Below are 144,179 nucleotides of genomic sequence, written 5' to 3' on the forward strand. Positions count from 1 at the left end.
TAATAAAACAGCACAATAAACAAGACACTGTTTTAAATAATGTGAGACACAGAGAAAGCTAAGGTATAATCTTTGCTTTCAATGCCCATTCATCTACTGAAAAAAGTAATATATGCATGGCTAAGAAAAGCAGCAATACAAAGATAGATTTTAAGTAGCAGCTAGCTGCTATAGCCAGCAAGGACCATGACAAGGGTAACGGTTGACTGGGGTGATGAGAAAAACTCTTGAAGTAGGAAAACCTTGCTGCAAACAATACCATAGTCAAGATTATAATTTATTTGCTGACACAAGAGAAAGGTGATGCTATAGAAGTTGGAAGAACTAACTTTATTGATTTGAGGGCCTAGGTAGAAAAGGCAATTCATGTACTCAAAAAAAAAAATTAAAGAAAAGTTAATTCATATGTATCTGCTTTTTATATCTACCAATGAATAAGTAGAATTTAATGCCAGAATGAATAAAGTCTCAGGGGTCCCCTCTTCCTGTCCTTAGGAATATTAGAATGGGTTTTATACAACTACATACTACTTCTAACATAGAGTGATTATAAAGTCTTAAAGGACTTAGAAACCTACTTGTTCTATGTAATTATATGAACTAAGTATTTTTGAAGAGACAATCATATAACTCAAATACTATTTTTCTCCACAGAAACACACAGCACCACCTTTCACTTGTGTAAGCAAATAAATTATAATCTTGACTATGGTATTGTTTGCAGCAATTTAATTTCTTCTGAATGTAGCTCTTATTCTATTATAATGCTTGAATGATTCACATGCAATGTTTCCAATCCAGTTTTATTGGCTTGTGAAACTTTTTAACGAAATGTTAGCATTTGCAGGCACCAGATGTTTTGACATAAGGAGAAGCAATATGTAAATTTTAATCCATGCTAGGAACAATAGCCTGCAGGCACCTTTTTATTATTACATGAATTATATAATTAACCACATTGAGGTCGATCCTATCAAAATCATCACCATCTAGAATGTTGTACTCTTGTCTTAATGGTCTTGCCAATTAATGAAACCGATATATATTTAACATGATGTGTATCCAGTGCTTAACCAATAAACCTTATTCTATTTTACCACTTAACCACCCCACAGCTAGAACTCCGCAGGTGATAATAATAATTTTTTAAATGGGTTTCAATATTCCTTTTGGTGGTCAACAAAATCAATGCTTGTATTATATCTAAGTTGTTTGCAGCTGCATATCTCACTTAACAAAAATGTTAAAACATGTTACAACTTTCTTCATCTTTTCCATCTTTTTGACTCAACTCTGAATAATGAGTGTGTGTGTGTGTGTGCATCCCTTTCAAGAAGAAGAAATTTGGGGGGCAGTGGTAAAGAATTTGCCTACCAATGCAGGAGATACAGGAGACATAGGTTCAATCCCTGGGTCAAAACGATCTCCTGGAGAAGGAAATAGCAACCCACTCCAGAATTCTTGCCTGAAAAATTCCATGGACCGAGGATCTTGGTGGGCTGCAGTCCATGTGGTTGCAAAAGAGTCAGACATAACTGAGTTGCACTACTTCTCTTCTCTCTTTCATCTGTTGCCTAGCTGTAGGCTCCAATAAAAAGTAACAAGGGGCTAGTGATAAATAACCCATCTGCCAAGGCAGGAGACTTAAGAGGGTTCAATCCCAGATTGGGAAGATTACCTGGAGTAGGAAATGGCAACCCACTCCAGTATTCTTGCCTAGAGAATCCTGTGGACAGAGGAGCCTGGAGGGCTGCTGTCCATAGGGTTGCACAGAGTTGGACATGAATGAAGCGACTTACGGAGAAGGCAATGGCATCCCACTCCAGTACTCTTGCCTGGAAAATCCCATGGATGGAGGAGCCTGGTAGGCTGCAGTCCCTGGGGTCGCTAAGAGTCGGACACGACTGAGTGACTTCACTTTCACTTTTCACTTTCATGTATTGGAGAAGGAAATGGCAACCCACTCCAGTGTTCTTGCCTGGAGAATCCCAGGGATGGGGGAGCCTGGTGGGCTGCTGTCTATGGGGTCGCACAGAGTCGGACACAACTGAAGAGACTTAGCAGCAGCAGCAGCCTGGAGTAATGACAAGCCATTCCAGTATTCTTACCTGGAAAATTCCATGGACAGAGGAGTCTGGTAGGGCCACAAAGAGTCAGTCACAACCGAGCACACACACACACACACACACACACACACACACACACACAAATGTTCATATAAGAACATAAAATGTTCTTATATGTGGAGTCATTCCTAATATCAAGAGATTAGAAAATTCTTTTATAAGCTCCTGCATAGGCAGAGATGCACTTATACTCAAATACACTGCATATGTACATATACATACAATAAACAATCAAGTATAGAACCCATTCAGTTATCCTTTTTTCAGTCTATACAGTGTCAAAAGATCATCCTAAATTACCTTTACCTCATTAGGTTGGTTATTAATTTCTACACAGAAATTATTATATTTTTGATCAGTATTTTTAGCATTGATAATTCATTATGAAAAAAATTTTTCTGATAGAACATTTCTTTAAAAATTAAAGAATCTATATTTGAACATAGAATAGCATTTTTATAGTCAACTTAGAGCCATTCTGTTTTATTATTTTTTAGGCAGGTATGTAGCAAAAAATTCATAAGCATGGTATTAAATATTAGAAGTCTTAACATTTAACTGAAATTCTTATTAATTTCATTACCAAGGGATAGGTCTAGTCAATACCAATTAGCAGTTTTAAAATGTTTTACATATTAAAGTACAGTATTCTATTTATCCTAGATTGTCTGGGGACTATCTAGTATATTAAAAAATTTTGCAGAGTTTCTTAGTAATTTCATTGCTACAATTATGCCTGCTAGCAATTTTGCAACATTTTGATAAATATTTTCTGTAAATCAAAACCATAACAGCATGAAGAAGCAGATGGTAGGAAACTATATTGAAAAATGTAACAATTACTTTCATTAATAAGGAAATATTGGCTTACTGTTTTCAGCAAGGACTATCAAGTAAGCAGTTGCCAGTTGTGAAGTCTCATGGCTGCCAAGTATCCTTTTAGATGATTACCCTACATTCTGTATTTTCCAGTGCAGTTTATGTACAAAGTCAGAAAAAAAAGTATATTAAAGCATTTAACAATTCTATGCTTTCATTTTATACATATATATATGCAAAGAAAATATTGGTTCATTTTTTACAGTATGTGTACAAAGATTCATGTACTTATCAGAGAACACCAGTGCTATTTTCTTAGAAAATAAGACATATTACTTTGCTATTAAAAATGAAAAATAGCAATAGTTATAAATGCTATAGTCTTATTATAATAACAATTTTTTCTTGATACAACCAATGTTAGATCAAAATTATAGGAATATTATTTCAGTTATTCAAATATACAAAATCCTATTAAAGTCAAAGATTTTTAACTACATTGTTATTATTAAGATTAAATAGCTGAATTAATTTTAGCATTTTATGCCATAAGCAACTTCAATGCTCTTAGGTAAGATCCTTGAATTTAGTTAGCTTTTAAACTTCAGTATTCCTGTAATAAAGAATAATATAACTGGTTGCATATAATTCTTTCAGCACATTTTGCATATTTTCTATTTTATCTGTTATATATAATCACCAGCTTTAAATGTCATACAAATAAAATTTATTTCTGTGGAAAAAGCAGCATTGAGAATACAGAATTTTTTGAAATGAAATGGTAGTGCAGGAATAGGAGAGGTAGAATTGGAAACACAAAAGTCTTTAACTTTATTCTTGAAGCATGTTAGATAAATGTAGGGAAAAAAGACATGTAACTGAAGATTTCATCAGTAGAAAACACAAAAGAAATTTGAATATGTAGAAATACCTACACAAATCCCTTTACAACAAAAAGATAAAAAGTTCCCTTTTATGTATAAAACAGCAGATAAAGTATTTCATCATTAAATTGGTTGAATCCAGTGGGAAGTTTTTTAATGAAAATAATTATTTTGGGATAATCTCTTATATACTAAAATAGTCTGACTCTCACAGAAAACAAGTGTAGCACAGAGAAATTTTAAGAAAATTATTTTTATCAGGTTTTAAATACTTCATATACAAATTAGAAATCATACAAATGATAAAATATTGATGTATACAATGAATAATTATTACAGGAAGGTTGTAAGATGCATTAGATATGCAACACTCTAAATTTTGTGTTAAGTATTTATTAAGTAAATGTAATGAAATCACTGTATATGTAATTTACACTAAATCAAATTGACATCTTGGACTTATCAATAAGCAGGGCATCAGAAAGGCGAATGATGTAATTCCATGTAACAGATATATGATATACCATAATCAATACTGTAGCAAAATTCAGTTCTTCAGGTATTTTCAAGAGACCCAGATGGCTGATCTAGTGTTGATAACATAGCAAAATGATTAACTAATTCCAGTTTTCATCTACATCTTAGACCTTATAAGGTAGGTAAATATCAGCCTAGAGACATTATAAAATATCAAAATTTCATAATATCATAAGAGTAAAAAATATTTTCATGATAGTGAAGTATAAGAAAATTCCAGTATGACTCAATCTATCAAAACAAAGAAAAAATAAATTATGTTTTACCTTGTGAAATCTAACTTCTCCCTTGACATGAAGGTAAATGAGCATACCAAATTAAAAAACTCATTGTGTTTATTTTTTAAAGAAAGAGCTACTAAATATTTTATTTACAGTGATGTGAGTGGCAAAGAATGAGTTTAAAAAGTAGAGGAAGGCTGCTTCTCAATGTTCCCAGTCCATCTGGCTGATTATTACTTAGAACTTTTGCACTCACACATAGAAAGCCATATCCACTGACTTCACATCTGTAAACTGAGGAAATATTATCTGTATATATATTCTCCAGTTCTGGGGAAAATTCAAGAAGAAAGAACACTAAAAAGAAAAAACATACAAAAAGCTACATCTACTTGTAAGTGGTCCTTGTTATTTTAAGATAATTAGGAGTTGGAAGGGTTGTTTAATGTGAATCCAGGGAAAGGAAGCCAATACTTCAGAGAAAAAAGATTGCATGGGACCTTATCTTGAAAAATAAATAAAAGTAATTTTTAAATTGCTTTATTTCATTTTAGCAAAGCTTTTTTATTATGATAGCAATTATATAATTATTTGCATGAACAAGACTTGGTTAAATTGTGTTTTAATAGTCCAGTGATAGCTGATGTTTATTGTGATAAAATTATTTTAGACAATATATCTATTTTACTGTTGTACGTGGGCTTCCCTGGTTGGCTCAGAGGGTAAAGGGTCTGCCTGCAGTGCGGGAGACCTGGGTTCAATCCCCAGGTAGGGAAGTTGCCCTGGAGAAAGAAATGGCAAACCACTCCAGTAATCTTGCCTAGAAAATTCCATGGATGGAGAAGCCTGGTAGACTACAGTCCATGGGATTGCAAAGAGGTGGCACACAACGGAGAAACTTCACTTCTCCTAAATCACATGTACTGTTGTACATCTCATTTCTGCAAAAATATTATAGGCATCGATTTTCCCAAGGATAATTCTTGATTCTTAGATAGCCAAATAATTTGCCATGAATTTATCTTATCTCTACTTTGATAAATATATACATATATATAAGTTTAAAATATCATTGTCAGATACTTGCAACATCTAATTATCACAGAGAAACTGAGCCATAAATCTGTAAATATATGACAGAGCCATATATATAACAGGGGTTGTTGGAAAGGGTCTATTTTATAAGTGAATTCACAACTTTTTTAGTGAAAGCAGCTAGTGTTTGGTACACTTTCACTTACCAATGCAACTTTATCATTTCTGGAGCTTGAATAATGATATTCAGATAACTAGGGCTCCGTCTTCCCTCATTACATATGACATTAACTGTATGCTTTGCTCTTGATGTGAGAATTTTTCATCTGGGATCCAAGGAGATATACAGGAAGTCCTACAAAACCCTTAGTGCATATAAATTTAGGGCTGCATATAGGAGCCTGGTAGGCTGCAGTCCATGGGGTTGCTAAGAGTTGGACACAACTGAGCGACTTCACTTTCACTTTTCACTTTCCTGCATTGGAGAAGGAAATGGCAACCCACTCCCGTGTTCTTGTCTGGAGAATCCCAGGGACGGGGGAGCCTGGTGGGCTGCCGTCTATGGGGTTGCACAGAGTCGGACACAACTGAAGTGACTTAGCAGCAGCAGCAGCATATAAACTCTGCATTTTTCTGGAGAGAAGGTCTATAACTTTCCATAAATTCTCAAGGCCTTCAAAAGTAAGAACTAAAATTAATTTTTTTAATCTACTTCAGTTGACTGTTATAAAACACTATCTTTTACTCTGTCTTTAAAATTCCATTACCTATTTCACAATCCCCTAATAGCTATTATAATCTGCAAGTAGCAGCAAATATTACCTTTTCCAGCAAATATTTCCTCTACCAGATCTCTCTCATCCAGACTCTACCATCTTGTGTCAAGCCATTCACCAGCTGAGATTATGAGAAATGGCTTTCAGGGCTGAGTAGTAGTATTTTAGCAGAATGGAAAATGATGACAAATTAATGACATCAATAGTGTGATTTTTCTAGAATATGAAGAAATTAGAATAATGTGCAAAATTATACAGAAATTAGCCTCTGTCTAGAATGATGTGTTTTTCATTGACTCTAAGATATATTCCTTCTCTATGATTTGCAATGTTAAATTATCAACTCAGATAATAAAGTAGAATTTTGCAATAAAGTATATAATGGCATCACCAATTTAATGGACATAAGTTTGAACAAACTCCGGGAGATAGTGAAGGACAGGGGAGCCTGGCTTGCTGCAGTCCATGAGGTGACAAAAAGTTGGACATGACTTAGCATTTGAACAATATAATGTTCTCAAATTCTTGAGGAAATGTATCTTATTCTTTCTTTCACATGACCTATTTCAGATGAATTTATCTATCTGGCTTTGATGACTATTTCTATAATTAAGAGTTTTTTCATGTCAAAAAGTGAAAATTATTTCAAATCTCCAAACTCTGAATTGGTGCTATAAACCAAGCCTGAGATAATTAATACACCATAAGGATTTAGTATTTGTCCACTTTAATTAGCAATAAATCTCAAATTTTGTGATGACGTATTTTTCATATGAGTAAAACCTGAAGCACCCTTTCAAAAATGTATCCCAAAGTTAATATTCATGAATGACTACATCTCAATCATAGTAATACACAGCAGGATTTTAATTTTTAGACTTATCCCTCCTGGTTAAATATATATGTATATTTCTACTACATTATTTCATCTTGGTTTTCAAAGAGACTTTCATAAGTTGTTGTCAATAGTTTTCAGGATTCCCAACAGATGTCTTCTAGATCTCTCTAATGAATGTCTCATGAAGATGCTTTCCCAACTTATTCTCATTTTATCATTTAGTTGATATTATTCTCCTGTATAGCCCCCCCTCCACCAAATGTATGCTTTTTAAAAGAAGTTTTAAATTCTGCTCTTCCCACACACTTTTGGGATTCTCCAGCCTTCAATTTTATTTTTTCTGAACTTCAGTATTTTCAGTTTATACCGCACCGTGTAGACTTTAATTTTAAAAGTCTTCCATCTTTTGTTGTGTTTCTTATGTAGTCTCGTTAACTCCCTGAGGAGTAAGACCATATCTTGCTCTTCTGTTCTATATTTTCATAAAACTTATTGCAGTTTTCAATATCTCTCCCTAAATGCTCATTGATCAGATGATTGTTCATGCAGGTCTAATAACAGAGCAATATTCCTGGTAAGTCAATTCCCAAAGCTTTGAAGAAGCTGAAGAGAAAAAAATTGAGTAAATCACCATAGGTATAAATGTTCTTAAATGCTAACAAAGATCATAAGGTACTTTAAGTACTTATAGGAATAGCAGATATCTTCTACTCAGAGCTGAATATAATAAGAAAGCTTTCCTGTTTTACTAATTATTTTGTCAGTTGGCAATCCAATTTTCAATATTTCATGAATTCAAAGGAACACTGTATCAACTAATTAATTTAAATCCAGTTTTTGAAACAGTGATAAGTGTTATTTAACAAATTAACAAACTGTCCTTTAGGTGGACTTTCAATATTTTATTTGCTGAGACTTATTATCCAATATCTCTTCTTGATGAAGCAAAAACAATCTAATATGTAATTTCAGATGCTGATTAGAAAATCAGAAGAACGAAGGGGAATAAAGAACATATATTTTCTCCATTTTGTACCTGTTTGGGGGAGTATATTTTTGTGAAGTGATTGATACAATTCCAGACAATATTCTTGAGGAAAAGATTCAATGTGTTCCTTTTCTGGACCATGTGTGTCTTCTCTATAAATATGCAAAGAAGCTTTTAGAATTTGTGTAATTGAACTGACAAAGGGAATTTGAGTCTTTAGAATCCAAAGTTTTTTATAAATTTTCTGTGTTTTATTGTGGAAAATTCTAGAGTTTATTATAGATTTACTCTTCAATTATAAGTGGTAGATAATCTATCTTTTATTTAGTTCCTTTACAAGACTTGAACTTTAGACAACATATCCACCAGACAATGGAGAAAGGCAATGAACCACCAGATTGTTGATCTTGATTCTTGAAAACTAATGTAGTCAGAGCTTGAATAGGAAAGAGACGGAAGTAAGTAAGAAAATGTTTGCATGTTTCAAAAGGAAAAAAACGTTTGTATGTTTCAGAAGGTTTATTCTTGCAGTCTGTTAGTTCCAATAGCATATCATTAAGTGACTACTTTTAAAACATCAGTAGAGAGCTATTTCTTATGTTGTACCTCTTTCCAGAAAAATAAAATTTAAGTAGATCTGGACTTAGTGGTCAAAGAGAAAAAAAAAAAACAACTTTTTTTCTGTCCATAATTCTTCAACACCGTGTTTGTCCTTCCTGTAAATTCTGCTGTTTCTAACCAGTGTTTCGTGACCAATATATTCCCTTCAGAAAAATTAAGCGAGAGAAATATATGAAACAAGAATGTAATTGCATAGCACCAGCACAAAATTTCTTCCTAGTTGATCAATTGAGCCTGTTTATTTTTTTATAACTCATCACCATCTTCTGAGCTAAAGCTACTTCTTCTACTGCTCTCTTTAGAAACTGCAGGAGAAATGGCAGATAGCAGAGGATCTGTTCCAAACGGAGATACTGTGTCATCCAGTAGCATGTTATCCAATCTTTGTTCCTCTTTCAAAGCTGCACTAAATGATAAATCTGTGAAGTGTGACAAAGGATCGGAGAAGGCCATAGCTTGATCACAGAGTTCAGGGCTTGTCCCCTGAGACAGAACCAATTGTTGGCAATAGTCTCCTGAATTCTGCTCTAGATGGGTCTGTTTGGTGATGTGAGCACCTAAATCAACTGTGACAAGTGAAGCCAGGGTTGGCAGACCATGAGCACGAGCCTGTATTTCTAGTTCCTGCAATATCAAACAAGAATAGTTAAATAATGACTTTGATAGTAAACTCAACTCTAGACAGTAAGTCAGAAATAGATCTAACAAGCACTCAACATGAAGAGTAGTATAAATTAGAAATACTCTTTGCAAATAACAGAGTGTGGTATGTTTCTAATGCCTGAAAAATAATCCTGAGGAAAATACTCAGATTTCTTAAAAAATTCCTCCCCCATTTGTTCGTTAAAAGAATACATGACATATAATGGTCTCACAGTGGCTCAGACTACAAGACAACTATTTGGAGATAGTAGAAATCTTTCAGTTATTCTTCCTGATTAATTTCTCAATATAAGACCATTTTATGGAAACAAGTGTTTTACCTGGCAATAAGCTTGTTCACATATATAAAGAAAAAATTATTGAGAGTTATGAAAACCTATATTTTGAGATTTTGTGTCACATAAGAAGATGAGGAGTGACTTAATATAAATTAGCACAATATGCCTTAAGGCTACAAAATCCATAGCAGTGTTACTAAACAAATAAAAGAGGGAGAGGAAAATTTAATGTCCAATATTATCGAAAGAAACAAAGATCCTATTTACTATTATTTTTTGACTGGGATAATATTTGTGTGTTTATAAAATTGGTTCTATTTTATGCATTTTGCAATTAGTTATTGTCATTCCTTATATATTTTTAAAGCCAGCTTGATCCTAGATTTCTAATCAAAACCTAATTGAATCAGTCTAATTTGTGAACTTCTAAAAGGCAATAAAAATTATCCTTGAGAAGGCAAAAAACAATTGTTAGTAAGAAAAAAAGAAACAAGACCAATGAATAGAACCGATGATGGGTAAGTCATATGTAAGGTACATGGTTCATGGCAACATTCTTATGAAAACCTGAATGCGGAGTAGAAGGCGCCTGTTAGCCTGCTCTAATTTCTTCTGTCTGTGTTCTAATTCTTGAGCTCTCTGTTGTTCTTTTTGTAGCCACTTGATGTACTCCACTGATGCTTTTAGAATGGTTCCTTTGTTCCAGCGCATATCACTGTAGAACGGAGAGATAACCTTTTCACAATTGTGCATGTCAGCAGAATTCATAAGAACTTACAAAATCTTTTACATTAATATGAAATAATGATTTACATGACTATTATTCACTCTTAGATATTATTGCTTCTGAATAGAAATTTTAATAGAATAGTTAAGAAGCCCTTATATAGTAAAATTAATCCCAGAATGAAAATAAGTGTCAAAAGAAAGTAATAAAGTGACTTTTTGTGGGAGAGCTAAATGCAATATCATGATTCTACCATTACAGTTTTTATATTTTTAGTGAAAATTGCTTTTATTATTAACTCCGAGATTAAAATCTATGTGCAGTATTTCTGCATTAATGAACTAGGCAATGTACATTACTGAAGACTTAAGCCTAAATTTTTTAAGATCATTTCATATGTACCAATCTTTTAACATACTTTCTATAAGGTTGCTTTTATGCTTCTAGGGAAAAAAAATAAGGTCCCACGTCTGTCCTGAATGGTGATCCTGAGTAATTGTGAAACAAATCATTTTGGCAACTTTATGCAATAGAGCAAAACTTTCTAGATTCATAAGGCAAATTTTCCCACACAAAAGCATCAACACATTTTTTATAAAAAGCTATATATCTATTTTTAAATAAGTTTATAAGTAAATACAATTAAATATTGCTGATATCTTCAGGCTGTAGCATAGAAAAATATTTTATTAAAACTTATTTTTAAATGAGAAAAATGATAAATCCAGAATTATAGAACTGGCTACTTATTTTAATGTCTAAAAACATATATCAATCAATTTAATACTATCTGACAATTGGTAATATATATGGAGAATAAGGCCAAGCTAATTGCTAAAAGTTAATCAGAACAGCTGAAAAATCTGGGTGAATTTTCAACTTAGAATAATGAGATTTGTTTTGATATAACAGAAAGTAAGCTTGTAGGAAAATTTTTAAAAGACATTTCACTGCATGTGATTTTAGTTTATGTGATCTACTTGAAATACATGCAACTTAATATGTATTTACTAAGTACTCAGAAGTAGAAAAATATAGTTTGAAAAATCTGACTGGTATATGCCTCATAATTTTGTTTCATTTCTTCTCATGGAAAGAAAAAATTAGAAGGACAGAAGGAATATGATGAAAACAATATTCCAGTCAGCTTTGAAACTTAAGGTACTGTTTATTTAGGTCTAAAATAAATATTCGAAGTTTTGGTAGAAAACACACAAAGGGGACTTCTTGGTAGTGCAGTGGACAAGCAGTCACCTTCCAATGATACGGGTTCAATCTCTGGTCAAGAAACTAAGATCCCACACTCTGTGGGGCAACTAAGTTCCACACACCACAACTGAGACCTGATGCAGCCAAATCAATAAATGCGATCAGTTGCTTCAGTCTGTTCGAATCTTTGCAACCCCACGAACTGTAGCCCGCCAGGCTCCTCTGTCCCTGGGATTCTCCAGGCAAGAATACTGGAGTGGGTTGCCATGCACTCCTCCAGGGGATTTTTCCAACCCAGATATCAAACCCACATCTTTTGTGTCTCCTTCTTTGCAGGTGGATTCTTTACCACTGAGCCATTTTGGAAGCCCAAATCAATCAATCAATATTTTTAAAAAAAGGGCAATACACAAAGGTTTTCCTACAATATCTATTTGTTGTCATTTCACTAAATTTTTAAAAGTTTACTCTATTTTAAAGCCATTTTAATGTATGAGATTTCATCCTAAAATATTTTGTTTTCCAAATATATTGAGTTCAGTTCAGTTCAGTCGCTCAGTCGTGTCTGACTCTGTGACCCCATGAATTGCAGCACGCCAGGCCTCCCTGTCCATCACTATCTCCCGGAGTTCATTCACACTCACATCCATCGACTCAGTGATGCCATCCAGCCATCTCATCCTCTGTCGTCCCCTCTTCCTCCTGCCCCCAGTCCCTCCCAGTGTCAGTCTTTTCCAGTGAGTCAACTCTTCACATGAGGTGGCCAAAGTACTGGAGTTTCAGCTTTAGCATCAGTCCTTCCAAAGAACACCCAGGACTGATCTCCTTTAGAATGAACTGGTTGGATCTCCTTGCAGTCCATGGGACTCTCAAGAGTCTTCTCCAACACTACAGTTCAAAAGCATCAATTCTTCGGTGCTCAGCCTTCTTCACAGTCCAACTCTCACATCCATACATGACTATTGGAAAAACCATAGCCTTGACTAGATGGACCTTTGTTGGCAAAGTAATGTCTCTGCTTTTGAATATGCTATCTAGGTTGGTCATAACTTTCCTCCAAGGAGTAAGCGTCTTTTAATTTCATGGCTGCAGTCACCATCTGCAGTGATTTTGGAGCCCAGAAAAATAAAGTCTGACACTGTTTCCACTGTTTCCCCATCTATTTCCCATGAAGTGGATGGGACCAGATGCCATGATCTTCGTTTTCTGAATGTTGAGCTTTAAGCCAACTTTTTCACTCTCCACTTTCACTTTCTTCAAGAGGCTTTTGAGTTCCTCTTCACTTTCTGCCATAAGGGTGGTGTCATCTGCATATCTGAGGTGATTGATATTTCTCCCGGCAATCTTGATTCCAGCTTGTGCTTCTTCCAGTCCAGCGTTTCTCATGATGTACTCTGCATATAAGTTAAATAAGCAGGCTGACAGTGTACAGCCTTGACATACTCCTTTTCCTATTTGGAACCAGTCTGTTGTTAAGGAGATATATTAATTATATCTCCCAAGATCATTTCAAGCAGTTAGGCCTTAAAAACATTATATATGACAGTATACTGTAAACATTAACACATACAAAGACTTGCCTAAGGAGTGAATATTCATAGTGGCTTATCATTTTCTACAAAATAATTTATTTTGAAGAACTTAAATCTTTGGGGAAGTTAAAACCTTGAATGTCTGTAGGGCTAAGGCAGGTATTAGAAATATGTAAGTTAGAGTAGGAATGCTGCCAGGCAAAACTATGCAAATGTATGATCTGTTGTCATTTTAGGAGTACACATCCACTTAAAAGTATTACAAAAAAGAAAAGAAAGCAAACATCATGAGAGGTCTGATTCTTCTTCCTTTGATCAGTATTTTATAACTTCTGATTTAGAAAGTCTTATTAGGTCTCATTTACTAGTTCAACTGCCATTCTTACACAAAAGCAGAAGAAAGTTTTGACTGTAGAAGATAAAAAAATCAGTTTAGTAGAAAAAAAAAAAACCTTTAGGTTTATATCTAAAAAAGTAGAAAAAGTCATAAAAAAAGTAGACAAACTAGTTTAAAAAAAAGTAGAAAAAGTAATAATTTGATAGCACAATGCATGCTCTGCTAGCATGTTTATATTTATAAATATGATTTTTACAAATATGATTAATAAAAAGCACATATGAAGTAGATACTATCACACATCTGTAGAAATGTTTCACCTTCTTATTTGTTAGTTCTGTTTGGTTTGATTTTTCACTAATGGTTAAGATATTATCATTCCCTGGTAGTGTGTTTTTCATTTCATTTTCTCAACATATTTATCTCAACTATAACTGTTTACTATTTGTTTTCCTTCTGACCATACTATTTTGATCCAGCAAAGACGAAAGAAGTAAAAATTTCTGAAAGTTTTTGATACACAAAAATGGCAACTTCATAGAATTCAAAACGCCTTCAGGTATTAGCTTTCATTTCCTAAAACAAGTGAAAGTGAAAGTCACTCAGTCATGTCCAACTCTTTGTGACTCCATGGACTACAGAGTCCATGGAATTCTCCAGGCCAGAATACTGGAGTGGGTAGCCTTTCCCTTCTCCAGGAGATCTTCCCAACCCAGGGATCGAACCGAGGTCTCCCCCATTGCAGGCAGATTCTTTACCAGCTGAGCCACAAGGGAAGCCCTTCCTAGACCAAATCCTAAGTTTATTCCAGTCATGAGCTGGAAAGGCATTCAGAGCCTTTTTAGAACTGCTGGCTAGTTAGAAGAGGGAAACAGGGCCCAAAACGGCAGTCCGAAATAGTGGTCAAAAACAGTTATGGGAGAACATACTGACACTCCTTTCCCTGATTCAACACTGAGGTCATGCTTCACTTGCATAATGTCCTCTTCTTACCCTCTTCCCTGACTGGTATCTGGTTCATGCCTCATTGGCATGAAGCACAACCAATCAAGCCCCCAGAACTACCAAAGAGGAAATAACAAAAGATATAAAGAGGGAAACCGAGCAGGTCTAGACCACTCCTACAGGGGTTGGTCCACTCTCACGTCTGGAGAGTGTACAAGACAAGAACTGAAGAAGAACTGATCCAATAGAACCAAAGCTTCAGAGTTCTTTCTGCTTGCCCAAACGCATGTGTTTAGAAGTTGGGATCTAGGTCTCCTGTCTCTATTTAGCACTGTTTTTGCAAATTTGTGGTTTTCCCACTCTTTCAAATGCATCTGCCATAAGAAATGTGTTTTCTATTGTGACCTAGTGCATACATTGTACATAAAACTGCAACGAAGTTTTCATGAGGTATTACTATCCTCCTAATATGTATAATATATAATACTTTTATATTTCCAGTGTCTACATATGATACGATAGAATTAAAACAATTACTAATTCTCCTTTCTGAAATATACAAAGACGAGAAAACCACTTAAGAAAGCTTACAATGAAGCTTCCCCAACTATGGTCCCTTTCACATGTGATTATGGATAAACTGATTTTCCTTATTCTAGATCAGTCCACAGCCTGCTTTTGTCAATAAAGTTTCATCAGATGCAGTCATCCTCTTTCATATACATATTGTCTATGTCTGAAGGCAATGGCAACCCACTCCAGTACTCTTGCCTGGAAAATTCCATGGATGGAGGAGCCTGGTAGGCTGCAGTCTATGCGGTCGCGAAAAGCCGGACACGAATGAGCGACTTCACTTTCACTTTTCGCTTTCATGCATTGGGGAAGGAAATGGCAACCCACTCCAGTGTTCTTGCCTGGAGAATCCTAGGGACGGCAGAGCCTGGTGGGCTGCCGTCTATGGGGTTGCATAGAGTCGGACATGACTGAAGCTACTTAGCAGCAGCAGCAGCTTTCATGCTACAATGGCAGAGTTGAGTAATTGTCAGACTTTATGCTCACAAAGCTTGAAATAATTACTATCTGACCCTTTAAAGAAAAAATTTGCCATCCTTTGGTCTTAACAATGAAAATTTTGCCATCCCTTTTTCTTGACAATGAATTAGAACCGCCATTTTATAGCCATAGCTACTCTATAAAAGTATAGAGTAATAATTACCCCTCACATAAGCTTTATCATTTTTGAGGTTATACATATTATTTTATTTTATTTTTATAAAACTCCATCCATAAGTCGTGCTTTATAGGCATGGTGATATCGAAAGATGTTCAGTCAGGGTTCATAGTCTTAATCTTACAGTCTTATCGTTTGTTTTCTTCATATAACCTGGCCCTGGCACTGTGAGTTAGCTCTATCAGTTACAAGAGAAGCTCTCTTAACTGACTTTTATCTGATCACTTTCAGGATTAATTAATGTTCTCCATTCCCTTTGTGATGCTCACTGACTGTTGTCAGACAAAGTAGATAATAGAGGCCACTAGGCTACCTTCTGAGACACCCAGGTACTTCTGTTATCCTTCTGGTGACAGTGCTTACTGACAGGGTGTTAAATGAATGCCCGTTGTACTTGTTATTGTGATAGTATAACTAAATGATATATGTTAACTAATGAAATATGAATACAAAATAAGAAAAAAGCATTTATAAAAACAGCTCTTGTTTTTTAGGAAAAATATATTAAAAGCCTCAGAAAAAATAAAGTAAAATGTCAGTAAGATAGTTTGCTAAAAATATGCTGTTACAAATTAGGATGCATCATTTAAAAAAATCCATCTACACTTAGGTGTTGGCACTTAGGTTTTTGTTTTATCTACAAGAAATTAAAATAGACTATATATTTTTGTGCAGTTTATGTAAGTCAGAAAATTGAAACATATATTCGAACAACAAAGTCTTGACCTTATATCAAATGTTTGGCAAATAAATGTGCATTTATGTTTTAAGTGTTAAATTTTTATCTAGAAAATGGGTGTTCTGTTCTGCTAATAGAAAGAGTTGCATGCTGAGAGACTTCAAAAGATTTGAAAAGTTAGTGGTGGATCCTAGCCAAGATTAAGCTCTTCAGACTCCCCATCCAGTGTTCTTTCTGCCATTCTACTCAAGAAGCCTTCATTATCTACTATGCCCATAAGAATAAATATATGGCATTTCCTCCATTATAAATGATTGAATCATCCGAGTGAATAGCACATTTGCATTTAGGGAAAGAGGACTTTCACTTTTCACAAAAACCACTGTATCAAACCTCATCATTTCTGAATAACGGATAATGCCAGTGTTTGGAGAGTCCAATTCTGTCCGAACAAAACATTTTTTTTTTCAAGTCCTTATTAATGCTACAATGTTTTCATGGTTTTAGAGAAACATGGTAAATTGACATTTTGATTAATCAACTATTTCTTGAAATTTACAACCTCAAACATCTAGTTCAACTGACTTTGTAACTATATGGCATCAAAACCTAGCTGAAAATTTAATTACAACAACAAATTATTGACTAATATCAATAAGCATGTTTTTACAATTCTTATTTTTTGCGTGTATATTTTTTGCTTGAATTTTGGAACCTCTGAGAATTCAACATTCCAATTTTCATGTACATATAAATCTTAAATTGGAAGAATTGCTATAACTATAAATTGAGGATTCTAGTTGATATCATGAGAGTATGTTACTATCACTACATTTGAAAATATTGGTGCCATACAGAAAGATTTGTTATGTACTAAGAAGAAATAATTTACTTATTTCCTAAAGCTCAATAGGATAAGTGTTAGTAACAATTTTGATGTCTGATGTTTAATAATTATCAGCCTTGAGTAGATATTTTAAAATGACACCAGTAGTAGCCTTGTCTTTACCATAAGCTGCTTACTTTACTCAGCATTGGTTCACCCCTCCACCTCTTCCCTCCCACCTGTTTTGTGTAGTATTGAAACCATAACATAATTAAGAAATGATTATTGAACTCACGGATCATTAGACTTTGGAATAAGAGTGCCAAGCTCCTTGATTCGGTAGTTAATATTATATCTTCTTCTTCTTTCAACTATTAAAAAAGAAATATTGATTATTCTCATTAAAGCACAATTAACTTTTGGTCAACTGTAAACCTCCTTAATAACCTTTGAAAAACAATGAGCAAAAAATTTCCATTTAGTTACAAGTGTACTTCTCAACAATAACATAAAAATTCAAATACATTTTATTCTAAAAGTAAAAAATAACAATATTAGAATTGTGATTCTATTATTCACAACGATTTTAAATCATTTTGAAACATTTTCTCTCAAAAATAACATTTTTATCATTCTTTGAAATGCTATATTTACTCATACTGATATACATACATACATATATATATATATATATATATATATCAGGGTGGGTGTGTATATATATATGTGTGTATATATATATATATATATACACACACATACATATATGTGTGTACATATACACTTTTTCTTCTCATATACTCCACTGAAAAGCTAACACAAAGCTTGGCTCATGGTAGATATGTGTGCCCAAATAGACTATGACCTCTTTGAGGGCAGGGACCATTTCTTACTTCATTCTGTATACCCAGAGGGCTTGGCATGCAAGAGATGTTAAATAAATGTATGTTTATTAGACCATAAATATACTTTTATAATTTAACAACTTTCAATAATACACAGAACAGTGATTCTTAAGCTTTGGCATGCATCAGATACATCTGGAAGGACTGTCAAATAAATAAAAATAAATTTGTACTCTGCACCTAGAAATTCTGATTTTATTAGGACTAAGTTGGGACCCAAGAATCTGCACTTCAAACAAATTCCCAGGTGTTGCTGATGCTGCTTGTTGAGGGCCCACACTTTGAGAATGACTGATAAAGGTTTTTATTCAGAAATTATTATTCAGAAATTATTATTTCTCTGTTTATATTCCCATGCATCCATTGCCTATGACAATGGATATGCATCTAATAAATGTTCAATAAACGTCAAATATACAAAAAAGCAGAGCTTCCTATATTGACCCTTACCTAAAACCAGTCTTACAGAGCACAGAATAGTTGTATAATCTACTCTATACTTGCAGGATCAGGAACCACGACTTACATATAATCCTTTTTCAGTAGGTAACATTTTTAAAGCTTTTTAGGGAAATGAAGGAAGTAAAAAGTCATGAAGAAGAAAAAACTGTATGTTGAAACATTAAGCAATACATGTTTGAAAAATACAAACTGCTACTGGAAACAAAGAAAGTCCTAAAAAATATCAATTGTCTTGGTGAATCTACTCTATGAAGCAGTTTACCATGAATGAACTTGACCTTCTGGAATAATACATTGGGATTCCTCTGAAATTAGGATATAACTGATTCTTGGGAGAGATTATTTTCCTTCTTTGCCAGTTTTGTTTTCTCTGTGCAAGTAATTGAAAAAACTGACACCATATAAAAAACTGAAAAGAAAATAAAGGCAAAGCTGATAGAAATACATTTATATTTTATACTGAGAATTTATTAATAATTCTATGTTCACACATACTCTCATATTATAAAACAGACTCAAATATAAGATGAAGATCAGCTATGAAGGATGTTCACATTTCTATCTCAAAATAGGAGACTCGTGTAGTCCTATAATGTTTTTTCAAAGTCTATTATTTAAATGTACCTTATGTAAAATATCAGAAATTCCTAGTCTAACCTTATGAGATTGCGCTCATAAAATTTTAATGGTTAATTATAATGAGAAGTTTGTTTTCCCACTGTTTTCATATCCAGTACTAGTTATTTGTAAAGGAGTCAAGCTTTAAGAAATTAACTACTAAATCACTTCATGTTATATGTGATTTCACTTTTTACAAAGTTTTTGATATGTTCATTCATTCCTGTCCTTAGAAACAGGCAACAGGTGCCTCTTTCCCAGACTCCATACTTGAGGACCCCCTTTGCCTTCTCTTACCACATCCATCCTCACTGAGCAAGGCAGCCACAAGGCAAAGGGATCTCCCTTCTAAACTACACTCCAGGTAATTTACACCAGGAATATTCTCCCAAATGCCCTGATCCTGTGCCGGCTGTGTCTGAGGTTCATCCTCCTGAAGAAAGATCATGACACCAAGGTGCTCTCCCCAGGCCCAAGATGCAGACAAGGGTCAACTGTTTGCAGATATGTATGGAACTTGAATATACAAGATGAGGGGTTCACACTCCTGTTTGAGGTCATGTGCACCATAGAATGTAATAGGGTATAGAAAGAGAAGTGAAAGGGGCCATTGAGTCAGGGCTGACATTGCCCCACCATGACTTCCCACTCAAAATTCCATCAAGTGGAGATCCATTAGTGGCCCAATCTGTTAGTGGCACAGTACTTTTACAAAATTCTGAGGATCTGAGAACTCATATTTCAAACCTGGCCTTCCTATCTTTAGGAAGGATAGAACATAATTTAGTATTTCTAGCTTGAGTTATAGCTTTTAAGTATTTAGACATCTGTTAAGTGGCCATGATCCTCTCAAATGTTAGAGGATATTTAGATTCATACTTAAAATGTGATATTAGTTTTTGGTAACACTGATAGCTTCAAAAAGTAAGATCACCAAGTAATCCAGATTATTAGTAGAAAATACTTTTATACTTGTATAATGTGCATGTGTGCACTCAGTCACTCTGTGTCTGACTCTTTGCAACCCTATAGACTGCAGTCTACCAGACTCCTCTGCCCATGATATTTTCCAGGCAAGAATACTGGAGTGGGGTGCCATCTCCTCTTCCAGGGGAAATTCCCAACCCAGGGATTGAACCCATGTCTTCTGTGCCTCCTGTAATGAGGGTGGATTCTTTACCACTGAGCCATCTATAATGATCATACCAAGCACCTATCATACTTAACATTAAACGACCTGTTATTTAAAGTGCAAACATAGGGGAGAGAAGAAAGGAGAAAGGAAGGTAATAGCAGCCTTAAAACTAAGAGAGAAGGCTTTAGTTCCTTGATGTGTAACTTCTTTCTGTTAATAATTAGTCCTGTCTTTCAGGTTCTTATCTCACAAAATGCACCAATGCTAGTCTGCTCTACCACTATGTGATCAAAAGCAAATCATTTCCCTTTCCACAACTACTCTAAGGACTGTTATAACCAGGGGTTAGCCTTCTCCTCCTTCATATAGTCAGCCTACCCTCTGAATAAGACGGGTGCTTTATGAAAAGATAGATGCAGGTTTCACAGGTACAGTTCAGTTCAGTTCAGTGGCTCAGTCATGTCCAACTGTTTGCGACCCCATGGACTGCAGCATGCCAGGCATCCCTGTCCATCGCCAAATCCCTGAGTTTACTCAAACTCATGTCCACTGAGTCTGTGATGCCATCCAACCATCTCATTCTGTCGTCCCCTTCTTCTCCTGCCTTCAATCTTTCCCAGTATCAAGGTCTTTTCTAATGAGTCAGTTCTTCACATCAGGTGGCCAAAGTATTGGAGTTTCAACTTCAGCACCAGTCCTGGACTGGCTGGATCTCCTTGCAATCCAAAAGACTCTCAAGAGTTCAAAAGCATCAATTCTTTGGCGCTCAGCTTTCTTTATAGTCCAACTCTCACATCCATGCATGACTACTGGAAAACCATAGCTTTGACTAGACGAACCTTTGTTGGTAAAGTAATGTCTCTGCTTTTTAATATGCTGTCTAGGTTGGTCAAAACTTTTACTACAAGCAGTAAGCATCTTTTAATTTCATGGCTGCAGTCACCATCTGCAGTGATTTTGGAGCCCCCCAAACTAAAGTCTGCCACTATTTCCATTGTTTCCTCATCTATTTGCCATGAAGTGATGGGACCAGATGCCATGATCTTAGTTTTCTGAATGTTGAGCTTTAAGCCAACTTTTTCACTCTTCTCTTTCACTTTCTTCAAGAGGCTCTTTAGTTCTTCTTTGCTTTCGGCTCTAAGGGTGGTGTCATCTGCATATCTGAGGTTATTGATATGTCTCCCGGAAATCTTGATTCCAGTTTATGCTTCATTTAGCCCAGAGTTTCTCATATTGTACTCTACATATAAGTTAAATAAGCTGGGTGACAATATACAGCCTTGATGTACTCTTTTCCCTATTTGGAACCAGTCTGTTTAATGTCCAGTTCTAACTGTTGCTTCCTGACCTGCATACAGATGTCTCAGGAGACAGGTCAGGTGGTCTGGTATTCCCATCTCTTTAAGAATTTTCCACAGTTTGTTGTGGTCCACACAGTCAAAGGCTTCGGCATAGTCAATAAAGCAGAAGTAGATGTTTTCTGGAACTCTCTTGCTTTTTCGATGATCCAACGGATGTTGGCAATTTGATCTCTGGTTCCTCTGCCTTTTCTAAATCCAGCTTGAACATCTGGAAGTTCATGGTTCACGTACTGTTGAAGCCTGGCTCAGAGAATTTTGAGCATTACTTTGCTAGCGTGTGAGATGAGTGCTATTGTGTGATAGTTTGAGAATTCTTTGGCATTGCCTTTCTTTGGGATTGAAATGAAAACTGATCTTTTCCAGTGCTGTGAGTTTTCCAAATTTGCTGGTACATCTAGCATCAGTTTAAGCTAACCACATGTAAGGAAATTCCTGGTTTTAGAGCTTTAAAGATTTTATTTATTTTCATTGCATTCTTTTCTCATTTTTTATTTGGTTCTCAGAACAAAAATGCTTCATACTCAACTAGTCAAGCTGACTTAAAATAGTTAAGCACTATCTTAAGAGACATGAAAAAGCACTTTAAAGCTCACCTTGCCCCTAAACAACTTCCCTTGAATGCATTTACTCACCTCATGTAATCATTATTGAAGGCAAATGGACCCCCAGGAAGGCATCAGAGTGCCTCCCCCCAAACTTTTTTTGCGACAGTCATAGAATTCAGCAGTACAACATAAGCAGTATTTTAAAATAACTTATCATTAGGAAAGGAAGAGTAGATTGACACAGAAAGATAAGAACCTGGTGTTACATTTCTAGCTATTTAAATAGTGTACATTTTCTTTTTTTAAATTAATTTATTTATTTTAATCGGAGGCTAATTACTTTAAAATATTGTAGTGGTTTTTGCTGTACATTGACATGAATCAGCCATGGGTGTACATGTGTTCCTCATCCTGAACTCCCCTCCCACCTCCCTCCCCATCCCATCCCTCAGGGTCATCCCAGTGCACCAGCCCTGAGCACCCTGTCTCACGCATTGAACCTGGACTGGCGATCTATTTCACATACAGTAATATCCATGTTTCATTGCTATTCTCTCAAATCATCCCACCCTTGCCTTCTCCCACAGAGTACAAAAGTCTGTTCTTTACATCTGTGTCTCTTTTGCTGTCTCACATATAGGGTCATCGTTACCATCTTTATAAATTCCATATATGTGCATTAATAAACTGTATTGGTGGTTTTTTCTGACTTACTTCACTCTGTATAATAGGCTCCAGTTTCATCCACCTAATTAGAATTGATTCAAATGCAATAGCTGAGTAATATTCCATTGTCTATATGTACCACTGCTTTCTTATCCATTACTCTGCCAATGGGCCTCTAAGTTGCTTCCATGTACTAGCTATTGTAAATAGTGCTGCAATGAATATTGGGGTACACGTGTCTCTTTCAATTCTGGTTTCCTCGGTGTATATGCCCTGCAGTTGGATTGCTGGGTCGTATGGCAGTTCTATTTCCAGTTTTTTAAGGAATCTCCACACTGTTCTCCATAGTGGCTGTACTAGTTTGCATTCCCACCTACGGTGTAAAAATGTTTCCTTTATCTGCACCATCTTCAGCATTTATTGTTTGTATATTTTTTGATAGCAGCCATTCTGACTGACATGAGATGGTACCTCACTGTGGTTTTGATTTGCATTTCTCTGATAATGAGTGATGTTGAGCATCTTTTCATGTGTTTGTTAGCCATCTGTATGTCTTCTTTGGAGAAATGTCTGTTTAGTTCTTTGGCTCATTTTTTTTTATTGTGTCATTTATTTTTCTGGAATTGAGCTGCATGAGCTGCTTGTATATTTTTGAGATTAATTCTTTATCAGTTGCTTCACTTGCTATTACTTTCTCCCATTCTGAAGGGTGTCTTTTTTCATCTTGCTTTTCACCTTGTGCAAAAGCTTTTAAGTTTAATTAGGTCTCAATTGTTTATTTTTGCTTTTATTTCCATTACTCTGGGAGGTGGGTCATAGAGGATCCTGCTGTGATTTATGTCAGAGAGTGTTTTGCCTATGTTTTCCTCTAGGATTTTTATAGTTTCTGGTGTTACATTTAGATCTTTAATCCATTTTGAGTTTATTTTTGTGTATGGTGTTAGAAAGTGTTCTAGTTTCATTCTTTTACAAGTGGTTGACCAGTTTACCCAGCACTACTTGTTAAGGAGATTATCTTTTCTCCACTGTATTTTCTTGACTACTTTGTCAAAAATAAGGTGTCCAAAGGTGTGTGGATTTATCTCTGGGCTTTCTATTTTGTTCCATTGCTCTGTATTTCTGTCTTTGTGCCAGTACCGTACTGTCTTGATGACTGTAGCTTTGTAGGATAGCCTGAAGTCAAGAAGGTTGATTCCTCCAGTTCCATTCTTCTTTCTCAAGATTGCTTTGGCTATTCGAGGTTTTTTGTATTTCCATACAAATTGTGAAATTATTTGTTCTGATTCTCTGAAAAATACTGTTGGTAGCTTGATAGGAATTGCATTGGATCTATAGATTGCTTTGGGTAATATACTCATTTTCACTATATGGATTCTTCTGATCCATGAACATGGTATATTTATCCATCTATTTGATTTCTTTCATCAGTGTTTTATAATTTTCTATATATAGGTCTTTTGTTTCTTTACTGCTACTGCTATTGCTAAGTCACTTCAGTCGTGTCCGACTCTGTGTGACCCCATAGACCACAACCCACCACGCTCCCGTCCCTGGGATTCTCCAGGTAAGAACACTGGAGTGGGTTGCTATTTCCTTCTCCAATGCATGAAAGTGAAATGTGAAAGTGAAGTCACTCAGTTGTATCTGACTCTTAGCGACCCCATGGACTGCAGCCCACCAGGCTCCTCCGTCCATGGGATTTTCCAGGCAAGAGTACTGGAGTAGGGTGCCATTGCCTAGGTAGATTTATTCCTAAGTATTTTATTATTTTCACTGCAATGGTGAATGGAATTGTTTCCTTAATTTCCTTTTCTGTTTTCTGATTGTTGGTATATAGGAATGCAAGGGATTTCTGTGTGTTAATTTTATATCCTGCAGCTTTACTATATTCATTGATTAGCTCTAGTAATTTTCTGGTGGTGTCTTTAGGGTTTTCTATGTAGAGGATCATGTCATCTGCAAACAGTGAGAGTTTTACTTCTTTTTTTCCAGTCTGGATTAATTTTATTTCTTTTTCTTCTCTGATTTCTGTGGCTAAAACTTCCAAAACTATGTTGAATAGTAGAGGTGAGAGTGGGCACCCTTGTCTTGTTCCTGATTTTAGGGGAAATGCTTTCAATTTTTCACCATTGAGAATAACGTTTGCTATGGTTTATCATATATGGCTTTATTATGTTGAGGTATGTTCCTTCTATGCCTACTTTCTGGAGGGTTTTTATCATAAATGGATGTTGAATTTTGTCAAAGGCTTTCTTTGCATCTATTGAGATAATCATATGGTTTGTATTTTTTAATTTATTAATGTGGTGTATCACATTGATTGATTTGTGAATATTGAAGAATCCTTGCATCCCTGGGATAAAACCCACTTGGTCATGATGTATGATCTTTTTAATATGTTGTTGGATTCTGTTTGCTAGGATTTTGTTAAGGATTTTTGGATCTATATTCATCAGTGATATTGGCCTGTAGTTTTCTTTCTTTGTGGCATCTTTGTCTGGTTTTGGTATTAGGGTGATGGTAGTGTCATAGAATGAGTTTGGAAGTTTATCTTCCTCTGAAATTTTCTGGAAGAGTTTGAGTAGGATAGATGTTAGCTCTTCTCTAAATTTTTGGTAGAATTCAGCTGTGAAGCCATCTGGTCCTGGGCTTCTGTTTGTTGGAAGAATTTTCACTACATTTTCAATTTCCATGCTTGTGATGGGTCTGTTAAGATTTTCTATTTCTTTCTGGTGCAGTTTTGGAAGGTTATATTTTTCTAAGAATTTGTACATTTCTTCCAGGTTGTCCATTTTATTAGCATATAGTTACTGGTAGTAGTCTCTTATGATCCTTTGTATTTCTGTGTTGTCTGTTGTGATTTCTCCATTTTCATTTCTAATTTTGTTAATTTGATTCTTCTCCTTTTTTTGTTTTCTTGATAAGTCTGGCTAATGGTTTGTCTATTTTATTTATCTTCTCGAAGAATCAGCTTTTAGTTTTGTTGATTTTTGCTATACTCTCCTTTGTTTCTTTTTCACTTATTTCTGCCCTAATTTTTATGATTTCTTTCCTTCTATTAACCCTGGGGTTCTTCATTTCTTCTTTTTCTAGTTGCTTTAGGTGTAAAGTTAGGTTATTTGATTTTTCTCTCGTTTCTTGACATAAGTTTGTATTGCTATGAACCTTTCCCTTAGCACTGATTTTACTGAATCTCCTAGGTTTTGGGTTGTTGTGTTTTCATTTTCTTTCATTTCTATGCCTATTTTGATTTCTTTTTTGATTTCTTCTGTGATTTTTCGGTTCAGAAGCGTGTTGTTTAGCCTCCATATGTTTGTGTTTTTAATAGTTTTTTCCCCATTAGTTCAGTTCAGTTCAGTCGCTCAGTCGTGTCCAACTCTGCGACCCCGTAAATTGCAGCATGCCAGGCCTCCCTGTCCATCACCAACTCCCGGAGTTCACTCAGACTCATGTCCATCGAGTCAGTGATGCCATCCAGCCATCTCATCCTCTGTCATCCCCTTCTCTTCCTGCTCCCAATCCCTCCCAGCATCAGAGTCTTTTCCAATGAGTCAACTCTTTGCATGAGGTGGCCAAAGTACTGGAGTTTCAGCTTTAGCATCATTCCTTCCAGAGAAATCCCAGGGCTGATCTCCTTCAGAATGGCCTGGTTGGGTGTCCTTGCAGTCCAAGGGACTCTCAAGAGTCTTCTCCAACACCACAGTTCAAAAGCATCAATTCTTTGGTGCTCAGCCTTCTTCACAGTCCAACTCTCACATCCATACATGACCACAGGAAAAACCATAGCCTTGACTAGACGGACCTTTGTTGGCAAAGTAATGTCCCTGCTTTTGAATATGTTATCTAGGTTGGTCATAACTTTCCTTCCAAGGAGTAAGCATCTTTTAATTTCACGGCTGCAGTCACCATCTGCAGTGATTTTGGAGCCCCCAAAAATAAAGTCTGACACTCTTTCCACTGTTTCCCCATCTATTTCCCATGAAGTGATGGGACCGGATGCCATGATCTTCGTTTTCTGAATGTTGAGCTTTAAGCCAACTTTTTCATTCTCCACTTTTACTTTCAGATCAGATCAGATCAGTTGCTCAGTCGTGTCCGACTCTTTGTGACCCCATGAATCGCAGCACGCCAGGCCTCCCTGTCCATCACCAACTCCTGGAGTTCACTGAGACTCATGTCCATCGAGTCAGTGATGCCATCCAGCCATCTCATCCTCTGTCGTCCCCTTCTCCTCCTGCCCCCAATCCCTCCCAGCATCTAATCTTACTGCATTGAAATTATTTCAATTTTTTTGAATTTACCAAACCTAGATTTATGGCCCAGGATGTGATCTATCCTGGAGAAAGTTCTGTGTGCACTTGAGAAAAAGGTGAAATTCATTGTTTTGGGGTGAAATGTCCTATAGATATCAATTAGGTCTAATTGGTCCATTGTATCATTTAGAGCTTGTCCTTCCTTGCTAATTTTCTGTTTAGTTGATCTATCCATAGGTGTGAATGGAGTATTAAAGTCTCCCACTATTATTGTGTTACTGTTAATTTCCCCTTTCATACTTGCTAGCTTTTGCCTTACATACTGTGGTGGTCTATGTTGGGTACATATATATTTATAATTGTTATATCTTCTTGGAGTGATCCTTTGATCATTAGGTAGTGTCCTTCTTTGTCTCTTTTCATAGCCTTTATTTAAAAGTCTATTTTATCTGATATGCGTATTGCTAGTCCTGCTTTCTTTTGGTCTCCATTTGCGTGAAATATCTTTTTCTAGCCCTTCACTTTCAGTCTGTATGTGTACCTTGTTTTGAGGCGGGTCTCTTGTAGACAGCATATATAGGGGTATTGTTTTTGTATCCATTCAGCCAGTCTTTGTCTTTTGGTTGGGAATTCAACCCATTTACACTTAAGGTAATTATTGATAAGTATGATCCCATTGCCATTTACTTTGTTGTTTTGGGTTCAAGTTTATAAAACTTTTCTGTGTTTCTTGTCTAAAGAAGATCCTTTAGCATTTGTTGAAGAGCTGGTTTGGTCATGCTGACTTCTCTCAGCTTTTGCTTTTCTGTAAAACTTTTGATTTCTCCTTCATATTTGAATGAGATGCCTGCTGGGTATAGTAATCTGGGTTGTAGGTTTTTCTCTTTCATCACTTCAAGTATATCTTGCCATTCCCTTCTGGCCTGAAGAGTTTCTGTTGAAAGATCAGTTGTTATCCTTATGGGAATCCCCTTGTGTGTTATTTGTTGCTTTTCCCTTGCTGCTTTTAATATTTGCTTTTTGTGTTTGATCTTCATTAATTTGATTAATATGTGTCTTGGGGTGTTTTGCCTTGGGTTTATCATGTTTGGGACTCTCTGGGTTTCTTGGACTTGGGTGGCTATTTCCTCCCCCATTTTAGAGAAGTTTTCAACTATTTTCTCCTCAAGTATTTTCTCATGGCCTTTCTTTTTGTCTTATTCTTCTGGGACTCCTATGATTCAAATGTTGGGGCACTTTATATTGTCCCAGAGGTCTCTGAGGTTATCCTCATTTCTTTTAATTCTTTTTTCTTTTATCCTCTCTGCTTCATTTGTTTCCACCATTCTATCTTCCACCTCACTTATCAGCTACCTCAATTATTCTACTGTTGGTTCTCTCCAAAGTGCTTTTGATCTCAATTATTGCATTATTCACTATTGACTGACTTTTATTTTCTTGTTAAAAAGAAAGGTCCTTGTTAAACCTTTCTTGAATCTTCTTAATCCTTATCTCCAGTCTATTTATCTGTAACTCCGTTTTGTTTTCAAGATTTTGAATCATCATTACTATCACTATTCTGAATTCTTTTTCAGGTAGACTCCATATCTCCTCCTCTTTTGTTTGGTTTGGTGGGCATTTATCATGCTTCTTTACCTGCTGAATATTTCTCTGCCTTTTCATTTTGTTTAGATTGCTGTGTTTGGGGTGGCCTTATTTTATGCTGGAAGTTTGTGGTTCCTCTTTGTTGTGGAGGTTGCTCCCTGTGGGTGGGGTTGGACTAGTGACTTGTCAAGGTTTCCCAGTTAGGGAAGCTTGTGTCACTGTTCTGGGGGGTGGAGCTGGATCTCTTCTCTCTGGAGTGCAATGTAAGTGTCCAGTAGTGAGTTTTGAGGTGTCTATGGGTTTGGTGTGACTTTTGGCTGAATGGCGTCCTTTTTCTAAAGTCACTTTTATCTCTTTAAATTTTGGAGTCAATTGAGTTCAAATGTAACTCAGTGCACTCACCTCCCTTATTAGTATTCTTCTTCAGAGAGAGAAAATGATCAAGGAGAGAACTTGAGATGTTTCACTTCATAAAAATGTCTAGCTTTTCTGAGAGTTTGCATTGTCTAAATTGCCCCAAAATAGCTCTACTAGTGAGCGTGTACACTTAATTTTGGTCATCTGACTTCAAAATATATACAGGTGACAATAAAACACCACATATTTTAACCTCCTTCCATTTCCTCTTGCATTGATTCATTTTGCTTAGAAAAAAGGAAAATATACTCACTGAGGTTGTGGTTGTCCTTTTTTTGTCTCTCCTTGGCCAAAGCTCGAGTATCTGTTTCTGATCAAAAGGAAAATAATTGAAACAGTACTTATTTCTACCTTACAATCCTTCCAGTCAACAAAATTCAGAAATACAAGTGAAAATATAATATTACTTACTCCAAGTGGTGTAACAAAAATTTTTACAAATATTTAGAAATTTGAAACAACATATTAGTAAGAAGGCAGTGGCAAAACCTATGGGATTTAAATAGTAAAATCTGAATTTGTATTCTGACCCTCCATTTAGTAGCCTTGGGGTCTCAGGTTACCTAAGTTCTCATCTGTGAAGTTGGTATGATACCTACTAAATACCATTATTGTGATTAAAAGAATTAGAGCATACAGTAAATATTAACCTGCTTAATCATTTTTATTAGAATTTTCTCAGAACTTTAAGATTATTCAAAATTATTTCAATCTAAATTTTCACAACCTACATTTTTAAATAAATATTATGATTTCTAAATTCAAAGAATTGGAACTAACGACATTTCTCATATACCTATCAAACAAATCCATACTTTAAGTAACAGACACTTTATGTGCTATGTGGTTGTTAGCACTTGTGATAGTCAGACTCCAAAATGGCCCACCATGATTCTCATTCATGACAGTCATACTTTTGATGGTTCCCTTCCATACTGAATAGGATCAATCTGTGAAACTGATATAATATTGTGGAAATGATTAGTGTGGCTTTCAAGACTAGGTCATAAAAGACATTTTCAGCTTCCCCTTTGGGTGTTCCTTGAATCACCACTTGTCAGATCATGAGGACACTTGAGCAGCCCTGTGGAGAGTTCTACATGGTAAAGAACCAAGCAGCACTGACTAGGAAGATGTGTGAGTGAACCATCCTGGGAGTGCATCCTCCAGGCAAATATCTGTATCTCTGGCCAACATCTTGACTGCAACCTTACGCAAGGCTCTGAGCTAGAAGCAATTTTATAAATCACCCCTGGATTTCTGAAATATAGGGATTGTGTGAGATAATTAACATTTATTATTTCAATCTGTTAAGTTTGGGGTACTTTGTTATATATCAATGGATAATTAATACAATGTTCTTTGAATTATTCTAGTTTTAAAATAGAAATATATAAATATATTTATTAAATTTTGATTATTTAAGATTAAATTAATTAATTTTACTCTAAATAATTTGAATGCATAGATATTTTTGAGTCATTTGTTAGATTCCAAGAATAGAAATATTGTATTTATTAAAAATGCTGATATTAACTAAAGAAAAATACTAAAAGATCAATGTTTGAATGCCAAACTAAAAACATGTTACAGAAATTTCTATTAAATTTTATTTTATTTTATGGAGAAACTAACACTAGACTTGTAAGTCAGGAGATCCTTATTTTGATCAACTTCTGCTTCTAATCAGAATACCATTGGGAAATAACTCCTCTGACTACTTCCTCATCTACCTATTGAAGGAACTTGAAAGTGCCCCTGTAATTCCTTCAAGTTGTAACAATTTTGAAATTTATTATTGAAAACAGAGGGGTTTTTACACACTTGAGAAAGTTAAATGTGAATCATGGTATCTGTGAAACAAGTTGAAAAGAGGAAAATCTATTTTTTCCTAATCTATTAATCTGTTATTTTGCAAACATGTTAATAAATTGAATATTTGCAATATCAAAATTAACCTATATTAAGTGAAAGTTAGCTAAGTTAAGTCGTTCAGTCATATCCAACTCTTTGCAACCCCATGGACTGTAGTCGCCAGGCTCATCCATCCGTGGGATTTTCCAGGCAAGAATACTGAAGTGGGTTGCCATTTCATTCTCCAGGGGATCTTCCTGACCCAGCAATCGAACCTGAGTTTCCCACACTGCAGGTAGACTCTTTACCATCTGATTCACCAGGGAAGCCCAAAGTGAAAGCGGAACTTAGTCAAACTGTCGTATACATATGACTAGAGGTTATGTGTGTATATTCGTATTTGTCCAATTCCTAAAATCACTGAGTTGAACTGTAAGTTATACTAACTTGTTGCTTGGTTGTTATAAAGGAAAAGAAGGTGGATTTACTCTTGAAATGTTTCCCATTTTAACTACAGTAAGTCTCCTACCTATGAATGAGTTCCTTTCCAAGTAAAAGTCCAATTTGTTTTTTTAGCCTAGGTACCCAACTAACACAATCAGCCCATAGAGTACTGTACTGTAATAGTTTAATAATACTTTTCACGCAAATAATACACAAAAAACACAAAAATAAAGAAAACATTTTTAATCTCATAGTACAGCACCTTGGAAAATACAGTAGTACAGTACAATAACTGGCAATTCTTAGCAGTACCAGCTAAATCACATTGCTTCTACACTTGCTTTCAGACATCCTGGACTTGAAATAAAGATACTGTACTACTGTCCTCTATACAGTACTGTACAGTAAAGTACACAAAAGCACAGCCACTTGAAGAGGATGCACACTGTGACAATGTATGCCAGACAAGTGAACTAACTTACATGATTGAACATGCAAACGCAAGTTCACATCTTTGATAGTTTGCAATTTGAAGGTTCATATGTAGAAGACTTACTATAACTATTTTGATAATGTTTCAAAAATTGTCTTTAGATTGGAATTATATGTCACTCATGTCTTACAAAGGTGTTGTTTTTTTTTTTTTAAAGAAAACTATAAAAGCAGCATTACCTGTAATTTCTCTTTTCATTGGTAGACTACTTGGACAAGAAGCACTTGTAAGGCCCATATTAACTGGCGAAATTTCTTGCTCACCACTATACACATCCAAAATACTTCCAGATACCTTTAAAGGAAAAAATGTAGAAAAGAGCAATTAAGTCTTTGGTGAATATTGATATATTTAGTTGTATGACCTTAAATTGACCAATTGTTAATAGAAACTTGCAATATATAGCATTTTTAATTTTAAACAAAAATGAATATGCATTAACTTTGTAAAATCTTTGGGGAATGCTTGTGGATAAGATATGTTGAAAAAAGCTATTTGTACTTAAGAAAAAGGAAAATTTAGTTCACTCATGAAGAAAAATTTTTATTAATATTGACAAAGTTATGGGCATTTGATCCAGCACAGTACCTGGTTATAAATGAATAAGATTAAAAATATCACTTTAGACAAAAATCAATATACATATTAGTAAAGCTTGAAAATTCATTACATATCATGAATTAGGCATAATAGTTGAATATTTTGGAAACCTTAATACTATCAGTGCTACCAGCAATTCACAGTCAAGAGGTGTTTTATACTGTTAATTAAGTGAGAAACTTTCCTTCCTGGAAGGCATACTTTTTCTCATTGTACACTTAATGTTCTAGATTATTATAAATATCCAGCTGGTAACCAAAAGTAGTCTAAAACTGCTTTGCCTCAAGTGGATATAGGGTATATCTAATTACAGCAACACTGCAATTCTTAAAGTGCTCCTTGGGAGCAATTTTTCAGAAAGCTAAGATGCTTTATACACAATTCAAAATTTTATTGAAAATGTGCTTATTGATTGATCTCCTAAGAAAATTAAATTTAAATAATATTCACAACTCAAGTTAATATTTATTATTCCAGAACAACCTATATTTAAAATACAAGATTTGAACATTTAAAATATTTCCATTCTAGTTATCTTTATTTCATTTCTGGGAAGTCAATCAAGAGCCGAATAAGCAGTACCTGTTTTCTTTCCTTTAAGAAATTATCAAACAAAGCTATATTCAGATTATTATGGAAACTTGAACTCTTTATTCCCATTTTTTGTAGAACTCCAAGCCGAAGGAAATTTTTTAATACTTATAAAATCAGACTGAAAATAATCGAAGAAAGGACACATGAAGACAAAAATTAGTTTCTGAAATAATAATCTATTAAATTATGTGATTAATATTGTATATTTCCGAGGGAAAAATACTTGGAAAATACAGTGGAAATCAGGCTAATATACAAGTGTATATGCATATCAACAAGAACATTATAGATTGCATATGGTATTATGATGCATGTTTTCATATATTGGTTCTCTTCATTATTTACTCTGTGAGGACTCCTCATCTTTATTTTATATAAATTCATTGATTATATAACAATGAAGGACAGGGAAGTCTGGTATGCTGCATTCCATAGAGTCGCAAACAGTTGGATATGACTAAGTGACTGAACAACAACAACATTGTTTTAAAATGTGTTTTTGCATCTTGGATATTAGAAGTGAGCTACTGAGATATTTATTCCCTCTCAATTTTCTTATCTGAAAAGTAGGGACAAGAAAACCTATCAAATTGGATAAATGATGAGTGTAAGTATCAAAATAATACAATTAGAAAGAAATTCTAGAAGCACACATTTCCCTAACATGTGAGTCATTTAGCTATATATGTAGAATTTTAAAGCTTCCAGGTCTTTTTTGAAAACCCTGTTGGTTATAAGTGGAGGCATCACCAACCTGAATTGTACATTTGCACTGTGCCTTTGAGAAACATAATGACATGCTGAACAAAAAGACAAGGAGGGAGAAAGAAGGGGGAAAGAACTAGGAAAAGGGCATTTTTCTCTAAAGAGCTTGAAATCAGATAGATTGAATGCAGCGGTAGCAAACAGTAGAAATGTTTAAGAGGAGCCATATTACATTTGCACTGCAACAATAAAGTGATAGGTTCCTAGCTAAAACATTACACTGGGTTATTATTACTTGGTCAGAGCGTACCCAATGTATTTTTCTGTAGAAATGGGGCTGGAGTTCTGATAATGAATTCAATCCTGCTTAACTGTGGGTCTATTACATCTTCTCCTGATCTTGGGTTGTTCTTCAGTTGCTCCAGTAGTGTCTGACTCTGCAACCCTGTAGACTGCAGCATGCCAGGCTTCTCTGCCCCCATGTCTCAAAGTTGATCAGACCCATGTCCATTGAGTCAGTGATGCCATCCAAACATCTCATCCTCTGTCATCCTCTTCTCCTCATGCCTTCTATCTTTCCCAGCATCAGGATATTTTTCAGTGAGTCACCTCTTTGAATCAGGTGACCAAAGCATTGGAGCTTCAGGTTCACCATCAGTCCTTCTGATAAACATTCAGGATTGATTTCCTTTAGGAGTGACTGGTTTAGTTTCTTGCAGTCCAAGGAACTCTCAAGAGTCTTCTCCAACACCACAGTTCAAAAGCATAATTCTTTGGTGCTCAGCCTTCTTCACGGTCCGACTCTCACATCAACACACGACTACTGGAAAAACCATAGCTTTGACTAGATGGACCTTAGTCAGCAAAGTAATGTCTCTGCTTTTTAATACACTGTCCAGGTTGGTCATAACTTTCCTTCCAAGAAGCAAGTGTCTTCTAATTTCATGGCTTCAGTCACCATCTGCAGTGATTTTACAACCCAAGAAAATAAAGTCTCTCACTGTTTCCATTTATTGTCCATTTGCCATGAAAAGATGAGACTGGATGCCATGATCTTAGTTTTTTGAGTGTTGAGTTTTAAGCCAACTTTTTCATTCTCCTCTTTCACTTTCATCAAGAGGCACTTAGTTACTCTTCACTTCCTGCCATAAAGGTGGTGTCATCTGCATATATGAGGTTATTGATATTTCTCCCTGCAATCTTGATTCCAGCTTGTGTTTCATCCAGCCTGGCATTTTTCATGATGTATTCTGCATATAAGTTCAATAAGCCAAGTGACAGTATACAGCCATGATATATTCCTTTCCCAATTTTGAGCCAGTCCATTGTTCCGTGTCCAGTTCTAACTGCTACTTCTGAACCTGCATACAGGTTTCTTAGGAGGCAGATAAGGTGGTCTGGTATTCCCATCTCCTTAATTTTCCACAATTTGTTGTGATCCACACGGTCAAAGTCTTTAGCGTAGTCAATGAAGCAGAAGTAGATGTTTTCTGGAATTCTCTTGCTTTTTCTATGATCCAATGTTGGCAATTTGATTGCTGGTTCCTCTACCTTTTTGAAATTCAGCTTGAACATCTGTAAGTTCTCAGTTCACTTAGTGTTGAAAGGCTAGCTTGGAGAAGTTTGAGCATTACTTTGCTAGTGTATGAAATAAGTACAATTGTGCAGTAGTTTGAGCATTCTTTGACATTGTCCTTCTTTGGGATTGAAATGAAAACTGACCTTTTCCAGCCCTATGGCCACTGCTGAGTTTTCCCAATTTGTTGGCATATTGAGTGTAGCACTTTCATAGCATCATCTTTCAGGATTTGAAATAGCTCAGCTGGAATTCCATCACCTCACTAGCTTTGTTCATAGTGATGCTTCCTAAGGCCCACTTGACTTCCCACTCCAGGATGTCTGGCTCTAGGTGAGTGATCACACCATCATGGTTATCTAGATCATTAATATCTCTTTTGTATAGTTCTGTGTATTCTTGCTACGTCTTCTTAATATCTTCTGCTTATGTTAGGTCCATATCATTTCTTTATTCTTTATTTCTTTATTACCATATCTTTATTATACCTTTATTGTGCCCATCTTGGCATGAAATGCTCCCTTGATATCTCTAATTTTCTTGAAGAGATCTCTAGTCTTTCCCATTCTATTGTTTTCCTCTATTTCTTTTCATTGATCACTGAGGAAGGCTTTCTTATCTCTCCTTGCTATTCTTTGAAACTCTGCATTCAGATGGGTATATCTTTCTTTTTCTCCTTTGCCTTTCACCTGTCTTCTTTTCCCAGCTATTTGTAAGGCCTTATCAGACAACCATTTTGCCATTTTGCATTTCTTTATCTTGGGGATGGTTTTGATCACTGTCTCCTATACAATGTTACAAACCTCTGTCCATAGTCCTTCAGGCACTCTGTTCTATCAGATGTAATCCCTTGGAATTATTGGTCACTTCCACTGTATAATTGTAAGGGATTTGATTTAGGTCATACCTGAATGGCTTAGTGGTTTTCCCTACTTTCTTCAATTTCAGGCTGAATTTTGCAATATTCATGATTTGAGCCACAGTCAGCTCCCAGTTTGTTTTTACTAACTGTATAGAGCTTCTCTATCTTCCACTGCAAAGAATATAATCAATCTAATTTCAGTACTGACCATCTGGTGATGTCCACGTTAGAGTCATCTCATGTGTTGTTGAAAAAGGGTGTTTGCTATGACCTTGGTTGTTGTCTAATTTATGCCCTGAAGCATAATGATTAATATCCTATTTAATTTTATGTTGTAGGTACTACTCTATTTCATGTGAATGGCTAATTACTTTTTAAATATCATTAGACAATTGGTTTCAATTTCAAAATATGTAATATATTTCACATAATCTAAAGAGCCTTTTCTCCATTCAAAGATATGAGTAAAATGTTAGTGAAAATTTAAAGATTACATGCATATCAGAAAAGGCTTACAAACCAAAGTTATAATCTACTTAGGTATTAAAGTCTAAGTCTTGGCTTTATCTTACAGACTAGTAGGCAACCGGATAGATATTTTATAAAGAAATATTTATTATTCTGGTTAAAAATTATTACTTTTTTCAGTAAAGCAAAATCATTGACATAGCAATAGGGAAATATAAGTATTAGAAACAAACTCACAAATTTTAAAAACACCTAGTAAATAATTTATTATAAAATATTTTCAGCAAGGTAGAACATATCTTGTCTTTTCTTAAGACAATTCTTTCTTGTAGACAAAAGTGAATGCTTGATCTAAGAAATTGTTTTGAAGTGAGAAGTGACCAAAAGTGATTCCTGGTGTCGAAAATTCTCTACCCTAGATTTTTCACATCTCCCTACTAAGTTCATAGAGACTGAAATGGACTGAGAACTGGTCTTCCTGTACAAACACTACCTTTCACAGTAGCCAAAATTCCCTAAAGAAAATGAGCTTACAGGTCAAAATATCAAAGCATTCAAGAAAAATGATTATTTTAAAAGTTAAGCAACATGTAATGTTAGAAATAACATCAAAAGCAAAAATTTTAGAAATAAAAAAAGATTACATGAAACCAAGTTTTAAAAATTGATCTAATACATACTTTAATGAAATAAAGGATGATGTTTGCAATAATTTATAATCTAAAATGGAGCTTCCCTGGTGGCTTTGTGGTAAAACATCTGCCTCCTAATTCAAGAGATGTGGGTTTGATCCCCGAATTGGGAAGATTCCCTGGAGAAGGAAATGGCAACCCACTCCAGTACTCTTGCCTAGGGAATCCCATGGACAGATAAACCTGGTGGGCCACAATCCATGGGGTCACAAAAGTGTCAAACACTGCTGAGTGACTAAATAACAACAGTAATAATCAAAAATAAGAACAAATAAATATAAAAATGGCCAAAGTGATCATGAAGAAATAGGAGACATGAAAATATAATACCTGAAAAAAGAAGAAAACCATAAAATGGAAAAATAGCATAATACATAAGCTGAGAAAGAAATAAAGGAATTAGTAAATTATAAAAACCAAATTAATCTCTCAGAAGGATGAAGAACCAAGAAACCAAACATATAAAATAAAATCTAATTAGTATGAAGGACAGAATTATTAGAACTAAAATATAGATAGGTATTAAGAGAGTCAGGGAGAAAAAAAATAAAAATTGGAAGGAAGAAAATACTTTAAGAAAGAATAGATATGCATTCCAGAATTAACACTAAGTCAAAGATGAAACTATTGTCTTTAATCTCATTTTATTTTGTTGTTTCATTTTGACTTAAAAATCAAAGGGCCTATAGAATATCAAAGAAGAAAAACCTACATCCTGTAGGTTTAAACTTAGGAATGTACAATGACAGAAAATGTATGAGCATAATAGTAAGAAGAGATTATGTTCAAAGGAATAAGAATCTTATTAACATAAACATTTTAAATAGCAAAATGAATGAAACAAGAAAGTAAATGAAAAGATCTTAAAGCACAGTTTTATATCCAGCCCAATATCATCTACATCTGAGGTCATGATTAAAAATATGCTGAGAAATATAAAATGCTTAAGAATGCTTACCCACAAATACAAACACTGAAGACAGTTTGGGAAGAAGTAAATATGATATAAATAAATAAAACATGTTATAAATAGAATATTAAACATCTTGGTAAAGTGGCTGCAGTCTAAAAGAAAATAGGAGAATCAAGATAATAAAATAAACTATATAACCACCTGAACTGCCTCTTGAGAAATCTATATGTAGGTCAGGAAGCAATAGTTAGAACTGGACATGGAACAACAGACGGGTTCCAAATAGGGAAAGGAGTATGTCGAGGCTGTATATTATCACCCTGCTTATTTAACTTATATGCAGAGTACATCATGAGAAACGCTGGGCTAGATGAAGCACAAGCTGGAATCAAGATTGCCGGGAGACATATCAATAACCTCAGATATGCAGCTGACACCACCCTTATGGCAGAAAGTGAAGAAGAACTAAAGAGCTTCTTGATGAAAGTGAAAGAGGAGAGTAAAAAAGTTGGCTTAAAGCTCAACATTCAGAAAAGTAAGATCATGGCATCTAGTCCTATCTCTTCATGACAAATAGATGGGGAAACAATGGAAAAAGTGACAGACGTTACTTTTGGGGGCTCCAAAATCACTGCAGATGGTGACTGCAGCCATCAAATTAAAAGAACTTTGCTCCTTGAAAGAAAAGTTAGGACCAATCTAGACAGCATATTAAAAAGCAGAGACATTACCAACAAAGGTCCATCTAGTCAAAGCTATGGTTTTTCCAGTAGTTATGTATGGATGTGAGAGTTGGACTATAAAGAGAACAGAGCACCAAAGAATTGATGCTTTTGAACTATGTTGTTTGTAGAACTCTTGAGAGTCCCTTGGACTGGAAGGAGATCCAACCAGTCCATCCTAAAGGAAATCAGTCCTGAATATTCATTGGAAGGACTGACGCTGAAGCTGAAACTCCAATACTTTGGCCACCTGATGTGAAGAACTCACTCATTTGAAAAGACCCTGATCCTGGGAAAGACTGAAGGCAGGAGGAGAAGGGGATAATAGAGAACGAGATGGTTGGATGGCATCACGGACTCAATGCACATGAGTTTGAGTAAACTCAGGGATCTGGCGATGGACAGTGAGGCCTGGCGTTCTGCAGTCCATGATGTCGCAAAGAGTCGGACACGACTGAGCACCTGAACTGAACTGATATAACCATATAACTCCATATTAAATCTAGATAGTATCAGTATGATAGGGTTGAAGTAGTAAGGAAGTGAATGAATGTAAAAGTGGTAAAAAGGAAAAAAGTACTAAAAAATATATTAAAATATGTGTCACACATAATAAAAAAATGAGAAATACAGGTGAAAAATATCAATAGTGATAATAAATGTAAATAGATCAAATTCCTCAGCTAAAAGTTTGATAGTTCAGTTAAAAAGATAGTGTTTAGATCTATGTAGCTTACAAGAGACACAGCTGCATTACAAAAGGACACACAAGATTGAAAATTAAAAGATGGGAAAATATATGCCCAGCAAATTATAAACATAGGAAGCTGATGCAGCTATATTAATATCAGAAAAAATAGACTAAAATTAGAAAAATTATTAGGGCTAGAGATAGTCACTATCTAAAAATAAAGAATTCAATTCTCCAAAAAGGCACAGCAATTATAAGCAGATGTGTACCTAATAAAATAGAGAAGACTATAACATTTTCAGGAAACATACCATCTGCATTTTGTACAAATATTTCCAGACAGTAGAGACAATAGGGAAATATAGTATTGGAAGCAAATATGAAGCAGAATGTTTAAATTACAAGGAAAAATGAATAAAGCCATTAAAGTAGTGAGAGATTTCAAGATATTTCTTCCTATTTTTGAAAGGTCAAGTAGACAAAAATAATCAGTAATGTTCTAGTTGTGAACAATAAAAGTGAAATCTTGTCCTAGTAGACATGTATATAGTTCTGTATCTAAAAAGTACAGAAAACACATATTTTCCAAGTACATACAGAACATATATAAATATTGATCACCAAAAACATCACCAAAAACAAAAACAAAAAAAATGAAAAACTTCAAAAATTTCATTGAGTCCTTGATTACCTAATTAGAAAAATTTTAATGATTCAAGAGTAAAGACAAATCACACTGGAATTCAAAAATAAATGAAAGATACAGAAAACACATGTAAGGAAACTTTTGGAATTTGGCAAACTAATATTTTGAAGGAAATTTATACCCTTAAATATGAGAAAAAATAGTTAAAATTTTGATATTTGATAGACTGAGTGTATTTCTCAAGAAGTCAGAAAAATCACCAAAAAAACCCCAAAGCAAGTAAAACAGATAGTAATATAAGATCATAAATCAGTGAAAAACAAAACAATGCAAAAGACAAAATTTTGTTTTGTTTTTTCAGTTAGCAAACTTGACAGGCCTCTTGTAAGACTAAAGGAATAAAGACTAAACAAATGATATTTTAAATCAAAGAGGGATATAACCATAGTACAACTTAGATTTATGTTTTTTCCTCAAGGATCAGGAACAAACAAGACCAGGATACCTGCTTTCACCACTTCTTTTTAACACAGTATTGGAAGTCCTAGCCACAACAATTAGTCAAGGAAAAGAAAGTCATCCAAACTGAAAAGGCATGAGTAAAAATATCTTTGTTCACAGATGACATGATCTTACATTTAGAAAATCATGAGATTCATACATACACATACACACACACAACAGTATGAAAGCTAATACATGAATTTAGCAAAGTGGCAGAATAAAAAATCAACATGCAAAAATATGTTGCATCTTTATACACTAACAATGAACAATCTGGAAAGGATATTAAGAAATCAATTTCATGTACAATAACATCAAAAAGAATAAAATACTTGGGAATAAATTTAACCAAGGAGGAAAAGACTTAGATACCAAAAACTAAAAAATACATTGCTTAAAGAAATTAAAGAAGACATAAATAAATGGAAAGATATCTCATGTTTTTTGATGAGAAGACTTAGTATCAGTAAGAGGGCAGTACTATCCAGAGCAATCAACAAATGCCTCCAATCCATATTAAAATCCTAACAGTGGTTTTTGCAAAAATATAAAAACCCACACTAAAATTCATATGAAGTCTCATGGGACCCTGAATAGTAAAAATTACCTTGAAAAGAACTAAGTTGGAGGGCTTAAATTTCCATATTTCAAAACAAAATGTTTGTTTATTACAAACATTTTGTTATAAACCAAAAAACATTTTGTTATAAACAAAATGTTTATTACAAAACAATTGTAATCAAGAGTGTGGCACTGACATAAAGACAGACATGTAGAGAGTGGGGTAGAGACTCCATAAATTATTACTCAAATATATGGTCAAATGATTTTTGGTAAGGTACCAAGGCTATTCAATAGGGAAAGGACAAATTCTTCAACAAATAATCTTGAAAAAACTAGAGAGCCATATGCAGAAGGAAGTTGGACTCTTAGACCATAAACAAAATTTACTCAAAATGGATCAACAACTTTATATGAGTTAAGGGTATAACTTTCCTAGAAAAGATAAGGGAGAATCTTCATAAAAAATTTGGTTTGGTGATGATTTTATAGGTATAATATCAAAATCACAGGCAACAGCAACAACCAAAACAGATAAACTGGATTTCATAAAATTTAAAACTTTTGTACATTAAAGGACACTATCAAGTCAAATTTATACAGATAGAAAGGAGAATAAAGGCTATTAAAGTCTGGAGATAAGGAAAATAGGGAGTTATTATTTAATTGGTGACACTGTTTTCTGTTTGGAAGAATGAAAAATCTCTGTGAGTGTATAGTGATAATGGTTGCACAACATTGTGAATCTATGTTATGGCACTGAACTGTACACTTTAAAATGTTTAGGATGGCAAATTTTATGCTAAACATATTTTACCATAATAAAAAAGAGAAGAGAGATTACCTATAATAATTTTCTAATAACTGAATGCTTAGGTGAAATACATAAATTTCTAGAAAAACATTATTTAGTAGAACTGACTACAAATAATTAAGAGCTTGAATAGTCTTATGATTACTGAAGAAATAAAAAATACTTTAAACATATTACACAAGAAAATATCTGGATTAGACAGTTTTATGGGCAAGACTGCCACATTTTCAGGAAACATGCCATCTCAATTTTGTACAAACATTTCCAGACAATAGAGACAAGACAGAATATGTTCCAATTCATTGAGACTGAAACCATATAAAAACATTATAAGAAAAAATATTACAGACCCATTTTAATCATGACTATAAATCTTAAGCAAAATATTATTACATATTTAAATTCAAGAGAATATAAACAAGGTAACTTGTCATAATCAAATTGGGTTTCCCATAAATATATTTTATGATGTTAAGAAAGAAAAAGAAACCATATGATCATCTCAGTAGATTTAAAAAACTATCTGATAAAATTCAACCCCATTTATTAAAAAATATTAGTTTGTGAGAAGGCAACAATTTTCAATAATAGAAAAATATTTCTTTGCCTGTTTAAAATCAGTACTTCCCTATGAGAATTAATTGTTCATATATCCATTTACTCTCATCAGGCCAAATACAATAAAGGACATCATAAATGATCTGACCTAAATTCCACACGTGTTTTTTTCTGTTTGGCTTCTTCCCTCTCCATATATTAGATCCAATCTATTACCCAGTTATGATATTTTTTTCTTTTAAGTTATTTTGTTCATTGTTGTTCAGTCACTAAGTTGTGTCTGACTCATTGCGACCCCATGGACTGCAGCACACCAGGCTTCTCTGTCCTACACTAACTCCTGAAAAGTGAAAGTGAAAGTCACTCAGTTGTGTCCCAATCTGCAACCCCATGGATTACAGTCCATGGAATTCTCCAGGCCAGAATACTGGAGTGGGTTGCCTTTCCCTTCTCCAAGGGATCTTCCCAACCCAGGGATCAAACCCAGGTCTCCTGCATTGCAGGTGGATTCTTTACCAGATGAGCCACAAGGGAAGCCCAAGAACACTGGAGTGGGTAGCTCCCTTCTTCTGTGGATCTTCCTGACCCAGGAATTGAACCGGGGTCTTCTGCATTCTAGGTGGATTCTTTACCAACCGAGCTTTGAGAGACACTAACTCCTGGAGTTTGCTCAAATTTATTGAGTGGGTGATGCTACCTAATCATCTCATCCTCTGCCACCCCCTGCTCCTTTTGCCTTCAATCTTTCCCATCATCAGGGTCTTTTCCAATGAGTTGGCTCTTCACATCAGGCCTGTCAAAGTATTGGAGATTCAGCATCAGTCCTTCCAACGAATATTCAGAGTTGATTTTCTTTAGTACTGACTGATTAAAACATTGGTCAGTTTAAATTTTCTTCCATACTCTCACATCTCAAGATCCCCAAGGCCTTCAGCCTAAATTATGTCCTTCCTTCCAGCATCCCTCCATCCCTCTCAATTAGTTCCCAAATGCTCCTCTCACACAAACATGTTTTGAAATACAACTTTCTTCTGATCTCTCCTAGCTCAAAAACATGAAATCTAAGTCTTTCCCCTCATATAGCTCATATATTACGCTCATACATTAAGCTCAAACGCTCATGTCTAGTTTTCAAAAGCTTCATTCAATGGTCCCACATTATCTAGTCAATATTATTTACTACTACTAACAAGTTCTGAAAGATTTCTCATCACCACATACAAATATGTAGACTATGTCCAAAAATAGATTTTCCACTCCAGTGGGAGGGAGGAAGAAAGAGGATAGAATGTTGTCAAATGGAACCTATGAATCCACATATGAAGAATTTTTTAAACATAATAAAATACAAGCATTATCATAACATATATATGCAAAGTCATAGACAGTTGAGTTTTTATTATATGCCCGATATTCAGCTAAGCATGTCTCATAGTAATAACAAATAGCAGAATTTCAAGTAATCTTTATAACAACTTTATGAGTGAAGTTTCATAGTTCCCATGTTAAATATAAATAATTAAAAGTCTGAAAAAATAAGTAATTATCTCAAGATCATACACTTGTAATAAATAGAAGACTTAGGGTTAAAATTTAGGTCTAACACAGAGGCTAGATTCTTTACTACCTATCTTATCGTGGAAGGGATCCTGCCTTAACATTTTTAATTGTAAAAAGTATTTTGAAAACTCAAAATGTTGGAAGCCATTGGAGAATATTTATCTCAGTGTTATTCTGTGCCACTGCTATTTTCTGCACCTCAAATGTCCTTATACCTTCTTTAAATATCAAAATACAATCTACAGGCTCAACTTAAGATTCAAACCATCTCCAACACTCTCCCTAATGGCATCCTGGTTTAATATTTTTCTTCACCAAAACACTATAGTACTGGAAAACCGACCACAAATTTAATAATTTAATTTGTTTTTATTGTTGCACCCCTCTTCATTTATAATCACTCATCAAGGGAGAGGGTACCATAGTATATACTCATCATGTTTCTGAAAATTGATTATCTAAAACCGATAATTTTCTGGAGATATATCTGTGCTCATTTGTATGTGTATAGATACATATATATACACACATACACAATATGCATATATATTACATATGTGTGTGCATGTCGTGTGTATGATGTATCTGTCTCCCAGATAATCTCATTATAAATACGGAAAAAGAAATAAAATCATCTATATACTTACATATTATATTTCCAGATAATTTTTCAGAATAAATACAAAAAGAAAAAAACTTATAAATCCATACCTAGATGTGCATATGTGATATCTATATTTCTATATCTATACCAGATATTTAGTGGGAGTCTCATGGGAAAATGAGGGGAAATTTTAAGTTGTTTGGATTCCCTATTTTGCTTTTCTCTGAAGACATTTATTGTGAATGCAAAATGGCAAAACTGAACATTAAACTATTCGATAGAATAACTGGCGGCATAGAAAGAAGATAAACTTCAGGAATAAAGAGTGAGCACTGTAGGACTGCATATATCACACAATGTAAGCACACACAAAAACTGGCACTTAAAAGATTATTTTATTTCCTTTTGTGTGTTTATTCATTTAAACATGGTAAACTAGATTTTTCCAGTTTTAGGACACTCACAATTGATCTTTCTCTGACTTTATTTTCTTTGTTGAAGCAGGGCTATGAGGTTTGAATGATAAACATTGAAAAGAGAAGTCCCACTGAGTTATTATTTTTTTGTTCTATTATAAGTGAATAAAAATAATCTGTTGGGCGGGAGTGGGAGATTCCTTTCCTTGACCAGCTGGCTCAAAACACAAATAGAAAAGATAAAATACAAAACAGAGAATAGTAACATAGAAACTGCTTTTGCATCATATATTTCTTATGTATAAGAAATCTATTTTTTGTATATATACATAATCTACTTAGTACTAAATTAATGAGAATAGTAATTTAACGTAAACACTACAACAAATAATTAATGGAACCCTCACTTTTTGAAAACAAGTTCAAATAAAAGAGCATTTTAAACAATTTTTAACTAGACTACAAAAATATTTTTACTATAGCCAGAGCATTAAAAAACTATCTTGTAAGAAAACAAGCTTGTCAATACAGCAGATTATAAATTACACTTTCAAAGCTCAACTTCTACATACCTTATTTTATTGACTATTAGTTTATAAACTTTAAATTCAGTATTTAAGGTGGTTTCATCTCCAAACATTGAAAGAATTCCAAAATGCACTTGCTCACCAGTTTTAACTTTGAAGTGTCTATAACCTTCACAATAGCAATGTTTTTCTCTTTCTCCTTCATCATTTTCTTTTCCTTACACTTGCAAACAATAACTGGGAGAGCTGTGCAGAAACTTCTAAGGTGAACTTTGGTTCTTCCTTGGACTTTAAGTCTAATCTGGTCTAGACTGTGATTGACAAAAGCTTGCTTGCTGGTGTTACGCAGTCCTTTCAAGTTCCAACCAAGCACAGGGGGTTGTTAATATTTACTCAATCTCTGTCTCTGAAATAGTCTTGAACTATAATAGTTTACTGAGCTTTCCAAGTGCCACCAGCATTTACAAAGCTATGATTGAAAAATACCCATCTATGATAAAATAAATAAGTTACTATGCACAACCATCTTTGAAAGGAAGAGGTGAAATGAAGACCAAAGGGTAGAAGTTATAGAGAGACAGGTTTAAACTCAGAAGCTAACAATTCTTTGGCTGGAATGTGGCAGAGGGTCAGATCAGGCTAAGGTCCCTTCAGATCCTAAGATTTTTACAGTTCTATGAAATGACTTCCTTCTGAAGCTGCTAGTGCCGCAGAGTGGGTAAGATTATTGCATCTGGTATCATACAGGATTGGATTCAAACCCCTACCCTGACATTCACTAACTGTATGAGCTTGAGTGAGTTACTGAACTTCTCTAAGCCTCTTTTCTTATTAGTAAAATGCTAATAGGTAATAGTTTCTATCTCACATGATTGTTGTAGTAATTAAATTTTCATGAAAAGTGTTTTACACAATTCTTGTCCCACAGCAAGTACCCAAGACATAGTAGCTATCACTACTGTTATCCTTATTGCTGCTTATGGCCATTTAAAAAATTTCTAAATGGTAATGCATAATGGAAACAACTTTTAAAAATATTATGTGTGAATTTTAAAATATTTATTTCATGTGTATTTGCTGAGCACCTATCATTTGTTAGGCATTGTACTGGGTGCTGAGAATAAACTGATGAACAGGTCACTCTCTCAGCTTTAGGGACACAGCAATGAAAAGGCAGACAAAATCACCAACTTCAAGGAGTTCACATTCTAGGGGTGGGAACAGACAATAAATGGGTAAATAATACAATAAACCAAATAATTTTTGCAACTCTAATCCTAACCATCAGAGGGAATTAAATAAGATACAGATGTAGGATGTGTGGGATGGGGTCTTTCTGCTAGGGTTATTGCGGAAGGCCTCTCTGACAAGTTGATATTGACTAAAGATCTGAAGCATAAAAAGACAGTCATGCAAAGATCTGGGACAAAACTATTCCAAGCCTAAAAAAGGAAGTTCAGTAGTCTTAAAATGATAACATGCATGTCACATTCAGTGAGCAGGAAGAAGGCTATCAAGACCAGAGCCTAAAGTTAAAGGGAAGTGCTGACTATGAAGTGTCTTGGTTATACTCTGAGGATTTCAGGAAGTTAGCAGAATGTTAGGCAAGGAGAAACAGGATCTGATTTTTGCTGTGTGAAGATCATTCTGGCTGCTGTGTGATCCACAGCTGTACAGGGGACAGAAGTAGCAGAGAAATTAGGCTGGAGTCAGTTTCTGACATTCAAGTAAGAGACGATGATGGCCTGGAAAAGGGTTTCAGTAGAGCAGCTGCTAAGTTGTGGAAATCAGGAAATCTTGGATCCTGATTAGAACAGCATACTGATAAATGTGGGGATGTTGGAGTAAGAGAATGAAGAAGAATGACTTTTTTGAGGGAGGGTAGTTCTAGATAGGTAGGGAGGGGAACAAAAACTTCTTTTCAGTAATATTAAGTCTGAGATCTCTGTTGGAAAAACAAAAGATGTTAGAGTAGTAGTAAGACATGTGAATCTAGCATTAGGGGAGAGAGCTAGGCCAGAGAAATGTTGAGATTACTGACGGAACATACAGGTACATGAGAAAAGAAAATTAAATTCTGAGCCTAAGAGCACTTTAGCATCTAGAAGTCTATTAGAAGAGAAAGAACCAGAAAGGTGGATGAAAAGGCAAAAAATACGGTGCCACAGAATCCCAATTAATACTTCAAGAAGGAGAGAGTGGTCAACCATGGCAAAGGCCACAAAGAAATCAAGTGTGGTGAGGGTGGAGAATTTACTATTGGCTTCAGTATTGGTTGGTTTTAAGAGCTCTTTTGGAATCATAAGGGACATAGCTGTACTGGACAGTAGAGAAGGGGAGGTGAGGAAATGGAACCAGGGTGAAAATGGAAGCAGAGACATTTGGGAGGGAGGTAGCAGAGTCATGAAATGGTATGGTAGCCAGAGAGGAACTGTATCCAAAGGCAATCCTTTGATTTGGTTTATTTTTGAGGAATCTTAATAAAGGCAAGTGTAATGCTGATATTTGTAATCCAATACATCATAATAGACTAATGATATAGGAGGAGCTGCTATTCAAAGAGGGAAGTATTTGCAAAGGTAAGAATTAGTGGGATCTTAGGACACAAGTAGTTGGACTAGTTTTAGATTATGAGCTGGGCCAATTCGATTCAAATAGAAGTGATGGCAGAGAAAATCAAAACAGATACTGGTGGTTTTGTAGAATTTGTGATACAAAGCTAACAAGTGAGTCCTGATCTGATTGCATATATTTTCTCTCTGAAATATGTTGTGATAGAGAAATCAGCTAGAACATGGAGAATGGTGGAGATTTGAGAAGAGAAAGTAGATTAATGTTGTCTCATTTAATGAGAATTTTAACCAAGGAATAGCTGTAGTATTGTCTGGTAGTAATGAAAGCCCCTGTGAAATTTTGGTGATGTATTGGAGGTGAGTACTATGAGCAATGTAGTGAAATTTTATCCATTCAGCTGCTCAGGTAAAGATGTGGAATAAGATGAAAAATAAGTTTAGTCAGGGTTGGGCTTTTGTCAGGAAAAGAAAATGAAGAAAAATGGGGATATGTTAAGAGTGTTTGCAAAAGAAATGGTTATAGTGCTTAACCAAGAATAGGTTAAGGAAGAAATTTTCAAAATGTCATGAGTGGGAAATAATAGCTATTGAAAAGAGTGATAGAGTCAATTAACTTGGAGTCTCCACAAGCTTGAGCAATTGTTGAAGTAAGAAATTAGACTAGGTGCACTGAAAAAAAAAAAGGAACATAATGGTTAAAAAATATGAAAGAAAAATGCTATAGAATAGAAATATACATAATGAGATCTGGGACATCATCATGTGAAGGATGGCTGGATAGTGAGGAGAGAAATACCATTGACCCCAAGAAGACTGAGAAACTGAGAGGTTTGTTGTTGATGAAAGCACAGCTGATTTGGCTGAATGTTTCTTGCACTTTGGGTCTTTTCAGTCCAATTTACACAATTGTTGTAGTAAGAACTAATTGGCAAGTAGCTAGATCTCTTGTTTAAATAGAAATTAAGAGGTAACTTCTCCTTAACTATTCTGAGTCTAGTCACTAATCGCACACTATTCATTTCTGTGTCAGAAATACTTGCACTAAGTTGAACTATGAAAACCCTGAACTATTCCCTTCAATCTGGGGGAATCTGAAGGACCCCACAAGTGGCCCAAGCTAGCCCAGAGCAGCTTCCAAGCTTTCCACCAACAGAAATTAGAATATGAGTTAACTCATGTTAACTCATTTTAGTTACTCTTACTCTATGCAGTGGTCCTGGGATAAATCTTGGCTAAGTGACACTCAAGATTTTCTGTTTAAGTCACAGAAAAGAACTCCAAAGTGACTAATAGCACAGTCAATAGAGTGCCCCAGTTGTTGTTTAGTCACTAAGACTAAACCACGGGGTTTCGAGACCCCGTGGACTGCAGCCCACCAGGTTCCTCTGTCCTTGGAATTTCTCATGCAAGAATACTGGAGGGAGTTGCCATTTCCTTCTCTAGGGGATCTGACTGATCCAGGGATTGAACCCCAGTCTCCTGCCTTGCAAGCGGATTCTTTACCATCTGAGCTACCAGGGAATCCTTGATTGGCCCTTGGACTTTGCAGTCTCTATGACAACTAGAGATTATATGTAAAATAATTGGCAATGTGCCTGTGGTATAGTAGGTGAGACATTAAGAATAATTATTTTAAAATAATAATAATTATTATTGAATTGTGGTAACAATTCCTATACTCCTAGTTTTCAGTATTAATCTAGATAATCTATTTTGGCTGCTGCTAAGTCACTCTAGGGTGGGCCCAAGACCCAGAAAAATTGTCTGAGAGATAGAACTGTGACAAAAATTGCTCCAAAAAGAATTATCTCAGAGATTTAACTAGAACTAAAGAAAAAAGGAGCTCTCCTCTTAAGTTTTTAAGTCTGACTGAATGTATCTATCAGTGTACATTTGGTTACGACAATCATAAAATCCTGATACAATTAGCTTACAAAATAAAGGAAAAAAATCTTACATGATGTGTGCAATCCATAGGTAAAGAATTCTCCAGGGGCATATAAGCAGGATTTATTTGCATTCCTCTTGGATTTTCCTCTCTGTACCTTTTGTTTTTCCTCAGTTTATTTATCTTCTGGGCAATCAAATGACCACATAAGTCGCATTGTCTTACAACATCATAGAGAGACAAAACCTTCTCTTTGGTGGGTCTCCTTTAAAGTCTGAGTAAATTCCTAGAAGACTCCAGTAACCTGCTAAACCTCCAGAACTGCAACACAAGCTCGTTCTTAAAACAATCTCTGGCTAAGGAAACGGGGCCACCAGGGTTGGCTTAAATTAATCAGAAACTTCCTCTTCCTTGTCAAAGAGTGGATGTCTAAAAAAAACCGCTGGGTTAGCAAGGACAAGCTGTGTGCATGGCTGGGAATAAGCTGTGAGACTGTCTGTTCAATAGCTGAGAATAAAGCCAGCACAGAACAAAGGCAAACTTATGGAGGGATGTTCACATGCAATATTACTTAGGAATTTATGGATGAGATGAGCCAACAAATTCCTTTCATACTTACACCCCATTATAAGCTAGGCTCTATCATCTAAAACCAAAAGTTCACTGGCTAAAATGCTTACTCAAAGCATTCCTCTGAATCTAACAGGTCTTTATTTTTACCCACATGAACTATAAAAATCCTTCAGCATTTCCTATCTCTGTTCTACCAGCTATTCTTATACATTCTCTTTTTTCTCACTTCTTGCCTTTTCTTATGCTGTCCTCTTCTTGCTACTTTGCTGCCTTCATGTCTACCTCTTAAAATCTTAACTTTCCTTCATAACTGTATTTCAAATGTCATCTTTTCCTAAAGTATTTCAGAAATGTCTCAATTTAGCAAGGTTTCTGCTTTACTCAAACTCCAGGGAGACTCTCTGACTAGCATTAAATATACATATATATATGTGTGTGTGTGTGTGTGTGTGTGTGTGTGTATCTACTAAGATTTACTATAAAAACAGTATTGGCAATAAATATTTTTAATTATTCTCATAACACAGAAGAAAGCAAACAAAAGTTAAGTGACTTATACAATATCTAGATGACAACTTGGGTTAATATTGAGATCCATATCCTTTCCCTCACTGTCTCTTGGATGTGCCTCACCTCACTGACTCACCATCATGTGGTCTCTTAAATAGTGTCTCACTTGACTTTTAGTTTCCTATGGCACATGTATGATTCTTTGCATACAACAAGTATCGAATAATTTTTTGGTTAATTGAACTGCTTGGTTTTATATCTTGTTTCTTGATTTATCAATAATTGTTGGTTGGCCAACAGAAGATACTTCTTTATATGAATACACATGGGCCAGTAGTGTCTACCTTTTTAGAAGTACATTCTGTACGCTGTGCTGTGCTGTGCTAAGTCACCTCAGTCATGTCCAACTCTTTGCAACGTTATGGACTATAGCCCACCAGGCTCCTTCTGCCTATGGAATTCTCCAGGCCAGAGTACTGGAGTGGGTTCTTGTGCCCTCCCCCAGGGGGTCTTTCCAACCCAGGGATCAAACACATGTCTCCTGAATTAGTAGGTGGATTCTTTACCACTATGCCACCTGGGAAACCCACATTCTGTTTACAAAAAACAAATTCCCAATCATCATTGTCACCAGTTTGCACTGAATAAGCAATCTATGCAACCACTACAAAACAAGTAAGCTAATTTGATAAAGAGAATGTTTCAGCATACAATTTCAATGAAATAAGTACCACATACAAGGGAGAGAAGATTGAAAGAAATTAGTATCAAGGGAGGAGGGAGGAGGGTTTAGGATGGGGAACACATGTATACCTGTGGCGGATTCATTTTGATATTTGGCAAAACTAATACAATTATGTAAAGTTTAAAAATAAAATAAAATTTAAAAAAATAAATAAAATGACAAAACAGAAATGTGAAAAAAAGAAAAAAAAAGAAATTAGTATCATTTCCTCAAACCCAAAAGTTGAATAATGATTAAGAAAATAGTAACCTTATGCTGTGGGATTAGACAGAGAAAATTAGTATAAATAACATATTTATGTAGAGAATTAGTCAAATTTGTTGTAAATATACTTCTTGAAATCTGAAAACAGACGAGGTAAAAAGAATTGTCACATCATTCAAACAACAAACAAAAAACTCACAAAAAAATAAACTTTCAATTAAAAAGCTAGATTTTTAACCTCATGTGATCTTTGTCTGATAATACTGGTGTTAGTGACTTGTTATAAAGTGGAAGTCCTTTGTACCAGAGAAAAGGAGGAAAGATATAATTCTCCTTTTTTGTAGTCTATTTGGGAATTAATAAATAGAAAAGAGATGCTTTCTCCAAACTTTTCTTAAAGTTTTAGGTTTAAAATGTCCGTTATTAACATTAACACAACTCAGCCCACTGATTTACTGATGAACAGTATCTACACTACACGATAGTCAGAATTCACTTTCTTTAGATGAAATGTTTAAAGTAACAATCAAAATCTTTCATAATTTTTCTCATTTTCTAAAAGCTCTAAAACCATAAACAAACCAACAACAGCCCCTTCAAAATGTGTAGAAAGGGCTTGTACACGCTTTACAGATTCTAGAGATTAATAAATGAACAATGAGAAGGCAATAGCAATCAAAGAGATATTATCTTATCTCTTCCCTGCTTATTATTCCAGGAATTTGTGATTTCAACACAGAAGTCTGTCTAAATGCCTTAGAGTAGTGTGAGGCCTCTTCTGTCTTTCTTCACTTCATCTTTAACCTTTGATTTTTGGCTCAAAAGTAAAGTTATATTGTGTTATAATTTTTTCCTTTTTCTATAAGGTATAGAGCCTCTGAATCTGGTAGCTGTTAGTAATGCTAAAATAGTTAAAATTTAGCCATGAACTCATGAGAGTATTATGATATGTTGTGCTTCAAATGGGAAATCTGAAGATTTCACAGAAAATGCTATAGCAGATAAGATATGTAATTAGATGGATGTTTATAGAGATTAGGTAGATAAGTAGGTACGTAGATAGATAGAATAGTATAAGCCCTATAAAATTATGCATTTTTTCCTGCACCAATAAATAGTTTTTAAATGTTTATCTATTCTGTACCAGCTTCAAAAGGGCAGAAGAAAACACCATTTACTAGTCAAATGAAATTTCTTTTTTTGTCATCAGGTGCTATTATTGATTTTAATCTCACTGACCTCCTCAGGTCTGGAAACACTTACTGTTCTTTGCATTAGCAGAGGAGAATCTGTTCCTTCCTCTTTAAAACTTGGGTCCACACCGATTATATCCTCAATAATGTCCTCCATCTAGCAAAATATAATGCATTTAGAATATTGTGCATAATGATAAAAGTTGCTCTTCAGTCTGAATTCAGAGAGAAAGATTTTAGCAATCTTTAAAAGTAAATTTTAGAATATTTCAATTAAGGTTATATGTGTATCAAAATGCAGAATATTTTAGAATTTGAAGTAATCCTAACACTGTGATCTGTGTTGCTTTTCCTTACATTCGCTTCTGCCTACCGGCTGGTGATGGCTAAACAAATCACCCTTGGCTACTCCAGTATCTGCATAAACAGAGTAGTTATCATGAATACCTTGAGCCAGAGCTTATATACTTCATTTGCAGACAGATGACTGCCTACAAATTTTATTTTTCTTTTAAAATATTTTGATAGCATCTTATAGGTGGATATTCAAACTTCATCCAATTAGTCCACATGAATAGAAACTACATGGAAATGTATTATCCAACTTTCTTCAATGATCACTAATAATAATAACTATAATACTATCAACAACAATACTAATTGTAGACACCATAAATAGTAACTAACACATATGATGCAGCAGGAGCTGTTCTAAATGCTTTGCACACATCAGCTCATTTATCTTCACAATGACAACATCATTGTCTTCACTGTATACATGAGGAAAGAAATTCAGTAACCTGTTTCAGATTATATAGCTAAAGAGTGACAAAGGCAGAATTGAAATCTAGAAATCTGATTCTACAGTCCTAACTTAAATCAGTTTTTCACTTCCTTTCTCAATTCCTTTCTAAAACAACCTTCCTTTTCTTCTGTACTTCAGCTGGAGGGAATATTAAAGCTTATATTTTTAAAAATACCATCACTTTCTCTCTCACTGTCTCTATCCCCCTACAGCTCTAGTTCTCCTCTTGGCCATTATATTTATTATCTTTAGTGAAATTTTAAAATATAATGTAGGTGCAGAGATAGTAAGAATGTGGAATTTATGTAACTGTAATACTCTAAATTTCCCATGACATGTGCAGAAACAACTAGGAATAAACAACTCTGGGAGATATAAAAAATATTTTATGATTTTGTTAATGTTATCCTCTAAGCAAGATTTCTGAGGACCTTAGAGAATCAAATGTTCACAAACATCACAAACTAAGATACTCCCAAAGGTGATATGCCAAAAAATTGGACTATTATTTATATATTTATTTAATAAATATTTATTAAACAATATTTACTTCAAGACCTTGGTTTAGTACATGCTATAAAAGCAAAGAGCACAAAGTATCTGCCTTCATAGAGCTCAAACTACTGAAGAAACAGACAAGAAACAGCTTAATAACAAACAGTGGTATGAAGATATTAAAGCAGGTTAGGAATAGAGCTTGATAAGAGTGAATGTTATTATATGAATGAGCCAAGGATTTACTGATATTTGAACAAAGACAAGAATAACATGAGGAAATGGTTGTGCTTTGAAAGAAAGCATAAAAGAAGACCTAAAGGTAGAACCAAGCTCATGTCTTTGAGGAAGAGTGAGGGGCCAAGGGGAATAGAAAAGAGTGAGCAAGAGGAAGAAAGAGTTGAGATAAAGATGAAACGTAGGTAAGGAATTTACATTGTAGAATCCTATGGACCAGTAGAGTCCAGCATAAATTTCCGCAACAGTGGGAATGTCCTATATCTGCACTGTCCGATACAATAGCAAATACATATGGCTATGAGCACTCGAAATGTGGCCAATGTTACTAAGGAACTGAAGTTTTAATTTTATTCAATTTTTAAAGATTACGTTGAATTTGGATTAACTTTAAAAACAAACAAACAAACAAAAACATGTGTCGTTGGGTACCATACCAGAGTGCAGCTCTAGGCCCTATTTGGAACTTTAGATGTTCGTGTGCACTGAGTGATCTTTAAAGCATCTAGGAAAATAAATATGCATACTTTGTTTCCTTTGGTCTGTCTACTCTCTGAAAGTTTTCAAGTATATTATTGATTGTTACCTACCTCAGGTTTCAGTTTTATGATATTTTTCTTATTAATATTCCACCATTGAATAGACAACAAATTTGTATTGAATAGATGTGGAAAAGACCTGAGGAAAGAAGGATGCTAAACACAATTCATGGTATATGGTTTAACTTTGGAGTACTTATAGTTTCCCTAAAAATTTCTCAAATAATTTATCCCTTTCTTTCTGTAAGATTACAATATAAATGATCCAGTCTCTTACATTAGTGGGGGTTTCCCAGGTGGCTCTCATGGTTAAAAAAAAAAGAACCCTGCTATCAATGCAGGAGACATAAGAGATGTGGGTTCAATCCCTGGATCAGGAAGGTCCCCTGGAGGAGGGCATGGCAACCTTGCTTCCATGGCAATTCCTGCCTGGAGAATCCCATGGAAAGAGGAGCCTGGTGGGCTACAGTCCATAGGGTCACAAAGAGTTGGATACAACTGAAGTCACTTAGCACACATGCATGCTTACATCTATAATTTTTCCCTCTTGTCTATAAACATGATCATTTATTCTATTCTAGATAGAAACCCTGCTTTTGTACATGTCAAATTTCATCTTTCTTGGAGACTCTGCTTTTGCCTTTAATAACACCTCTATTCCTCATTTCTGTCATCCACCAACATGACTATTATTTCACCTAATGATGCTGGCTTATTGGAGATGCTGGCTTATTGGAGATGCTGGCTCTTCTATTATCCTAAATTGACTTTAAAGTCTAATCCAAAGCATTGTTTCACAGCTTCCAGGAATCTTCATAACTAGTCACCTTGGAATCCAAATGTTATTTTAAGAAAGGCAACAAACATAACATTTTTTTTTACCAGATGAAACAGAGTTAACAGATTAGATATAAGAAATCAGCAAAATAAGCATCATAAAAGTAATAAATGAAGATGATAAAATACAAAGGAACCACAAAATATTTTGACTAAAGTAAAAATGGTGATAATAGGCATGGAAAAATGAGACTCAAGGACAAAGGAAGAGATTTATAAGATTTGAAAGATTAAAAGTAAAGGTCTACAAAAGACCAAGAATTAAGCTTTTCAACAATTCTGGGAGCAAGAAGACAGCAGGATAACATTTGAAGTGTTAAAGATAAAGACTTTTGAACCTAGACATTTATAACCAATAAAATATTCTTCAAATATGTGCATAAGATAAAATTTTTCTTAGACATGAAAACTCAGAGCTTTTAGAGCAAAAAAACCTTTGGAAAACACTTTTAGAAAATACACTAGTCATATAATAAACTATGAAATGACTACAAAATATAAGAATGAGTGCTCATCATGTCCAACTCTTTGTTACCCCATGGACTGTAGTCCACCCGGCTCCTGTCCATGGGATTATCCAGACAAGAATATTGGAGTGGGTGGCCATTTCCTCCTCCAGGGATTTTCCCAAGCCAGGATCCCACATCTCTTGTGTCTCCTGCATTGGCAGACAGATCCTTTATGACTGAGCCACCTGGGAAGCCCAAGTAACAGTAAAACATTTTTGATCTAAATAGGAAAAATGTGTGTATGTGTATACATATTAATATTTGAATATATAAATTTATTCTAAAAATATCAATTCAGAAAGATAGGTGAGAAGAAGGAGATAAGATCAAACTCAGGGAGCTGTTTACCTATAGATATAACACAGATATTGCTAAACAGTGATACAGATAAAGAAAAAAATATAACTATGTGTCTTAAGTTAGGAGTAACAAAAAAAGAAAACCTTAGCCAATGGAGGATAGAAAAAAAGATTGCAAATAAGGAAACAGAAAGCATAGTAAATAAAAATGTGAAAAAGATAACAATTAAATACTAATGGTAAAATAACTATAAGAATGTAAATGACAACATGAAAAGGCAAAAAGATATGACACCAGAAGATGAGTCCCCCAGGTAGGAATGTGTCCAGTAAAGTACTGGGGAAGAGCAGAGGACAATAAGACCTCTATTAAGCAGAAACAATGCTTAGTTGTGGATGTGTCTGTTGATGAAAGTAAAGTCTGATGCAGTAAAGAAAAATATTGCCCAAGAACTTGGCATGCTAGGTCCATGAATCAAGGTAAATTGGACATGGTTAAGTAGAAGATGGCAAGAGTGAACATCAACATCCAGGAACTGGTGAACTAAAATGGATGGGAATGGGCAAATTTGATTCAGATGACCGTTACATCTACTATCACGGGCAAGAATCCCTTAGAAGAAATGGAGTAGTCCTCATAGGCAACAAAAAAGCCCAAAATGTCGTACTTTGGGCAACCTCAAAAACAACAGAGTGATCTTGGTTTCTTTCCAAGGCAAACCATTCAGTATCACAGTAATCCAAGTCTATGCCTCAATCATTGATGCCAAAGAAGCTGAAGTTGACCGGTTCTATAAAGCCCGACAACATCTTCTAGAACTAAGACCAAAAAAAGATGTCATTTTAATCATAGGGGATTGGAATGCAACAGTTGGAAGTTGAGAGATACCAGGAATAACAGGCAAATTTGGACTTGGAGTACAAAATGCAGCAGGGCAAAAGATAACAGAGTTTTGTCAAGAGAACATGCTTGTCATAGCAAACACCCTTTTCCAACATCACAGATAGTCAATACCAAAATTAGATTGATTATGAAATTTGCAGCCAAACATGCAGAAGATCTATAAGAAAGTCAGCAAAAGAAAGACATAGAGCTGACTGTGGTTCAGATAATGAACTTCTTAATGCAAACTTCAGTCTTAAATTGAAGAAAGTAGGGGAAACCACTAGGCCATTCAGGTATGACCTAAATCATTTCCTTTATGATTATACAATGGAGGTGACAAACAGATTCAAGGGATTAGATATGGTAGAAAGAGTGCCTGAAGAACTATGGATGGAAGCTTGTAACATTGTACAAAAGCAGAGACCAAAAGTAACCAAAAGAAAAAGAAATGCAAGAAGGAAAATGGTTGTCTTAGGAAGATTACAAATAACTGAGGAAAGAAAAGAATTGAAAAGCAAGGGAGAAAGGGAAAGATATGCTCAAGTGAATTAATTCCAGAAAATAACAAGGAGCGATAAGGCTTTCTTAATGAACAATGCAAAGAAATAGAGGAAAACAATAGAAGGGGAAAGACTAGAAATTCTTCAAGAAACGTGGAGATATCAAGGAAACATTTCTTTCAAGGATATTTCAAGGATAAACATTTCATTCAATAAAGAACACAAACGGTAAGGACCTAACAGAAGCTGAAGATATTAAGAAGAGGTGGCAAGAATACACACAAGAACTACACACAAAAAAGCCTTAATTACCCAGATAACCATGATGCTGTCGTCATTCACCTAGAGCCACACATCCTGGAGTGTAAGTCAAGTGGGCCTTAGGAAGCATTATTATGAACAAAGCTAGTGGAGGTGACAGAATGCTAGTTGAACTATTTCAAATCTTAAAAGATGATGCTGTTAAAGTGCTGCACTCAATGTGTCAGCAAATTTGGAAAACTCAGCAATGGTCATAAGACTGGAAAATGTCAGTTTTCATTCCAGTTACAAAGAAGGCCAATGTTAAAAAATGCTCAAACTACCATACAATTGCACTCATTTCACATGCTAGCAAAGTTATGCTCAAAATTCTTCAAGCTAGGCTTCAGCAGTACATGAACCAATAACTTCCAGATGTACAAGTTGGGTTTTGAAGAGGCAGAGGAGCCAGAGATCAAATGGCCACCATTCATTGGATCACGGAGAAAGCAAGGGAATTTCTGAGAAACATCTGCTTTTCCTTTATTGACTACACTAAAGCTTTTGACTGTGTGGATCATAACAAATTGTGGGAAATTCTTAAAGAGATAGAAGTACCAGACCACCTTACCTGTCTCCTGAGAAACTGAGACATCTATAAATGGGTCAAGAAGCAGCAGTTAGAACCAGACATGGAAGACTGGTTCAAAACTGAAAAAGGAGTACAACAAGGCTTTATATTGTCACTCTGCTTATTTAACTTATATGAAAAATGCCAGACTGGATGAATCATAAGCTGGAATCAAGATTGCTGGGAGAATTATCAACAATCTCAGATATGTAGATTATACCACTTAATGGCAAGAAGTGAAGAGGAACTAAAGAGCCTCTTGATGAGGGTGAAAGAGGAGACTGAAAAAGCTGGCTTACAACTCAACATTCAAAAAAGCTAAGATCATTGCATCAGGACTCATCACTTCATGGCAAATTGATGGGGGAAAAGTGGAAACAGTGACAGATTCTATTTTGGGGGGCGGGGTTCCAAAACCACTGCGGATGGTGACTGCAACTATGAAATTAAAAGACACTTGTTCCTTGGAAGGAAAGCTATGACAAACCTAGACAGCATATTAAAAAGCAAAGACATCACATTGCTGATAAAGTGATAGTCAAAGCTATGGTTTTTCTAGTAGTCATGTACAAATGTAAGAGTTAGACGATAAAGAAGGCAAAACACTGAAGAATTGATGCTTTCAAATTGTAAGTGCTGGAGAAGACTCAAGAGTCCCTTGGACGGCAAAGAGATCAAACCAGTCAAAATTAAAGGTAATCAACCCTGAACATTCATTGGAAGGACTGATGCTGAGCTGAAGATCCAATACTTTGGTCATCTGATGTGAAGAGCCAGTCATTGGGAAAGACCCTGATGATGAGAAAGACTGAAGGCAAAAGGAAAAGGGAGCAGCAGAGGATGAGACAGTTAGATAGCATCACTGATTCAATGGACATGGATTTGAGTGAACTCCGGGAGATGGTGGAGGACAGAGGAGCCTGGCATGCTGCAGTTCATGGGGTCAAAAAGAGTTGGAGACCACTTAAGGACTGAACAACAAAAACAACAAAGAAGTTAACATACTGCTGGAGAAATTATTATTCAAACTGGATTTTTTCAAAGGTATTTTAATGTTTTGTCTATAAGGGACACATTTAAAATAAAACAATGGGTAAAGCTGAAATTAAAGTGCAAAGGTGTACTACAACGATGACCAAAGGGAAGCAACAGTAGGAATGTTAATATTAGACTATATGAAATTCAAGATACATTGAAGGAAAAATAATACCAAGTGACCATGAATACATATGTACCTAAAATAAAAAATCTATAGCAACATCTGTCAGAAATCTATGAAAAAAATCAGTAATTGTAGTTGAATACTTTAGTTCACCCCTCTTCAATCATAAACCTGAATTAAACTTTCTCTTCACCTACTCTATAGGCCATATCTGGTTCCTGTCATGCTCTATATCACATCACTTCTGAAATCTTAAATTCCATTATCTTACTCATCAAATGCAGTATTCCAGTTAGTCCAGTCTAGACTCTCTATGACTGATCAGCTGAAATTTTTTATTTTATGACTCTCTATGCCTTTACCCTATTAACTTTTTGCCCAATCATCATGAATATCCCAGGAGTTCAATCTTTCCACTTCGGTTAACTCTGAATTCAAAGTAGAATGGCTCTTGCCCACCATCTTACTGAAATGTCTTTTGTTGCTATTTTCTTTGACTACTTGGCTGATCAATTCAGTAGACATTTATCAGTCCTATTTTTTCTACCACATTTGAGTGTGGGGGTCATTTCCTCCTTCTTTAAATCAGCTCCTTCAGTGGCACTGCACTAGCTATCCTTCTAGTTTATCTTTACAGACCTTTTCCTCTCACCACTCCTTAAATGTTGGTGATTCCCTCATTCCCAACCTTGGTTTACTACTCTTATTGTATTCATGTTCTCCAGGAGCTTTCTTTCTCATCCAAATTTTCAAGTACTAGCTAGAGGCTGAAGACTCTTAAATCTCTTTCTCCCTCTTGATTATTCCTCCTCAAGGCAAACTTGTATATCTAGCACTCACTATCATTTCTGCTTGATGGTCTCATAGATACACAGTTCTAACATGTTCTAATATAAGGCCTCCTGAGAAATCTGTATGCAGGTCAAAAAGCAACAGTTAGAACCATATGTGGAACAACAAACAGACTGGTTCCAAATCAGGAAAGGAGTACCTCAAGGCTATATATTGTTACCCTGCTTATTTTACTTATATGCAGAGTACATCATGAGAAATGCTGGGCTGGATGAAGCACGAGCTGGAATCAAGACTGCTGGGAGAAATATCAATAACCTCAGATATGGAGATATACCATACTTATGGCAGAAAGTGAAGAAGAACTAAAGAGCCTCTTGATGAAAGTGAAAGAGGAGAGTGAAAAAGTTAGCTTAAAACTCCACATTCAGAAAACTAAGATCATGGCATCTAGTCCCATAGTTTATGATAAATAGATGGGGAAACAGTGGAAACAGTGGCAGACTTTACTTTGCCAGACTCCAAATTGGCAGACTCCAAAATCACTGCAGATGGTGACTGCAGCCATCAAATTAAAAGACACTTACTCCTTGGAAGAAAAGTTATGACCAACCATGACAGCATATTAAAAAGCAGAGACATCACTTTGCCAACAAAGGTCCATCTAGTCAAAGCTACAGTTTTTCCAATAGTCATGTATCGAAGTGAGAGTTGGACTATAAAGAAAGCTGAGCACCAAAGAATTGATGCTTTTGAACTGTGTTGTTGTAGAAGACTCTTGAGAGTCCATTGGACTGCAAGGAGATCCAACCAGTCCATCCTAAAGGAAATCAGTTCTGACTATTTATTGGAATGACTGATGTTGAAGCTGAAACTCCAATACTTTGGCCACCGGATGCGAAGAATTAACTCATTTGAAAAGACCTTGATGCTGGGAAAGATTGAGGGCAGAAGGAGAAGGGGACGACAGAGGATGAGATAGTTAGATGATACCACCGACTTGATGGACAAGAGTTTGAGAAAACTCCCAGAGTTGGTGATGATAGGGAAGCTTGGTGTGCTGCAGTCCATGGGGTCACAAAGAGTCAGACAAGACTGAGCGACTGAAATGAACTGAACTGAATATAAGGCCTCATTTCTCACTGTGCTATGGAAATAACCTCCCCACTGATCCCTCTCTCACTCCAGGCTTCTTCTCCTACTAGCTGATAGAGTGATATTAAAGTCAAATCCGATTATGTCACCATAATCCCCACATTTGAGCGTTTCAAGTATTTGGAATTACTTAACATGGAGTACCAGCCTTTCTGTGATTTGTCTATTGCCCAGTTCTCTGGTGTCACCTTCTGTCAATTTTGCCTCTCATTTTCTCCTCACTTCATGTTTCTTTGCTCATGCAATCTTACTTAGATAAATTGCCCCACTAGTCATCTTTGTCTAAGTCTACTTGACAGACCTCCAAATCAGCATGGTACTTCTACACTCCTATGTATACCATTGTCCTTTCTACATAATAGTATATTTGTTTCATTTTTTTTTCTCTTCCCTTCAACTTAGAACTTTTAGAAAGTATAGAGGATAAGAAAAACAAGACAAGGAATAATAAATGGCAACCCACTCCAATACTCTTGCTTAGAAAATTCCATGGATGGAGGAGCCTGGTGGGCTACAGTCCATGGGGTCACAAAGAGTAGGACAGGACTGAGTGACTTCACTTTCACTTTTCACTTTCAGCATAAAGATGCTATAAAGATGCTATGATAAAAGCAATTTTTATTCATATGACATAGCTGTTACTATAAAGATGCTATGATAAGAGCAATTTTTATTCATATGACATAGCTGTTACTATGAAAACTCAGAGAATTAGGCACCTAATCCACATAGAGTATCCCCAGGGAAAGAAGAAACCTGAAATGAATTCCAAAGAGTCAGTTGGAATTATAAGTGGAGACTGAATGAGTAGTTGGTAAAGAAAGGTTATAAGGAAGAAGAACCTGTCCACTGTGAAAGTCACACATGGACCATATAGTTGAAGAACAGAGCTCCATGCAAATGTGAAATGATAAGTTTGGGTCAGGTGGCAAGGATTAAGTGGGAAAGAGTCCTGTGTACCCATGACTTCAAATTTGAATTTTATCCTGGAAAGACCCAGGCTATAAAATGCTTATTTGACTTTATACTTGATTGTCTTACCTTTAATCACCAAGGTACTCTTAATTCCAACTCCTAAATCCTGAATCTATGGAGGCTGTTACAGATTTATTCTGTGGTAGCTTTGATTTCTGGGGTCTTATTTGAATTAATGATGTGTTGGCGTGCTGCGATTCATGGGGTCGCAAAGAGTCGGACACCACTGAGCAACTGATCTGATCTGATCTGATCTGATCTCTGATGTCACAGGAGGATAAGCATAGAAGAAAGAAATACCCAAAAATTGGCAACCACCATCTCCTGAGCATTCACACTGCCCTTGTGTTAGAAACTTTTAAAATGTAAGTGACATCACTAAGTGACATCACTAAGATGGAAACACAGGTAGTTCCTGAATTCAATCCACCTCCTGAGAAGAACAATTAATGTCTATTCAAAAACAAAACACCACTAAGAGAATCCTAGAGCATGGGGGTGAGGCTGAAATACCCCCTGAACCTCAGAGATCAAGGCAGACTGCATCAGAAGGTGAGAGAAGCAGCTGCACGTTGATCTCATTGACCCTCCTCTAGTGATAGGGACAGAACGAAGGGACAAAATAGGTGATTAAATACTTAATCCCACTAGGGGAATATAGATAGAAAAAGATGGAAAGCTCCTGTAAATTAAGCATTACTAAAGAAAGCAGGTTTGCTAAACCAAAAACCAAGCAGGTTTGCTTAGCAACAAAACCATACAACAGAAACACGAGACATGCCCCCAAACAATAAAGCAATGGTGGCATGAGACCCGCATCCTTCCCAATAAGCTCAATAAGTTAATGACCCTCCCAAACAGGCTCTGTGAACACAACAAACAATTATTTATGGGAAGGTGACTTTTCAAAATGAAAGACCCTCATTGTACTGAGACTTGAAAATATTTTTCGAAAGTGCTATGACAGTCCCGCCCTAACCATACAGGAAGGGACAAGTAAAGTCCACTGTCCTGTGTGAGGGAAGAACTAATGATGGAAACAAGGTGTCTACTCAAGAAAGACAGAGAAGGTCTTCTCCCACTCCCCACTTTTCCTTTGGTTATAACTATAGCCCACTAAGTTCTCAGGGTGCAGCATTTCTTGCTCACCAACTTGTAAGTCTCAAAAGCATCCTATTCTAGTAAATCTCTTCTCACCTACCACTTTGCTTTTGCTGGACTCTTTGCATTGAGACATGAAGTACTGTGGTTCCAGAACTCTTTGGAGCCCTGGAAACGACACCTATTGGTTTCACTAAGACAGTACAACGCTATGCAGAGAGGTCTCTGACCCCTTGTTGCTCCAGTGGGAAAAGAGAACCCAGCGGGGACAATCAGTCACCTTCAACATTGTGAAGTTGCTTTGTGGGAGCCCCTACTTTGATTTCTTACCATGGGAATTGAGAGGAATCTATGGGATCCAGTCGCTGAGAATCTATGATAGAGAAGCAGGGAGGGCTTGTAACACCAACACACAGATCTTGGCAGATAGTCCTTTAATGCCTGAGGAGCAACCCCAACCAGCAGCTTCACTTGTCAGCAGAACCAAATCAGGGGTACGCTCTGACCAGATAATTGGTTAGGGGGGTTCAGATCTGACTGATTCAGATCCTCAAAGGAGTTTTATCAGTTGTAGAGCCCATTTGCCCATACTCAGGCAAGATGATGAGTCAGAGGCCCCTGGCAGCCTCATCTGACCAGAAGAGCTAGGGACAACTCCTGAAAGCTGTGTGGTACGGTGGTGCTCAAGCCAAGAGGCAGGTGGATAAGCAGAGCAGATCACCCCCAGAGCAAAGCCAATACCAGTCATGGATCTTCCCATGCAGGCACAGACAAAAAGATTAATTCATAGCCAAGGCTGAGGGTAGCTCCTGGCCTCTCTCTAACCTGAAAACATCTTTGAAAAATTGAAAATAGCCTGGAGAGGCCCAATCCCTTCCCTCCCAGGCATAGGGGCTGAAAATAGCTTCACCCACTGTGAATAGTGTCCTCTGACTCCAACTGATCAGAAAGGTTAGCAAAATTACCTGAAAGCTGTACAGCACAGCCACACTCAAGCTGAGCAAAAAGCAAACAGAACTGGAGAGCAAAGCCAGTGGCGCTGTTCAGCCAAGGAACTTGGGTGTGGATCAGATTGAGTTAAGATCACAAAGAGCTTTACTGGTTTTAGAGCAGCTTCTCTTACTGTCTGGGCAGGGAATCTAATTAATAGTCTTGCTCATCATTGAATACAGCCTTCAATCTATCCTTCCAGGGAGCTTAACCAGAGCACAAGGAAAGATACATGCCCATTCAATAGCCCCACATACAGTGGCACTTGAACAGAAAACACAACCCATGATTTCCTCTCTAGGGCAAAATCAGTGGCCTCACCCTACCAAGGGATTCAGTGCATATTCAGGCCTTAGTCAGGCCCCCAGACAATGAACTGCATAGGCCCAGGGCCCTGGCCTGCTTCTCTGCCAGGAGAGGGAAGCTAATTCATAGCTCCATCTGCTATATCTGCTACATTCAATCCCAACTATCTAGTTCAGTTCAGTTCAGTTCAGTTGCTCAGTCATTTCCGACTCTTTGTGACCCCATGAACCCCAGCACACCAGGCCTCTCTGTCCATCACCAACTCCTGGAGTCCACCCAAACCCATGTCCATTGAGTCGGTGATGCCACCCAACCTTCTCATCCTCTGTCGTCCCCTTCTCCTCCTGCCCTCAATCTTTCCCAGCATCAGGGTCTTTTCAAATGAGTCAGTTCTTCACATCAGGTCACCAAAGTATTGGAGTTTCAGCTTCAACATCAGTCCTTCCAATGAACACCCAGGACTGATCTCCTTTAGAATGGACTGGTTGGATCTCCTTGCAGTCCAAGGGACTCTCAAGAGTCTTCTCCAACACCACAGTTCAAAAGCATCAATTCTTTGGTGCTCAGCTTTCTTTATAGTCCAACTCTCACATCCATACATGACCACTGAAAAACCATAGCCTTGACTAGACAGACTTTTGTTGTAAGCCTTATCAGAGAATTCAAGCAACTACGAAGTCCATTCAACAGCCTCACTTGTGTAAGGAACAAAGTCAGCAGTCCTATCCAGCTGCTCTCAGCTGGTGGCACAACCCCCAATCCATGTCTGGCACAAATAGATCATAATAACAGGAATTACCTGCACAAAGACTTTAGTGGCAGACTCACCCAGAAACCAAAACTGAGCAGCCTTGTGAAGAACTATCATTGACAAAGCAAGCCTGTAAAGTCTGCAAGGGCAGCCCTATTAATCAGATGTACAGAAACCAACACAAGGCATTAAGGATCACAAAAAGTCAGGTAAATATGGTACCACCAAAGTAAACTAATAAAACTCAGATAACTAACTCTAAATAAATGGAGATCTTTGAACTGTCTGATAAATCAATAAAGAATTCAAAATAATCCTTTTAAGGAAGTTTAGTAACCTACATGAAAAAAAAATGATGTCCTTTTTATTATAGAGCACTGGGATCCAAAAGTAGGAAGTCGAGATACCTGGAGTAACAGGCAAATTTGGCCTTGGAGTACAAAACAAGCAGGTCAAAGGCTAACAGAGTTTTGCCAAGAAAATGCACTGATCACAGCAAACACCCTCTTCCAACAACACCAGAGAAGACTCTACACATGGACATCACCAGATGGTCAATACTGAAACAAAATTAAGAAATATAATAATCTATTATTAATAATTCAATACAAAAACATATAAATTTTAATAGCAATAATCGAGGAGAAGTACAAAGAATACAAATTCTACTGAAGTTACTTGCTATCAATTTAAAATAAGGTGTTACCTAATAGATGGAGAAATATACCATGTTCATGGATTGGAAGAATCAATATAGTGAAAATGAGTATACTACCCAAAGCAATTTATAGATTCAACGCAATCCCTATCAAGCTACCAACAGTATTCTTCACAGAGCTAGAACAAATAATTTCACAATTTGTATGGAAATACAAAAAACCTCGAATAGCCAAAGCGATCTTGAGAAAGAAGAATGGAACTGGAGGAATCAACCTACCTGACTTCAGGCTCTACTACAAAGCCACAGTTATCAAGACAGTATGGTACTGGCACAAAGACAGAAATATTGATCAATGGAATAAAATAGAAAGCCCAGAGATAAATCCACGCACATATGGACACCTTATCTTCGACAAAGGAGGCAAGAATATACAATGGATTAAAGACAATCTCTTTAACAAGTGGTGCTGGGAAATCTGGTCAACCACTTGTAAAAGAATGAAACTGGACCACTTTCTAACACCATACACAAAAATAAACTCAAAATGGATTAAAGATCTAAACGTAAGACCAGAAACTATAAAACTCCTAGAGGAGAACATAGGCAAAACACTCTCCGACATACATCACAGCAGGATCCTCTATGACCCACCTCCCAGAATATTGGAAATAAAAGCAAAAATAAACAAATGGGACCTAATTAACCTTAAAAGCTTCTGCACATCAAAGGAAACTATTAGCAAGGTGAAAAGACAGCCTTCAGAATGGGAGAAAATAATAGCAAATGAAGCAACCGACAAACAACTAATCTCAAAAATATACAAGCAACTCCTACAGCTCAACTCCAGAAAAATAAACGACCCAATCAAAAAATGCGCCAAAGAACTAAATAGACATTTCTCCAAAGAAGACATACAGATGGCTAACAAACACATGAAAAGATGCTCAACATCACTCATTATCAGAGAAATGCAAATCAAAACCACTATGAGGTACCATTTCACACCAGTCAGAATGGCTGTGATCCAAAAGTCTACAAATAATAAATGCTGGAGAGGGTGTGGAGAAAAGGGAACCCTCTTACACTGTTGGTGGGAATGCAAACTAGTACAGCCACTATGGAGAACAGTGTGGAGATTCCTTAAAAAACTGGAAATAGAACTGCCTTATGATCCAGCAACCCCACTGCTGGGCATACACACTGAGAAAACCAGAAGGGAAAGAGACACGTGTACCCCAATGTTCATCGCAGCACTGTTTATAATAGCCAAGACATGGAAGCAACCTAGATGTCCATCAGCAGATGAATGGATAAGAAAGCTGTGGTACATATACACAATGGAGTATTACTCAGCCATTAAAAAGAATACATTTGAATCAGTTCTAATGAGGTGGATGAAACTGGAGCCTATTATACAGAGTGAAGTAAGCCAGAAGGAAAAACATAAATACAGTATACTAACGCATATATATGGAATTTAGAAAGATGGTAACAATAACCCGGTGTACGAGACAGCAAAAGAGACACTGATGTATAGAACAGTCTTATGGACTCTGTGGGAGAGGGAGAGGGTGGGAAGATTTGGGAGAATGGCAATGAAACATGTAAAATATCATGTAGGAAACGAGTTGCCAGTCCAGGTTCGATGCATGATGCTGGATGCTTGGGGCTGGTGCACTGGGACGGCCCAGAGGGATGGTATGGGGAGGGAGGAGGGAGGAGGGTTCGGGATGGGGAACACATGTATACCTGTGGCGGATTCATTTTGATATTTGGCAAAACTAATACAATTATGTAAAGTTTAAAAATAAAATAAAATTAGAGAAAAAAAATAAATAAATAAAATAAGGTGTTACTAGCTGGATTTAGAAAAGACAGAGGACCCAGAGATCAAAATGCCAACATCTGTTGGATAATAGAAAAAGAAAGAGAATTGCAGAAGAACATCTACTTCTGATTCACTGACTATGCTAAAGCCTTTGACTGTGTGGATCAAACAAACTGGAAAATTCTTAAACAGATGGGAATACCAGACCACCTTAACCTGCCTCCTGAGAAACCTGTATGCAGGTCAAGAAGCAACCATTAAAATCTGACATGGAACGATGGACTGGTTCAAAATTTGAAAAGGAATATGTCAAGGCTGTATATTATCATCCTGTTTATTTAACTTCTATGCAGAGTACATCACACAAAATGCCCAGCTGGATGAAGCACAAACAGGAATCAAGATTGCAGGGAGAAATATCAATAACTTCAGATATGCAGATGACACAACCATTATGGCAGAAAGTGAAGAGGAACTAAAAATCCTCTTGATGGAAATAAAACAGGAGAGTGGAAAAGTTGGCTTAAAACTCAACATTGAGAAAATGAAGATCATGGCCAGTTCCATCACTTCATGGCAAATAGATGGGGAAACAATGGAAACAGTGACAGACTTTATTTTCTTGGGGTCCAAAATCACTGCAGGTGGTGATTTCAGCCATGAAATCAAAAGACCCTTGCTCCTTGGAAGAAAAGTTATGACACAGCTAGATAGATACCTCTAGTGGTGCTAGAGGTAAAGAACCCATCTGCCAACACAGAAGACATAAGAGACAGGGGTTCAGTCTGTGAATTGGGAAGATCCCCTGGAGAAGGGCATAGCATCCTCACTCCAGCATCCTGCCTGAAGAATCCCGTACCTGGATCACTACAGTTGATTGTTGCAAGAGACTGAAGCAACTGAGCACGTGGAAAACACAGGGAAAATCTTATACTAATTACACAAAAGAACTTGATAAAGAAGTCAAAGTATGTTGATTCCAAAAGACAAAACAAAACAAAACAAAAAGATAGCAGGATAAGAAACAGAGACTGTTGAAGCTACCAAACAACCAGAAAGCAACTAATAACATTTTGTTGTAGTAAGCCCTTACAGCTTCCTAGGTGGTGCCTGCCAAGGCAGTAGATGCAAGAGACACAGGTTTGATCCCTGGGTCAGAAAGATCCCTCAGAGTAGAAAATGGCAATTCACTCCAGTATTCTTGCCTGGAAAATTCCACGAACAGAGGAACCTGGTGGGCTACAGTCCAGGAGGTTGTCAGACATGACTGAGCGCAAGCACACACAAGCCGTTACCTATTAGTAATTGTTTTACATATAAACAGATTAAATTATCCAATTCAAAGACATAGTGTGAATGAGTGGATTAAAAAAAAAAGATTCAACAACCACTGTCTCTAGGAGACTCACTTTCACTGTAAGGACAAACAGGGATTGAGAGTGAAGGGATGGAAAAAGACATTTCAAACAATGGCAACTAAAAGAAAGTAGGAATCGTTTACATTGATTACATCAGACAAAACAGACAAAACTAAAAATGGCAAAAAAAAAAAAAAAAAAGAGAGAGAGAGAGAAACAAGGAAAGTCATTATATAAAGGTAAAGCGGTCAATACAACAAACTGATATAACAATTTATGAGCCCAACATCAGAGCATATAAATATATAAAGCAACAACTAACAGAGCTAATGAGAAAAATAAACAGTATAATAATTATAAACAATAATATCTGAAGACTTTTTACCACTCTCAACAATGGACAGATTATCCACACAGAGAATCAATAAAGAAACAGTAGATTTGAACAAATTCAAAGGATCATAAAGGGCAACACAGAACAACTATATTTTTCAAAAAATTGTGAAACCTAGAAGAAATGGAAAAGTTCTTAGAAGCATAAAACTTATTAAGACTGAATCAAGAAGAAGTAGAAAATCTGAATATACCAATTACTAGTGGAGATTGAATTAAATTAGTAATAAAAAATCCCCCAATGAGAAAAACCCAGGACCAGATGGCTTCACTGGTGAATTTTACCAAACATTTCAAGAAGAATAAACACCAATCCTTCTCAAAGTCTTCCCAAAAAATCAAAGAGGAGGGAACACTCTCTAACTGATTTTATGAGGCCAGCATTATCCTGATACTAAAATCAGAAAATGAGATTACTAAAAAAGAAAGCTACAGGCCAATATCCCTGATGAATATAGATGCAAAAGTTTTCAATAAGATACTAGCAAACTAAACTCAGTGCATATTAAAAGCATAATTCACCAGTGATCAACCTATGGAAAGGGGAAAAAAATGTTTGCAAACCATACATCTGACAAGGAATTAATAACCAAGACCTATAGAAAAGCTCCTAAAACAACAGTAAAAATGCAATGTAAAAAATGAGAGAAGGAGCTGAATACATATTTCTCCAAAGAAAAATAAACAAAAGGGCAACAGGTACATGAAAAGATGCTTAACGTCATTAGTTATTAGGGGAATGCAAATTCAGACCACAATGAGATATCACCTTATACCTGTGAGAATACCAATCACAAAAAGATAAGATAATAATGCTGGCAAGAATGTGGGGAAAAGGTTACCCTTTTATGATATTGGTGAGATTGTAAATTGATACAGCTACTATAGAAAACAGTATTCAGGATCCTCAAAAAAATTAAAAATAGAACTACCATATGATAACGAAATTCCACTCCTGGGAATATACCCAAAGCTAATAAAAACAATACCTTGAAAAGATATCTGCAGCCCCATGTTCATAGTATTTACAAAACCAAGATATGAAAGCAACCTGTGTCCATCCATCAGTGACTGGCTAAAGAAACTGTGAAATAAACAAGAATGCCATTTAGGCATGAAAAAAATAAGGAAATCCTATCATTGGCAACAACATGAATAGGCCTTGAGGGCATTATGCCAAGTGAAATAAGTCAGACAGAGAAAGACAAATAGTGTGTGATCTCACTTATATATGGATTATGAAACAAAAACAAAAAAACCTCATAGAAAAAGAGATCAGACTTGTAGCTACCAGAAGTGGGGTGGGGGAATGTGGTATGGAATTGGAGAAAGGTGGTCACAAGATCCAAACTAAAATTATAAGATAAATAACTACTAGGGGTATAATGCACACAATGCGACAACTGTATTTAACAATGTTATATGATTTACAGGAAAGTTTTCAAGAGGACTTTTTTTTTCTTCTTTTCTCTTCTTTTTCTTTTATTGTGTCTACATGACAAGATGGATGTTAACTGAATTTATTGTGGTTAATCATTTCACAATATATGCATATTAAATCATCATGCTATATGCCTCAAATGTATACTGTTATTATGTCAAATATTCCTCAATAAAAATAATTTAATCATAAAAGTAAAAGATCACAGAAGTTCCCTACAACCCACCCAGAAAATGTAAGTATCAAAAGAACTCTTCAAGCTGTAGAAATGTTAGTAAGAGAGGTTAAGGATTGAGACCCCACAACTAGTAAGTGGTGGTTTTAACCTCATGCTGTCTGACTCTAAAGACTGCACACTTTCTGCTTTGTGACAAGGACTCCTAGAACTAATCAAAGAATATCAGGAAATGGCAAAAAAGTAGGATGTATCTTAGCTACTAAAGGCAGCAAAACTGGAATTGATGGCAGTATGTGAAAATGTGTCTATGATAAATTAAATTCAAAAACACATTAAAACTATAACAGATGAAATAAAACTATGATTAACTGGACATTAATGACAGAAGAGCCTTTTAATACACAGTTTAAAGAAAAATGGTTAAAAATTTTTAAAATGTTTATCTGCAGCCAGTATGTGCCCTAGACCACGGCACATACTGAAGCTTTCTACCCTTCCCAGCCATGCAACCCCTTTTGACTGACACCACCTAAAGGACCTCTAAGATCAGGTAAATTTCTCTTATAATGTACAACCTTATTATAAAATAAAAGGAAAGCTGTGTTCCTAAGAAATAAAACTGCTTACTAAGAAAATTAACATATGTTACTCATCCTTTCTCATTTTTTAGAAAACATATTTCACAACACAGAGTACTAACCACTGTACGATCACAGCATCATATTTCATAAGATACATATTCTGATCATTTTCTGGGTTTTGCCTAGAATTGACAGGCATATGCATATCTTTTGGAATTTGTTTTTTCCTTTGTAAATCAACCTTCCACACAAGGGAAAAACTTTGAAAACTTTGAAAGAAGAAAATTATAAGACAATTGTATTGGGTGAGTTCTAATATTTACTATACAGATGAACAGATGATTCTCATCTTACATATATTTTTATGACCTTCATAGAGTGAACAGAGAATCTAGTTCTACATTTTTTTTTGGAAAATTCTTTATATACTTGTTACTGAAAAGTTTAAGTAAATATACATGTAGAGATTTATATTCAGTTTTGGATTTTAACTAGTCATGTTTTGTGATTGCTTTATATTTTATTAAACAATCTACTAGATCTTTCCTCTTTTCTCTTTTCTAGATTAACATAAAATTTGCAAAAGAAAATTTTCCTCTATCATTTGGAATTTAAATACTTAGATATTGAGTATTATTCTTTTGCACCTGGAGACTATAGATTTCCCTTGGCCTGAAGAAGCTATGTTGTAAACGCTTTGATTCCTTTGATTGTGTACTTTAAATTTCCCCCCCCCCCCTGTTTCTTAATAAATTCCTTTGAAAAATGTGAAAAAAAAAAAAAAAGCAGTGACCTGAATTCAGTAAAAATCACCAGGAATGTAGATTGGTAGATTAAATCTAGGAGCAAATAGGACCACGGCTTCATCTAACTAATCAAATGGAAAAAAAGAAAAGAATAGAAAACTCAGTTATTGATATAGGTTTTCTACATTGAAATATTAAAGGAAGTCTTTTTCCCAGTTCAAGTTCTTTCCCACTTCTACTGATTTTTCAGGATTTTTTTAAGGTCCATTTACAAGCAAGTCACAGTAATTCTGAACGCCACAAAGCTAAACATTCATTCATTTTATATCTTCAGCACCTCAAATTTTCTCTTACTTAGTAAATGGAAAGCAAAGTATTTGTTGAAAATAGAAAGGAATGAATAATCAGTAATTAAAAACTCAGATACAATACTATAAAATATTAAGTGCAAGAAGACTATTAGTCTCATTCTGATAAACATTTCTAGAGTAAATTTTTACTACTATTTAAATTCCACTTATTTTGTCTTAATGGGTACTTCAGAAAATGTAACTGTTGATAAATGTTTTAACTAAAGCTATCAGAAAACCAGTACAATTCAAGCTAAATTTTCTTAACCAATTTTGACTCACATTGATACAAACTGAAATAAAAATTTTTAAGTGAATTGTTATATTTTATGCATAACAATTCTTATGGGAATAACTAATTATTAAAAATTAATAAGATATCCTTTTTGTTAAAGGAATTTGCATATAGAATGTTTACTATAAAAATATTGACTTCAATTTCTTGAAGTGTTTTTTTTTTTTTTCAAAAAACTATATATTTTCTTAAGTTAGTCATTAGACATACATGCCATTCTGTATTGTCATCTTCTTTGCCAAGAGTTAGCAACTTGGTGAGTGGATTTCCAGTGAGACCAGTGTCACTCTCGGGAGACGGGTGTCCATGCTGCACCAGAAGTTCACTGCTTGGCGTGGGAGGATGTGACCTTTTAAAACTTTGGTTGAGAATCTGGTGGTCAAGGGTCATGAAGGGTTTTACTTGCTGTCGCTGAACCTTCTGTAGCTGAGTCCTTGCAGGACTTTCAAAGTGTGCTGGGACCTACCAAATAGAAAACAAACATATGCAATGTGTAGCATCATCTGGTAAAGGAGTTCCACTTTTGACAACTGAATCATGACAGCAAACACTATAATGTCCAGTTTCTTTCTTATTTATTATCTATACATCTGTCATAATTTACATATTAATGGATTATAGTTTTAAGGAATAATTTACAGTTTACTAAAATATTTTAGTAAATATTCAAGGGATTAGATCTGATAGACGAGTGCCTGATGAACTATGGATGGAGGTTTGTGACACTGTACAGGAGGCAGGGATCAAGACCATCCCCAAGGAAAAGAAATGCAAAAAGGCAAAATGGTTGTCTGAGGAGGCCTTACAAATAGCTGTGAAGTGAAGAGAAGTGAAAAGATAGAAGAGAAGAGAAATAGAAGAGAAGTGAAAAGCAAAGGAGAAAAGGAAAGATATACTCATTTGAATGTAGAGTTCCAAAGAATAACAAGGAGAGATAAGAAAGACTTTCTCAGCAATCAATGCAAAGAAATATAGGAAAACAATAGAATGGAAAAGTCTAAAGATCTCTTCAAGAAAATTAGAGATACCAAGGGAACATTTCATGCAAAGATGGGCTCAATAAAGGACAGAAATGGTATGGACCTAACAGAAACAGAAAATATTAAGAAGACGTGGCAATAATACACAGAAGATCATTTTTGATCTTCACAACCCAGAAAATCATGATGGTGTGATCAGACATCCTTGAATGCGAAGTCAAGTGGGCCTTAGGAAGCATCACTACAAATAAAGCTACGGAGGTGATGGAATTCCAGTTATTTCAAGTCCTAAAAGATGATGCTGTGAAAGTGCTGCACTCAATATGCCAGCAAATCTGGAAAACTCAGCAGTGGCCACAGGACTGGAAAAGGTCAGTTTTCATTCCAATCCCAAAGAAAGGCAATGCCAAAGAATGTTCAAACTACCACAGAGTTGCACTCATCTCACACACTAGCAAAGTAATGCTCAAAATTCTCCAAGCCAGGCTTCAGCAGTACGTGAACCGTGAACTTCCAGATGTTCAAGCTGGATTTAGAAAAGCCAGAGGAACCAGAGATCAAATTGGCAACATCTGTTGGATCATTGAAAAAGTGAGAGAGTTCAAAAAAAAACATCTACTTCTGCTTCATTGACTATGCAGAAGCCTTTGACTGTGTGGATCACCACAAAATGTGGAATTTTCTTCAAGAGATGGGAATACCAGACCACCTGACCTGCCTCCTGAGAAATCTGCATGCAAGTCAAGAAGCAACAGTTAGAACCAGACATGGAACAACATCCTGGTTTCAAATTGGGAAAGGAGTATGTCAAGGCTACATATTGTCACCCTGCTTATTTAACTTATATGCAAAGTACATCATGAGAAATGCTGGACTGCATGAAGCACAAGCTGGAATTGAGATTTCCAGGAGAAATATCAACAACCTCAGATATGCAGATGACACCACCTTATGGCAGAAAGCGAAGAAGAACTAAAGAGCCTCTTGATGAAGGTGAAAGAGGAGAGTGAAAAAGTTGGCTTAAAATTCAACATTCAAAAACAAAGGTCATGGTATCCGGTCCCATCACTTCATGGCAAACAGATGGGGAAACAATGGAAACAGTGAGAGACTATTTTGGGGGGCTCCAAAATCACTGCAGATGGTGACTGCAGCCATGAATTTCAAAGACACTTGCTCCTTGGAAGAAAAACTGTGACCAACCTAGACAGCATATTAAAAAGCAGAGACATTACTTTGCCAACAAATGTTCGCCTAGTCAAAGCTTTGGTTTTTCCAGTAGTTATGTATGGATGTGAGAGTTGGACTATAAATAAAGCTGTACACTGAAGAATTGATGCTTTTGAACTGTCGTGTTGGAAAAGACTCTTGAGAGTCCCTTGGACCTCAAGATCAAGCCAGTCAATCCTAAAAGAAATCAGTCCTGACTATTCATAGGAAGGACTGATGCTGACACTGAAACTCCAATACTTTGGCCACCTGATGCGAAGAACTGACTCACTGGAAAAGACCCTGATGATGGGAAAGATTGAAGGTGGGAGAAGAGGACAACAGAGGATGAGATCATTGGATGGCATCACCAACTTGATGGACATGAGTTTGAGTAAACTCTGGGAGTTGATGGACAGGGAGGCCTGGCATGATGCAGTCCATGGGGTCCGAAGACTAAGCGACTGAGCTGAACTGAAAATATTTTAAATGTTAACTAACTGTTTAAGAACAGCCATTAAAATAACATGCAACTGGTACCAAACCTGGAATAAATATATAGGCATCAAAACTTTTTGAGGATCTAATAAGAATGACTAAAATAATATAAGGAATATACAGCTAATTCACTATTATTAGGGATTTTTATATATCTCCTAGATTCCTTTGTATTACATATAAATATTATATTGTATATAATTATAATTATTTTTAATTAAAAGTTTAAAAAATTATCCATGAAGGAACAGAGACTAGAAATAAATATACTAAATGTTGTCTGATACTTTACGGGTGATGAAAACCTAGGTGATTTTTTTTTCAATTTTCTATATTTTCAATGTTTGATACTGAGTTCATTTTCAGCTTTAAAAAATCTTAATTTTAAACCCTTCTGTATTCTCACTTTATAATAACGATACTTTATTAAAGTCATTATGAATTGACAGAAAGAAAAGCATTCAGAGAAAAATCTAACTAGTGTCATGTGCCAACTAAGCAACTATCCAGTATTTTGAAATTCCTCTTTCAAAACATAGACTTAAAATTCTGGGCATCTTCAGTCTAATTATCATACTTAATGATATACCATTATTTGTATAAGGACAACTTTAAGTATTCTAAGCTTTCCCTTTAAAAGCCTCTGAAAATAGGATTGCCCACCAGTCCCCGTTATATTTACTATGCTGCAATATGGCTTCTAATACATTTTCCTCAAGTGGCCTATATATAACCCTATTTAATATTTCCCTCATGTTAAACAATAGCAAAGATTGCTGTACAGTGCTTATTTTTCCTTTTATTTCAGTTTCACAATCTACTCCTTAAATCCCTTAACATGCATTAGCTCAGATAAATAGCCTTTACAAAGGATTTTGCATTTAAATTAGCTGGTTTGGGTTACAATATTGTAGTAGTTACTTCAGTTTAATTCTGTTATGCTGACATTTTTAGCATTATTTTAATTGTACTACCATAAAATAATTTTTCAGTCATATAAAAAAGATTAAGATTGGTAATAAAGATTACACATATTACTAATTATATTGCTATGAGCTTTAAGTTGTAAAATAACATTTCATTAAAATGCCAGTGGTAATTTTTTAGGGTAGCTATTTAGATTATTCTACAGTTTTAAATTAATCCTTCTTAATCCACATACATCTACAAAATATACATTATAAATAACATTTTCAGATTCACAAATCTGATTGATTTTCACACAATGCAAATGAATGCTAAAGAACACTGTATATTTTTCTAAGAAAAGTATGTTGAATCAGAATATACAACTTTCATTAACTAATTTTTCACCATTCATTGATGCTAAAAGCATCATTAGAGTACTTATTTCAGTTTGTGTTACATCAAGTGTCCATGGGAAGTCATAGCTGTGACCCTAGGGCTCTAGAAATTTACAATATACTTGGGCAATATTAATATCAACTACAGCAAAAATGACAATAATGATAAATGTAGAAATATGCAACAAGTATCAAGCACTCTGCTAAGCCTTTTATACATATTATTTCATTTACTTTTTGTTACAGTCTTAGGATATAGATATCAATAATATCTACATTATAATTGAAGACACTAGGACTTAGAAAGGTTAAATGGCGTGGCTGTCATCATCCCACTGGCAAGGGGGAGTCGGAATACAGGGCCTGGCTCCCTAAGCACTACAGGATATTGGTTCCTGATTGAAATTACTGGAACACAAAGCAAAAAGCTCAGTAATGTAAAGTCAGTAAGCCTGACTCTTTTGTGACCCCATGGACTGTAGCCTCCCGGGTTCCTCAGTCCATGGGATTTCCCAGGCAAAAATACTGAAGTAGGTTGCCATTTTCTTCTTCAGGGGATCTTCCAGGCCCAAAGTTGAACCCATGCCTCCCACTTGGCAGGTGGATTCTTTACCACTGAGCCACCTGGGAGGTAAACCATAATCAGAGTTTCAAAGCCTTCACCTGTAAGGCCAGAGCAGTTGCAGATTGTGAATTGGTTCTTTAGATTATCAAAGAGATTAAGACCACTAAGATGTAAGGAAGTTTTGCTATTAAAAATAATAAGTAAAACACATTTCTTGAACTCTGAATTACTCAAATAATAATAATTATTATTATTGTTTTCATAATCTCTGAATTATGTCTCAACAGTATCTCTCTGGAATGCTGTTACTGCAAACTAAAAATAATGATCAGCTTAAGTTCAAGACTGTCTATGTGCAGAAATCGTTTTATTTCATTTAAAAGGATTTATTTACTTTATTCTCCCTATTTTCCAAAACATTATAAATAACTATGAGCTGTAAATGTAGTGTGGAGTAGGGAAAGGCAACCCACTCCAGTAGTCTTGTCTGGAAAATTCTATGGCCAGGGGAGCCTGGTGGACTACAGTCCATGGGGTCACAAAGAGTTGGACATGACTGAGCAACTGAGCACACACACATGTAAATGTGGTGAAAGGTATTTACACAATTAGATGTAGGCTGAAGATTAATATTGCAGCTGAGTACCAGATTTACCCATGAGCATCCTGACAACAAAGGAAAAGGGAAAATTATTAAAACATATTAGGTGGAACCTTCTGGAATCACAGATACTTGACCATTTTGATCTACAAAATGTCTGTTCCATATTGTTATTCAGTCACTCAGTTGTTTCCAACTCTTTGCAATCCCATGGGCTGCAGCACACCAGGCTTCCCTGTCCTTCACCATCTCCCAGAGCTTGATCAAACTCATGTCCATTGAGTTGGTGATGCCATCCAACCATCTTATCCTCTGTCATCCCCTTCTCCTCCTGCCTTCAATCTTTCAGGCATCAGGACCTCTTCCAAGGAGTCAGTTCTTTGCCTCAGGTGGCCAAAGTATTGGAGTTTCAGTTTTAGCACTAGTCCCTGTAATGATATTCAGGATTGATTTCCTTTAGGATTGACTGGTTTGATCTCCTTGCAGTCCAAGGGACTCTCAAGAGTCTTCTCCAACACCACAGTTCAAAAGCATCAATTCTTCAGCACTCAGCCTTTTTTATTGTCCAGCTCTCACATCCATACATGACTACTGGAAAAACCATAGCTTTGATTACACAGACTTTTGTAGGCAAAGTAATGTCTCTGCTTTTTAATATGTTGTCTAGCTTTGTCATAGCTTTTCTACCAAGGAACAAGCATCTTAATTTCATGGCTGCAGTCACCACCTGCAGTGATTTTGGAGCCCAAGAAAATAAAGTCTGACACTGTTTCCATCGTTTCCCCATCTATTTGCCATGAAGTGATGGGACTAGATGCCACGATTTTTGTTTTCTGAGTGTTGAGTTTTAAGCCAACTTTTTCACTCTCATCTTTCACTTTCATCAAGAGGCTCCTTAGTTCCTCTTGCTTTCTGCCATAAAGGTGGTATAATTTGCATATCTGAGGTTATTGATATTTCTCCCATCATTCTTGATTCTAGCTTGTGCTTCATCCAGCTGGGAATTTCACATGATGTACTCTTCATATAAGTTAAATAAGCAGGGTGACAATATACAGCCTTGACATACTCCTTTCCCAATTTTGAACCAGTCCGTTGTTTCATGTCTGGTTCTAACTGTGGCTTCTTGACCTGTGTACAGGTTTCTGAGGAGGCAGGTAAGGTGGTGTGGTATTCCTATCTCTTAAAGAATTTTCCACAGTTATAATTCAACCTAATGTATATTTCTTAAAAGTAATTAAATCATGCCAGCTCTTAGGGAAGACATATATTTTTCAGAAAAATATCCAAGAATTTATAAACTAGATTTTTTCATAAAAGACATAATTGATAAAATTCTAGTAGCAGATTTGTAATATGTGCAGTGAAATTCTTTACATGCTCAGATTTAAATATATATATATATTTATTTATTATCTAAAAAAGAGTCATGCAGGAACAATCTGAAACTTGACTATGGGAGGTTTATTGGGGGCTGCTCTCAAAACCAGTTCGACAACAGAATGAGGGAAGCAGGATCAGATGGAAGCAAGTGTAATTCAGTCATGAAGGGGATAATGTTGGCCAAGCACCATAACTTCCACCACATTTATTCTTGATCAAAAGCCCAAAGCATAATATGAATCATCTCAAGTGAAAGCCCAAACATAAAACTTTATACTAATGTGACTTGACCCTTAGATACCAGAGATCACACTTAGAGCAGGTGGAACAATGTTTTCCAAACCAATTTATACAGCAGACTCCATATTTAAGCACACTAACCTAGATGATCAGCTGGTTAGATCATAAACCCAATATCAGTTTTCTCAAGCTAGGCTTTTGATAGAAATTATGTTTTTTTCAGAAGTTCCATTATTTGGAGTTACAAAAATGAAACAGCTTAAAACATCCAATTATTTTTTTAATGTGTTTCAAATGTAGTTAAGCTCTCATAATCTAATAGAGAGATGTGGATCTTTTTAAAAACTAGAAATGCATGTGTTGATATGCTATAAAAATGTTTACATTCATTAATAAGATAACCGAGGGAATGTACTTAATGGGTCAATTGAAGAATTTTTTTTAATTAGAAATACACAAATTCCTACAAGTACAAGAGGCTAAAGAAGTTGGTCAAGAAGAGGAAAAAAGCATTATTCTGGTTGTAGAAAATATAATCACTGGAGAATCACAAATGCAAAATATATGTGTTTATGTTTTTTTAATTTCTATTCCTATTTTTAGACTAGAATAGATGCAGGAAAATTCTGATTATTGAGAGAATGATGGAAATCCATGAGCAAGCCGGCCAACACTACAGACAAAAAGTCAGATATTCTCTGACACAGCAGAAGATGATTAAGAATATCTGATATCTGAGGTTTATTTTAAATTCCAGAGTTTAGATCAATCTTGGATGATTTCACCTATATAAATCAGTAAATATTGTTAGAAATTAAAACTAACAAAGTGTTATGTGGCCCTATTTGTGTTTGTATTTAAAATCTCCTGGTAGGTAGTAGAGCTGTGGAGTAATACAGGCCAGGCAAGCAGTTCTGGCTAGAAGAGCTCTCTATGTTCACATGTGGAGGCATTCTTATTCTCACGTGAAGTGAAGTGAAGCCGCTCAGTCGTGTCCGACTCTTTGTGACCCCATGGATTGTAGCCTACAAGGCTCCTCTGTCCATGGAATTTTCCAGGCAAGAGTACTGGAGTGGGTTGCCACATGAATTATCCCAATTTACATTTCATTGTTCCACACTATAGCCTTTTGACTTAGTCCTCAGATGAGTTTCAGATCCTATCTAGTGGATAGCAACAGGAAGGGTATTTTGTGGGAGGAAATTTTAGAAACAATTCGATGGGTGGCTGTACAAAAAAACAAAAACTGCAAAGGACTTCATCAACCCTGTGATTCTCTGTCTATGATATTGTCTACTGTTATCATATATTCTTAAGTATTGGTACAGATCATATAAAAACTTTTAAACATAATTCATATTTATGCAAATATATATAAGATAGCCTCTTTAAAAAGTTATCTTTTTACAGAGAAATCATAAGATAATTATAAAAGCCATCAGCTAATTCTTTCAACATTCACTCAGCAGTGAGAATGTGCTCTTTGTTAAAGCTAGTCCCAAGGGAAAATCATTCCTTTCCAGAAAGCAGGTCTGTGACCCATGTGTCACCATCCCTGGAGACCGCTTATCTTAACTGAGGGCACAGAACCTGGGAGGAGATGAAACACCTTCTGGGTACTGGCCTTTTGAAATTCAAAACTAAAAAGTGGTGGCAAACATCACACAAGCAATTGTCTCAGTAACATTTTATCATCATTAATTTGACTCGCAAAAAAAAAAAAACAGTCAGGCATGACTACTTGCAAAAACAGAAACAGAAACATACTCAGCAAGAAATACATTTATTTTATACATATTTACTATTTGGTCATAGTAAACAAAAACACATGTACTACCACCACACAAGCATGTATGCTGCTGCTGCTGCTGCTGCATCGCTTCAGTTGTGTCCAACTCTGTGCGATCCCATAGACGGCAGCCCACCAGGCTCCCCCATCCCTGGGATTCTCCAGACAAGAACACTGGAGTGGGTTGCCATTTCCTTCTCCAGTGCAGGAAAGTGAAAAGTGAAAGTGAAGTCGCTCAGTCATGTCTGACTATTCGTGACCCCATGGACTGCAGCCCACCAGGCTCCCCTGCCCATGGGATTTTCCAGGCAAGAGTACTGGAGTGGGGAGCCATCGCCTTCTCCGACAAGCATGTATATACACATAAAAAAGCAAGACAGACAATCTCATTCACTACAACATGACAGTACTTATTTAATTTTGCTAATTTTGTACTAAGGTTGAATTTAATAAATGAAGTAAAAGCTTGGATTTCATGAGTAATAGGTAACTATTAATTATGTTCCCAGTAGCAGAGGTATATAAGAAGAAATCTATTTTGGGGAGCTTATGAATCTACTACCTCCTAGATACCTACTCATAAAAGCCACATGACATTGTTAATATTCTGTAGCAAAGATTAATAACTCATTTCTTCAAATCATACTTTCTTCACAGCAGTCTTTGGATATGATATACCCATAAATCTCATCTTGACTAAACCTAAAATTATACAGTCGAGCTTGTCTGATTGAGATATAACTACTGAACAAAGTAGGCTGGGTTCATCAAAAGTTTTACTTAGATTTCTAAATAGCTGTCAGCATATTTCAGCTGAACATTATATAATCCAAAGCTATTTAATGGATAATAATATAAAATGTGATTGTAACATATTCTTTCACTCCCAATCATTTGAATTTGGGTAATTCCAATGGTGTGTCTTTAGAAGAGGCCCACACTTAAGAGACTTTAAAGAAGCATGAATATTATTAAGCAGAGTGTTCCTAATTCAATAGTATTCTAGCAGGAAAAATGCTTGCACTCCACAAGCCCTCATATTTTTACTGTAAAGTGTTAGTTTCCCTAACAACTCCATCTAGCTCCACCTATACTTGCTTTGATTTACTTCGAGTCCGACACGACTGAAGTGACTTAGCAGCAGCAGCATCTCAGGAAAATTACATTTTGTATCCCAGCTGGCACTAGTGGTAAAGAATCCTTCTGCCAATGCAAGAGACATAAGAGACTCAGGTTCGACCCTTGAGTACAGAAGATCCCCTGGAGGAGGGAATGGCAACCCACTTCAGTATTCTTGCCTGGAGAATACAAATGGACAGAGAAGCCTGGCGAGTTAAGTGCATAGGGTTGCAATGAGCTGGAAACGACTGAAGCGACTTAGCAGGCACACATGCATACCTCTTTAAAAGAATTAGAACAAATGCCAGAAATGACTGAAGTTTATCTGCTTTTTAAGAATATGTGTATTTAGAAATTGAGACCAATAAGTATCAACCAAGAATCACATCAGACACTAACCACTTCCTACTGACTTCAAAATGACACAATAGCCACACACACACATTAAAGTCACGTTGCAATATCACCACTAACTGAAATAAGTTAATATGAAAAATGCAGATAACTTAAGTGATAATGTTTTAAAATATATATGACATTGCATTTACAGGCTTAGCATTCATTAATTCTACAAATATTTGAGTGCTTACTACACATCAGGTTTTACACTACTGTGATAAGCTCTGGGGATGTAATTATGAACAAAATAGGTACAACCCAGTATTCAGAGTTCACAGTCTACTAGAAGAGATAGATAATTAAAATATAATTATAACACAATATGATAAACCCTATGAAAGTAAAAGGTGTCACAAAATCAAGCAGAAAGACCTCAATAAAATGGGAATAAATCATTCAAATGATAGTTTCTGCTATTAATTTCACTAATTCATTCACTTAATAAATATGTATATGCCTATATAGAGAGCCAGTTGTGTGGGGAAAATGGTGAGCAAATTGAAACATGGTCCCACTCCTCATGAAGTTTATGAACAGGTGGAAGAGACAGACTTTAATCTATACTTTCAAGTATTACAAGTGAGGGACAAGTGAGATGCACATGCCTATGATCTTGTAGAAAAAGATCATCTGGACAGAAGTTAGGGACAATTTCCCTAAAGAAGGAATGGTATGGTTAGATCAGAGGGTGAGTAAGAAGGAAGGAGAGGCAGAGTATAGGGAAAAAAAACATTCCATGGAGATAAAGAAGCATGTGGGAAGACCCTGGTGGGAAGAAATGAGATGAGAAAAATGCACTGAAAGGAGATGACATGACTAGACCAGAGTGTGAAATAAGGCTGAGAAGATCAGCAGGGCCAATTCATGAATTCATGCAATATTTTCAGTATATAAAGATATCTTATTTTCTTTATCACAAGAATGATGGCAGTAACAGTTAAGTGGACGAATTTTAGAGGGGCAAAATATGAGAATCTAGGAGAGAAAAAAAGGCTGCTTGAATTAGGGTCATGTGATAAGGGTTGTCAGTCACATGGAGACAAATAAATGGAGTCAAGAGATGTTTAGAAATGGATTAAGAAATGACATCTGAGGTTCTGGCTTAAGTGACTGAATAGATAGTGATGCTCTTCACAGAGAAGACTGGGTTTTTTTAGGGCAACAAAGAATCATAAGTTTAGTTTTGAACACACTGAGTTTGTGATGTTTTGAAGGTACCCAAGAAGGTATGTGAAGTACACGGCTGCATACACGGGTCTGGAATTCAGAGGTAAGGTATGAGTTGTGAATAAAGTTTACAAAACATTTATGCTTAAGTGATAACCAAGATGATCTTTGGAGGATGTACAGAAGAGAAGATAAAAGACAGCCTAGTGTCAAAGATGGTGAACTCACAAGTTCTAATTACACATAGGGAAATCTATTCTGATTCTAAACTTTTATTTTTCCCCTGGGTTCCAGTAATTTCTCCCTCACATTTTGCAAAATGCTTATTTGAAGTTTGTGTGTGTTACATTGTCAGGTAAATCCTCTTTAACAAAATAGTTATTAGTTTGCCCTATTTCCAAAATTATGCATTCAATCTCTTAATGTAAATACAGAGCTATTTTCCTAGTCCAATAACACTACAATTCTAATATTCTCAGTTTCCCACCTCTTAGCTACAATTCCAAAATCCAAAAAGTTTTAGAAGTAGGAGTTTTTTTTAACTTTGGCACGAACTCATTTTGTGGTAAAATCAAACCTGAAATGAGACAACCCTATAACCCTTCTTTAGCCCTCTAACAGTAGATATTCATATGCACAGCTGAAGGTACAATAGTGTTTGATTATGGGACGCTGTTTTGGATACTGGAGGCTGTGGTGGAATATACTATCATAAATACTCAGTTGGTCCTCTGCAATTATTTTCTAAAACTTCAGTACAATATTTAACTATTTTATTTTCAGAAATTACAGCATATCATAAATTAAAATTAAGCATTTTCTCTCTTGGAGAAATAATAGATGAGGAAATGTTCTTTCCAATTCAATAAACCAACTGAATACATGAAAGATGTATTCTTCCCTTAATAGGAAAGAATTGGTCAGTTATAAAATTTTATTTTGATACTGTTAGCAATATGTGAACCGTGAACTTCCAGATGTTCAAGCTAGTTTTAGGAAAGGCAGAGGAAACAGAGATCAAATTGCCAACATTCGCTGGATCATCGAAAAATCAAGAGAGTTCCAGAAAAACATCTATTTCTGCTTTATTGACTGTGTGGATCACAACAAACTGTGGAAAATTCTTAAAGAGATGGGAATACCAGACCACCTGACCTGCCTCTTGAGAAACCTATATGCAGGTCAGGAAGCAACAGTTAGAACTGGACATGGAACAACAGACTGGTTCCAAACAGGAAAAGGAGTTCGTCAAGGCTTTATGTTGTCACCCTGCTTATTTAACTTCTACGCAGAGTACATCATGAGAAATGCTGGGCTGGAAGAAGCACAAGCTGGAATCAAGATTGCCCGGAGAAAGATCAGTAACCTCAGATATGCAGATGACACCACCCTTATGGCAGAAAGTGAAGAGGAACTAAAAAGCCTCTTGATGAAAGCAAAAGTGGAGAGTGAAAAGTTGGCTTAAAACTCAACATTCAGAAGATAAAGATCATGGCATCTGGTCCCATTGCTTCAAGGGAAATAGATGGGGAAACAGTGGAAACAGTGGCTGACTTTATTTTTTTGGACTCCAAAATCACTGCAGATGGTGATTGCAGCCATGAAATTAAAAGACACTTACTCCTTGGAAGGAAACCAACCTAGATAGCATATTGAAAAGCAGAGACATTACTTTGCCAACAAAGATCCGTCTAGTCAAGGCAGTTTTTCTAGTGGTCATGTATGGATGTGAGAGTTGGACTGTGAAGAAAGCTGAGCGCCGAAGAATTGATGCTTTTGAATTGTGGTGTTGGAGAAGACTCTTGAGAGTCCCTTGGACTGCAAGGAGATCCAACCAGTCCATTCTGAAGGAGATCATCAGTCCTGGGTGTTCTTTGGAAGGAATGATGCTAAAGCTGAAACTCCAGGACTTTGGCCACCTCATGTGAAGAGTTGACTCATTGGAAAAGACTCTGATGCTGGGTGGGATTGGGGGCAGGAGGAGAAGGGGACGACAGAGGATGAGATGGCTGGATGGCATCACTGACTCGATGAACATGAGTCTGAGTGAACTCTGGGATTTGGTGATGGACAGGGAGGCCTGGCGTGCTGCGATTCTTGGGGTCGCAAAGAGTCGGACACGACTGAGCGACTGAACTGAACTGAACTGAACTGTGACATTTAAGTTTAGTGTTTATGGCTATATTTAAGTAAGTCAGTACTCCAGTTTATATTCTTTTTAGAAGTTTATCATGCGATTAAATTTTTTTCATGTAAATGTGAAAATATACAAGTTAATTATTTAAGCTAGATTCAGTAAAATAAGTTTTAAATTCTAAAAAAAAGACACGTTTATCTAAATTCATTAAGGCCTAAACATATATTAATGAAACTATTATAAAACAAAAGACATTTTTCTTCAGAAATCAACCGTTGTATTTAGATGAAGCTTTATACTTCAGTTACTTTCAACTTAAAACAAAGCTCTCATGTAATGCTTAAATGTACTATTTTTCTTCCTCTGTATAGTGACATTTTGATATCATTTTTATTATGAAATTGTGAATGTTCTTTCAAGGATGCAGAAAATAAAGCAGAAACAAGACTGATTTCTTTAAAAGGTCGTATTTCAAATATCTTGGAAAGTCATCAATGCATTTTTTAAAAAACATTTTACATGTTCTAAAATAGAGCCAAAATCATAAATAGGAATATCTGGAACAAAAATCCAAACTTTCCTATAATACTTGTTATCTCTTGTATCATTCTGCTACAAATGCATTATATTTTTTTTATTTTTTAGTATATGTTAATGGTACAATTTGGGATAACATCAATATATTGCCAACTTATGCAGACCTTACAAAAGAAATTCATAGGCCACTTAGTTTTTAAGATTAATTTACAATAAATAAACATGTATTTTTGTAAGAATAAAAGGACCATAAATGCTTATTTCTAAAAAGAAATTCTAAATAATTCAGACTGGTTTATATTGTCTTAGGCTTGAAAACTTTTTATATCCCTTATCTACTTTATGAGTTGATATATGGTCATCAATTAATAAAGTCATTTTTATCATAATAAAATGTCAACATTAGAACTGCAGTATTCCAGCCTAACCATTTTCTAAAGAATATGATTGGGGCATTTTAGGTTGTTAAATATTAAAATAATCTAATTGAAAATGAGACTTTAAAATTATTCATTATGATTGACAAATGGCAGAAAATAGCTCTGTTTCATAAGTTCATTTCATCATTCAACTTTTGTAGATACTACTAGTATTTCTGGAGGGGAAAAAAAAGTAAAATTTATCTTGTCTTTGTTTTACATAACTAGTACATAGAATTATTTTTGGCTCTCTGGTCTAAAGGCACCTGTTACTACATTATTTACATAAAACAAATTCCCCAAGTAAATGTGTTCTCATGTATGAAAGACCTTCAAACAAAGTTGTAATTTTACTTTCTCTTTATCACTGAAGAACGGTTCTTGTTTAGAATCAAAAAAATATAATTCCAACTTAAATTGTTTATGTTATAGTAAGTATATAGCCACGAAATACTAATTTGTTGAGAAGACTGATCACAGGACCTCATGGACTAGTTGAAAGCCCCAGAATGCAAAATAATAGTAGCCACAGTCACAAGTTGAATCAAACCAATAATTTGATTAAACACCTTTATCTTGATGAAAGTGAAAGAGTAGAGTGAAAAAGTTGGCTTAAAACTCAACACTGAGAAAACTAAGATCATGGCATCTGGTCCCATCACTTCATGGCACATAGATGGGGAAACAATGGAAACAGTGAGAAACTGTATTTTCTTGGGCTCCAAAACCACTGCAGATGGTGACTGTAGCCATCAAATTAAAAGACGCTTGCTCCTTGGAAGAAAAGCTATGACAAACCTAGACAGCATATTAAAAAGCAGAGACATTACTGTGCCTACAAAGGTCCCTCTAGCTATAGTTTTTCCAGTAGTAATGTACATATGTGAGAGTTGTACTATAAAGAAAGCTAAGCAGGGAAGAATTGATGCTTTCAAAATGTGGTGCTGGAGAAGACTCTTGAGAGTTCTTTGGACTGCAAGAAGATCCAACCAGTCCATCCTAAAGGAGATCAGTCCTGAATATTCATTGGAAGGACTGATGCTGAAGCTGAAATTCCAATACTTTGGCCACCTGATGCAAAGAACTGACTCACTGGAAAAGACCCTAATGCTGAGAAAGATTGAAGGTGGGAGGAGAAAGGGACGACAGAGGATAAGATGGTTGGATGGCATCACAGACTCAATGGACAAAAGTTTGAGTAATCTCTGGGAGTTGGTGATGGACAGGGAAGCCTGGCATGCTGCAGTCCTTGGGGTTACAAAGAGTTGGACACAACTGAGCAACTGAACTGATCCTCATTTTATGGATAAAGAAACTGAAGCTCAAACAGGTTATCAGACTCACTCACAATCACAAGGCAGAAAAGTGAATTTGATTTCACATCTTTTGATTACAAGGAGAGTATTTTCTCAATTACATGTTTTTTTATTATCAGCATACAAAGATAGTAAAACTCCACCCCCAGCATTAGAAAAAATGTTTCCCACATTTGTATATGAATCAGTTGATTCTACTCTCTAATGAAAGAACTGTTGGAGTTGCTTCCCCACTATTAGTTGACTTAGCTTGATTCACTTTTCAGTTCAGTTCAGTCACTCAATCGTGTCCGACTCTTTGCGACCTCATGAATTGCAACACGCCAGGCCTCCCTGTCCATCACCAACTCCCAGAGTTCACTCAGACTCACGTCCATTGAGTCAATGATGCCATCCAGCCATCTCGTCCTCTGTCGTCCCCTTCTCCTCCTGCCCCCAATCCCACCCAGCATCAGAGTCTTTTCCAATGAGTCAACTCTTCGCATGAGGTGGCCAAAGTCCTGGAGTTTCAGCTTCAGCATCATTCCTTCCAAAGAACACCCAGGACTGATCTCCTTTAGAATGGACTGGTTGGATCTCCTTGCAGTCCAAGGGACTCTCAAGAGTCTTCTCCAACACCACAGTTCAAAAGCATCAATTCTTCGGTACTCAGCTTTCTTCACAGTCTAACTCACATCCATACATCACCACTAGAAAAACCATAGCCTTGACTAGACGGATCTTTGTTGGCAAAGTAATGTCTCTACTTTTCAATATGCTGTCTAGGTTGGTCATAACTTTCCTTCCAAGGAGTAAGCGTCTTTTAATTTCATGGCTGCAATCACCATCTGCAGTGATTTTGGAGCCCCCAAAAATAAAGTCTCTCACTGTTTTCACTGTTTCCCCATCTATTTCCCATGAAGTGATGGGACCAGATGCCATGATCTTCATCTTCTGAATGTTGAGCTTTAAGCCAACTTTTTCACTCTCCTCTTTCTCTTACATCAAGAGGCTTTTTAGTTCCTCCTCACTTTCTGCCATAAGGGTGGAGTCATCTGCATATCTGAGGTTACTGATCTTTCTCCGGGCAATCTTGATTCCAGCTTGTGCTTCTTCCAGCCCAGCATTTCTCATGATGTACTCTGCATAGAAGTTAAATAAGCAGGGTGACAATATACAGCCTTGACGAACTCCTTTTCCTGTTTGAAACCAGTCTGTTGTTCCATGTCCAGTTCTAACTGTTGCTTCCTGACCTGCATATAGGTTTCTCAAGAGGCAGGTCAGGTGGTCTGGTATTCCCATCTCTTTAAGAATTTTCCACAGTTTATTGTGATCCACACAAAGGCTTTGGCATAGTCAATAAAGCAGAAATATATGTTTATCTGGAACTCTCTTGATTTTTCGATGATCCAGCGGATGTTGGCAATTTGATCTTTTGTTCCTCTGCCTTTTTAAAAACCAGATTGAACATCTGGAAATTCATGGTTCATGTATTGCTGAAGCCTGGCTTAGAGAATTTTGAGCATTACTTTGCTAGTGTGTAAGATGAGTGCAATTGTGCAGTAGTGAGCATTTTTTGGCATTGCCTTTCTTTGGGATTAGAATGAAAACTGACCTTTTCCAGTCCGATGGCCACTGCTGAGTTTTCCAAACTTGCTGGCATATTGAGTGCAGCATTTTCACAACATCATCTTTCAGGATTTGAAATAGCTCAACTGGAATTCCATTACCTCCACTAGCTTTGTTCATAGTGATGCTTTCTAAGGCCCACTTGACCTTGTACTGTAAGATGTCTGGCTCTAGGTGAGTGATCATTATGGTTATCTAGGTCATTAAGAGCTCTTCTGTATAGTTCTTCTGTGTATTCTTTCCACCTCTTCTTAATATCTTCTGCTGTTAGGTCCATACCATTTCTGTCCTTTATTGTGCCCATCTTTGCATGAAATGTTCCCTTAGTATCTCTAATTTTCTTGAAGATATCTCTAGTCCTTCCTATTCTATTGTTTTCCTCTATTTCTTTGCACTGATCGCCGAGGAAAGCTTTCTTATCTCTCCTTGCTATTTTTTGGAACTCTGCATTCAAATGGGTATATCTTTCCTTTTCTCCTTTGCTTTTCACTTCTCTTCTTTACACAGCTATTTGTAAGGCCTCCTCAGACATCCATTTTGCTTTTTGCATTTCTTTTTCTTGCAGATGGTCTTGATCCCTGTCTCCTGTACAATGTCACGAACCTCCGTCCATAGTTCCTCAGGCACTCTGTCTATCAGATCTAGTCCCTTAAATCTATTTACCCTTATGGCAGAAAGTGAAGAACTAAAGAACCTCTTGATGAAAATGAAATAGGAGAGTGAAAAAGTTCACTTAAACCTCAACATTCAGAAAACTAAGATCACGGCATCCAATCCCATCACTTCATGGCAAATAGTTGGGAAAACAGTGGAAACAGTGGCTGACTATTTTTTTGAGCTCCAAAATGGTGATTGCAGCCATGAAATTAAAAGACTCTTACTCCTTGGAAGGAAAGTTATGACCAACCTAGACAGAATATTAAAAAGCAGAGACATTTCTTTGCCAACAAAGGTCTGTCTAGTCAAGGCTATGGTTTTTCCAGTAGTCATGTATGGATGTGAGAGTTGGACTATAAAGAAAGCTGAGCGCTGAAGAACTGATGCTTTTGAACCGTGGTGTTGGAGAAGACTCTTGACAGTCCCTTGGACTGCAAGGAGATCCAACCAATCCATCCTAAAGGAAATTAGTCCTGGGTGTTCACTGGAAGGACTGATGTTGAAGCTGAAGCTGCAATATTTTGGCCACCTAATGTGAAGAGCTGACTCATTTGAAAAGACCCTGATGTTGGGAAAGATTGAAGGCAGGAGGAGAAGGGGACGACAGAGGACGAGACGGTTAGATGGCATCACCGATATGAGTTTGAGTGCATCCCGGGAGTTGGTGATGAACAGCGAGGCCTGGCCTGCTGCGGTTCATGGGATCACAAAGAGTGGGACATGACTGAGCAACTGAACTGAAATAAACTGATCAGAGGGCAGCAGGTTGAAAACCACAATCACAGGAAACTAACCAATCTAATCACATGGACCACAACCTTGTCTAACTCAATGAAACTATAAGCCATGCTGTGTAGGGCCACCCAAGACGGACGGGTCATGGTGGAGAGTTCTGACAAAATATGGCCCACTGGAGAAGGGAATGGCAAACCACTTCAGTATTCTTGCCCTGAGAACCCCATGAACAGTATGAAAAGGCAAAAAGATAGGACGCTGAAAGATGAACTTCCCAGGTCGGTAGGTGCCCAATATGCTGCTGGCGATCAGTGGAGAAATAACTCCAGAAAGAATGAAGAGATGGAGCCAAGGCAAAAACAATACCCACTTATGGATGTGACTGGTGATGGAAGCAAGGTCCAATGCTGTAAAGAGCAATATTGCATACGAACCTGGAATGTTAGTTCCATGAATCAAGGCAAATTGGAAGTGGTCAAACAGGAGATGGCAAGAGTGAACATCGACATTTTAGGAATCAGTGAACTAAAATGGACTTCAATGGGTGAATTTAACTCAGATGACCATTATATCTACTACTGTAGGCAAGAATCCCTTAGAAGAAATAGAGTTGCCCTCAGAGTCAACAAAAGAGTTCGAAATGCAGTACTTGGATGCAATCTCAAAAACGACAAAATGATCTCTCTTCATTTCCAAGGCAAATCATTCAATATCAAGTTAATCCAAGTCTATGCCCCAACCAATAATGCTGAAGAAGCTGAAGTTGAAGGATTCTATGAAGACCTACAAGACCTTTTAGGACTAACACCCAAAAAAGATGTCCTTTTCATTACAGGGGACTGGAATGCAAAAGTAGGAAGTCAAGAAACACCTGGAGTAACAGGCAAATTTGGCCTTGGAGTACAGAATGAAGCAGGGCAAAAGCTAATAGAGTTTTGCCAAGAAAATGCACTGGTCATAGCAAACACCCTCTTCCAACAACACAAGAGAAGACTCCACACATGGACATCACCAGATGGACAACACCAAAATCAGATTGATTATATTCTTTGTAGCCAAAGATGGAGAAACTCTATACAGTCAGCATAAACAAGACTGGGAGCTGACTGTGGCTCAGATCATGAACTCCCCAAATCTAATATGTTTAATTAACCTATCAATGTCATTAAAATGCTCCAATAGCAGAAGTTATAAAAGCAAAATGTTGCTTTCCTACCCCCTTCCTCCCTTCCTTTCTTTATTCCTCAATGTGATCTGAATATAGTATGTGTGCATGATAAGTCGCTTTAGTATAGGTGAGAACAGATGAAAATAGAAAACTGGGCAGAAGTCACTTCATAAAAATGAACAAACACCACCCTGAGCTTTGTACTGACAGCCCCGGTGTGCCATACTGGACTTTTAGCAGGCTAGTAAGATGATCAATTAGTATTTCATAAAAATCCCTTAGGCAAAAATACGGAGACTGGATTATTGAAAGATGAGGACACAGGAGAACAATTGGGAGTTTTTAGTAATATTCCAGGAGAGGAGACTAGAGGGCCCAAGTTATGGCAATAGAATTTGATATTTTAAAGGTAGGTCAAATACTATCCATAATACAGAGGATAAATTTTGAAAAATATGTACAGGATTTCTTATTGATTTATACATGTGGTGAAGGAGAAGGAAGATTCACCTTGATGCTTCACCTATAATGCTTCCATCTGAAATGAGAAATTGTGGAGAAGATGGCACTTAATCTAAATAAAGAATAAAAATGGAGGTAAACAATTAGAAGGAAAGATGATAACTTCAGTGTTAGACATAATGAAATCAGAGTGACTGTAAAGTGTCCAAGAGGAAGGCCTAGTTAATAGCTAGATGTGTGTGCTTACAGAAACAGACTTGGTGGCCATCTCAGAATAAATCGCTGAATCAGGGTTTTACTTAAAATCACACCAAACAAAGAGTTAGAGTTAAAAAGACAGAAGCCAGGTAAAGGACCCTGAGGAATGTGTAATGGGCAAGGAAGACTAGAGAAATCTCAAGAAAGTATAATGAAAATTAGGGTAGAATGATATAACAAAGCCAAAGTAGGATAGAATTTCAAGGAAAATAAGTGGTTAACAGAGTCAAATGCTACAGGGATGAGCGAACAGAAAGAGCAAGAGACATTGCTATTTTACCACTGATCTTATTTAATAGAGGCATGTGAGATAGCACCTAAGTCCAGAACATTCACAAAACATTTCCATGAGAAAAAGTGGATCTTTTTTAGGAGTGCTGAAGAGAAGCACGTGAATGTATTTCAAACAATAACAAGATATTTCAAATTCTCAAAAAAAATGTATTAGGGTGTTCAACCAATGTAAACCGGACTTCAAAAAATTTTGCTTACAGTAGACAATAACCTCATTATGTTCTCCCATAAAATCCCACACGATAATGTGAAAATCAATCATTATTTCCATCCAGGTTTTTGTCTTGCCCAAACCTGGCAGCTAATTTCCAAGTAAATTTCCTAAAGGAACATAAGATAGATAAAAGGGGGCTTGCTTTTAAAAAGCAGCTCAGATAATGTTAATCAGATTCTCTTGCCTCTCATCAAAGGTTTGTTTGGTGTTTTGTTTTTTTCTGTCTCTCATAAATTCTTAGAAGGGCTACTATTAGTGGCAAGGTCAACTTTGCCTTACCACAAGTCACTAATGACTGAATTGGTAACTTGATACCTGAGAAGTCTTTTGCTGTCATACATCTATCACCAACTCTTCAGAGGAGTAAGAGAATATGATGCCTTACTAGGACTTGGCCAAGTTAGGGGAGAGTTTCAATCTTATTGAATTCTATATTGCATAGGGGAAATGTGATTGTTTTGTAGCCTATAAATATATTGCCAGGCTGTGCAAGCAGTAAGACATCTCACTCTAGAAAGTCAAATGCTGCAATGTGTCACTTTCAAACTTCTCTCACTGGTCCCAGGAAAATATGTACAGATTTCAAATAAAGTTATTTAAAGTAGATTCTGGTATACAGACACCCACGTACTCCAAAGTTAAATTTTCCAGTTAGACTGTCTCCAGTCAATCTGACCACTTCAAAATGACAGGCAAGCCAGTCAAATAAGCAGTCATAGTGGGCCAAAAATCTGTCAAAATGGTTTGCTTAACTGGTGATTACTTTTTGACTGACTTGAGCAGTCAAGTTAATCAAAACAGTCAAACCAGCTTTCCCCTGTGAACACGGTCTTAGCTCGTCCTGTGTTAGTAGGTGTGCCCTGTGTGTATATTTGAAGAGTTTTATTAAGCTACATTGTTTAAGAGAAACAAGTCAAAAAAGTTGTGAGTAACCAGTTTGACAATTAGGGCTCTCCTCAGAGTTGGACCCCAACATCAGCACTGGGGAAGCAGGCTCACGGGGCCTGCTGAGGGCTCCAGAGGGCGGCAAGGGCAGGGGCAGACAAAGGAAAGCACCATGGGAGCAGGAAGAAGCCATACGCCCAGCTCCTGACACTTCTTGATTAGAGGACTGAGGTGTATTCTGACAGGGGAATGGGCTGGTTGTGCCTTTTGAAATTAAATAAAAACACTTAGAAAGAATCCAAGGCAGGGTTTGGTGACATAGGTATCACTATTGACAGCAGTTTTTGATTCTTGGTGTAAGTAGTCATTTCTGTCAGATGAAAGATAGGCTTTAAGAATCTCCTAAAGAATCTGCCTACAATGCAGGAGACTCGGGTTCATTCCCTGGGCTCGGAAGATCTGGAGAAGGGAATGGCAACCCACTTCAGTATTCTTTCCTGGAGAATTCCATGGGCAGAGGAGCCTAGAGAGCTATAGTCCATGGGGTTGCAAAGGGTCAGACATGACTGAGCGACTAACATACACACACAAGAATCTCCTTAATTTAAAAATGAGGGTTATTTATTTTTTCATCTTGCACAAATGACAACCTTGAACTACAGTCTGATGTCTCCAAAGCAGTGTTAGAGGAGCTGTTAGAATTATAAGTTTTAGAATCAGCCTACCTAATTTCAAAACTGTGCTGATAAGTTGTATGCCTTAGAGGATCTACTCTTATCTGAACACTGGGCACAGTGTGTGTGCTGTGCTTAGTCACTCAGTTGTGTCCAACTCTTTGCAACCCCATGGACTGTAGCCCACCAGGCTTCTCTGTCCATGGGGATTTTCCAGGCAAGAATACTGGAGTGGGTTGCCATGTCCTCCTCCGGGGGATCTTCCCAACCCAGGGATCGAACCCAGGTCTCCTGCATTGCAGGCAGATTCTTTACCTTCTGAGTCACCAGGGAAGTTCAATTAATTTCCAGAATCATTCTGATTACTAAATGACTTAATGTGAGTAAAGCCCTTTCAATGGGGGAAGGTAAGGAGAATTTGTTGTAGAGAAGCATCTGATCAGAAGATGGTCCAGCTCAAGTTCACCATAACTGTGAAAGCATCTTATTCAAATAAAAGATTTTTATAAAGTCTAGACTTCTTTTAGTACTTTAATGGGCTTCCCAGTTAGTTCAGCTGGTAAAGAATCTATCTGCAGTTCAGGAGACCCTGGTTCGATTCCTGGGTCAGGAAGATACCTTGGAGAAGGGCTAGGCTACCCACTTCAGTATTCTTGGGCTTCCCTGGTGGCTCAGCTGGCAAAGAATCCGTCTGCAACGTGAGAGACCTGGGTTCAATCCCTTGGTTGGGAAGATCCCCTGGAGGAGGACATAGCAACCTACTCCAGTATTCTTATCTAGAGAATCCCCATGGATAGAAGAGCCTGGAGACCTATAGTCCATGGGGTCGTAAAGAGTCAGACATGACTGAGTGACTAAGTACACAGCAGACTTCTTCTATTCTAGGGCTTTACTTTTTTAAAAGTCATTTCCCAATTAATAGTTTTATCATTTAAAATAATTATAATTTCTAATAACAATGTTAATAAGTATATGGCTAAAGTCTCTAGGTCTGCATTCTATGTGGGCATTGAGCTGGGTGATTTACCTTTACTTTCTCACTTAATAATCCTGAAACACAATGTGGTATATCAGGTTTACACATGAAGAAATTGAATTTCAGTCAAATTACATGACCTCTCTGAGATCACACAGCTAGTTATGACAAAGCTGGCTTTCAAACCTAGTCATTTTGCTTTAAAACCTATGCTCATTCTAATAGACCATGTTTCTAAGAACCTACAGTATAATAAATATCTCATTAGTAATTATATATTTCTGGTTCTTCCAGAAAAGAAGAGTAGCTGATACTGTGGGATTGGGACTTCCTAGAGAGAAACATTTGTCTCTTGAACCTCTGAAGTAAACCAGAAATCAAACCAGTCAATCCTGAATGAAGTCAACCCTGAATGTTCATTGGAAGTACTGATACTGAAGCCAAAGCTCCAGTACTTTGGCCACCTGATGTGAAGAGCTGACTCATTGGAAAAGACACTGATCTTGGGTAAGATTGAAGGCAAAAGGAGAAGAGGGCAGCAGAAGATGAGATGGTTAGACAGCATCACTGACTAAGTGGACATGAATTTGAGTAAACTCTGGGAAATGGTGGAGGACAGGGAAGCCTGGTATGCTACAGTCCATGAGGTTGCGAAGAGTTGGACACAACTTAGCGCTGAACAACAATAGAGGAATCAGGATGATTGAACACTGACCTGGCATGTCCAGATCCCATGTTCCTCCAACTTTTTACACTGTTACTTTGAGTTCCAAAAATTAAAAAAAAAAAAATTTAAAGCTGTCTGGAAGACAAAACCCAGATTCCAAAAGAGTTAGAGCTAGAAAGGATTTTAAAGATTAAGTAAGAAAATAAGAGGTAGAAGATCTCATTAATTGAAGATGGCTCAAGAATCAATTAATTGCCTGAAAACTAAGCAAGTCTATGCAATCAAAACTATTTCATGGCATATTCTTGGGTAATTTTTCTGTCATTGATAGAAGTAGTAACCTCAGAGAATAATGCACAAAAAATCTAAACTCTGAAGGAGCATGAATGAATGATATGTCTGGGGAAAGCCCAGCCTTTCAGCTAAAACTCAACATACAGATTGTAATCCAACATACAGGATTAACATCTCAGGAGACTTGCCCTGGGTCATTTCAACTCTCTGTGATGCCTTATTCTCTAGATGGAAATAAAAACAGTGAACTCTCTTAAATGTGCCCTATGGTCTGATTAAAGATTGAAAAGGTCTCTAAAAATCCACAGCACTCCCAGGGAAAAATGCTAAATATCATTATAGTTATTACACCAAATGCCATAATTTGGTCTCCTCAGATTCCCTTTTTATGTAGATTCCATCAAACTCTGACTTTTGACTTTTTGCCTCTCTGACCAAATCTCCAATGACAAAGCAAAGGGAAATGTTGAGGCAATTAGTGGGAAATGGAAGCAATTAATTCCCTTTTTTAGTGGAAACCTGGCCTCTGTGAACCAGTTTAACCAAAAATAATCAATGACCTTTCTCTGACCAAACTGAAGCATATCTACGTGATATTTGTCACTGGTTATCCATCTACTGCTTCAACATTAATGAGTTTCTTCACTTTGCCCCTTTATTTTATGAAATAGAGCCATCTATTCTGGTCCCTTGTTACCTCTACAACTGGTATTTTTGCAAATTTAATGCAGTCCAAGACCTCATTATCCATGTTTAAGCCTAGAAACCACTTCTTAAATAGCTGTGATTTCTGATTTCCCCCAATCCTTGTCCTTTGAACTGTTTCCCCTTCTCTGCTTTAAAGATCGGATCTTGTTCAAAATGAGTAAAGTAGAACAACAAATATAAAGTTTAAATTTAAAAGTTCCCCAGAAAACACTATAGAATTTACTTAGGGAAGATCCCCTGGAGAAGAGAATGGCTACCCACTCCAGTAGTCTTGCCTGGAGAATCCCATGGACAAAGGAGCCTGGTGGACTACAGTCCCTGGGGTTGCATCAGGGAGTCAGACATCACTGAGCAACTAACACACACAAAGCCTATATAGAATTAGATTCAGGTCGCTGCCCCATCACTTACCCACTGGTCACCTTGGGAAAGTCACCTATCCTTCAGAAGCCTCACTTTTCTCAGCAATGTAAAGAGTGGGACTTGCCTTAAGACCATGTCAAGCTCAAATAAGGTGATAAAGTCTTTAGTATATGATGAAAGCTCAGTGGATGATAACTCTAGGGAAGAGAAGAGATGATTTCATGTACAATATCTGATTTTGATACTCACTAAAACTCCTACAATGACTGAACTCAAGCAGAAGTATTATAGTTAATATTCTACTGTCTTTCTTTTATCCCTCAGAAGAGGTCTTAATGTTTGAGCTTATGCATTTACTTTATAAATTCTTTCCTTCTTCTAGCATATTATGGGATATTTTACTTGTTATTTTGTCCTTACTGTTTGTTTTGTCTTTGGACAAATATATCTTAAGTAATTGGTTAAAGGTTGTGTTATATATTTCACTGGGTATGTTCAGTGGGGCTGAATCTAAATGAATTTAGATACTACCTAGTGAAAGGTCTCCTTCTGAAACAAATAGAAATGAGAATGAACTGACAATATATTTTTGGAAAATACGGAAAAGTAGATATGACCTATGACGAAAAGCCAAGTTATGCAGAGTTGCTTTTTTCTCTACTTTGTTTTGCTCTGAGAGCTCTGTCCTAAAGCAGAGTCCTCCAAGGCTATTTTCGTAGGAGAGGATATATGAGATAGTAACCCCTGATTATGTTTTGTGCTCTATAAATCTGTCATAAATGTGAGATTACGGATCACATAGGGAGAAGCAGACAAGTCCTCCCTTTGGGTTGTGACCTAGATTTCCAATCTTAGAGCTCTCATGACCAATCTAAGTTTGATATCCCTGGAATAAATTTAGAACTACCCCTCAAGCATGGGAGATTTAAACCTTAACACCACCAGATCCCTCTTCCTTCACACTCAAGCTCAGCCTCAGCCCTTCATTCACTCTCCACGCTATGTGTTAATTCAATTTAAAACATTCAGTAAACACTCCCCCCTCCCAAACACACAGACTTATTCAAAGTCACATGGCAAGTTAGTAGCAAGCTAAAAATGCTGAACTTCTGACTTCCTATTTTACAGTGTGTTCTATCAGCTCTAAACCAAGCAACCACAAAGAAATCACTGAATCATTTGCAAATATTTGCTTGGCCCACTGTTTGGGAGCTAATTTGTGTTCAGTTTAAGTGGTTACTTCTACAGTGAAAAAGGACAGTTCATCACCTTTGATTTTCTTATGATGTTCTATCATATTTTTAGCAAAGATCTTGTCTTCTGTTCTTGCCAGAGGTACAAACAATTACTTTACAAAGTATTACCTACATACTTGTCCTTGCTGGCTTAAAATACAGGAGGACTCTATAAACAAAATCTAAAATATGACTTTGGTCTTTCGTCCCACCAATCCATGTTCCAAATGGCCAGGGATAACCTTGATTAAAACACAATCAGATCAAGTTACTCTTGTTAAAATCATATAACCCTTAAAAGCATAGCTCTTATGATCTGCCCCTACCTTAATTCTCCAGCTCTTCTTTATGTTATTCCCCACAATGATTCCAAGCTCTAATCAAAGACCCCTGAATATGCCATGCTTTTCACACGTCTGCTCTGATGGAAAGAGCAAATCATCCATCATGTGAAAAGTACCTTACATACGTGCAGGACAATCAGAAGCTTTAGAAGAGGACAAGTGATTGACAAAATGGAGCAAAACATTTGAGAGAATGACTAGAGGATCAGATGTTTCTTAGCCTAAGACTAACTAAGGAGAAGGCTAAAAGTTTATCAGACCTTAAAATCTAATGGTAAAAATTCTACTAACAAAACTTCTGTTGCAGACCTCAGTAGTTCAGTTCAAATCTATTTGAATTTACACAAGATCAAAGGTAGCAGAGAATGTCAAAATCCTAACTGTTGAGGAATTCCCTGCAAGCACTAGCTGAGAGCATTACCTGCCTATAGACAGATTTTCAAGACAAATAGGTAGTGCTGTAGATTTTTTAAGCGTATGGAAAGATGTTTGATAGAACCAGTTTTCACCAGTGGAGGTAAAAAGAGATACAGTCAAATACCTGATTGAACAGATAACCCTAGCTCAAATTCTTACTTGGAAATACATCTAAGGAAGCTAAATATCTTTCAGAAATTAGTTGTTCATGAATGTACAAACTTCTGTATTAGAAACATGTTTGCAAAAGAAAGAATAAAGAAAGGGAGGAACAGAAGGATTCGTGGCTCAGTGGAAGAAGCTAGTAAGTGAATTACAATCTGTTCCAGTACATTGGCTAAGGAGGAGTGTTTCAGGAACGACAAGAAATGATTTGGAAATAGTCTTCCATGGTAACTCTTGGGAATGAAGTAAGGAGACATGGGAATTCGAATTAAAACTCAATCTCTTTCCCAGATTCATTCCCTTCAACTGTCTTTTTTAGTTCTATTTTTGAAACCCACATGTTCTTTCAAACTTAAAGTGATAAAAAGAAAAACAGCATCCTAATAGGCTTTAAGGTCATTAAGCTCAACCTCTAGCTGTATCCTAAGAACAATAACAAAATTAGAACCTAGGACTTACTTTTTTTAACCAATCTGTTCTTAAAACTGGTCATCTAAAGAAATTCTACAATCTATCGTACTATCTCACTTTTCAGTAACACAGATCCCTCAATTTTCCTAATGTTTAGCAGATGTACTAAGTTGCTTCAGTCTTGTATGACTCTTTGCGACCCTATGGACTGTAGCCTGCCAGGCTCCTCTGTCCATGGGATTTTCCAGGCAAGAATACTGGAGCATATTGTCATATCCTCCTTCAGGGGATCTTCCCGACCCAGGGATCGAACCCACGTCTCTCATGTCTCCTGCATTGGCTGGCATGTTCTAGCTCCACCTACTATACATTCGCATACCGTTCTTATTTGCTGATAAGCAATGGGACAAGATTTAAACTATCTATCATCAGCTAAGTTCTCACAAGCAAAATGTCTGCCGATTTTGGTATATCGCCAGACACCTACACACTGATTTACAGATTCCTTAACAGGCTGGAAATTCATATCTAACCAAAATTAAGAATATTTTTGTACATTATTAATATTCATTTTTCTACAAAACTATTGTTAAAGTCTCCCTTCACAAGTTATGTTTTCAAAAACACTTGTGATTCTTACACTTCCTCATACATCTTCGGCTATCTATGCTTCACTGACTCTTCTTCCTGATCTTGGTAAATATAATCAATAAAACCTGAGCAACTATTTTGCATTATTCATTTCACTATTCACTTGTTTTGTTTTAGCCAACAGTGTAAATTTTGCAATCTGCTATTTGTAGACATGACTTCTGTGGATCTGCTATCACTCCATTGCTTAATCTAACATTTTTTACTATAAAGAATTAATCAGATTTGCCTCTGTGAAGAATCTGGCATGTTGAATGAATTTCATTTTGTACACTTATTTTTAGAAAAATAAAATTGAATTTTATTTATACATTGATTAATAAAGAATCCATTATATTTCCACATGTATGTTTACTACTTTATTAGTATCCATAGTTATTCTTTAGAATCATATTTCATTAGTTTATTTGAAACTATTGCATAAGAATATTTTATTTCTTTCAGTTTCTCCTTTTCTTATTTCTCCTTTCTAACTATTCAAACCATTGTTTTAAAAATTATTTCCACTTTCAAAATTACTACAATTTCTGAAAATGTCACTAATGCTAGGATATTCTTGTCTGGAATATTCCATGGACTGAAGAGAAATTTCCATCAGATTTAAATATCTCATATTATTTTGGTTGTCTAAAACATAATAAATCCTTGTGTCACAGTCTTTAAAATTAAGCTGATTTTGAATGAACTTTTTTCAGTTTGTCTCATTTTTGACATCATCTGCAACTTCCAGTTCAACAAAATTACACATACATTGAAATACTCTACTCCTTTGTAATGAAACAGAAATCTTTTAAGAAAAGTAATGGTAATCAAACCAAAGACATATACAACATGAAAATTATCTCTATTCCATCTGGTTTATAGCTAAAAAAAAGTTTTTATTCTCAAGCTGGAGATTACAAAGTTTGGCCTATTTAAGGTAGCTTCTACCAAAAAAGTAAAAGATTTAGTATTAATTCAAAATTTACTTCAAAGTGTAAAGCTAGACTCAGATTCACCTAAAATAGGAGTGAAGCGGAATTGTCTAAATAATCTTGATAATGAACTCCATATTCTGCTTCACTTTGTTTTGTTGACACAGCCTGAATAGGGAAGAACTGTGAAGGTTATTTTAAAGTCTCTTAACTTTAAATGAATTTCTAGTAAATAAGTTACTAAAAAGTTATTGAAAATGAATTAAAGATTATCTCAGGTTTATTTTCTTCTCAAAATGTCTATTCCCAATTAAACATTTTAAGATGTTACTAAAAGCATGAGTTATAATTCATATAAACAAATATATACAAAATATATGTGTATTTATGTGCATATATATACAAATATATATATAATCTTCCAGTCCCTACTACAACTCTGCTAATTATTACAATTAAAAACTATGACTAATAAAGTAATTGAAAACTATTATAATAAAAAGTTATTGCTTTGGGTATTTGACATCCCCTATACAAATTTTTCAGATTCAAATTTTCATAAAAAACAGAATAACTTTGATGCTTGAAAAATAGCATATGCTAAAGTACTATCTGATATTATTTCTGCTCTGAAGAGTACTCATATTTTCTTACATTTAAAAACCAATAAAATATATATTGCTAAAATGTAAACAGAAATTAACATTTACTCATAAAATAACATATAAGATGCAATAAAATGTCAAATCATGTTCCAATTTAGTAAATACTCTAGAATATTAAACTGAAAGAAGAAATTGCTTTGGTTATGAAATAAAACAGTGATTTCTACATCTTGATTAAAATAAGGCATTAATAGAGTTTTAGATATATTTTACCCAAATTACAGAAAATCACAGCTCAACTACTATAACATCCTGATACCCAGTGATCATGCAAGATAAAACTATAATTATCAGTAAGCCACAAATATCAAAGTAAAGCAGATATTGATTAGACTCCGCTTTCACAGTTTAAAGTACAGAAAATTAACTTGTCAGTTTGGTTACCTACCAGCAATGATTGGATTCTATCAGTGTTATTACCTTTACAAACAGCAACAAATTATAATCACTCTTCCCATAATATAAGCACCATGCTAAAAGAGACAACCAAAGTAAACGACACAATCATGAATAATGAATAGTTTGGGCTGGTTGGAATCCACTTAGTTGAGGAAAGAGAAAAGAGAAGTGGCTCATTAGGGCATTTCCTGAACTTTGGTTGGAATTTCAGTTAAGGAAGAAGAAATGACACAGCAGTTTCACACTGGGGACTTCCTTTCTTTATCTGAAATATGCTACCAACTTGAGAAACAGCACTCCAACAAAAGTCTCCCCAGTAATGTGGTCAGAATAAAAGCTCTCATTGATCCCATTGCCCATAATCAACATTTCTTCCCAGAATATGCACAAGCAGTAAATGGTTGTTATCAAAGTAGACTAAGATCCCATCTTTATTGCATCATATTAAGTCTCACATTTAATATTTCTTCAACAAACTGACCTGCACTGATTTCCAGTTTTTAAGAATTGCACTTTTGTTGAGAGTATTAATAGATTTTGAGTTTCTGCTTTAGGCCATCAATTTTCCCATATTTCATATAATCACATTTTCCTTACATATGATTTTGCCCTCAAATTCTAGGATAACTTTAATCTTGTACAGCAATATTTTATCTCCCTGTGTGGATGGAAGATATTTAATTCAGCTTACAAGATTTCTAATTTATTATTATTAACATCCCAATGTGATCTATATTTTTAAGAGACATGAGTACCGGTTACTCACTCGCTGCCTTTTATAAAAGAAACATCTAAAGAAGTCTCATTTCCTTTATCAGTTACCTACATGAAAGTAAAAATCTAAAGATACATCTTTGTTCCTACACTACAATTTGTGCTATGAAACTTTGCATTTATTTTATAATAGTTACATCATTACATATAGTATAATTACTGAAGTTTCATGCAAAGATTACATTCAAATTCTTCCTACCCTTGTGTTTTATAAAAATCATGCAATTAAATTGACATTTATGTTTGTCAAACAGTGAAGGCTATATAACAATGTCTCAACACTGTGTCTTCCATGAAGAACTGCAAAACTATTGAGCAAAAATTTTTAAAGTTCTCTCATCAGCAATAATTTTTGAGCCATTTTACAATTTCTGATGGTGTTCTGATACATTTAAATCTCTTAAGGTGATGGGAAGGAGTAAATACTTATTTCAGAGTAAAATTAATTTTGGAAATTAAGAAACACTTTTAAGAAAGAGAAACACTGAGATTTTGACTTTAGATTGAAATACAGTTTAAAACACATTTGTGGGATTCATAAGTGCTGAAGCTCTATTACTATAAAGGCATACATTTTGGTTTCTGAAAAGTTAGAAATGTATGGATACACACTCCTGAAGCAAAAGCCACCAATGTGTTAATGGTGCTTATATGCTAATGGTGTTCCAGTGGAACACTTAAGATATTTAAAAAATTTTTGTTTAAGCGCACATGGAACCTTCTCCAGGATAGATCACATCCTGGGCCATAAAGCTAGCCTTGGTAAATTCAAAAAAATAGAAATCATTCCAAGCATTTTTTCTGACCACAATGCAGTAAGATTAGATCTCAATTACAGGAGAAAAACTATTAAAAATTCCAACATATGGAGGCTGAACAACACGCTGCTGAATAACCAACAAATCACAGAAGAAATCAAAAAAGAAATCAAAATTTGCATAGAAACGAATGAAAATGAAAACACAACAACCCAAAACCTGTGGGACACGGTAAAAGCAGTCCTAAGGGGAAAGTTCATAGCAATACAGGCACACCTCAAGAAACAAGAAAAAAGTCAAATAAATAACCTAACTCTACACCTAAAGCAACTAGAAAAGGAAGAAATGAAGAACCCCAGGGTTAGTAGAAGGAAAGAAATCTTAAAAATTAGAGCAGAAATAAATGCAAAAGAAACAAAAGAGACCATAGCAAAAATCAACAAAACCAAAAGCTGGTTCTTTGAAAGGATAAATAAAATTGATAAACCATTAGCCAGACTCATCAAGAAACAAAGGGAGAAAAATCAAATCAACAAAATTAGAAACGAAAATGGAGAGATCACAACAGACAACACAGAAATACAAAGGATCATAAGAGACTACTATCAACAATTATATGCCAATAAAATGGACAACGTGGAAGAAATGGACAAATTCTTAGAAAAGTACAACTTTCCAAAACTGGACCAGGAAGAAATAGAAAATCTTAACAGACCCATCACAAGCATGGAAATTGAAACTGTAATCAAAAATCTTCCAGCAAACAAAAGCCCCGGTCCAGACGGCTTCACAGCTGAATTCTACCAAAAATTTAGAGAAGAGCTAACACCTATCCTGCTCAAACTCTTCCAGAAAATTGCAGAGGAAGGTAAACTTCCAAACTCATTCTATGAGGCCACCATCACCCTAATACCAAAACCTGACAAAGATGCCACAAAAAAAGAAAACTACAGGCCAATATCACTGATGAACATAGATGCAAAAATCCTTAACAAAATTCTAGCAATCAGAATCCAACAACACATTAAAAAGATCATACACCATGATCAAGTGGGCTTTATCCCAGGGATGCAAGGATTCTTCAATATCCGCAAATCAATCAATGTAATACACCACATTAACAAATTGAAAAATAAAAACCATATGATTATCTCAATAGATGCAGAGAAAGCCTTTGACAAAATTCAACATCCATTTATGATAAAAACTCTCCAGAAAGCAGGAATAGAAGGAACATACCTCAACATAATAAAAGCTATATATGACAAACCCACAGCAAACATTATCCTCAATGGTGAAAAATTGAAAGCATTTCCTCTAAAGTCAGGAACAAGACAAGGGTGCCCACTTTCACCATTACTATTCAACATAGTTTTGGAAGTTTTGGCCACAGCAATCAGAGCAGAAAAAGAAATAAAAGGAATCCAAATTGGAAAAGAAGAAGTAAAACTCTCACTATTTGCAGATGACATGATCCTCTACATAGAAAACCCTAAAGAGTCCACCAGAAAATTACTAGAAATAATCAATGACTACAGTAAAGTTGCAGGATATAAAATCAACACACAGAAATCCCTTGCATTCCTATACACTAATAATGAGAAAACAGAAAGAGAAATTAAGGAAACAATTCCATTCACCATTGCAACGGAAAGAATAAAATACTTAGGAATATATCTACCTAAAGAAACTAAAGACCTATATATAGAAAACTATAAAACACTGGTGAAAGAAATCAAAGAGGACACTAATAGATGGAGAAATATACCATGTTCATGGATTGGAAGAATCAATATAGTGAAAATGAGTATACTACCCAAAGCAATTTATAGATTCAATGCAATCCCTATCAAGCTACCAACAGTATTCTTCACAGAGCTAGAACAAATAATTTCACAATTTGTATGGAAATACAAAAAACCTCGAATAGCCAAAGCGATCTTGAGAAAGAAGAATGGAACTGGAGGAATCAACCTACCTGACTTCAGGCTCTACTACAAAGCCACAGTTATCAAGACAGTATGGTACTGGCACAAAGACAGAAATATTGATCAATGGAATAAAATAGAAAGCCCAGAGATAAATCCACGCACATATGGACACCTTATCTTCGACAAAGGAGGCAAGAATATACAATGGATTAAAGACAATCTCTTTAACAAGTGGTGCTGGGAAATCTGGTCAACCACTTGTAAAAGAATGAAACTGGACCACTTTCTAACACCATACACAAAAATAAACTCAAAATGGATTAAAGATCTAAACGTAAGACCAGAAACTATAAAACTCCTAGAGGAGAACATAGGCAAAACACTCTCCGACATACATCACAGCAGGATCCTCTATGACCCACCTCCCAGAATATTGGAAATAAAAGCAAAAATAAACAAATGGGACCTAATTAAACTTAAAAGCTTCTGCACATCAAAGGAAACTATTAGCAAGGTGAAAAGACAGCCTTCAGAATGGGAGAAAATAATAGCAAATGAAGCAACCGACAAACAACTAATCTCAAAAATATACAAGCAACTCCTACAGCTCAACTCCAGAAAAATAAACGACCCAATCAAAAAATGGGCCAAAGAACTAAATAGACATTTCTCCAAAAAAGACATACAGATGGCTAACAAACACATGGAAAGATGCTCAACATCACTCATTATCAGAGAAATGCAAATCAAAACCACTATGAGGTACCATTTCACACCAGTCAGAATGGCTGCGATCCAAAAGTCTACAAATAATAAGTGCTGGAGAGGGTGTGGAGAAAAGGGAACCCTCTTACACTGTTGGTGGGAATGCAAACTAGTACAGCCACTATGGAGAACAGTGTGGAGATTCCTTAAAAAACTGGAAATAGAACTGCCTTATGATCCAGCAACCCCACTGCTGGGCATACACACTGAAAAAACCAGAAGGGAAAGAGACACATGTACCCCAATGTTCATCGCAGCACTGTTTATAATAGCCAGGACATGGAAGCAACCTAGATGTCCATCAGCAGATGAATGGATAAGAAAGCTGTGGTACATATACACAATGGAGTATTACTCAGCCATTAAAAAGAATACATTTGAATCAGTTCTAATGAGGTGGATGAAACTGGAGCCTATTATACAGAGGGAAGTAAGCCAGAAGGAAAAACATAAATACAGTATACTAATGCATATATATGGAATTTAGAAAGATGGTAACAATAACCCGGTGTACGAGACAGCAAAAGAGACACTGATGTATAGAACAGTCTTATGGACTCTGTGGGAGAGGGAGAGGGTGGGAAGATTTGGGAGAATGGCAATGAAACATGTAAAATATCATGTAGGAAACGAGTTGCCAGTCCAGGTTCGATGCATGATGCTGGATGCTTGGGGCTGGTACACTGGGACGGCCCAGAGGGATGGTATGGGGAGGGAGGAGGGAGGAGGGTTCGGGATGGGGAACACATGTATACCTGTGGTGGATTCATTTTGATATTTGGCAAAACTAATACAATTATGTAAAGTTTAAAAATAAAATAAAATTAGAAAAAAAAATAGAAAAAAAAAAAAATTTTTGTTTACCTATAGCTTCTACTACTAAGTCACTTCAGTCGTGTCCAACTCTGTGCGACCCCATAGACGGCAGCCCACCAGGCTCCCCTGTCCCTGGGATTCTCCAGGCAAGAACACTGGAGTGGGTTGCCATTTCCTTCTCCAATGCATGACAGTGAAAAGTGAAAGTGAAGTCGCTCAGTCGTGTCTGACCCTCAGCGACCCCATGGACTGCAGCCTTCCAGGCTCCTCCGTCCATGGGATTTTCCAGGCAAGAGTACTGGAGTGGGGTGCCATTGCCTTCTCCAATAATAAATATATTTGTTACTTATATTAAAATATAGTTTTAGTTTTAAAAATAATTTGTGCACCAAAATGTTTAGGGATAGTTTGCTACTGTGTATGATACTGTGATAAAATAAGAAATAAATATTTGGACTTCATTCATGGTTCCTGGTTCACGGTTCCTAACAGGGATGAGAGAAGCACCTTTTGTTAATCATGCTGCTAATTTGCTAAGTCACTTCAGTCATGTCCGACTCTGTGCGACCCCATAGACAGCAGCCCACCAGGCTCCCCCGTCCCTGGGATTCTCCAGGCAAGAACATTGGAGTGGGTTGCCATTTCCTTCTCCAATGCATGAAAAGTGAAAAGTGAAAGTGAAGTCGCTCAGTCGTGTCCAACTCCTTGCGACCCCATGGACTGCAGCCTACCAGGCTCCTCCATCCATGGGATTTTCCAGGCAAGAGTACTGGAGTGGGGTGCCATTGCCTTCTCCATGTTAATCATAAAAGCCCCTTTCAACCATACATGAATTTATGTTGAAGAAGTGATTTCATGGTCCCCAAAATAGCTTCTGCATGAGGACTGGTTTTCAGTGGAACCAACCACATGATTGTGCTTAGTTGCTCTGTCATGTCCAACTCTTTGTGATCCCATGAACTGTAGCCAGATGCCTCTGTCAGTGGGGATTCTCCAGAATACTGGAATGGGTTGCCATGCCCTCCTCCAGGGGATCTTTCCAACCCAGGGGTTGAATCCAGGTCTCCTGCATTGCAGGTGGATTCTTTACCCTCTGAGCCATCGGGGGAGCCCAACCACATGATTAGTCTTTCTAAATCACAGATTTGATCAGTTTATTCTCCTTAGTGGTAAACATCAGAAACTTCCTACTGCCTAAACGATTCTCATTCCTCTAGAATAGCATATAAAAGTCCTCACAACCAAATCTAAATCTGGATTTCAAGCTTCATCATAAACTTCCTTCCTTCCTTCTACTTGAAAGTAAAAGTGAAAGTCACTCTGTTGGACTCTTTGCAACCCCATGGACTATACAGTCCATGGAATGTTTCAGGCCAGAATACTGGAGTGGGTAGCCTTTTCCTTCTCCAGGGGATTTTCCAAACCCCAGGATCAAACCCAGGTCTCCTGCATTGCAGGCAGATTCTTTACCAGCTGAGCCAAAAGGAAAACCCAAGAATACTGGAATGGGTAGCCTATCCCTTCTCCAGTGTCTCTTCCCAATCCAGGAATGGAACCAGGGTCTCCTGCATTGCAGGCCATTCTTTACCAACTGAGCTACCAGGGAAGCCCTACTACTAAGAATTCTATGAATTTATTCTACTTAGAATGTCCTAATGCAAGACTCTCCTTTTTTTCAAACTGTAAATTGTATCTGACCTCCTGTCTATAAGCTTCCTTTGAAACATAAGAGTTAAATGCTCTTGAGTGGGTGAAAAGATGGAACTTAACACATCTAAATATAATAAGTATTAAAGTCAGTATATTTTAATTCCAAATAAGTTTATAAATTCAATATAATATCAATCAAAATTCTAGTTATATTCTATTGGTATTTCTATTATTATTTACTAAAAAAAATGAAAAACATAGCCAAAATATTTTGAAAATAAAAAATAATGTGAAGAAGGACTTGACCAATGAGATACTGAACATACTGTAAAACTACACTAATTAAAACAGTTTGCTGCTAACATACAGTAGATAGAAAACTCAAACCTAAATTTTTAGAAATTTAGTATATATTGAAGATTGCATTTCACATCAGTAGGAAACATATTTCTCAATAAATATTTTAAGGGTAAACAGCTAAAATGGGTAGACAGAGACCCATACTTCTACTACACCAAAAATTTAATTTCAAAATCTTAAAGATACAAATATAAAATTTTAAAAATCACCCTCCAAAATGTGACTATTTTGTAATCCATAAAGTAGAGAAAAATATCAAGAAATTCTAACATATTTGAGCACATAGAGATTAAAACCTCTTTTAATAAAGAAATATTTTTAATGACTAACAAAAAAACCTGAGGAAATGATTTTTTCCATAGTTTTTAATTATATAATATGTAGGTAATTGTTACACTGTATTATCAAGATTTGATTGTTTATCTTCTTACCTGAAAATATATTGCTGAACTGGATCATAACATTCTCTTCTTTGTATTAGTAATTCTTAGTTTCTAAGTAAGTAATTTAGACTAAGTAATTCTTAGTCTAAAACGCTTAGACTTATTCCAGGCAGGGAGAAAAAGACCTGGGATATTTAGACCCCTAAAGCCATTAGTCATTGGTTTTAGGCTGCCTTCATGGGAACATTAAATCCCAAGCATACCCTGCCCAAGTTACACCTTAGCAAAGTGGAATCTGTCATGCTGAGGGCAGCCTTCTGACAAACTTCCCTTGCAGATGGTTGGAAGACTGAGATGATAAGTAGTATATGAGAGTATAGACAGAACATGGACAGCATATGCTCTAAGCACTTAGAATTAGTCCTGTCACACAGTCCTATAGACAATATATGTTAGGTACTAAGAATATTGTGTTCTTCACAATAGCTTCTCCATCAAAATCAGTACTTTATATATTTATTTATTAGTCACTAATAAGCTTCTACTGGCTGTCTACCTGCAGAAGGAAATGACAACCCACTCCAGTATTCTTGCCTGGAGAATCCCGTGGACAGAGGAACCTGTTGGGCTGCTGTCCATTGGGTCACACAGAGTCAGACACGACTGAAGCGATGTAGCATGCGTGCATGCATTGGAGAAGGAAATGGCAACCCACTCCAGTATTCTTGCCTGGAGAATCCCAGAGACAGAGGATCCTGGTGGTCTGCCATCTATGGGGTCACACAAAGTCAGACACAACCGAAGTGACTTAGCAGCAGCAGCCACAGCAGCATGAATAGAAAATTTCCTTTTACAGAGACTAATATTATCATTAAGCCCTTTGACTTAGCAGCAGCAGCCACAGCAGCATGAATAGAAAATTTCCTTTTACAGAGACTAATATTATCATTAAGCCCTTTGCCAAATAATATTGATTATTTGAAAGTCAGATTTCATTACCAGTTTGGAGAAGTACATAAATTAGAAAGTGAACTGTCCCTGGTTTTATGTGATTACTCCAAACTTTGCCTTTATAGCACTTTAAGATAAACACTAAATATCAAATCTGATCTTAAATTCCAATATCATATAAGAATTACAGACTACCTAACAAATAGGCATTTATCCCACTAAAATATAACATTGAAATGTATCTAGATTTCTATTGCTTCACTAGCACACTAGCAAGTGTAGTGTATGTAAATTTTTAATATATCTTTTAAAACTGCATTTAAGTTTTATTCGATGAAAGTTATGATGTCCTTAATAAGAAACACACCAGACACATGGGTTGTGAAACATTGTAAAATCAGTATAAATATACAACTGTAATAGTAGTGCTGTTTCAGTTCTAAAATGCTCTTCATCTACTTCAATGAACTTTAGAAACATTAACTCATCATTCCACAGTGTCAGCAGAAGTGCATGATTAACATTGCTCCATGAGAAATGGAGAATCAAATGCCTTTCACAAGTTTTTCTGTCCCCAACAAATCAGTTTTCAAGAACAAGGAGTCTCTACAAACTTTTAAGGCAGTAATATAATTTAATTCTTCTATGATGCCAAGGGCTTTAAGATTTGTCTAGAGCTTATATTTAATCTTGGCATACACTAGAGCATTAAACAAGAGCCAGTTCTTCTAAAAATTATGAAATAGGCAAAATTTGTCTTAAACATGCAGTCTCTTTTCTCCCTTTTGCCAGATAGGTGCCATGATCCCTTATCATCTCCCTACTTTGCCACCATCTAAAACTATTTTTAGGAAACTCTCTTCTTATTTCATTATGTACTTTATCCACCAAGGTGTAAATGACTAATAAGACTTAAAATATTCTCTTTCTCCAAAGATTTGCATTTAGAAGGTAATAAATCCTTAAGGTGAAGAGGGAAGATAAATTCAAAATTGGGAAGGGAAGAATATATATAAAATTCCAGAAATCAAAAATATTCCATGGAGGCTACCATCTAATCTATACTCAGACAAGACAATGTATTTATTATCCATGAAATAAGTAAAAGTATAAAGCTTCTTCCTTTGTAATGTTGCTGCTGCTGCTGCTAAGTCACTTTAGTCGTGTCCGACTCTGTGTGACCCCATAGACGGCAGCCCACCAGGCTCTCCTGCCCCTGGGATTCTCCAGGCAAGAACACTGGAATGGGTTGCCATTTCCTTCTCCAATGCATGAAAGTGAAAAAGTGAAAGAAAAATCGCTCAGTCGTGTCCAACTCTTAGCGACCCCGTGGACGGCAGCCCACCAGGCTCCTCCATCCATGGGATTTTCCAGGCAAGAGTACTGGAGTGGGGAGCCATTGCAGGGAGTTCCAAATGAGATGGTATTTCCCATGATTGACATTGCAGCTCCCTAGAGACAAGAGAAACGACAATTCTTTTACAGTCTGCAAAAACTGTACAGTTGCTCTCTGCTAGACAAGGGAGGTGGAGAAGGCAACAGCAACCCACTCCAGTACTCTTGCCTGGAAAATCCCATGGACGGAGGAGCCTGGTAGGCTGCATCCATGGGGTCGCTAAGAGTCAGACATGACTGAGAGACTTCACTCTCACTTTTCACTTTCCTGCATTGGAGAAGGAAATGGCAACCCACTCCAGTGTTCTTGCCTGGAGAATCCCAGGGACGGGGGCCCCTGGTGGGCTGCCGTCTATGGGGTCACACAGAGTCGGACACGACTGAAGCAACTTAACAGCAACAGACAAGGGAGGTGGAGAAGGCAATGGCACCCCACTCCAGTACTCTTGCCTGGAAAATCGCATGGACTGAGGAACTTGGTAGGCTGCATGCAGTCCATGGGGTCACTAAGAGTCGGACACGACTGAGCGACTTCACTTTCACTTTTCACTTTCATGCATTGGAGAAGGAAATGGCAACGCATTCCAGTGTTCTTGCCTGGAGAATCCCAGGGACTGGGGGAGCCTGGTGGGCTGCCGTCTATGGGGTCGCACAGAGTTGGACACGACTGAAGTGACTTAGCAGCAGCAGCAGCAGACAAGGAGGAAAGATATGCTGTGGTAACAAATAACTCCAGAGTGTTAAAAACAAAACATTATTTTATACTCTGTGGATTGAGGCTGTAGTGGGTATGGCAACCCACTCTGGTAATCTTGCCTGAAGAATCCCATGGACAGAGAAGCCTGATAGGCTACAGTCCATGGGGTCGCAAAGACTAGGACACAACTGAAGCAACCTAGCAGGCACATGGACTTAGGAAAGAGGAGGGGTGAAGAAGGAGGACTCTGTTACATACAGTTACTTAGGAACCCAGGATAATAGAAGGGGCTTCCCTGGTAGCTCAGTTGGTAAAGAGTCCGCCTGCTATGCAGGAGACTGCGGTTCGATTCCTGGGTGGGGAAGATCCACCGGAGAAGAGATAGGCTACCCACTTCACTATTCTTGGGCTTCCCTTATAGCTCAGCTGGTAAAGAATCCGCCTGCAATGTGGGAGACCTGGGTTCAATCCCTGGGTAATAGGGGTAAAAGAATAATTGAGGTTCCATCTCCATATGTGCCTTCAAAACCACTGAGGCAGGCAAACTGCAGTGAACCATATGCATGTTCTTCAAGCTTCTACAGGAAGTGAGACCCATCACTTCTGTTTATCATTCATTGACCAAAGCTGTCAATGATCATATCTATTTCAAAGGAAATTAACTTGCAATCCTTCCATATATTGAGAGAACTGGAATATTTGTCATTAGGACCAGTGACTATAAAACTCTTCTAATAGACTAACTTATCAACATTTTTTTTCCCCAGGAAATCACTCTTTAGTAAAATTTAGTCCTTCTATAATATCACTAAGAACTAAATCCAGTCCTTCAAACAAAAGCTATGAGCTATATTCTGAAACTCATTATAAATACAAATAAGAAAAGAGAGCAGTTACAGGAATAAGGAATAAGGAGGAAGTGGATTGGCAGAAAGATGGAGATGATAATTTTGATTATCATGATCTGGGGAGATAAAAACTAAAATAAAACTCTCTGAATGAATATATGTGTGTTTATCAGTATTATTATTATATTTTTTAAGATCTATGTCAAAAACACCTTCCAGAATCTACCCTCAAGGAAAGAACTGTCATCTTTCAAAGGAGTGTAAAAATATGAGACACTGCAACTTCATATTTTGCTATAAAAAAACATAAAGTTTTCCTGAGGAAACTATAATACTTATAACAACATTATAAATTTTAAAAGAATAGAATCTGGAAACATAATAAGCTCAGAAATAAAGTATATATATATAAATGTTTTTCTTATTTTCATTTGGAAGGTTTTTAAAATTCCTTTAGAGATTTGAAAAAAATACCCATGCATACCAAAAAAAAATCATCAAAGCATACTTCTTATTTTAATTTATAATTTTTGGTTGACATTTTTAACTATGATAAAACTACACCCTGTCAAAGTAAAAGAAAAAGAAATAGAAGTGGGAAAGGGGAAGTAAGATTGTCTTGTTCCTCAAGTAAGACAGGAATTGTCAAATAATCTACAAAATCTAGATGTGACCTAGACAAAGAGAATAGATTGAAGCCAGGTATAAATGTTCTCTTGGGGTTAATTCATACTCATGGGGACAAGAAGTGCCAGTGGTCAGTGGTATTTAACTTTGGTCAGTAGGTGCATCATGATGTGGGAATAAGACAAAAGAAAATGAGACTTATGGGACTTCCATAAAGGTGTCAAAAAATGCCAAGAAAATGATGACACTGGCAGGAATAGGCTTTTTGAGTGGATATTAAGCAATACTCTTGTTTAATGGATAACGTTTTAGGAATTAGCCATATAATTTGTTTTTATTTAAAGCTTTTTTAAAAAATGTATACAAATGGTTCCGAACTTACAATGGTTAAACTTATGATTTTTCAACTTTACCATGGTGCAAAAGTAACACAAATTCAGTAGAAACTGTGCTTCAAATTTTGAGATCAGGTCTTTGCCAGGGCTAGCTATGTGTGGTAAGCTGCTCTCTCCAAATGCTTGCAGCATCAGTTAGTCAGTTCAGTCAGCCACATGATCACAAGGATAAACACTGATACACTTGAAACCATTCTGGTTTTCACTTTTAGTTCAGCATTCAATAGAAAACATGAGATATCTGACACTTTATTATGAAATAGGCTTTGAGTTAGGTGATCTTGCCCGAAAGTAGGCTAATGTAATTGTTCTGAACACGTTTAAGGTAGGCTAGGCAAGGATGTGATGTTCAGTAAGTTAGGTTATTAAATGAATTTTTGATTTATAATTCTTTCAACATACAATGGGTTTACTGGGACATAACCCCATCATAAGTTGAGAAAGACATGCACATTTGAAGAAAGAGAAAGAGGATTAATATTCTTTATTAACAAGATTTTTTAATCTCATTTGGGCTCAGAAGAGAAACAGCAAATTAAATTCACAAGTCAGCATTGGAAATATCCTTTCCTTTCAAATTTTACAGAGCACATAAAATAGAAATTATAAATAGAAAGACCTGATATTTTAATACTATTTTTGTCTTAGAAATGCATTTTAAGTACTTCAATTTTATTTATTTTCTCTTCCCAGGTTATGCTTAAATTGCACAGTATTGTGGTGGTCAGCTCTGAGTTCCTCAGCTGATGACATTGAACCTGGCAAGCACAAATGTGCAGTCATACGTTCATAACACAGAACCACTAACATCATGACCAGTGAAAACCAGCATACACTTTCCATGCCACATTCCCATCCCCACCTTTGCCATCAGGGACATATCTAAACTAACCCAGATTTGCTAGAATCCATGCGTGGCTTCTGCACTTGTAGGAATTGTGATTTTTACACTGCCAGGTGGCTCAGTGGTAAAGAATGTGCCTGCCAATGCAGGAACCACAGGAGACATGGGTTTGATCCCTGGGTTGGGAAGATCTCCTGGAGGAGGAAATGGCAATCCACTCCAGTATTCTTGTTGGGACAATCCCGTGGACAGAGGAGTCTGCTGGGCTAAGTCCATGGGATTGCAAAGAGTCGGACATGACTGAGCATGTGATTTTTATGCCAAATGTTAAAGAATTAACATTGAACTGTTCACTTTTTATTTTGTCAGAGTTCAAATGTTAGGATAAATTAAATATACTACCATGCTTAGGAAATTTTAAATGGAATATATTTTTTTAAGTAGAGGTTTCCCTCAAGGGAATGTTAATACTTAATTTCCCAGGATCCTTGAGTATCTCTCTTCTGTTGTAACACTGAAATGAGAAGGATCTGTTAAATATAATGAAACATTTGCTGAAACATAAATAACTGGGTGTATCTAGACTAGCATGAAAGCATACTAATTACACTAGGTGTAAGCTATATGAGCTGCCTTCTCTTTCAATATAACATTCGTATTTATTACATTTCCCATATGGTAATGCTTCCTGTAATTTTGCTATCAACTAATGAGGAAAAAGTAGAAAATTATATATATATATATATATATATATATATATACACACACATACACACACACATACATACATATGGTTTTTCCAGTAGTCATGTGTGGATGTGAAAGTGGGACCATAAAGAAAGTTGGGCACTGAGGAACTGATGCTTTTAAATTGTGGTGCTGGAGAAGACTCTCAAGAGTCTTGGACAGCAAGGAGATCAAACCAGTTAATTCTAAAGGAAATCAACCCTGAATATCCATTGAAGGACTGATGCTAAAACTGAAGCTCCAATACTTTGGCCACCTGATGTGAAGCGCTGACTCATCAGAAAAATCCTGATGCTGGGAAAGATTTAGGGCAGGAAGAGAAAGGGGAAACAGAGAATGAGATGGTTGGATGGCATCATTGACTCAATGGACATGAGTTTGAGAACACTCTGGGAGATAGTGAAGGACAGGGAAGCCTGATGTGCTGCAGTCCACTGGTTTGCAAAGAGTCAAACATGACTGAGCGACAGAACAACAAATCCAACTGAAATGCTACAGAAGGTTGGCCAAGTATTACAACATATAAACACAACTCTATTCAGATATTCGTTCTAGATTCAAGTAATTTGGGTCACATGTGTTATGTGCTAGGTTCTTTTACTTGAATATGGAATACAGTGACTTAAAAGTTTTTTAAAAGGTCACATACTTCAGAAATGTTAAAGTTAGAAGATTGGAACATTCACCCCCTTGAAAACCTCCTACATTAAATAAGAGAAAAAGATAGCTAATAAGTGGCAGTAACCATGCTTGTATCAATATTTCTGAAAATCTATGACAACTAATAGTATGCTGAGAAGTGTTTTTTTTCCTCCTGTGTATGCTGCTGCTGCTACGTCACTTCAGTCATGCCTGACTCTGTGCGACCCCGTAGACAGCAACCCAGCAGGCTCCTCTGTCCCTGGGATTCTCCAGGCAAGAATACTGGAGTGGGTTGCCATTTCCTTCTCCAATGCATGCATGCATGCTACATCATTTCAGTCGTGTCCGACTCTGTGCAACCCCATGGATAGCAGCCCACCAGGCTCCTGTGTCCAAGGGATTCTCTAGGCAAGAATAGTGGAGTGGGTTGCCATTTCCTTCTCCACCTCCTGTGTATGGATCTTGCTAATCATGTATAAAACTGTACTTCATTTTCTGGTTTCAACTCAAAGCAGGAAGGGCCAAGTTTAGTAAAACCCAGGGATTTCACAGGTTCTAGGCTTCCCTGATGGCTCAGTCATAAAATATACCCCTGCAATGCTGAGACCTGGGTTTGATCCCTGGTTTAGGCAGATCCCCTGGAGAAGGAATGGCAACACAGTTCAATATTCTTTCCTAGAAAATTCCATGGACAAAGGAGCCTGGCAAGCTACAGTCCAAGGGGTTGCAAAGAGTCAGATACAACTGAGCAAGTAGCACTTTCATGCATATACTCCCTGTGTTGGATGGCAGTTCTGAAACAAAGAACACACAATAACATGGCTGTTGGTGACTCTTACTCAGACAAAGCTTCATAATCAGTCAGTTCCTTAAGCAAAGGGCAAGAGATGTATCTCTCAAACCATATGCAGACTCTACAACTTCATCTTTTGTTGACAAGTGCATATAAAGCAACAGATCAGGTATTAGAGAAATATAACAGGTGTGACAAGGAAAACACAATAGTTAAAGTGGTGCCTAGTAAATGTCACTTTAAAGAAAAGAAAATACAAGTAAACGTATCAGATGCAAAAGTTAGATTTTAGATGTTTATACTATCAAGTCACAGAATATAGGGGGCAAAATGAAAAAAATGGCATCTTAGCACAATGAGATGAATAAAAATTCACAGGTACCACTGAGAGCTGGTAGAATGGCATTTTTTTATAGAAGAGAGTCACACAAGATGACACTTGGCTTTTAAAAATGCATATGATATACATATACATTATGGAATGATCACCATGATCAAAACAATTAACATATCCAATTGCTTCTGATAGTTAACTCTTTTTTTAAATGCAGAGAACACTTACCCACTCTCAGCAAATTTCAAGTATACAATACCTTGTTATTAACTATAGTCTAGTTGAAAGCAGCAGAGAAGGCAACCGCACCCCACTCCAGTACTTTTGCCTGGAAAGTCCCATGGACGGAGGAGCCTGGTAGGGTGCAGTCCACGGGGTCACTAAAGTCAGACACGATTGAGCGACTTCACTTTGACTTTTCACTTTCATGCATTGGAGAAGGAAATCGCAACTCACTCCAGTGTTCTTGCCTGGACAATCCCAGGGACAGGGCAGCCTGGTGGGCTGCCATCTATGGGGTCGCACAGAGTTGGACACGACTGAAGCGACTTAGCAGCAGCAGTTGAAAGCAGAACTTTGTTGTTCAAATGGACAAACAAGTTGATTATTAATTTGTTAATATTTAATCCATACAGGAGTATTAAACCTAATTATGGATATAATAAGTAATCTAACAAAAATGGCATTTTATTAAATGTAATTGTTACAAAATGATTTGGAAGCTAGAACTAAACATTAAAAACAAATTCATCCATCTCTGAATCCAACAGAATGCAGGACTCCAGGAGTGAGGCAGGCGTGATGGGGAAAATAACTGTGTCAATATCTAGGTCAATATACCTCTTCCCCCTCTAATTCCATTAATAAATCTCATTAATTCAATGGGGAAATAGCTGAATAAAGCTCAAAGTTATAAACTTGAATAACATATTGGGGTTTCTCTTAGACCTAAAGGTTCATATTTTCTAGAAATAGAAAATAAACTTCTCTTATGTTGAGAAAGAGGGCTCTAAGTACAAATATATGTACTTTTGTTGCAAAAACTTGAATTTTTTACTCGTTAACTCAAACTGCCTTGACTTCTCATGTTTATGCAAAACAGATTTTTTGGAGGAAAAAAAGAAAGGTACTGTAACATCAGAGGAAATCATCAAAGAACTAGTGGCAACATCTTAAGGCTTTTATCAAAGTAGTGAGGGAATGCATTAAAGCAACAATATCTGAAGCTTACATGTGATGGGACTACTAAATTTAATAGTGTGTCTTATGAACATATGTGGATATAATGATTTTTTTGTAAGAATACCTCATTCTGAAGGACTTTTTTCTGAGTAAGAGAACATCATCTCTCAAGACAATTCAGAAAAAAAAAATCTACCAATATTTCATTAATAATAGATGCCTCACACTCTACAAACAGAGGACCAAAGTTTTTGAAAAACTATATGCACTATAAGTGAAGGTTATACAAAGGGGAATAAGCTTATGAATGGAAAAAAATCACTTAAAAATTCTTCATTAAATTCTTACGAGAAGATGGCAGCCTAAAAAACATAAATTGTTAAAACTGAGTCATAGTATATATGGGTTTAAATAAAAATAAGGGTCTCTCACCTAGAAAATCTTACTAAACAAGCTATGATTAAATTTGAGGTTTATTTTTACATTTATCAAAATGTGTTAAATATAAACAATTTATTTTTCAAAGAAAAAGTATTAAAAACAGGATAGTTTTACCTACAAGTAATAGTTAAGAACACAAAGGAAAAGAAACCCATATGAAAATGATTTAACAGAGTATGACTATTTGAGATGTTGTACTTTAAAAATGTCATGAGAGGTCACCAGTGGGTTTACTCGTGCCCTGACAAAGCAAAGGTCAACTTCTAATGCATATTCAGTCTACTGAGGCTCATAAAACAAACTAAACATTACTGAGTTCTTTGAATTATAATATATAGGTGGGAATCATGACACAATGAAAGAAAACTCTTTTGAGTGCTATTTGGGGCCTTCTTATGAACATGAACTATAAAACCACTAGCATCCAATTTCAGGACCCTCAGGTGCCACATAATGCTTGATTCTTTTCTCAAAAATAAAACTGTAATCTACAATTTCTAAAAGTATATAGTCTAAATTTATGGCAGAATTAGAATCTATGTCTTCCAATGTGAATGATGTTAAACTTTACTCAGAAGTTATAAAACTTGGGCCTCTGAACATTAAACAAAGAAGTGACTTGCCCCAACGAAGAGAGGAGTGAGATTCATTAAATATTCTAAACTCCTTCTATGCATATTCTCCATCATGATTAGAACAAGGCTTATGTGCTATCATACAGTATAATAATGTTACTGCCTCCTAACTGATTCTTTAATCAATTTAACCAATTGTATTGGACACAATTTAATGAGAATAGGCATTTACTCTTAATTGGTACTAAGTGTACAGCTCCTTAAATTCAAAATAGGAGATTTATTACATGCTCTGTACATAAAATTTAAATATTTGGAATATTCTTTCCCTTTTACAGTGTTATGATTATCAGCTGGAATAGATAAACTGACCTACACTTTTTTTTTAATAAAATCTTATTAGAATGCAAGTTTATTTTCATCTGGCTATATATCAGTTGAATATCATCCAAATCTTTTAGTGTTAGTTTTTCAGTTATGCTTTTTTTTTAAATTTTGAGCAACAACCACTGGGAAGCATATTTAAGGGTCTAGAAGTTAGGTAATAAAATGAATCACTCAGTTCAGTTCAGTTCAGTCACTCAGTTGTGTCCCACTCTTTGCGACCCCATGAATCGCGGCACGCCAGGCATCCCTGTCCATCACCAACTCCCGGAGTTTACCCAAACTCATGTCCATCGAGTTGGTTATGCCATCCAGCCATCTCATCCTCTGTTGTCCCCTTCTCCTTCTGCCCCCAATCCCTCCCAGCATCAGGGTGTTTTCCAATGAGTCAACTCTTCACATGAGGTGGCCAAAGTATTGGAGTTTCAGTTTCAGCATCAGTCCTTCCAAAAAACACCCAGGACTGATCTCCTTTAGGATGGACTGGTTGGATCTCCTTGCAGTCCAAGGGACTCTCAAGAGTCTTATCCAATGCCACAGTTCAAAAGCATCAATTCTTCAGCTCTCAGCTTTCTTCACAGTCCAACTCTCACATCCATACATGACCACAGGAAAAACCATAGGCTTGACTAGATGGACCTTTGTTGGCAAAGTAATGTCTCTGCTTTTGAATATGCTATCTAGGTTGGTCATAACTTTCCTTCCAAGGAGTAAGCGTCTTTTAATTTCATGGCTGCAGTCACCATCTGCAGTGATTTTGGAGCCCAAAAAAATAAAGTCTGACACTGTTTCCACTGTTTCCCCATCTATTTCCCATGAAGTGATGGGACCAGATGCCATGATCATAGTTTTCTGAATGTTGAGCTTTAAGCCAACTTTTTCACTCTCCTCTTTCAGTTTCATCAAGAGGCTTTTTAGTTCCTCCTCACTTTCTGCCATAAGGGTGGTGTCATCTGCTAGTTCCTGGTAAATAGCCGGATGCTGAGTGTTATTTTCTTCAATATTTTAACTACCTACATCTGCTGACTTCAGGCAACTGACAGCTTCCCAGTCTCAGGCTTGGAGGTATGATCTATAGTTCTACTTGGAACCTGCCTGTGTAAGATGCAAAATACTCAGCAGGGACAAGAAGCACCCATGGAGAGGTTTCTCTTTTCCAAATTTGTTTCCACTGAGCAGTACTGTCCACTTCAGTGGAAGGGAGACCAAATTCTATTTTGCCAGTGACGTAAGGAATTACATGGGCAAAATATGAGCAAACTAGCACCCTGAATCCAAAATACCCCAGTGTTGTTACAATGCTGCCTAAAAATTGGCACAGTGTGATGCTACTTAAATCGACCAGATACTCAGTCCAACACAACTATTAAAAAGAGAAGAAACTGTCTTATAGTTATTTATATGAAAAATATTTTTCTTTGTTTCATACCATAAGTTAAAAGAGGGAAAAAGCTTTTTCAGTTTAATTTTACCATTGTACCCACTTACAAATCTTTGTCTAAAATATATATACTATCACTTAATAGCTCTCTGTGGAATGAATGGAATTGACAAATATTTCATACCCCCCATATTTTAAATGCAGCCTAAGTTATACATTTTTGTTTCAGAAACAGGTATGTCAAAAAATGGCAAAGCATCTGGGGCAAAATCACACTGTAATTTTACATTGCTGAAGTTGTAAAAAACAATGCTCATAGACATAGACCATAACATCTATAATACAATCCTGTGAATTTATGCCTCGGACTCTTATGAAGAAGATCCTTTATTATAATAGAAACAAAAGTAGTGACCACTTACAAAGCACTTATACGGTCTCAGTAACCATACTAAAACTGCACAAATATGAAAAACTTGGAACAATCCTATTAGGAGGTCTATTATAATCCCCATACTACAGATGAGAAAAACTGAGGTATAGAGTCCAAGAAAGTGACCAAATTCATACTAGAGGCAAAATTCAAGATCAGGAAGTCTAGCTAAAGTTGAATTTTTGTATTACATACCATTATTACCAAGTGATGAGATTTTTTGCATATCTCAAACTATATTCATATAAGCAGTCTGAAAGGAAATACTTTTCTACAAAACTGGAACAAACAGCCTATTTTGTATTAATACATATCTAATGACATTTAAGCTCATGGCATGTGTTTGTATATTTATTTACATTAGCATAGACTGGAGAAGGAGAAACAAGCAAAAGAAGCAGTATTAATAATACCAAAAACGGAGGCAAACCTTTATTAAATATTTACTACACCAGACACAATAAACTGTTGGATTTCTGAAAGAAATGGGAATACCAGACCACCTGACCTGCTTCTTGAGAAATCTGTATGCAGGTCAGGAAGCAACGGTTAGAACTGGACATGGAACAACAGACTCCTTTTCCAAATAGGAAAAGGAGTACGTCAAGGCTGTATATTGTCACCCTGCTTATTTAACTTGTATGCAGAGTACATCATGAGAAATGCTGGACTGGAGGAACCACAAACTGGAATCAAGATTGCCGGGAGAAATATCAATAACCTCAGATATGCAGATGATACTACCCTTATGGCAGAAAGTAAAGAGGAACTAAAAAGCCTCTTGATGAAACTGAAAGTGGAGAGTGAAAAAGTTGGCTTAAAGCTCAGCATTCAGAAAATGAAGATCATGGCATCCGGTCCCATCATTTCATGGGAAATAGATGGGGAAACAGTGGAAACAGTGTCAGACTTTATTTTTTGGGTTCCAAAATCACTGCAGATGGTGATTGCAGCCATGAAATTAAAAGGCGCTTACTCCTTGGAAGCAAAGTTATGTCCAATGTAGATAGCATATTCAAAAGCAGAGACATTACTTTGTCAAAAAATGTCCGTCTAGTCAAGGCTATGGTTTTTCCTGTGGTCATGTATGGATGTGAGAGTTGGACTGTGAAGAAAGCTGAGAGCTGAAGAATTGATGCTTTTGAACTGTGGTGTTGGAGAAGACTCTTGAGAGTCCCTTGGACTGCAAGGAGATCCAACCAGTCCATTTGGAAGGAGATCAGCCCTGGGATTTCTTTGGAAGGAATGATGTTGAAGCTGAAACTCCAGTACTTTGGCCACCTCATGTGAAGAGTTGACTCATTAGAAAAGACTCTGATGCTGGGAGGGATTGGGGGCAGGAGGAGAAGGGACAACAGGGGATGAGATGGCTGGATGGCATCACTGACTCGATGGACGTGAGTCTGAGTGAACTCTGGGAGTTGGTGATGGACAGGGAGGCCTGGCGTGCTGTGACTCATGGGGTCTCAAAGAGTCAGACACAACTGAGCGACTGAACTGAACTGAACTGAACTGACACCAGACACAGTGGTCAGAAATTTTCAGAGATTATTGGTTTAATTATCTTCCAACATTTTAATAGATGTCAATTTTTGTTTCATCTACTTTTCCCAAATTATAAAACTAAAGATTGAATAAAATAACTTTTTAGTACATCAGGTGCTCTTTGGAGCCTCATGCAAAGGATGTGAAGTGTGAGAGGAAGGGATGAGCCAAGTACTTTGTCTTAAGGAACTGTAAGGCTGGGGTTGCCATTTCCTGAGATGGGATAATCTTCTGAGAAATTAGAAGTGTAGTTGTGGATGTATTAACTTTGAGGTGCTTATTACGTATCTAAATGCACACATCCAAGAGAGGAAGAGATGCAGTGCACAAATCGGGGGACTGGTCAAGGCAGGGGCACAGAGAATCCCTTTAGAGTGAAAGGAGGGAAGTCAGAGGACAGACTCAAAGAGGATGGGAACATGTAGTGAGAGTTTTTGGAAGTTCTTGACTAGTGGCTCACATTTCCTCAGTGAAGAGTGACGAGAGCGATTCAAGGTTGGTGAAAATGAGAGGTGTGAAACGGAGATGGAATGAATCTTGGACATATAACTGGATTTCTGGGCAGTAGTAAGGGACAATTTGAAGTTCACAATTATTAATTCAAAGTGCAATCAGACAGCCTGTTTTGGGATTTTTCCCTTGACTTTCTATGTTCATGCACAAAGTACAGTTGGATTTGAAAAAGATTGAGGTTTCGCCAGGCAAGAAAAGTGAAGGAACAGATAGATGGACAAAGGATTTCAGAGTGTAAATAAGGGCATTTTCATGTTGCCAAAATTGCCAAACCATTGGATCATAGAAAAAGCAAGAGAGTTCCAGAAAAACATCTAATTCTGCTTTATTGACTATGCAAAAGCCTTTGACTATGTGGATCACAACAAACTGTGGAAAATTCTTAAAGAGATGAGTGTATCAGACCACCTTACCTGCCTCCTGAGAAATCTGTATGCAAGTCAAGAAGCAACAGTTAAAATCAGACATGGAACAACGGACTGGTTCAAAATTGAGAAAGGAGTATGTCAAGGCTGTATATTGTCACTCTGCAGAAGGTGACTGCAGCCATAAAATTAAAAGACACTTGCTCCTTGGAAGAAAAGCTATGGCCAACTTAGCATATTAAAAAGCAGAGATATTGCTTTGCCATAAAAGTCCATCTAGTCAAAGCTATGGTTTTCCAGTAGTCATATATGGATGTGAGAGTTGTACCATAAAGAGAACTGAGAGCCAAAGAATTGATACTTTTGAACTGTGGTGTTGGAGAAAACTCTTAAGAGTCCCTTGGACTGCAAGGAGACCAAACCAGTCCATCCTAAAGGAAATCAGTCCTGAATATTCATTGGAAGGACTGAGGCTGATGCTAAAGCTACAATACTTTTGCCACCTGATGCAAAAACTGACTCATTTGAAAATACTCTGATGCTGGAAAAGATTGAAGGCAGCAGAATAAGGGGACGACAGAGGATGAGATGGTTAGATGGCATCACCGACTCGTTGGACATGAGTTTGAGCAAGCTCCAGGAGTTGGACAGGGAAGCCTGGCATGCTGCAAACCAAGGGGTCACAAAGAGTCAGACACGACTGAGCGACTGAACTCATAGGTATAATGTTAATGATGATAATGATAACATAATGCAAACTTTGTTCTAGGAGGGAACTGTTCTAAACACACATTATATAAATTATTTATTCTTCACAATAGCCTTATGTAGAATGCTTAACTACTAGTATTGTGATTTTATAGATGAGTAAACTATGACCAACCTAGATAGCATATTCAAAAGCTGAGACATTACTTTGCCAATAAAGGTTTGTCTAGTCAAGGCTATGGTTTTTCCTGTGGTCATGTATGGATGTGAGAGTTGGACTATGAAGAAGGCTGAGTGCCGAAGAATTGTTGCTTTTGAACTGTGGTGTTGGAGAAGACTCTTGAGAGTCCCTTGGACTGCAAGGAGATCCAAGCAATCCATTCTGAAGGAGATCAGCCCTGGGATTGCTTTGGAAGGAATGATGCTAAAGCTGAAACTCCAGTACTTTGGCCACCTCATGCGAAGAGTTGATTCTTTGGAAAAGACCCTGATGCTGAGAGGGATTGGGGGCAGGAGGAGAAGGGGACGACAGAGGATGAGATGGCTGGATGGCACCACTGACTCGATGGACGTGAGTCTGAGTGAACTCCGGGAGTTGGTAATGGACAGGGAGGCCTGGCGTGCTGCGATTCATGGGGTCACAGAGAGTCAGACACGACTGAGCGACTGATCTGATCTGATCTGATCTGAAACTGAGGTGAAAAGATTAAGCAGATAAGTAAGTTATAGATAGTAAATGGCAAAGGCAAGATTTAGTCCTTTAACTCCAGGTAGTCTGGCTCAATATACTAATACTTCCATACTGCCATGAACAACTGTGGAATCGATGAAATAAGGAGAGAGTTAAGAACATGAAAAAGGATTGTGGAAGGATCAGTGGACTGTAGTTTCCAGTGGAGTGAAAAAGAACAAATGCTAGAGCTGTGAGTCTTCAATGATGTTCAATAAAAAAAATTGGAAGTGTTAGTTTGAGAGTGGAATTCTTGGAATTAAAAATTATGAAGGAAGTGCATATATTTGAAATGATGAAGTCTAAAATATAATTATCCAGAAGGGTTGTTAACATAATAGAATCACATCACTGGAGGACAAGAGATTAAGGACACAAGAGACCAAAGTATTGGAGATATTATTTACAGAAAAATTGAAATAATGAAGACAGAGCAATTTGAAGGGAAACTAACACAGATCCAGGGGCTCAAATGTTCAAGAATAAAGGGGGCTGACATTCTAATGGTGACTGATTGATCGGGTTGCCAGATTTAGCAAATGAAAATATAATATGCACAGATACAATCTAATTTCAGATAAGAAAAGTAATTCTTCTTTCAGTTCAGTTCAGTCGCTCAGTCATGTCCAACACTTTGTGACGCCATGAACAGCAGCACGCCAGGTGTCCCTGTCCATCACCAACTCCCGGAGTTTACTCAAACTCAAGTCCATTGAGTCGGTGATGCCATCTAACCATCTCATCCTCTGTTGTCCCCTTTTCCTCCTGCCTTCAATCTTTCCCAACATCAGGGTCTTTTCAAATGAGTCAGGTCTTCGCATCAGGTGGCCAAAATTTTGGAGTTTCAGCTTCAACATCAGTCCTTCCAATGAACACCCAAGACTGATTTCCTTTAGGATGGACTGGTTGGATCTCCTTGCAGTCCAAGGGACTCTCAAGAGTCTTCTCCAACACCACAGTTCAAAAGCATCAATTCTTCTGCACTCAGCTTTCTTTATATTTTTAAATTTTCTTTATGTATGTACAAATATTGTATGGACATACATATACCAAAAAATAACGTGTCATTTACCTGAAACTCATATGTATAGCTGAGCATCCTGTATTTTATCTGGCAATCCTACTAACAGAGTCAGCATCTGAATTCAGATTTTTGCAACCACAAATTTAGTTCCTAAACCCAATAATATATTTTATTGTTAGTATTAATTCAATCAAATAAAGTAATGAAAAAATCTTATCAAATCAAATTTATACTCCTAGTTGCTAAATTAGAGCAAATGTATTTCATGATCTTAAGTATGATACTCATATATTAATATATAAGTGAACGTGGCATTTTATGAAAGTAAATGCATTTTGAAAACACGAACTGTGATCTAAAAGTTTTATCACTAGTTATGTGTGTAGTAAGATATCAGTGGGTAGGCCCCCTGATGATCCCTGTTGTTAATACAGTTTAGAGAATAAGTTCAGTTATGATGACAGGAAAATAGCTATGCATTATCACAAATTATCTTTCATCTTTGACATAAATGGAAAAAGAGTTCTCTCGGTAATTCCATAGTTATATTTAAAACAATTTTGCATTGTGTTTGAAGTCATGCTTTTAAAAGCAGTAGGTACCACAGTTTGGAATCAATCAGTGCTATAGTATTATCTGTCATTTAAATGTGGTTTTTGTGGCTTTTTTTTCTTTTTCCGTGCTATTTCATGCTATCTCATATTTAATTTAAATTATTTTTGAATGATGTAGACAAAATCAGGAAAGTAAAACATGTGTACAAAAGAAGAATAGAAATCTAAATTCAAAATAAATTCAATATACAAATATGTTCTGATATTACTTACATAATGATTTTATACTCTATTAGGAGTTTAAGTGTTTTCATACTATGTGTTTTTCCTGAAAAATATGTAAGTAATATAGGAATTACACATGGATTATATACTGCAAAAATATTTCTAACAAATTTTTATAAAATTAATATTGACAATATTTAAAGAGGTTTGTGTAAATAAAATTTTATTTTTCAAAGAAAATTTACATGAAACATCCCAATGATTTCACAAGTCTTGGAAGAAGATACTATAGATGTAATAATCACTTTGGTGGAAATAAGACAATCAAGAATAAACATAAAGCTTTAAAATGCGACACGCCAATCAATAGGAAGTTTCATTCAAGGATAGATACTTTTATTGCTTCTGTGATCTTTCTATTCCAATAACCTACATCCTTAGATGTTCCTATTTGATGCATACTTTGCCACATTGTTTCTGTTTTATTGATATTATAATTAGCAGCTGTTAAAGATCAATTTATAATTATTCAAGCACACTAGTGAAATCTCAGCAAAATCTTAATGAAAATATTAAGAAAGCATATTCTTGATATTACTACATCTAACCAAAAAAGAGTAACTGGGACCAAATTTAACCTCCTAATGAAAACAACCAAAAACAGAATACTTGAAACATACCAACTTTCAAGAGACTGGGTACCAGTCAATAAAAGAAAATGATCCCTGTGAGACAGGAAACACTCCAGACAAAAAGTGAGCTCAATGATTTTCCTTACTTACTGCCATGAGAGAGTTTGAGGCTGTGGTACATAGTAAGTTAACCCAGGTAGAAGCTGGCAGACTCTATGAGTGAAAATATAGCAAGATCAAGTGAATGGTGGTGTTGGAGAAGACTCTTGAGAGTCCCTTGGACTGCAAGGAGATCCAATCAGTCCATACTAAAGGAAATCAGTCCTGAATATTCATTGGAAGGACTGATGCTGAAGCTGAAGCTCCAATACTTTGGCCACCTGATGCGAAGAACTGACTCATTGGAAAAGACCCTGATGCTGGGAAAGATTGAAGGCCGGAGGAGAAGGGGACGACAGAGGATGAAACCTTTGGATGGCATCACCGACTCAATGGACATGAGTTTGCACAAGCTCCAGGAGTTGGTAATCGACAGGGAGGCCTGGCATGCTGCAGTCCATGGGGTCACAAAGAGTCAGACACAACTGAGCAACTGAACTGAACTGAAGGTGGCCAGAGTTCCCAATATACTGGAGAAGAAATAGCTGCTCAGAGAGAGAACTTCAGATATCTGTAGGCAGCTCTCTCAAGGCAGTCAGCTAAGTACTGATTAGTGCATTCATGTAGGAAAATACCCCACACCAGAAAAAGAACCACTTGAAATGATTAACAGTAAATGATGAGAACCATAGTGAAAAGCATATGACTCATAGGTATGGGGTAAGAGAACACAGAAGGATCTTGCTTCAATTATGAGAATAATTACAGGCTTAGATCTAGCACTGCTCTGCTCCCATTTAAAAGAAATCTTAAAAATAAAACTGTCAAAAGTCAAACTCTTTCCAAGTAACTAAATTGTGTTCCAAAACAAAGTTGAAAATACTTATAATAATACAAAAATATCAAGCATCTAGTAAAATTCACAACATCTGATATCCAATACAAATCTGTCAAATATGCAAAGAAACAAGGAAACACAACCCATATTGAGGATAAAAATCAATCAATCAAACAATACAAACTGACAAAGATGTTAAAATTAGAACAAAATGGCATTAAAACATTTTAACTGTATTGTGTGTTTGAAAAATTATGTAAAGACAGATAAGATATAAAAAGGACTCTAGGGATAAAACTTGAACTTCCAGGGATAAAAACTACAATGTGTGAGATACAAAGTGTACCAGATGGGAATGACAGCAGATAAGATACTGCTGCAAAAATAGGAGAAAAAAAATAGTACACTTAAAAGTCATAATAAAATAACAATCTAAAATGAAACTGAATAAAATAAGAATAATAAGAACAAAAATGAGTAGAGTACCAGCTAGCTGTGGAAAATGTTATGTAGCCTAAAATACATGAAATTGCAGTTCCTAGAGTTAGGAAAGAGAGAGATAAGAGAAAAAAAAAATGAAATAATAGTTAAAAACTCTATAAATATGGCAAAAACTATAAACCCATATATCCAAGAAGATCAATTAACTCCAAGCCCTAAACATTGTGGCATATGATTGCTAAATTGCTCAAAGCCAGTGATAAAGACAAAATCTTAAAAATAGCCAGAGAAGAAAAACATACTATATACAGAGGAACAAAGATAAGGATGACAGCAGATTCCTGTCACTAAAGACAGTGAAACAGTGTCATTAAGATGATGAAAGATAAAAATGGCAAACCTAGATTTCCAAATTCAATAAAAACATCCTTTTTTGAACTAAAGCTGAAATACTTTTCTAGACACACAAAATCTGAAAGCATTCCACACTAATAGACCCATGCTAACAGAAATGTTAAACGACTAGAAGTCATAATTTATGAGTACATATTTAATATTTTTCCTTATTATTTAAATCTCTTTAAAAGATAATTGACTAAGCAAAATTAATAATAATGCAGGGCTAGGTTTATAATATAAAAATAAAATTAACAAAAAATACCACAAAAGTTGGGAGAAAAGAGATGGAATTATACTATGGTGAAGTTCTTCACTATACATAAAGAGGTATTATATCAGTTGAGGGAAAACTGTATGAGATCAAAGACAAAACTATAAACCCTAAAGTAGTCAGTGAAATAACAAAGATTTATAGAGAATAAGCTAACAAAGGAGATAAGGTACAATCATAAGCAATATTTGTTTAATTTGACTAATCTAAAAAAATTAGTCAAATGGAAATTGACTAATGGAAAAAATAGGAAACAAATAATAATAGTTTTAAACCACTCAAATTACTAATCACATTGAACTTAAATGGTCTTAACACCCTAATTAAAAGTCAAAGATTGTAAGATTGAATTTTTTCTAAAGCAAGACCCAACTGTATGATTCCTGCAAGAAATGCCCACATGGAAAAAGAGGTCATTTCATAATAATGAAACTGTCAATTCATTTAAACCAATATAATGATTTTAAACAGTGACACACTTAACAACAAAGCTTCAAAATATGTGAAACAAAAACTGATGGAACTACAATGAGAAATAAATATTTTACAATTTTAGTCAGAAATTTTAAGAACCTTGTTTTAATAACAGAAGACAGATAATCAGTAAAAATATAAAAGATGTGAACAACATTATCAACCAACTTATCCTAATTGATATTTATAGAACACTCCATTTACCATCTGAGCCACTAGGGAAGCCCTAGGGGCAATAAACAAATATTAATATGTATAACAGAAATCATGTCATACAAAGTATGGTTCTCTACATAATATAGTTAAATTGGAAATCAAAACAGGAAGATTTCTGGAAAATCACCAAATATTTGGAACAAAATAATATGCTTCTAACTAACAAATGATCAAAAAGAAATCACAAGGGAAATTAGAAAGTATTTTGAACTGAATGAAAATAAAAACACAAATATGTAAGCTAACTAAATGGGATACTGGTGAAGTAGTACTTAAGGATGCATTTTTAGCACTAAATCACTATATTTAAAGAAGAAAGTTCTCATATCCAAACCTCAGCTTCTACCTTAAAAAACTAGATAAAGGAAACAAGTTATAAATTCCTTTTTAAAAAGGAAATTATAGAGATCAGGATGAAAGTTAATAAAATAAAAAATTAAGAAATCAATGAAACCAGAAGCTATTCTTTGAGAAAATCAATAAAATTGATAAAACTCTAGCCATATTGATGAAAAAAGAGAATAACAGAGAACACGAATCACTCAATAAGGAATGAAAGAGATAATATCACTACAGATACTAAAGCTATTAGAAAAGAAGATCAATGTATATTGCAAATAACTCCATGCCAAAGAACCCTCACGACTTTTAAAAAATTAAATGGATAGATTTCTTAAAAAGCATAAACAAAGTCTCAAGAAGAAATGGATAATCTCAATAACCTATGTCTATTTAAAAAAAAATAGAATATGAAGTTAACATTCAGTGCACTTACCCAGCAATTAGGATGGCTAAAATGTAAAAGACTGGCCATACTGAGTGTCAGGTTGTGACGGAATGGGAACCCTGCTGGTATGTATGTAAAATAGTATAACCTGTAGAGAAAGTTTGACTTACTCATAAAAAAGATAAACACTTACTCTATGACCTAGCTATTTCATTCTTGGGTATTTATTCAAGAGATATGAAACCATATGTCCATGCAAAGACTCGTACAAAAATATTCATCATGGCTTTATTCATAAAATCCAAAAGCTGGGACAATGCAAATATCCCTCAAGATGTATCTGTGCAAAAAAGCACTACTCAGCAGTAAAACAGGAATGTACTACAACATGCATGGATCTCAAAATTATTATACTGAGTGAAAGAAGCCAGAAAAAAATTATAGTACATACTGTTTGATTCTATTTATATAGTATTCTAGAAAATACAAACTAATGCATAGTAAGAGAAGGCAGATCAGAGGTTGCCTGGAAATGGCAGTGGGAGAAAGCAGCCCACAGAGATAATTCATGAAAATATGCCCACCCCAACTAAGAATTGTGGTACCAAAAAAGACCTTATAAGTGTCCAGCGAGAAGGGCAGAAAGAACATATACAAAAGATTAAGTATCAGATTAAGTGTTCTGCTCAATAAACCATCATTGAGAATTGGTTCATAAAAATTCTGAAGAAAATTATTTCCAAGCAAAAGATATTTGTAGCATACAAAAATTGATATGCTGGTTTATGTACATGAGAAAAGATTAAACCTACAAGGAAGGCACGGGGTAGGACATAGTAGATCCAACATGGTGACAAAGATGGACATACACAGGGCCGGGAGAAATATCAATAACCTCAGATATGCAGATGACACCACCCTTATGGCAGAAAGTGAAGAAGAACTAAAGAGCCTCTTGATGAAAGTGAAAGAGGAGAGTGAAAAAGTTGGCTTAAAGCTCAACATTCAAAAAACAAAGATCATGACATCTGGTCCCATCACTTCACGGCAAATAGATGGCAAAAGAATGGAAACAGTGATAGACTTTATTATCTTGGTCTCCAAAGTCACTGCAGGTGGTGACTGCAGCCATGAAGTTAAAGGACGTTTGCTCCTTGGAAGAAAAGCTATGACCAATGTAGACAGCATATTAAAAAGCAGAGATGTTACTTTGCCAACAAAGGTCCTTCTAGTCAAAGCTATCGTTTTTCCAGTAGTCATGTATGGATGTGAGAGTTGGACTATAAAGAAAGCTGAATGGTGAAGAATTGATGCTTTTGAACTGTGGTGTTGGAGAAGACTCTTGAGAGTCCCTTGGACTGCAGGGAGATCAAACTAGTCAATCCTAAAGGAAATCAGTCCTGAATATTCATTGGAAGGACTGATGCTCAAGCTGAAACTCCTTTGGCCACATGATACGAAGAACTGACTCATTGAAAATGACCCTGATGCTGGGAAAGATTGAAGGAGGGACGAGAAGGGAATGACAAAGGATGAGATGGTTGGATGGCATCACTGACTCAATGAACATGAATTTGAGTAAACTCTGGGAGTTGGTGATGGACAGGGAGGCCTGGCGTGCTGCAGTCCATGGAACTGCAAAGAGTCAGACACAACTGAGCGACTGAACTGAACTGAACACAGGACAATGGTGAAGGAGATTCCACATGACTGTTATGCATCAGGTATAAAATACTACTAGACTGTACCGGAGAATATCAGGCTTCTCCAAAAAAAGATGAAATTGAAATGGCAACCCAGTCCAGTAATCTTGCCTGGAAAATCCCATGGTTGGAGGAGTCTGGCAGGTACAGTCCATGGGGTCGCAAAGAGTTGGGCACAACTGAGCGACTTCACTTTCACTTTATGTACGTGAACATCTTGAAGGAAGATACAACACTGAGGAGTTTGGGCACTAAATTAGTTACAAATGCATAAAATCATTTAAGGAGGAATGAAAGGGATAAGTCTAGGAAGAACAGAACATTGACCAGGAAAAGAAATTAATCATGATTTACCATACTGTTCAATTCTGAATAGCATTTACCATGGTCATAAGAATGCAAACACATAATATTGACCTAACCTAAATAATAACATAATCATTTAGGGAAATGAGCAATGGGAGGCTGGGAAGACTTTGTATGCATTATCCATTACAGACTTTATTATAACACATTCACTCACTACAGCATGAATTATAAATTGATTCTTAAACCATAGGATATGTCACCATTTGAAATCGCCACAGCCTTCTTCACCTACTGTATGATAGTGGCTAATACAAAAGTGTCTGTACATATGTGCACACTTACACATGATTTTGATGTGGTTGATGTTCCACTAGGATCATAAGATTATCATCTGTAGGATAAGTGAGACATGACGGACCACACCAAGTTATAGTGTCATCTTAAAGAGAGAAAGTGTCTTCCCAGCTAGCTAGAGAAAATTCAATGCAACCTTATTGAGGCTATTATCTTACCTAAAGAAAGCGTACATTTCAAGCTGAAGGGGCCCTCTCAGCAAAGGAAGCCAAGTAAAATTAGAATCTTCCTGGTGACTGTTGGCAACATCTATTCAAGGACTATCCAAGGAAGATGTCCCATTTACACAGCACAGCCTGAGGGCCCTGGTGGCTCTTCTGTCCCTTTTGAGGAAATTAATTTACCCATCTTTCATTACCTGCTGCCGTTAGACATTTGAATCATTTAACCAATCCCCCTTTATTCTGATAGGCCTATCACAAAAGCTATAAAAATCATAGGCAACTCATTAGAGGACACAAATATATGTTATACCCTTGGTAGTTGCATTTCTTATTGAAAATAACTATAATGTTTCTTTAGATCTAAGTTAAAGTATATTCCTCCCTAAGAGATTAGTCAGTATTTCAGTTCAGTTCAGTTCAGTCGCTCAGTCACGTCCGACTCTTTGTGACACCATGAATCACAGCACGCCAGGCCTCCCTGTTCATCACCAACTCCCAGAGTTCATCCAAACCCATGTCCATCGAGTCGGTGATGCCATCCAGCCATCTCATCCTCTGTTGTCCCCTTCTCCTCCTGCCCCCAATCCCTCCCAGCATCAGAGTCTTTTCCAATAAGTCAATATTTAATATGCTAGAAAATAAGACTTTGTTTTTAGTTTGTAATTCTGGTTTAGAGGGAATGAAATAGATCATGTTTTTATAAGTGTCAGGGAGTATGTATATGAGATAAATCTTAAAAGCTACACATATTCTACTTTTAAAATATTGAATTACATTTGAGAATAATTTTTTTCTCTGAATTGTAATGATTCTGGGAAAAGTCTAAAATGCTTGAGAGCTTTGAACTTAGCTAGGGAAGTGTTAAATAGTTCAGATAAAGCAATTTAACCAAGTTGTAATTATTTTGTGTGGTGTTTAAAAAAATGCACTTACATTTTTTTTAAACATATGAAACTGAATATATAACATTGGTTATGTCTACTGTGTAAGCCTCTTCAGGAAGCTGAGTGGTAGCCTAGTAGTAATGAGACAGTAATGCAATTTACAATTTACTAAATTGTTCCTTAGGCATAGTTTAAACAGTAGGTATATATGATCCATTAAAGTCAACATACGATTTATGTAAAGACCACAATTTATCTTCACTAAGAGGTGATTTCAAGTGAAATATTGAGAGTTTACCTTGCCCTCATCTAAGAATCGTTTGTACTTATGGGGAAAAAAATAACTGATATAATTATTTTTATATAAATAATTATAATCAATGATATAATTATATATTTATAATTATAACTGAACTTTGTAATCAGTTTATGTAAATAAAATGTAAAATATTGATTTCTCTATAAACACTTCTTAGATTCTAATATTATTCTAATACAGAGTTTCATAAAGGGAAGAGTTAGAAGGATTTTTGGTACAGTCCCTCTAGTGCAGAAAGATAAAGTTGTAAAACAAGAGGCAGGACCTGGGAAAGCTCTTTATCTTTCATCGCTTTTACTACTCAGGATTCCCTGATTGTCTACAAACTTTGATTTACTTGTTTTAGATGATTAGGCAAGACCTATTTTTCATGGATGTTTCTATGTATAATGAAGAGATGAGCCAATGATTTTCAAGTACTAATTGGAGAATGTCCATAAAGTCTCCAATTTCAGCAAAAACACAATGGCACATTGAGTGAGATGTTGAACATTCTTAGCTCTGGATTATGGAAGAGAAGGTAAAACAAGAAATGAGGACAACAAGAGAAATATGTAGAAACCTGCAGTCAGTCCACCAAAAACGTCAGATCCCCATGACTACAAGCATTCCCCTTGACTGATTTTCACATTGTATTTCTTAAAGTGGGTGCACAAGGCAATTAATGATGCATTGTTCTATCTCAATTGCTTTGAATGTTGATATTTGCTTCTACTTTTTTGATTATGAATTTGTTAACTAAGCAAATATTTATTAAGATTTACTATGTACTAATTGTAGCTATTATTCCCAAACTCACTCTTAGATAACCTATCTTTAGTGAAAATGGACAGTGTCCTTGACTAAAATCCTTCTTCCACTAATACCACTTCCCTCCTCCACCTAATAATGTGTTTGGTCATTAACCTGCAACATTCAGTGCTGTCAAGCAGCTCTTTGGTAAATTAAACTCCCTGAGAGAGGAGGAAAGGGAGGAGCTCTCCTCTTATGTGTAAACTAGAATGCATTACTAACATCACCTAAGCCCTTCCTTCACTGAAAATCTTGACCTAGGATTTTCTCCTCTCAAAAATTCTTTCCAATTTATCTAAGATTCTTTAAAAAAAAAAGAATCAATCCACATAAATGTCCACTATTTGAGAATTTTTTTCCTCTTTGTTTTGAAAGGAAGTACTTAGTATCTCAAATGAATGTTTAGTTGGCAGAATTTCAAGGAGTGTTGCCAAATGAAATGAAGATATCAAGCAAGACAGAAGCAATTACTTTTTTGTATTTTTGAAGGAGGTGGGGAAATGGAGTTCTCTGCTTCCCTTACATTCCATACCAGGATGATTAACTCTTTTCCCTATAAGCCCAGCCCTGATATCCCTAAATCAAGGTAAATAACTATTTCAATGTTGCTAAGCCTGGAAATACTTTATTACCAAGTGCAACCTAAAAACTAGGATTCAGACAATCTGACTCTAACAATATAAAAGGGTAGGAAAGTAATTTATGGGTGTATAATGTGGATGTATAAATAAATGGGAAGGCAAAAAGCTGGAAAACATACCATTTATGTCAAAGAAATAATTAAACTGAGTCCACTGGGCTTCCTTAGTGGCTCAGCAGTAAAGAATCTGTATGCCAATGCAAGAGATGTAGGTTCGATCCCTGGGTCAGGAAGATCCCCTAGAAAAGGAAACGGCAACCCACTCCAGTATTCTTGCCTGGGAAATACCATGGACAGAGGTGCCTGATGGGTTATAGTCCATAGGGTCACAAAGAGTCGGACAGCAAAAAAACACCAACAACAAAATGACAAAGAAAAGTCCTAATATTCCAAATAATATGTACAATATATAGTTACAGTTTTTTGAATAATTTGACTGGAAGTTTTTGGAATAACTAACAGTGAGAGGAAAGTTGACATATATGAACAGATCTGAAATGAAATTTTAATGATTATTTTAACACTACCAGAAAAGAATACTTTACTTTCACAAGACTTAAAAATAAATAATAAATCTAAAAGGCAAAGGCAAAAAATACATCCTAAAGTCATAAAACAACTGCAGAAAATCTATTAGATATATCTTGTTCTCTAATCTATATTCAGACTATTTAACAAAACTCCACTTTCTCATTTTTAAAGACATTTATATTTTCTAAGGATGTTTCTAAGAATAGGATATACTACATTTGAACATAGTAAAATAATATATGAATACAAACACAACATGAAGAAATAACAGAAATAAGAGCTCAGCTTATAGACAATAGGAAAGATAGATACAAATAATTCATTAATATTTGTTAAATTGGGGACTTGCAAATATATTTTTTTATACTTGATTCTTGGCTACCATGTTGAACTCTCAGAAAGAGTGGTAATTTTAAAAATTCTATGAAATAGTACTTTGGTGTACTCTAGAGAAGATCAATAAAGCTGAAGTTGGTTGTTTCAATAAATTAAAAGCCTAACCACCCATACAAATCTCTAGCAAAACTGATCAAAAGAATAGAGTAAAAGTAAACTGTATAATACATTGAAAGAGTGACATAATGACAGATAAAGAAGAGACTAGAAAAGTAATGAGAGAATGTTATAGAATATTATATGACTCTCATTTTGAAAACAAAATTTATAAATTCCGAAAAATATTTCTCATCAGAATTGACTCAATAAGAAATGAAGAGGTCGAGTAATCCTATGCACATATTTGATACACATTTCCTCTTTATGTTGATGACAAAAAATGTTGAAGAGGAAAAGTTCAAAGACTATATTCTATAAGATGCTGCCAGAGCCTTACTGCCAGGTTGGTAAAACACTATTAATCAACAATGTAATAGCCTGCTGTCATGATTCTTAAGTATAATTTTAGATTGGTATGATTTATTAATGTAGGTTTTTAGTGAGCACTGCTTCTTTTTTCAGGGACATCATAATTAATGTTTAATCCTATACCATTATGTGTTAATCAGTAGTTTAAAAATCTTCCCACTTTTCTCCTTTTACAGTTCCTTCTTTAGATGATGGATTCATGGTTTTTTGTCTGAAAAATTATAAAAGCTAGCTAAATGGTCTTTTTCTACTAAACAAATTTAATTTTTAGAAATTTACCTCAAATTACCAATCTGGGGCAATTTTAATCTATCAAGATATTTAACCATTTTTAGCTCCAGTGATGATGTATACTCTCCTTCTTCCAGATATACTTAACAGTATAAATATATGTAAACATATATATGATAAATACACATACATATTTTTCTTATATATACATTAGTATATACATGTACAAAGCAATATAAATGTTTGCATGTAAGTACACAGTCATTTTCCAAATTTTGAAAGAAATTCAACTTTGTTAATTCTTAGTAAAATGTATAAAATTCAATATGCTTTCTTGTATTAAAATGTCAAGTATATTCATTTATTAATTCTTTGTGGCCAGACAAAACAAGATCCATAAAGCAAACAAATGGATCATTTTTGTTGAGTTATACAAAAATCTCCTAACATGTATTTATTTGGAAAATTATTATTTATGAGTGAAATATTTATGAACAAATATTAAACAAATAAATTCCTTCAGATCACCTATAACAAAGTTGTAGTGATAGGTAGCTTAGTGTTTTGGTACTTAATAATCTAGTATTATACTCAGAAATGAGTATCATTAGGTTATGAGATAAATCTGAAGAAAACATAAATAAGAACACATAGGAAATAAAAAGAAACACATTCAACATATATGTTCTATTTGGCAGTTGGTTAGAAACATCATCTTTTAATATAAACATGAGTGTCTATTAGATCTAAATTGAATTTCAATGACAAAATTTTGTTTTAAAGTAATACTGTTCTTTTATGATCAAATTATGGTACATTGTTAAATATTTCTATCATGTAGTTAAAATAAAACCTAACAATGTGACTATCCATGTTACTATTATCAGTGAAGCATGAAAAAAATACTTCTTCAACAATATATTTGAAGAAATAATCCCCTAAGAAGAGCAAGACAGAACAAAATGTAAGGGCATAAACTCAGAAGTAACACAGAGACACACACACACTCACTCAAGTAATACACAATGAAATCGACTTAAAATATTCCTCTAAATTATAAATCTGAACATGATCTGTATTCTCCAAACATAATGATTAAAGGGAAAGGGGAAAAAATCCAAACAATAAAGTATATGTACATATAAACTTTAAGCTAGTTTATTTGGTTATTGTGTAAGAAGCGGAATTCCTAAAATATCCTGATGCTCCAACAAGTTAATATTTTTACTATATTAGGTGATGCTAAAATAGACACTTTAATGAAAAGAGAAAGTATGCCAAACACAAACAAGTTTAAAATATTAAAGTTTAGAGAGTCTCTGGAATTTAAGCTTACCCCAACAGCTATGACATAATGATATTCTATATATCAAATGAAATTAATACAAGATGAGATGACTCTTTCATCCCAGCAGGCAGACTAAAGTTAAAAAAAAAATCCTGAATATGAATCAAAGTATTAGACATTTAAAGGGAAACTCACTTATGTAGCAATACAGAAATATTTATCTTTAAGATTTTAATAGACTATATAATCAAAGGTACTTTTAAGAAATGACTTAGTATTTTAAGAATAACTAATAAATTTCAAAAATATTCCTTCTTCCTTTTCTTAAAAAAATGTAGTTTAAAAGATATAAAGTGATTTCTTTATTCTATTTATATTTCTCTCACCATATCGTTTACATAATTATATATGTAAAGGATATGGTGAGAGAAATTCTGCAAATGCCGCATAATACACAAATCTCATTTTAAATAATTCTCCTATAAATGCTAATAACTTCATATTCTGACCTAAACATCTGTTTATAATGTCTCACTGTCTATGACAATGTGCTTGATTTTCTCAAGTTTAAATACCATGTATCAAAGCAGAAACTCATTTTTAGTAATGTATGACACCAATTTTAGCAAAATACATAGTATTACCTAAACAAGAAAA

At 36.0% G+C, this 144,179-nt stretch overlaps 1 protein-coding gene across 5 annotated transcripts; it reads right to left on the bottom strand.

The window, feature by feature from the left end:
- Window positions 1-7,241: 7,241 nt before the first annotated feature.
- On the bottom strand, window positions 7,242-105,698 carry TFEC (transcription factor EC). 5 transcript variants are annotated; one of them, XM_027539583.1, is made up of 8 exons: window positions 105,566-105,698; window positions 74,960-75,211; window positions 53,779-53,865; window positions 32,189-32,303; window positions 29,472-29,528; window positions 17,568-17,643; window positions 10,354-10,501; window positions 7,242-9,469 (listed from the first exon to the last, which is right to left on the bottom strand). In XM_027539583.1, the coding sequence occupies exons 2-8, from the start codon at window positions 75,137-75,139 to the stop codon at window positions 9,092-9,094; spliced, it is 1,041 nt and encodes a 346-aa protein (XP_027395384.1). In that variant the 5' UTR covers window positions 75,140-75,211; window positions 105,566-105,698; the 3' UTR covers window positions 7,242-9,091. The 5 variants fall into 5 exon arrangements, with proteins under 5 accessions (XP_027395384.1, XP_027395385.1, XP_027395387.1 ...); XM_027539584.1 differs by having other exon boundaries at window positions 105,598-105,696; XM_027539586.1 differs by lacking the exon at window positions 53,779-53,865 and having other exon boundaries at window positions 105,598-105,696.
- Window positions 105,699-144,179: the final 38,481 nt, after the last annotated feature.

This window comes from Bos indicus x Bos taurus, chromosome 4 (genome assembly GCF_003369695.1).
Source record: "Bos indicus x Bos taurus breed Angus x Brahman F1 hybrid chromosome 4, Bos_hybrid_MaternalHap_v2.0, whole genome shotgun sequence".
NCBI classification, from domain to species: domain Eukaryota; kingdom Metazoa; phylum Chordata; class Mammalia; order Artiodactyla; family Bovidae; genus Bos; species Bos indicus x Bos taurus.

Excerpts from the sequence above, each read along its gene's own strand:
- TFEC (XM_027539583.1), bottom strand. The coding sequence starts at position 75,139 with ATGACCCTTGACCACCAGATTCTCAACCAAAGTTTTAAAAGGTCACAT. Across the intron at positions 53,866-74,959 it reads ATGACAATACAGAATGGCAT|ATGGAGGACATTATTGAGGA; the intron begins GTATGTCTAATG and ends ATATTTTGCTAG. Across the intron at positions 17,644-29,471 it reads AAAGGACAACCACAACCTCA|TTGAAAGAAGAAGAAGATAT; the intron begins GTGAGTATATTT and ends CTTTTTTAATAG.